Source organism: Gadus morhua, chromosome 3 (genome assembly GCF_902167405.1).
Source record: "Gadus morhua chromosome 3, gadMor3.0, whole genome shotgun sequence".
NCBI lineage: Eukaryota > Metazoa > Chordata > Actinopteri > Gadiformes > Gadidae > Gadus > Gadus morhua.
This window is the reverse complement of record NC_044050.1, coordinates 21,621,301-21,758,694: the sequence shown is the minus strand read 5'-3', so window position 1 is coordinate 21,758,694 and position 137,394 is coordinate 21,621,301. Positions and strand designations below refer to the sequence as shown.

At 45.1% G+C, this 137,394-nt stretch overlaps 16 protein-coding genes across 35 annotated transcripts in view; 8 read left to right on the top strand and 8 right to left on the bottom strand.

The window, feature by feature from the left end:
- LOC115540357 (complement C3) overlaps positions 1–1,924 on the bottom strand; it is a 21,531-nt gene extending 19,607 nt beyond the window's left edge. For 4 of the 5 annotated variants that reach the window (XR_003976160.1, XR_003976161.1, XM_030351560.1 and 1 more), the window contains exons 1-3: positions 1,690–1,923; positions 968–1,163; positions 595–760 (exon numbers count right to left, since the gene is read on the bottom strand). Coding sequence is in view for 3 of the 5 variants with exons in the window: in XM_030351560.1 (XP_030207420.1) it covers positions 595–760; positions 968–1,163; positions 1,690–1,787 (460 nt within the window). In the remaining 2 variants the exon portion in view is untranslated. Of the gene's footprint in view, positions 1–594; positions 761–967; positions 1,164–1,689 lie in introns of all 5 variants that reach the window. The other variant, XM_030351563.1, reaches the window with a different exon arrangement.
- Positions 1,925–5,426: 3,502 nt separating this feature from the next.
- tekt4 (tektin 4) lies at positions 5,427–11,450 on the top strand. Its single transcript, XM_030352491.1, has 7 exons — positions 5,427–6,055; positions 6,142–6,212; positions 6,501–6,644; positions 6,809–6,895; positions 7,154–7,289; positions 7,649–7,803; positions 8,847–11,450. The coding sequence occupies exons 1-7, from the start codon at positions 5,522–5,524 to the stop codon at positions 9,058–9,060; spliced, it is 1,341 nt and encodes a 446-aa protein (XP_030208351.1). The 5' UTR covers positions 5,427–5,521; the 3' UTR covers positions 9,061–11,450.
- A 1,555-nt stretch (positions 11,451–13,005) lies between these two features.
- LOC115540979 (lipopolysaccharide-induced tumor necrosis factor-alpha factor homolog) lies at positions 13,006–18,671 on the top strand. Of its 5 annotated transcripts, none has more exons than XM_030352672.1 (12): positions 13,006–13,129; positions 13,506–13,609; positions 13,930–13,980; positions 15,029–15,100; positions 15,341–15,391; positions 15,811–15,882; positions 16,123–16,173; positions 16,593–16,649; positions 17,122–17,181; positions 17,289–17,318; positions 17,494–17,632; positions 17,756–18,671. In XM_030352672.1, exons 2-12 carry the CDS (start codon positions 13,561–13,563, stop codon positions 17,859–17,861), a joined length of 738 nt encoding a protein of 245 aa, XP_030208532.1. In that variant the 5' UTR covers positions 13,006–13,129; positions 13,506–13,560; the 3' UTR covers positions 17,862–18,671. The 5 variants fall into 5 exon arrangements, with proteins under 5 accessions (XP_030208532.1, XP_030208531.1, XP_030208535.1 ...); XM_030352671.1 differs by having other exon boundaries at positions 15,332–15,391; XM_030352673.1 differs by lacking the exon at positions 15,029–15,100 and having other exon boundaries at positions 13,008–13,129; positions 15,332–15,391.
- Positions 18,672–35,404: 16,733 nt separating this feature from the next.
- On the top strand, positions 35,405–38,870 carry gprc5bb (G protein-coupled receptor, class C, group 5, member Bb). Its single transcript, XM_030352920.1, has 4 exons — positions 35,405–35,858; positions 36,438–37,570; positions 37,732–37,841; positions 38,038–38,870. The coding sequence occupies exons 2-4, from the start codon at positions 36,439–36,441 to the stop codon at positions 38,080–38,082; spliced, it is 1,287 nt and encodes a 428-aa protein (XP_030208780.1). The 5' UTR covers positions 35,405–35,858; position 36,438; the 3' UTR covers positions 38,083–38,870.
- Positions 38,871–39,214: 344 nt separating this feature from the next.
- knop1 (lysine-rich nucleolar protein 1) lies at positions 39,215–43,436 on the top strand. Of its 4 annotated transcripts, none has more exons than XM_030352070.1 (8): positions 39,216–39,319; positions 39,759–39,833; positions 40,141–40,209; positions 40,334–40,504; positions 40,610–41,464; positions 41,555–41,626; positions 42,340–42,402; positions 42,670–43,436. In XM_030352070.1, the coding sequence occupies exons 4-8, from the start codon at positions 40,346–40,348 to the stop codon at positions 42,985–42,987; spliced, it is 1,467 nt and encodes a 488-aa protein (XP_030207930.1). In that variant the 5' UTR covers positions 39,216–39,319; positions 39,759–39,833; positions 40,141–40,209; positions 40,334–40,345; the 3' UTR covers positions 42,988–43,436. The 4 variants fall into 4 exon arrangements, with proteins under 4 accessions (XP_030207927.1, XP_030207930.1, XP_030207929.1 ...); XM_030352069.1 differs by having other exon boundaries at positions 40,334–40,510; positions 40,616–41,464; XM_030352067.1 differs by having other exon boundaries at positions 39,215–39,319; positions 40,334–41,464.
- Positions 43,437–43,537: 101 nt separating this feature from the next.
- On the bottom strand, positions 43,538–47,440 carry exosc1 (exosome component 1). The gene is made up of 8 exons (XM_030352071.1): positions 47,353–47,440; positions 46,492–46,607; positions 45,841–45,915; positions 45,530–45,618; positions 45,404–45,437; positions 45,246–45,296; positions 44,433–44,517; positions 43,538–44,303 (listed from the first exon to the last, which is right to left on the bottom strand). Exons 1-8 carry the CDS (start codon positions 47,378–47,380, stop codon positions 44,197–44,199), a joined length of 585 nt encoding a protein of 194 aa, XP_030207931.1. The 5' UTR covers positions 47,381–47,440; the 3' UTR covers positions 43,538–44,196.
- A 358-nt stretch (positions 47,441–47,798) lies between these two features.
- Positions 47,799–51,125, bottom strand: pgam1b (phosphoglycerate mutase 1b). Its single transcript, XM_030352066.1, has 4 exons — positions 50,760–51,125; positions 49,364–49,638; positions 48,811–48,991; positions 47,799–48,658 (listed from the first exon to the last, which is right to left on the bottom strand). The coding sequence occupies exons 1-4, from the start codon at positions 50,896–50,898 to the stop codon at positions 48,489–48,491; spliced, it is 765 nt and encodes a 254-aa protein (XP_030207926.1). The 5' UTR covers positions 50,899–51,125; the 3' UTR covers positions 47,799–48,488.
- A 695-nt stretch (positions 51,126–51,820) lies between these two features.
- Positions 51,821–58,213, top strand: pi4k2a (phosphatidylinositol 4-kinase type 2 alpha). Its single transcript, XM_030352064.1, has 9 exons — positions 51,821–52,314; positions 53,233–53,433; positions 53,537–53,668; positions 53,850–54,003; positions 54,220–54,281; positions 54,398–54,497; positions 54,747–54,880; positions 55,885–55,944; positions 56,204–58,213. Exons 1-9 carry the CDS (start codon positions 51,976–51,978, stop codon positions 56,363–56,365), a joined length of 1,344 nt encoding a protein of 447 aa, XP_030207924.1. The 5' UTR covers positions 51,821–51,975; the 3' UTR covers positions 56,366–58,213.
- A 744-nt stretch (positions 58,214–58,957) lies between these two features.
- On the top strand, positions 58,958–66,010 carry zfyve27 (zinc finger, FYVE domain containing 27). 5 transcript variants are annotated; one of them, XM_030352061.1, is made up of 14 exons: positions 58,958–59,445; positions 59,696–59,918; positions 60,093–60,163; positions 60,258–60,444; positions 60,572–60,667; positions 61,177–61,289; positions 61,405–61,529; positions 61,927–61,998; positions 63,179–63,199; positions 63,432–63,452; positions 63,853–63,994; positions 64,158–64,204; positions 64,430–64,511; positions 65,037–66,010. In XM_030352061.1, exons 2-14 carry the CDS (start codon positions 59,755–59,757, stop codon positions 65,105–65,107), a joined length of 1,212 nt encoding a protein of 403 aa, XP_030207921.1. In that variant the 5' UTR covers positions 58,958–59,445; positions 59,696–59,754; the 3' UTR covers positions 65,108–66,010. The 5 variants fall into 5 exon arrangements, with proteins under 5 accessions (XP_030207921.1, XP_030207918.1, XP_030207919.1 ...); XM_030352058.1 differs by having other exon boundaries at positions 58,962–59,445; positions 59,667–59,918; XM_030352059.1 differs by lacking the exon at positions 63,179–63,199 and having other exon boundaries at positions 58,963–59,445; positions 59,667–59,918.
- A 202-nt stretch (positions 66,011–66,212) lies between these two features.
- Positions 66,213–70,043, top strand: golga7ba (golgin A7 family, member Ba). Its single transcript, XM_030352063.1, has 5 exons — positions 66,213–66,310; positions 67,358–67,483; positions 67,861–68,013; positions 68,270–68,371; positions 68,798–70,043. Exons 1-5 carry the CDS (start codon positions 66,299–66,301, stop codon positions 68,879–68,881), a joined length of 477 nt encoding a protein of 158 aa, XP_030207923.1. The 5' UTR covers positions 66,213–66,298; the 3' UTR covers positions 68,882–70,043.
- A 6-nt stretch (positions 70,044–70,049) lies between these two features.
- On the bottom strand, positions 70,050–76,118 carry crtac1a (cartilage acidic protein 1a). The gene is made up of 14 exons (XM_030352057.1): positions 75,929–76,118; positions 75,419–75,634; positions 74,994–75,190; positions 74,489–74,625; positions 74,110–74,266; positions 73,847–73,981; positions 73,350–73,486; positions 73,119–73,255; positions 72,892–72,974; positions 72,565–72,665; positions 71,867–72,035; positions 71,198–71,343; positions 70,747–70,786; positions 70,050–70,646 (listed from the first exon to the last, which is right to left on the bottom strand). The coding sequence occupies exons 2-14, from the start codon at positions 75,610–75,612 to the stop codon at positions 70,639–70,641; spliced, it is 1,641 nt and encodes a 546-aa protein (XP_030207917.1). The 5' UTR covers positions 75,613–75,634; positions 75,929–76,118; the 3' UTR covers positions 70,050–70,638.
- A 220-nt stretch (positions 76,119–76,338) lies between these two features.
- On the top strand, positions 76,339–81,138 carry r3hcc1l (R3H domain and coiled-coil containing 1-like). The gene is made up of 7 exons (XM_030352055.1): positions 76,339–76,421; positions 76,704–77,272; positions 78,016–78,194; positions 78,309–78,379; positions 78,530–78,625; positions 79,063–79,203; positions 79,935–81,138. Exons 2-7 carry the CDS (start codon positions 76,718–76,720, stop codon positions 79,985–79,987), a joined length of 1,095 nt encoding a protein of 364 aa, XP_030207915.1. The 5' UTR covers positions 76,339–76,421; positions 76,704–76,717; the 3' UTR covers positions 79,988–81,138.
- A 1,168-nt stretch (positions 81,139–82,306) lies between these two features.
- LOC115540952 (lysyl oxidase homolog 4) lies at positions 82,307–102,745 on the bottom strand. Its single transcript, XM_030352633.1, has 15 exons — positions 102,617–102,745; positions 101,256–101,519; positions 100,572–101,128; positions 99,480–99,685; positions 93,694–93,732; positions 93,213–93,411; positions 92,754–92,934; positions 91,268–91,422; positions 89,876–90,043; positions 88,865–89,027; positions 88,338–88,581; positions 87,204–87,319; positions 85,990–86,126; positions 83,889–84,000; positions 82,307–83,351 (listed from the first exon to the last, which is right to left on the bottom strand). The coding sequence occupies exons 2-15, from the start codon at positions 101,515–101,517 to the stop codon at positions 83,281–83,283; spliced, it is 2,610 nt and encodes an 869-aa protein (XP_030208493.1). The 5' UTR covers positions 101,518–101,519; positions 102,617–102,745; the 3' UTR covers positions 82,307–83,280.
- Positions 102,746–105,530: 2,785 nt separating this feature from the next.
- metrnlb (meteorin like, glial cell differentiation regulator b) lies at positions 105,531–113,895 on the bottom strand. 2 transcript variants are annotated; one of them, XM_030352078.1, is made up of 6 exons: positions 113,771–113,895; positions 112,877–113,041; positions 109,210–109,393; positions 108,421–108,646; positions 107,307–107,366; positions 105,531–107,115 (listed from the first exon to the last, which is right to left on the bottom strand). In XM_030352078.1, the coding sequence occupies exons 2-6, from the start codon at positions 112,993–112,995 to the stop codon at positions 106,718–106,720; spliced, it is 987 nt and encodes a 328-aa protein (XP_030207938.1). In that variant the 5' UTR covers positions 112,996–113,041; positions 113,771–113,895; the 3' UTR covers positions 105,531–106,717. The 2 variants fall into 2 exon arrangements, with proteins under 2 accessions (XP_030207938.1, XP_030207939.1); XM_030352079.1 differs by lacking the exons at positions 112,877–113,041; positions 113,771–113,895 and adding an exon at positions 110,131–110,697.
- qtgal (queuosine-tRNA galactosyltransferase) lies at positions 113,187–125,145 on the bottom strand. 4 transcript variants are annotated; one of them, XM_030352077.1, is made up of 13 exons: positions 124,794–125,145; positions 124,497–124,613; positions 124,098–124,197; positions 123,948–124,012; positions 123,704–123,793; positions 121,308–121,373; positions 119,768–119,863; positions 116,822–116,917; positions 116,275–116,399; positions 115,439–115,574; positions 115,258–115,326; positions 115,026–115,100; positions 113,187–114,095 (listed from the first exon to the last, which is right to left on the bottom strand). In XM_030352077.1, exons 6-13 carry the CDS (start codon positions 121,362–121,364, stop codon positions 114,015–114,017), a joined length of 735 nt encoding a protein of 244 aa, XP_030207937.1. In that variant the 5' UTR covers positions 121,365–121,373; positions 123,704–123,793; positions 123,948–124,012; positions 124,098–124,197; positions 124,497–124,613; positions 124,794–125,145; the 3' UTR covers positions 113,187–114,014. The 4 variants fall into 4 exon arrangements, with proteins under 4 accessions (XP_030207937.1, XP_030207933.1, XP_030207935.1 ...); XM_030352073.1 differs by lacking the exon at positions 123,704–123,793 and having other exon boundaries at positions 124,794–124,919; positions 125,042–125,145; XM_030352075.1 differs by lacking the exon at positions 123,704–123,793.
- A 2,143-nt stretch (positions 125,146–127,288) lies between these two features.
- On the bottom strand, positions 127,289–136,991 carry epn3b (epsin 3b). Its single transcript, XM_030352072.1, has 12 exons — positions 136,840–136,991; positions 136,114–136,272; positions 135,287–135,370; positions 134,973–135,159; positions 134,685–134,837; positions 134,108–134,229; positions 132,936–133,022; positions 131,913–132,042; positions 130,851–131,051; positions 130,557–130,649; positions 129,014–129,319; positions 127,289–128,684 (listed from the first exon to the last, which is right to left on the bottom strand). Exons 1-12 carry the CDS (start codon positions 136,906–136,908, stop codon positions 128,392–128,394), a joined length of 1,884 nt encoding a protein of 627 aa, XP_030207932.1. The 5' UTR covers positions 136,909–136,991; the 3' UTR covers positions 127,289–128,391.
- Between the last annotated feature and the right edge of the window lie 403 nt (positions 136,992–137,394).

Sequence of the window (137,394 nt, the reverse complement as noted above, 5' to 3'; positions counted from 1 at the left end):
CTGTTACACAATGTAGACTGGCCACTGTAGAAATACACTAATTAAAAATGCTTAATGCACTCAAGCGAAGAAGTTTCTCGGCTGTAGAATATCTCCATAACAAAATTAACTCCGCCTATTAACTGTTACTATTTACTGTTACTGACATATTCTGGCCCTCCCAAAGAGCCAGGTAGAGTGATCTGGCCCTCCTAAGAAAAAGTATGGAGAATCCTGATCTAGACCATAGTGAAGGTAGTGCATGGTGTGTCAAAGGGATTCCACGATATTCGGAATGAAGCAGAAAGAGTAGTAGAAGTAAAACTATGTACACTGTACAATTAAAAGATGAAAAACATACAGAAATCGCCTTACAATCCCCTGAAAGTAGAAAGTGGTTGGAATGGACCCCCAACTGAGTGTTTACGTTCAGGGCTAAATATCACACAACAGATGACGGATTGATCAACATTGTTTTACTATACATTTCAGAATTCAAACCAATGTTGTTTGTCTTTAGTGTCACATATCAGAAGTCCAAGTTCCAACATTACCAATTTTAAAACTTCAACATTAGACATTTTAATGCTGACAATTTTCAGTAATGAAATGTACCTCTACTGTTTGGGGTGTATAGAGGTTTGTTGGTCTGAATGAAGATGTAGCCTGACTGGAAGGAGACCAAGACCACTTTCTTCAGACTGGTTCCATCGGGAAACCTTGCTTCCAGGGACACATGCTGCTTCAGCGTAGGGTCATTTTCAAATTCATCTGCCAGGATCTAAGTCAACATGCAACAGGCACATTGTACAGGGACATAAAAGGTATGGTTATTCGGTACTTTAAAATCACAAAATAATTAATGATTTAACACAGTGATCACTGCATTCCGGAGGACCAAATGGTCATGCAAAGTATTTGTCAAACCAACCGAATAACTACAGAATATAACAAATACAACCAACAGGGTAACCAGTAACCACCATACCTTAATTTCACCAAAAGCTTGGAAATTATTATCGTCGGTTAGGGTCACAGTTGTGGAGTCCAGTTCAAGAGCTCCAGTTGAGAAGAGCTTCACAACTATTTGAACATCAATGTCAGCACCTGAGCAATCGTGACACTCCACAAATATGTTCTCTGTTGCTCCAATACGCAACAAGTTAGGCGCAGACAAAACCTTCCTGAAAATGATTTCAATAGAAAAATAAATCACATAGAGAGGAGAGAGAGGAGTCACATTATTTATTATATGTTGTAATTGTTGATGAGGTATGAGGTGATTGTATGGACTTTACACTGTGTGACCTTTGATAATGCTGAACAGAAGTAGATAACAATTCAGCTGCAAGTAAAATAAATAAAAGGTTTCATCATAACCCCAGCATCAGCATTGATCATCGACATTCAGTAACCATGCAGAATGTCTAGAGTTTAAAATAATAAAACATTGACTTGTTTGTGAAGATTTCCATACCTTGCATATCTGCTTATTGACATGTACAGATGGTACCCATACATAGGCTTTTGTATAAATATATCTATATAGATATAGAAGCCTATGTATGGGTACCATCTGTAAATTATTATTATAATATATATATATATATATATATATATATATATATATATATATATATATATATATATATATATATTCAGTTCAGAAACACATCAAGGCTAATCCTGTTCTAATCAATGGATACTCACAATGGATCTCCGTTAGCAACAGAAGACAAGAAGAGGACCAGACAGGCCACACTCAGAGGAAGTATTTCCAGATGCATCGTCACGCCTGAACGATGCATGACTGTCTGCTGTCTCTGAAGTCTGTGGTCCTCTCAGTTATCCTGTTTTTTATTATGTTCTACTCTATTCTCCCCTCAATTCGCCCACTTGGACACATCCTCTGTTGTCTGAACCCTGCCCTTGCTGAAGAGTGACCATCCTCTGTATCATTTACCAGAAAGAAGTTAAGCAACCATTGGCACTGATGCAAAAAAAAGTGGCTTTTTACCGTAATACTCAGGGGGCAGGATAGTGCAGTAGGCCTATACTGCTGATCCAGAGTCAACATGATGCATTTCCTGTAAATATACAATACATTTGTTGCAGGATATATGTAGAGGAGACCAGTGCGGGTTGTATTCATTTGTATAATTTAGCAAATATTTTGAAAACTGACGAGATTAGTCATACTCTAAGCCTAAATAAACCCACTTATGCAGCAGGAGATCTGGATTAAACGTCCACAAGAGTCTCTCTTCTTAAAGATCCCATGGCACTAAAATTTCCCTTTCTGAGGTTATCTAACATTAATATGAGTTCCCCTAGCCTACCTATGCTCCCCCAGTAGCTAGACATTTTGCTGGGTGTAAAACGAGCACTAGGCATTCTGCTCCGCCTTCAAAAAAACGAAGCTCAGACGCGCTGTTTTGGAATTTTCCCCGTATGTCCTCACAAGGGGAGATGCCACTGTATGCCACTGCTTTGCCCAGAGAATTTGGCCGGCCATTGAGACACGACCTTGCGAGCGCCACGTGTGTGTGTGTGTGTGTGTGTGTGTGTGTGTGTGTGTGTGTGTGTGTGTGTGTGTGTGTGTGTGTGTGTGTGTGTGTGTGTGTGTGTGCGTGTGTGCGTGCGTGCGTGCGTGCGTGCGTGCGTGCGTGTGTGTGTGCGTGTGTGTGTGTGTGTGTGTGTGTGTGATTACACACACTGACTGTAACGATGTGGCGCAAAACACGTTGGCTCTTTGACATCTCTTCCACAACCAGACTGTAGTTGGGGTTATCTCAGCCATGGTTGAGAAGGAATTGGGGGAAAGGCACTTTGGCTTTGACTCCCTGAAGTACATGAACCACGGAAAGGAGGAGAAGGGGATTGTTGCACTCGGTTGTCTCCCTCCGGAGTCCCGCTGCCACGAGGCACCACCACCACGGGGTACCACCGCCGCCACGAAGCACCACCGCCGCCGCAAGGCACCACCGCCGCCGCAAGGCACCACCGCCGCCGCAAAGCACCACTGCCCGCCCGGCAGCGGGCAGCCGGCAGCGGGCAGCGCGCAGCCTTCAGATTGAAGTGGAAGTGGAAGAACCAGAGACGTCGGAGAACCCGACGCAGTCGTTTTTTATTCATATTATCGTCTGGAGGCGCACACAGCTTTTGGCTGTGATAATATGAATTATATGATATAGATATCTATGTATTTTATGATATTATTTAGATATAGAGCTCGAGGACTGTAACGCAAGTGTTGTACACTTCTTTGTTATTTGGATAACCGTTCTGCTGTTGGTGTTATGGCGCATAACACGTTGGACTCGTCTCTGGTATTTCCACAACGAGACTGTAGTTGGGGTTATCTCAGCCATGCAAAGGAATTGGGGGAAAGGAGCTTTGGCTTTGACTCCCTGAAGTACATGAAGCAGGACCTTGAGGAAGAAAGGGATTGTTGCCAGCGATTGTCTCCCGCTTGACCCCGCTCCCCGCTGCCCGCTGCCCGCTGCCCGCTGCCCGCTGCCCGCTGCCTAGGGACCACCGCCTCGGCGCTGCCCGCTGCCGAGGCGGTGGTCCCTCGGCTCTGAGAAGAGGGGCTCAAGTGGGAAACAATCGCGAGCAATAATCCCTTTATCCCCCATGTCGTGGTTCAGTCTACTTCAGAAGATGTGGACGTGGAAGAACAAGCAACGTCAAAGAACCCGACGCAGTCGTTTAGATTCATATTATCGCCCGGAGGCGCACACAGCTTTTGGCCATGATAATATGTATTATATGATATAGATATATATGATATTATTTAGATATAGAGCTCAAGGACGCAAGTGTTGTAAACTTCTTTGTTATTTGGATAACCGTTCTGCTGTTGGTGTTATGGCGCATAACACGTTGGACTCTCGTCTCTGGTATTTCCACAACGAGACTGTAGTTGGGGTTATCTCAGCCATGCGAAGGAATTGGGGGAAAGGACCTTTCGCTTTGACTCCCTGAAGTAGCCTACATGAACCACGGAGAAAAGGATTGTTGCCAGCGATTGTCTCCCGCTTGAGCCCCGCTTCCTGCTCCCCGCTGCCGAGGGACCACCGCCCGCTGCCGAGGCGGTGAGAAGAGGGGCTCAAGCGGGAAACAATCCTGGGCAACAATCCCTTTCTCCTCCATGTCGTGGTTCAATCTACTTCAGATTGATGTGGAGGTGGAAGAACCAGAAACGTCGGAGAACCCGACGCGGCCGTTTGAGATTCATAATATTGTCTGGAGGCACACAGCTTTTGGCCATGATAATGTGTCTATGGGTTTCCCTTTGTAAACTTTTGCTACTCAAAAACCTGATTCAATTGTTCCAGATTTAGCTCAAGTTTTGCTTAATTTCCCCCAGATTTAGCACATCCATCTAAAATGCAGATTTTCACATTTATAAAATTAGAATTATATGTAAAATCGACATCCTGAATCTAAATCTATATTTTAGATCAAATTCAAAATTGTATGTCAATTCAAAATGCTAAATCTGAAGCTAAATCTCATAGCCTTTATAAATGATAATCTTTACATCTAAATCTACACCTTAAATGTAAATGCCAAATCCAAATGTTAAATGCATATCCAAATTCCAAATCGTAATACATCCTAAATCTAAATCTTAAACTTCAAAATTGAATTCCTTAATCTAAATGTGAAATCGTATCTAAATCTAATTCCTAAATTTAAAGAAAAACTGTAATCCTAAATCCTAAATCTAAATCTTGCATACCAAATACATGCAAAAGATATGCTAGTTCTAAATTAGTTCTGACTCCAAACCAGTCATATTTCAGGGGCCGCATCACGTGCATTTTGGGCAGGAAATGGGCAGCATTTGGGCAGATGGGAACCGTCAGGGCCCTCTAGGCGAGGGCCTAATATCTATATTCAAATTGTATTTTATTAATTCATAATTTGACAAAAAAAACCTTCATAACGGCCTATTTAATTTGTCTTTAAACGTGAAGGGTTTAATGATTTTTTATTTTATTTTGTGACACTCTCCCCATTTTCAAAGCACAACTAAAAACCCACCTGTTTCGGACTGCCTACTCTCTCTAACCTCCATGCTTCCTGCCATTCTGCCCTATGTATTTTAAGTTATTATGTTGTCCTTTCTATGTCTATTTTATCACGTTTTTTGTATATTTCATTGTGTGTTTTATTGTGTGTGTGATGTACAGTGTCATTGAGTGACCTGAAAGGCGCTTTTCTAAATAAAATGCATTATTAATATTATTATTATTATTTTAAATAACAGTAAAATTGACCATATCATATCTTCCCTGTAAATGGGTGGGCTTTGTTACACGAATTGTTACACACCGTTAAAAACCGTTACAGAAACGCCCAAAGCTGAAGTCGGTGGGAAAGCGAGGTCTAGGCTATCTAGTTACTTGTTACTATAGCAACCTACAAGAGCGACGTGAACGCCGCGTAACCATGGCAAAAGCACGCAAACATTAAAGTGGAACAACGGTGTCCAACATCCCGTCCATCCAGCCAGCCGCCTTCTAACCTCAACATGTCAACCGTTGATAAAATGATTTCGGATATGGTAGTGTCCAGACCTCGACAGTATAGCAGTGCTATTGCTCCTGATGCGTCCCTCAGAGTACCAGAGGCGTCCCGCCCGTCCAACGGAGGAGCCACCGTGGGCTTCCGCTCAGCCAAATACACGCCGATGGATTGGCACTCTAACAATTACGCGATCCTCCAACAGGCTGAAACAGATGCAACTGCAGCCGAGAGGATCCAGCGACTGTCCAAAAGTCTTTGCAAGAAAAGTGAAGCAGACGCGCAGAGCAGACAGTCAGAGGGGACTCGCCATCTGGGCGGGAGGTTGCAGGAGATCCACTTGTTGAAGTCGGAGTTGCAGGGGCACATTGAGAAGTTGTTGGCTGAGACGGACCTGCTGCTCCTTCTCAAGACCCGTTTGGAGAAAGCGCTGGACGCCACCGAAATACCATACGGTATCGCCACCGATAACCTCACCTGCCGGGAGAGGCGCCTAGGACCCGAACTGGTTAAAGATGCAGTCGAGGACGAGCTTTTGAAGGTGAGCCGTACAATTGATCAGTCGCTTTATACTGGATCTGTGTTGATGCATTAATAATTGAAGCACATTCTATTTTGTCTTGAAAGGAAATTGACCTGATCAGAAACATACAAGCCCTTCTGAAGAGGACGATCGATCAGGTTGTCTGCCAGATCCAGTGAGTGACGCACCATCTGGGTGTCTCGTCTGAACTTTTTATTTGCTTAAGACGAATTCAATGTTGTACTGATATCGTGTGTGTGTGTGTGTGTGTGTGTGTGTGTGTGTGTGTGTGTGTGTGTGTGTGTGTGTGTGTGTGTGTGTGTGTGTGTGTGTGTGTGTGTGTGTGTTTTTTTGTGCTTGCGTTTGCGTGCGTGCCTGCGGGCTTTTTTATGTGCATCAAACTACGCGTGTGTCGTGTGTCCGACTATTTGTGTGTGTATGTGCTTCTTTGCGAGGACTTTAGGATTAACAGAGAGGCTAAAATGACTTTGGAGTTGGACTGGTCTGACAAATGGCATGCATACAACCTGGATGACCAGTGTGGACGATACAACAACATGAGCAGAAACACACAGCACCACCCAAGTTCAGCCACGATGCAGGATCAGTAAGTTTGAATGTGTGTCCTACTACAGTATGTGGACATGTGTGTTCGACCCATATTATGTTTTATTTCACTTTCAAACTCTTAAAACAGACCCCGGGGAAAACAGGGTTCAAACTTCTCCACACACTTTCTTTCCTTGTTCCCTTCTCCTCGTTGCGTGCCAGGGTGTCAGAGCCCAACTCCTGGCTGCAGTTTAGCCAGGAAAATCTGTCCAGGGCCGCACAGGAAGAGCACACCACCATGAATCTAAGGTTTGGCCGCATGTCACAGACTCTGTTCAAGACTAGGTCTAACGTGATGCCTCTTCATCCTCATTTCTGACAGATTATAGCTGTTAACATTAATGGACAAACTTGTGCCTTTATTAGAATTATTCACCCATAAAAGTGTGTTTGTGTGTGTGTGTGTGTGTGTGTGTGTGTGTGTGTGTGTGTGTGTGTGTGTGTGTGTGTGTCTGTGTCTGTGTGTGTGTTTGTGCGCACACACACGTGCACGCATGCGTGTTTCAGGGTGCTGGTGGAGAGGCTGTTGCGGGACACCACGGAGGACTTGAGGTCCCAGTGTGCTGCTGTGGACCAGGCCTTCAGCCAGCGCTGCTCGGAACTGGCCGAGGCCAAAACCCTGCTGGAGCTACAGCTCGCACAGGTGGCTGCTGATATTCTGGAGTGGATGGAAGTCAACCCCAACCATAAACCTTGTTAATGGATAACAAATGGCTGAACAATCTGCCATTTGTTATTACATCCCCATTCAAGACTTTTTAAGGACAGGCGTACGCCCGTGTCTCTTACAGTGTCGTCTTTCTCTCTCCTCTGGTATCTCTCTGTCGCTGTCTCTCTCTCTACTGATTGGAAGAGATGAACAGTTTATTGACGTGGCTATGAATGTTAAATAATGCAATCTATTGGGGTTGCCATGTTTGGTGGTATATTAAAAGAAATGCGCAAAACCAATTTATTATTAATTATTATAATTAATTATGCATTTTTTTATTCTGCATTCAGATTTTGGATCAGATCGGCGCTCAGGAGAGGAACATTGTTGCTTTGCAGCAGGCAATCCTTGACAAAGATGCCCCACAAAGAGTGGCTCAGTCAAGGCTGTACCAGCGCTCCCACAGACCCAACATGGAGCTCTGCAGAGATGACCCTCAGCTCAGGTACACGCAAACACTTAAAGGTCCCAATGTCCCATGGCATGAAAATCTCACTTTATGAGGTTTTCTAACATTATATGAGTTCCCCTAGCCCGCCTATGTTCCCCCAGTGGCTAAAATTTGCGTTCGGTGTAAAACGAGCACTAGGTATCCTGCTCGCCTTGGAAAAAATGGAAGCTCAGGCGCGCTGATCTGGAATGTGTCTCCATATGTCGTCATAAGGGGCCAAGCTTCTCTGCCTTGCCCGCCCACAGAATTTGGCCCGCCAATGACACAATGAGCTACGACCGTGTGAGCGCTGCGTGTGTGTGTGTGTGTGTGTGTGTGTGATAACACACACTGTAACGCAACTGTTGTACACTTCTTCGTTATTTGGATAACCGTTCTGCTGTTGGTGTTATGGCGCATAACACGTCGGTTCTCTGACGTCTCTGGCGATACTGTAGTGGAGGTTATCACAGGCATGGTTGAGAAGTAATTGGGGGAACTTTGGCTCTGACTCCCTGAAGTACATGAACCGCGACACGGAGAAGAAAGGGATTGTTGCCTGCGATTGTCTCCAGGGGTTGCCCCCTGCTGACCGCCGCCTGCTGCCCGCTGCCACGAGGCACCACCACCACGAGGCACCACCCCACAAGGCACCACCGCTTCGGGGCGGTGGAGCCTCGGTACTGCCCGCTGCCGAAGCGGTGGTGCCTCTGCAATCGCGGGCAACAATCCCTTTCTCCTCCATGTCGTGGTTTAGTCTACTTCAGATTGATGTGGAAGTGGAAGAATAAGTGTGCGTCCTTCTAACTGCATAAGCCTGAAATGTTGCTCCCTTCCAAATGTAGATTGGTTGGATTGTGTCAGGATAGACTCAACTAATTATATTTGATACGTAGACGTTCCATAAAAATGTACACATCTAGCAGTGAACCTGTCTCGGCTTCAGGGTTTCGCTAGCCAAGTTCTATTAAACACACAGGAACACACATTAAAGCTGACCAACGGAATGACATTTTCAAGAATAGTTTGCTTTGACTGTGTTTGTTCTGCTTCGCTAGTTTGGTGGAAGAAGTGTGGCAGCTGGATGCCATGCTGTCATCGCTGCAGCAGCAGCTGGCTGAAGCTCGCGGTTCGCTGGCCCACCTGGAGGAGTCCCGCACGGCCCTTGAGAAGGCCATCGCGTGTAAAACACACTCTCTGCTGGTGGACAAGGACAAGTGCATGCCCCACCGCAGACGCTACCCCACCGTCGTGGCGCTAGCAGGCTACTGAAGTAGATTAAAAAATAATCGTTTTTTGTGGTTGATTTGGGTTTTTATAGTACAACTGATAATTCAGACACTACTTTGTCATCAGCGTACACTCATAACAAGTTGCTTATGGTTTTCCTTTTTCTAGTTGTAGCCACTCATACTCACCACTTGAGGGCAGTCACCGACAAAAACATGATGCTCTTTTTACTGTACCAATAGACTTTGAAACATATGGTTGTTAAAATAATTAAGCATGACACCTAATAAATTTGGGTAAATTTGGGTACATTTTGAATCTGTTGACGCAACAGATTCAAACTTGTTTCTGCTTAGGGCTTCATGGCGCGTTGTCCTCAATCACGTACATTCACATCAAACACAGAATCATCACCACTCGATCATCTGTAGACAGCAGATCCACACTAACGAAAACGATATTCCCCTCCCCCGCCCGTTTTCCTTGGCAGCGTGGCAGGAATTTTTGGACTCATAATGATGGACTCATTGCAAAGATTCATCTAGCTGTAGAAACGCTGTAGTACATATTCCAGGCCTATATTCGGCACTGTTTCTGCTATAGAACTCCACCAAAAAACCAAGAAACCAAGGACCGAAACCGAAGAACAACAGTTGTTAAACCTTGTAGATTGAGCAGAAAATACTTTTTAATGTACAGTTAGTAATTATATTTACTAAGGGGCTGTAATTAAAGCTACAAAAATAAATCGAATCAAACAAAAACTAATTGGATGGAAATCTAACGTTTTCCACCGGGTGGGTTGGGCGATGACGTCATCATTTGCATATCTTGGGTCTCATGACTCCCAAAACGAAAAAACGAAGAGGGGGAGTTTTTCTCTTTTTCACCCGTGGACCTGGTTTCCAAAGAGTGTGTTTGCAGGCCCATAAAACTCAGTGTCCTTGACGGTCGGCCCAAACGTGCAAGACTGCATGTTTTAAATCGTAGCCGTGTGGCCAGGGCCTAAACCACACGGAAAGGTGGAGTTGGTTGCAATCTGCAACCTAATCGCTAGATGCCACTTAATCATACACACTGCACTTGGAAGGGTAGTAAAAAAAAAAAAAAAGAATTATCACATTCCACGAGGGCCTACCTATGGCACTGCCTTCCTGGAAACGTCGGCCCAACCGCAGTCGGTTTTAGGGTTAGGGTTATTTTTATTTTGCAGCATTCTAGCCTCACAGGTATAACCGGATCGTGGCATTCTCCACGGCAGGCACAAACATCCGTCTTTGTTACTTGTTGGTGTTTTTTTTTATTTGCTGTGTTGGTGTTCGAGTAAAACATGCATCTATCCGACTTGCGGTCGGATAGAAACTTTCTTGCACAATTAAAAGCTACATTGCGTGAGCTAAACCAGCTGAGCGTAACATTACTTTCTCAATGAAGTCCTCAGTGAGTGAAACCTATGCTATATGGTTGGTCACGGTTCCTTCTGTTTCCCTTGTTATCCACTATTGTTGACTGCAGCATGTGGCCTTCCCACTGGATCAGGAGGTTGCGGCGGAAAATGTTCAACCATTCATTTGAATGGTGGGGTAGTGCGTTTAGGCTGCGGCGGTGGTGGCCGCACAGGGTCGTGACGAAACCACTCAGCCGGCCTGCGTCAATACACTTGTGGAGAAGCACAACACAACGTCACACTGGCTGACAGTCTGCGTCCTCAGGAGCCTCCTGCTCCTGAAAATGGCCTACCCGAAGTTATTGAGCTATAGGCCTATGTTACGTACAGTGTTCTGTATGTCTTATATGTTATACATGGTATAGGCCTACATGTATTGTGTTCTGTTTTGTGTAGTATGTTTGTGTTGTTGTTCTGTCTCCTCCTCCTGTTTTCATTCTCCAAGTTCTCAGATGTGCGCACCTGGTCCCGATCACCAAATCACCACACCTGTTCCAGATCTCCCATCAACCATTCCCCTTTAAATAGTCCTGTGTTTGTTTGTCAGGGGGAAGAGCTTTGGTTTGAGCTGTGGCAGAGCTTTGGTTGAGCTCTGTTTGCTAGTGTTTGCTAGTGTTTGCTAGTGCTTGGTTTCTTTGTTGGTTTATTGTATTGTCTTTAGTTGTTACACGTTTGTTTAAACCTTACTACTTTAGTTGTTAGCAGCCTACTTTAGTTTTGTCTTTGTCTTTGTTAATTCTTTTGTTGTGCGCACAGGGTCAATAAGGACAGGTAAGATACCCTGGGGTTTACATATTTCATACACGTAGGTTTACCCGTTGTTAATACCCTAGGTTAGAGTGAGCACCACCCACTGTACTTTTTCGGTGCAAAGCACCTGTCAATGGGGGGTTGGGTTTTGTTATGTTCTTTTCTTTGGTGCCACTGGCAGTCCTTGTTGATCCCTGTGTTGCCTTTTTTGTACATAAACACTTTATATTGAATACACCTTTTGTCTTGGATTTTGTGTGACTGCACCCTCACTTGCCCAAACCTGTTGCCCTTATGTTGCGTCCTACTCCGAGCCACCAGGGGGGGCGTAACAGCCTACATATTAAACTCACAGGAATTATAATATCAAGGTTATCCTAAGAATTAGAGCTTACTTCAATTTTGATTTAGGAAATGCAATAACATTTGTTTCAACTTACCGTACATTATTTTCCAAGAACTGGAACTCATTCAAGTGGCCTCTACCGGTGAGGTTGCGGATTGCAGCCAACTGCAACAAATGTCTATGGACAGTGGCGTAACTATCGGTAAGCAGGGTATGCGGGCGCGTACGGGCCCGGGCCAATCAGGGGCCCCAAAAAAATAAAATAAAAATAAAAATAAAAAAATCGCTCCGAACCCCCCCCCCCCGTCAACAATCGTAACGAAGCCCCCCGGGGGGGGGGGGGGGGGGGCCGCCTTGAACATCCTGCATACGGGCCCGTCGTTGCCTTGTTACGCCACTGTCTATGGATAATTGGTTTCAATGCAATGATATGTGGGCAAAAAATCAGATAAAGCACCGTTTGAAAGAGTAAAGGAGGAGAGGGCCTGCATCAACCGAAAAAGGAATAGGGTTAGGGTTAGGGTTAGGTGAGGGTTAGGGTTAGGGTTAGGGTTAGGTGATGGATAGATGAGCAACGTCTGCTACAGTCCACTGGGTAGGCTGGTAGACTGATCTAACTAGAACACATCTAGGTGGACACGCCCACCGGGGATGTCATAAGGGGCCAATTTACAAAACGGCTAATCACACCACAACGGCAAATCACACCACACCTGGTGGCATGTCATGGGACCTGGGAACAGTTGTATCTCATTAATCTTGCTTATTCTGTTCAATGCCTCAATCTCCATAGCCAGCCCTGTAAATGTAGGAGATGAACTGGAGGGATACAAACAGTTAGGATCTAGGCCTGGGAGTGGACTGTGTACATGTTATTTAACAAAACTGATGTGTATTACTTGAAGGATTTGTATATTATTGCAGGCCTCTAACTATTGTATGTTTTATATCATTGGCCTTTGCATTGTCTGCTGATTCTTACTGGACCAGTCACCATTGTAGTGTTGGTATTTGTGTTGTCTACGCCTATTCTATGTTATTTTTATCTGTTTCGCCAGGTGAGGTTGGGGGCTGCAGATGTTCTGGCTCAGATTTGAATGCCCATAGGTCACGGGCTGATGGGGAATTCAGAAAACTCCATCATGCATGCAAGCTTATTCTTTAAGCTGTGTTGATACTTTGAAGACAAGGTCATTGTCCTGCATCCGTTGCTTATTAACGTCCACTTGTACCAGCAAAGTATATGTGCTTTTTTCATGGATCCAGTTCGGGTGACCCTTTTAGGCCAAAGCCTGTCCAGGAATTTCCATCAAATGACGGACAGAGCTTGACCATGTCCTATGTTTTGGTAAGGCCGGTGAATAAACATGCATATCGTAATATACTAGTCTGTGTTAATGTATCGTAACAATAAATAATCCCTCTGACTTCCCCATTGAATGATTGTCCTTCAGTCCGCATTCCAATTACATGGGCACACCTTCTGCTACATTCTTTATATAAGAGAAAACGATAGCATTAAGTTCATTGTGTGGCCAGCCCTACACCCTACAGAGCTATCTAATAAGGTGAGTCCCTCCTATTCTCATTAAAAAATTGTATGGGATCATATCAGTTGAGAAAAGCCGGGTTATTGGAACTGCAATGATATTTTGATTGAGGATGAGTCCTAACATTTATTTTTCCATTCATTAGCCTACATAGGCCATCATTTGGTTCTGGGTTTCTCATATAAGATGTGTACTGTTCCGATGTGCTAAATTAGCAAACTAGGCCTACCTCAACTCCAGTGGACCGTATTAGTCTTATCAACAAGCATTATTAACTTATAAAGAAATGTAACATCAATGCAGACATCAATTTTTGACTGTTTTTGTGTTCTTTGATTCGTTTTTTTGATGTTTTATGATTTATTTTTATTCATGTGTTTTCTCCATTCTCTAGGGAACTTGTCTGTATCGTTTTCGATTGTGTGACTTAACTTCACAATATCTCAAACATGATGAATCCCGCTGCCGTTTATCCTTATCCTCCTGGCAATCCAATCGGTGAGAGGCTAGAGCACATTTTTGCTTCTCATGCCAGCTAGGAATGCACTAACTGGGTAATAGGCTGGTGTTGGTTGATGTGAGGGACTATTATTGATAATTTGCTTTATTTCATACCTCAAGCTGTTTTATTAAATCAATGTGCAGGATAATAAGTTAGAAAATATACAACATTTTGATAAATGTATTATATAGTTATAGCTCGCTTATAAGCTGTAGCTGATTGTGAGTGTACGATTCTTTGTTTGGTAGACGTCAATCATCAATGGGTTTGGCAGCATTTTAATTGTAGAAGCTTAAATTATTCTCACGTTGTACAGGTATGCCTGTTTACCCACAAGGCATGGCCCAACCTCCATTCGCAATCCCTGGTAAATACATTTTCACACTCATGGATGACAAAGACAAATAATGAAAGCATTCAGCTTGGAACAGAATATATTACAGTTAATAAGATCACTTTCCTGATTGTTCCTAGTTGTTGTTTTTTCTTACATTCTCACTTCCGTTCAAATTTACTTTTAATTATGGGGGTCTAAAGATCTAAACCACACAAACCAATTCGATTTATTATTTTTGTATATTTGTTGAAAATCTCTTTGCATCCCGACAGCAATCAACAAATCAAGTGCTCTTACATGATAAGAAAAATAGTCTGGCTGAACGGAAGTGGACAGCGTCTATTGCCTAGCGTCGGATTTGGCCGCGACTCCTCCTCTTCCGGTTTCTGGCGTTCCCGTATTGTGCTCCCCCTCACACTCGGAAACTAGGCAGTATGGCGAGTTTTGAAGAGGACTTTGACGGCGCTGTAAAGTTGGCATGTTTGGCTCTTTCCGTCGAAAATTGCAAAGAACTGCAAAAGATTTGCTTACAGCATTTGCTGAGGAAGAAAGATGTTCTATTTTGCATGGACACCGTTGCTGCTTCCCGGGCTTAGCCCCGCCCTAGACGATTGTGATTGGTTTAAAGAAATAAAAACAGGCCCGCCCAGTTTCCCCACGGATAGACGGCTCAAGGTAGCATGGCTCCAGACCATTCTACTTGCTGTAGTTTGGTCTGGCTTTGCGAGACTATAAGAAAAATATCTGGTATCTGGGCTGTCACAGGCCTGTAATAAGCCCGTTCAATCATTAAATTCTGACCAAATGTTGTTGCGTATTTTGGGGGAGTGGCTTTGGAGGGAAGACTGAAGGGAGGGCAGGGATTTTTTGGTTTCGTTTTTTAATTAATATATAGCTTACTTTGGTGGATTTTTTCGAATTACCTACCCGACCGTTACTTTTGAAACATGTTGTGAATGTAATACAATAGATCAGATAAGGGTTCAATATTGATTAGGTGTTAAAGACTGTCAATTGTTAGATTAAAAAGATTTGTCCCTTTAATCTAGCATTTGAAACTGTCTGTAATACTTCTCAGTTCAGCAGCAGCCAGCTGTTGCTCAAAATACAGCAGTAAATGTCAATTCTCCAGTGGCCACCACAAGCCCTGGTAAGTCTTATATCACTTTCATGGTAGCACAAAGACCATGAAAGGGTCTTTAATGACCACCATTCTAATGATTAATCATTGACGAGGTGTGTTTGGCACCATGTTAAAGATATGGGTTTAATATTTATGAGATGAAAGTGGATATTGTATCTAACAATTTTGGTATAATGCCTCGTTCGAATTATGCATCAAGCAGTTCAGAAATACTTTTTAATCTTTAATCTTTCTCAGGTTTTGTAGCAGCGCCTATTTACCAACCAGGCCCAGCACAACCTCAGTTCCAAAGCCCCGGTAACTCAACTTTAGACTCATGGAAACAGATATATAAAAATGACACACAAAACATCTATATTTAAGGAAATCACATTTCAGTTTTCTTTGTTGTATTCTTTCTTGCATGAGTCATTCATTATTAATCACTCCCTTAAGCGAGGGATGAGATATATTTAGTTGAATACCTAAAGGATTAAGATCACTGTGATTGGTTTCTCCAAATTTCCTAGCCTCAATTTGATCAATAGAGCAAGAGAAATGTACTTTTAAAACATGTTGTCAAGGAAATTACATGGATCAGATACAGGCTCCATATTGATGAGATGTTTATGACTATAAATTGATTTTTTAGCGGCTAGTTTAAGCTTTTTCTTTTTCCTTTGGAAAAAGCTGTCTCTTTTTCATCTTGATTTTTTACTGTCTGTAATACTTCTCAGTTCAGCAGCAGCCAGCTGTTGCTCAAAATACAGCAGTAAATGTCAATTCTCCAGTGGCCACCACAAGCCCTGGTAAGTCTTATATCAATTTCATGGTGGCACAAAGACCATGAAAGGGTCTTTAATGACAACCATTCTAATGATTTATCATTGACGAGGTGTGTTTGGCACCATGTTAAAGATATGGGTTTAATATTTATGAGATGAAAGTGGATATTGTACCTAAAAATGTTGGTATAATGCCTCTTTCGAATTATGCATCAAGCAGTTCAGAAATACTTTTTAATCTTTAATCTTTCTCCGGTTTTGTAGCAGCGCCTATTTACCAACCAGGCCCAGCACAACCTCAGTTCCAAAGCCCCGGTAACTCGACTTTAGACTCATGGAAACAGATATATAAAAATGACACACTAAACATCTATATTTAAGGAAATCACATTTCAGTTTTTCTTTGTTGTATTCTTTCTTGCATGAGTCATTAATTATTAATCACTCCCTTAAGCGAGGGATGAGATGTATTTAGTTGGATACTTAAAGGATCAAGCTCACTGTGATTTGTTTCTCCAAATTTCCTAGCCTAAATTTGATCAATAGAGCAAGAGAAATGTACTTTTAAAACATGTTGTCAAGGAAATTACATGAATCAGATACAGGCTCCATATTGATGAGATGTTTATGACTATAAATTGATTTTTTGCGGCTAGTTTAAGCTTTTTATTTTTCCTTTTGAAAAAGCTGTCTCTTTTTCATCTTGATTTTGTACTTTTTGTAATACTTCTCAGTTCAGCCGCAGCCAGCTGTTGCTCAAAATACAACAGTACAGGTCAATGCCGCCCCTGGTAAGTCCTAAATCACTTTCAGGCCAACACAAAGAAAATAATATCAATATAATGGTTTATCACAAGGTGTGATAAACGAGGTGTAAGGGACTGTACATTGAGGATTTTATGTTACTTTATTTTGGAAAAAGTGTCTGATAAAAGTTATAGAGTTCTAAGTTATCGGGTTTAATATGGATGAGGTGAAAGTCGATATTGTGGGTTATAGTTATAGTACAATGCTTCATTGGTTTTAAAACATTGGTTACCAAACAAACACAACAGCAGTTAAGCAATTTAGCTGTGCCTAAATCAGGCCGAGCACAAAGCTACCACAAATTTCATAAGCCCAGGTCACTAAACTTTCAACTCATAGTAACACACACAAAATTAAATGAAAGCTTCCTGCTTTTTTTGGAAAATTTAATATTGAAGAAAATCATGTTACAGATCTTTCTTCTTGTATTTTTAAAGTTTCTGTAATACTTCTCAGTTCAGCCACAGCCTGTTGTCCAGCATACAAACATCTGCATCGATTCAGGGAACCTTCAAGGTAACACAAGGAAAACACAATGTCATTTTAATGGTGTATTATTGACGAGGTGTGTACATTGATATTTCAGCCAATCCATGAACCTTGTTTTCTGATTTGATTCTAAGGTCAACCAAGGGGCCCTGAATTAAAAAATGGTAACTACTTTCATTCACACGATAAAAAAAAAAAGCATATAAGCCCTAAATAGGCTACCTTATTAATGAGATTATTTTATTTTGAGGTTATTTTATTTCTACAAAAAAATGATGTGAAGGAGGCAGAGCAAGTGCATGTTGTTAACCGTGGGCGTCTCTCCTTGGGTCCCAACAGTCGTGGTGGTGGGGCCGGCGGCAGGGGAGAGACCAGTACGGACAAAATGTCCCCTTTGCGAGGCCACCTGTGTCACTAGTGTCACCTACAAGAATGGCGCACTCACCTGGGTTCTGTGCGGTGTGCTAGGAATATTGGGGTGAGTCCTTCACACATTTAGCAAACCATTTTGATATGCATCCTCACATCCATGTATTTTTACTTTTACAATATTAATAATTGAATCACATTTTAATTAATTGGATTCTATGCTTCTTTTTAGAATATGGCCATTCTGCTTGATCCCGCTCTGTTGTGATAGCTGTAAGGATGTGGAACATCGCTGTCCCAACTGCCAAAATGTCGTGCATGTACATAGGCGCATTTAAAAGTGACTGTCAGACCTCAGCAGCATGACACTTACTGGAAACAGTATGTGATTCATACTAAATCATAATGTTTTAGCTCTTCATAATAAGTGGCATAAATTTGATGGTCTATGTCAACTGTTGATTTAATTTTCCAGGTTTACCAAGACTATACATTGGTTGCATATTGGGGAGCTTTAATGCACAGTGGTTAACATGATCATGACTTTTCTTATTTTTTGAATTTGTATGCACTTAAATGATTCTTACACTTTTTGGCTTACATCTTGACTGTTAAATGCACTTACTTCAAGTCGCTTTGGACTGAAGCGTAATACAAGGAATGCCGTCTGCGGTAGAAACAGGAAAATTCAGCTTGCATATCTGAGGTTTGAGGATTCGTTCAGGCCATTTATGGATCTTGAGGAAACAAAGTTCCTAAACGGGTTCTCCTTGCTCTGTGAGCATTGATGACACACTGAAGGGAATGTTTTCTCGGAATTGACACTGGGTGTGTGGGTTATTGTTGTCTTGTGTTCACATGCAGCATTGACTGTAGGCCAGTGGTTCTCAACCTTTTTAGTCTTGTGTACCCCCTTAGCCTTTTTGTCATACCATGCGCACCCCCTCACTCATACATGTTGATCATTCTTCAAAAGTAGAAAATAACACAACTGATTATTGAATGGAAAATCATTTTATTTCATCTCCTTAACTTGAACATGTAATTCTCTGGCATTTTCTTAATTTTACTCAAATGAATAATAAAAATAAATAATATGTTGCCTTGAAAATAAAAAAGTAATATAAACAAATAAATAAAAACGAAATCAAAACGATCAACCTGCCTTTGTTCTATATAACTCTCATAGCATTAACCACAAAAACTGGAGCTCCTTTAAATAAGTCCCATTTAAACAGAAATGTCCACTCTAAACAAGAAGCACTGAGGCTGCGGTGGTTCCGCAGAAGTATATAAACATAGTTTTCACTGCCTAGGTTAAAGTTTGGCCTCTTTCTTGCGTTTCTCGGCCGGCTCCTCTGAACCCTCACCTGAATCCAGAGCAAATGGACATTTCAACCATTCCTCCATATTTTTCTGGCTGCAGGTAAGCAGCCAGAAATCACATGATTATGTGATTTGGCCGCGGCTGTGCCACAGCATATTATTGTCTCCCTGGGGAAACTAGTAATAGCGCATTATCATTTTATTGACGGGCTTATGAGATGACTGAGGAATAGTTACTTATCATCTTGGAATTTCCTAGACTGGGCACCTCTAGCCCGTTCTGCCGGCGATTTGAATTCGCTCTGCAGCAGGGTCTGGAGAGGAGCACTATTAGACTGGGTAGCCCCGCCCATTCTGCCGTCGATTTGTGGTCACCCTGCAGAAGGGTCTGGAGAAGAGCAATACATTTCTTTCTAGTTTCGATACGATTTTGTGGGGGCCAATCACCAAGCTGGCTTTTTCCCTCTGGCGCGCTATTGGCTTGTTTAACACAAAGACAACCGGGGAGCGACGGTAAGCAGCCAATTGCTTACAGATGTGCTCGTACCCCCGGTTGGGAAACAGTAGGCTGCTGATGCAAATCTTTATACACAAGAAAACAGTGTGATCAGTTTGATCCATCGGTTTGCTGACTGAGCTATGTCCACCATGATTTTATTTTACAGGATTCCATCCGAGATATTCAAAGTCTGGCAGGGAAATTATCATATTTTCTTCTCTGACCTTTTTGTAAGATTGGTGAATAGACATGTATATCGTAATATTATAGTTGGTATTCTTGAATCATAACACCTTACAAAAAAAGGAAACTCCTTCCCACTTCCCTGTTGTCTTTCAGTCCACTCTCCAATTAGCCTACATTGTCATACATTCTGTTAAACTCTTAAAATCCTAGAAACCTAAAGCAATTATGTCATTGTCATCAATCTGAAGTCCCGGTTCAATCTGGACTTCAGAGAGTCAAAGCCAATGTTTCTTCCCCCAATTCCTTCTCCACCATGGCTTATTTTGCAAACCCTTAACCGCCCTTACCCGCGAATTACATTCCGCACCCGACCAGATCCACCACAAATTGTAACCGAGTCCGCTCGACCCGCACCCGAAGGAAAATTTGACACATTACATGGAACGCAGGGGAATGAAACTATCTGGTATTTGCCGTGGTGCTTCAGATTGCTGTGCACAAAAAGCACATCATCCACTGTGGACAGTTTTAGTAGACTCCTTCGTTCGTTCGTGAATAACTCTCGCAATCGCAAAACCTGCGACGGACCCGCGCTGTTCAGGGGTCCGACCCGACCCACACCTGTGTCCGACACAGGAGGCTACATAATTTTTTATCCATTTCATCCAAATTGTGCGGGACACCCATCGGGTAAACAAACCCATGCAGGACTCTGGCTGGGATAACCCCCACTACGAGTCTTTACCTGTTGTGGAACTAGGCTACCAGAGATGTCTGAGGGTACTCTCTATACCGTTTATACCAAACACTAATGGTGTGATCAGGATGCCTTGGACACCATCCTTCCGAGTTGCACACGTCATTTCCGGTCTCGGAGCACTCGTCCGCTCGTCTTTGTGATTGTGTCATATAAATGGCTAGTCGTCGTTTATTGTTAGCTACGTTAGCCTCTTTAGCAGACCAGCTTGAAAAAACAACACAGCAAGACCGTGCAATGCATAAATTAGTGACCGGAATAAAGTAGCAATGTAATCAAGTTTGTAAGAGCATTTAAAATCAACATTAAAATGACCAACGTGGTACAAATACAAAGAAAATAAATCTCTTTACGGGCGCAGCCATTTTTGTTAAGAGCGTCATCACTGAACTCGGTATACTCTCAGAATTCCGAGGGGGCTCGGCCAAAAGGGGGCCTGCCTCTTTGAAATGCCGCAAGAAAGCTTGGAGTTTGCCCCACCTCCAACTCGGAAGGCTGGTGTCCGAGGCATCTGGATCACACCATAAGTCCATCCCACTGGCACTGATCTATAATAGGTCTGTAGTGCCCTAGGCGTGTTTGAAAATTAGGTGCTTGTAGTTTTTTAGAGCCTCCCCCCCCCCCATACACTTCCTGCTTTAAGTGATGCAAAAAAAATAATTTTGCGTCATTTAAAACAGGAAGTGTTAGAGGTAGATACAGATCTCTCCCGTCTCAAGGGGAATATGAGGGAATGATGCAAGACCATTCAAAAATATGACTGGGTTTCTTACGATACAAAGCTTAATGCAAAAGGGTGAAGTGTCCCTTGAAGCGCGCTGAGCCGTAACTATTTTCCGGTCCTCTTCCGTTGGGGTACCAAGCGGTCTGAAAGGGTGCCGAAAAGGGGGAGCTACACAAGCCGTCCGTTGATTGGTCGACAGAATTGTCACTTCCGTGCGAAAGTGGGATAAAATCAAACAATCACCGTACCTTCAATGTATTTCTGTACGCGCAAAAGTTTGCCGTCCTTCTTGGACGTCGTACATTGTTGCTCTTTGTTTAATGGATCAGGTTCTTCTTTTCCATTGAATTTCTTAGCTGGCAACACTATGTCGCGCTGCTATGATGTCACGATGCTTAGGCAGCTGACTTTCTGGAAATGTAGGCTCAACTGCAGTCGGTTTAGGATTAGGGTTATTGTTATTTTGCAGTGTTGTATACTCATAGGTATAACCGGATCGGTGGCATTCTCCACGGCAGGCACAAACATCTGCTCAGTGTGAGTTTTAGTTTTTGCTGTCGATGTTGGTGTTCGAGTAAATCATGTATTTATCCGTCTTGCGGTCGGATAGATACTTTCCTGCACGATTAAAAAAGCTATGTTCTGTGAGCTAAACCAGCTGAGCTTGACCTTACTTTCTCAACCACTTCCTCAGTGAGTGAACCTATGCTATGTGGTTGGTCAGATCCTTCTGTGCTTCCCTTGTCATCCACTATATGTTCACTGCTTGTACTCTTCACCTTATAAATTAGTCACACTGGATTGGAACATGTTGGAAATCTTCGGAAAGTACTTAAAAGTGTATTCCCATATGTGTCCAAGATTGCCTGCTGCAAAGCCACAAGAGTTTCTCTCCTGAGCATCGATCTGCTCCAGCCTACTGGGCCCTATAAACCTTTATTGTGTCGTGCAACAACCCTTACAAAATCACCTTGAAACACAAACACAACAAAACATACACACAATACCTCCACACACATGGTTCTTTTTTCGGAATTTGCAGTTGACCTTCCCCCCCCCCCCCCCCCCTCTACTGATGTAAATATCCCTAAATTAATGATGATTGACTATCAACCGTTCTCGGCTTAGCTCAGGAGGTAGGGCATTTGTCTTGTAACCGAAAGGTTGCTAGTTGGATCCCCAGCTCCTCCTAGCTCAGTGTTGTGTCCCTGAGCAGGAAATTTAACCCTAACTGCTCCTGACGAGCTGGCTGTCGCCTTGCCCCAAGACTTGCCCCAACTCTGAGCACCTTTAAAACAAGACTGAAGACTTCTATGTTTGCTTTAGCTTGCTGCTAAATCTTAAATACATTGCACTTTCTAAAAAGCTTTTTTTTTTACTTTGCCTTTATTTTCTATTTTATTACAAAAATGCCCTTTTAACTTTCTATTGTACTAATTTCTTTGCATATGTTTTCTATAACTTATCTATTCTTTTATTTTATTGTATGACAATGTTTATGTGTGAAGCACTTTGAGTCTGCCTTGTGTATGAAAAGTGCTTTATAAATCAAGTTGCCTTGCCTTGCCTTGCATGGTTCACTCTGCCGTGGGTGTGTCAATGTGTGTATTAACCGATGTAAGTCGTTTTGGATAAAAGTGTCTGCTAAACGCCCTGATTGTAATTGCTCTCTGTGTTGTTTGGTTTTCTATTCAACTTGGTAATGTCGAAACCCCACACCCATAAAACTGCTACAATTGATTCTATCCAATGCCAATTACATGGGCACACCTTCTGCTACATTCTATAAATCTGAGAAAACAAACACATTATGGCCATGGTCAACGTGGACAGCCCTAGACACTACAGAGCTGTTTAATAAGGTGAGTACCTCCTGATCTTATTAAAGCATTTTATGGGATCATATGAGTTGAGAAAAGTCTATTGGAACGGGATTAATCTTTCGATTGATAATAATTTATTTTTAAATTCATTAGCCTGCATAGGCCTTCATTTGGTTCTGGGTTTCTCTCAAAAGATGTGTACTGTTCCGATGTGCTAAATTAGCAAACAACCTCCACTCCAGTGGACCATCTAAGTCCATCTAACTTGTAAAGAAATGTATAAATCGTGTATAAATCGTGTATAAATCAATGCAGACATCATTGTTTTACTGTTTTTGTGTTCTTTTATTGTTTTTTTGTGACGTTTTACGATTTATTTCAAATGTGTTTTTTTCCATTCTCTAGGGAACTTGTCTGTGTCGTTTTCGATTGTGTGACTTAACTTCACAATATCTCAAACATGATGAATCCCGCTGCCGGTTATCCTTATCCTCCTGGCAATCCAATAGGTGAGAGGCTAGAGCACATGCCAGCTAGGAATGCACTAACTGGGTAACTGGCTAGTGTGTGTGTGAGTTAGGGACAATAATTGAGTGTTGCTTGGCTTTGTTTCATCCCTGATGTTTTTAAGCTATTTCATCAAATCAATGTGCAGGAAAATAAGTTTGAAAACATATATCAAAAAAATGAAAGTTGATATAGTATATAGTTATAGCTCACTAATAAGCTGTAGCTGATTGTGAGTGTACGATGCTTTGTTTGGCAGATGTCCATCATCAAGCAGTTTGGCAGCATTTTAATTAAGCTGAAATCGTTCACAGGTTTCACTGGTATGCCGGCTTACCCACAAGGCGTTCCCCAACCAATCCCTGGTAAATACACTTTCACACTCATGGGTGCCAAAGACAAATAATGAAAGCATTCAGCTTGGGACAGAAAACGGTACATTTAAGAAAATCATACATTTAAGACAATCATTCCTGATTGTCTTAGTTGATGTTTTCAGTTCAGCAGCAGCAGCAGCAGCCGGTTGCTCAAAATACAACAGTACAGGTCAATGCCGCCCCTGGTAAGTCCTAAATCACTTTCATGCTAACACAAAGAAAATAATATCAATATAATGGTTCATTGCAAGTTGTGATACACGAGGTGTAAGAAAAGTCAAGGAACAAAAGGACCACGTTCCGTGTGCATTCCGTCCGTCTCCAGCTCTTATGACGCTCTCTCTGGCTTGCAGAGAGTCTCTCTCTCTCTCTCTCTCTCTCTCTCTCTCTCTCTCTCTCTCTCTCTCTCTCTCTCTCTCTCTCTCTCTCTCTCTCTCTCTCTCTCTCTCTCTCTCTCTCTCTCTCTCTCTCTCTCTCTCTCTCTCTCTCTCTCTCTCTCTCTCTCTCTCTCTCTCTCTCTCTCTCTCTCTCTCTCTCTCTCTCTCTCTCTCTCTCTCTCTCTCTCTCTCTCTCTCTCTCTCTCTCTCTCTCTCTCTCTCTCTCTCTCTCTCTCTCTCTCTCTCTCTCTCTCTCTCTCTCTCTCTCTCTCTCTCTCTCTCTCTCTCTCTCTCTCTCTCTCTCTCTCTCTCTCTCTCTCTCTCTCTCTCTCTCTCTCTAAAAACCTGACTGAATGACAAGCAGGCACATAAATACACACTTTCTGATTGGGTCAGATTGCAGACACCTGTCAGCAATCAGACCCCAGCAGACCTGCTTCCATACTCCCCCTGCAGGCCAGACGCCGCCCCACCTCCACAATATGGGTTTAATATGGATGAGTGAAAGCCGATATTGTGGGATATAGTTATAGTATGATACTTCATTGGTTTTACAACATCATCAAGCAGTTTAGCAATTAAGGTGTGCCTGAATCAGGCCTAGCAAAAAGCTACCACAAAGTTTCAAAGCCCAGGTCACTAAACTTTACCCTCATGGTAACACAGACCAAATTTAATGAAAGCTTCCTGCAGTTTTAGGAAAATCGAATATTGAATAAAAAACCCATTTCAGATCTTTCTTCTTGTATTTTTAAAGTTTCTGTAATACTTTTCAGTTCAGCCGCAGCCTTTTGTCCAGCATACAAACATCTGCATCGATTCAGGGAACCTTCAAGGTAACACAAGGAAAACACAATGTCATTTTAATGGTGTATTATTGACGAGGTGTGTACATTTCAGCCAATCCATGAACCTTGTTTTCTGATTTGATTCTAAGGTCAACCAAGGGGCCCTGAATTAAAAAATGGTAACTACTTTCATACACACAATAAAAAAAAAGCATATAAGCCCTAAATAGGCTACCTTATTAATGCGATAATTTTATTTAGAGTTTAGTTTATTTTTACAAAAATGTATGTGAAGGAGGCAGAGCAAGTGCATGTTGTTAACCGTGGGCGTCTCTCCTTGGGTCCAAACAGTCGTGGTGGTGGGGCCGGCGGCAAGGGAGAGACCAGTACGGACAAAATGTGCCCTTTGCGAGGCCACCTGTGTCACTAGTGTCACCTACAAGAATGGTGCACTCACCTGGGTTCTGTGCGGTGTGCTAGGAATATTGGGGTGAGTCCTTCACAAATTTAGCAAACCATTTTGATATGCATCCTCACATCCATGTATTTTTACTTTTACAATATTAATAATTTAATCACATTTTAATTAATTGGATTCTATGCTTCCATTCTATTCTTTTTAGAATATGGCCATTCTGCTTGATCCCGCTCTGTTGTGATAGCTGTAAGGATGTGGAACATCGCTGTCCCAACTGCCAAAATGTCGTGCATGTACATAAGAGGTGCTGAGGTCTCATAGACCTCAGCAGCAAGACACTTACTGGAACAGTATGCGATTCCTTCTAAATCATGATAGCAATAATGTTTATCTATGTAGCCCTTCATATTAAAGGAGAAATCCGGTTTAAAATGGATCTGGGATATGTTTAAGATGATAACGAGATGGGATGTTCGTTTGGGAGCACAAAAGCGCATGTAAACGCATTCTTAAATAGGCAAGACTCGATAAATAGATTGACGAACACAGAGATTGTGACATCCGTCAGCAACACAAGCTCTGTGTTCGTCAATCTACTTATCGAGTCTTGAAAACAAAATGGCGTCGACGGGTGATCTACTGATGGTATTGTGTGTACAAAATATACTTTTTAATAAACAATCTGTACACTTACAAAGTTCTCAATGACTCGTTTTATATTTTAAGACCCATATTATAATATCAAAGAAGTTATAGGCTACTTCTAGCCTTTTAAGTTGTTTAAAATAACGATTTCGTTTTTACCATGACAAGATGCCCCCATGGTTCCCAGTTTATAGCGTTTTGGTAGAATCGGCTACAAACAGCCTATTTAAAAATGCGTTTACATGCGCTTTTGTGCTCCCAAACGAACATCCCATCTCGTTATCATCTTAAGCATATCCCAGATCCATTTTAAACCGGATTTCTCCTTTAAGTGGCATAAATTCGATGGTCTGTGTCAACTGTTGTTGAATTGTCCAGGTTTACAAAGACACATTGGTTGCATATTGGGGAGTTTTAATTCACACTGGTTAACATAATCATAACTTTTATTACTGAAAACTACTTTAAATCTGATGATTTGCTTATTCTTTGAATTTGTATGCACTTAAATGATTCTTACATTTTTTGGCATACATCTTGACTGTTAAATGCACTTACTGTAAGTTGCTTTGGACTGAAGTGTAATACAAGGAATGCCGTCTGCGGTAGAGACACGAAAAATACAGCTTGCATATCTCAGGATTGAGGATGCGTTCAGGCCATCTATGGATCTTGAGGAAAGAAAGTTACTAAACAGGTTCTCCTGGCTCTGTGAGCATTGATGACACACTGAAGGAAATGTTTTCTCGGAATTGACACTGGGTGTGTGGGTTATTGTTGTTTTGCATCCTTATTGTGTTCATATGCAGCATTGACTGTAGGCTACTGATGAGAAACTTTATACACAACAAAGCAGTTTACACTCTCTGTGCTCATTTGATCCATCAGTTGACTGACAGAGCTTTGTCCTTCATGGTTTTATTTTTTACAGGATTCGATCAGAGATATTTAATTTCTGGCAGGGAAATTATCATATTTTTCTTGTCAGACTATTTTTGTAAGGTCGGTGAAGAAACATCTATGTCGTAATATAACAGTTGGTATTCTTGAATCCTAACGCTTAAAAAAATAAAAATAAACACCCCCCCACTTCGCGGCCGTCTTTCAGTCCACACTCCAGTTACATTGTCATACATTCTGCTAATCCTAGAAACCGAAAGCTAATTAGGTGAGTCTCTCCTGATCTCATTTAAATTTAAGGGATCATGTGAGATTCAAGTTGACAAAAGCCGGCCTATTGGAACTAATCTTTTTATTGAGACTAGGTCATGTATTTTTTTTTTCATTAGCCCACTGTTAAAAACTCAATTAACAATATTATAACTGTAAAATGTAAACACTCTCATTAATATTTACTGTATTTTTTTGATTCACGCCGTGTTCAGTAGAGTCACAGTCATCTCCTGTTTAATAATTGACCTGATTTGTGATGATGTCTAATCTACGATCTTGTTGACATTAGTTGACTTGGCCACTATCTTTCACATCAGATGGATGGAATGGCTAGGGGGTCTCAGTCATCTCCTGTTTAATGATTGATCTGATATGTGACGATGTCTATAATCTATGATCATGTTGACATTGGTCCTCAAAACATTGAGTTCCCTCAGCAGATTTTGATTTTCCAAGACAACATCGCTTCTAGAAACAGTTTGAGGAACCATCAGCAATTTGGCTTCGTCATCTGGAAATCAATCGATAGAATTTCCCAGCTCATTTTCAAGCATTCTTCGAATGTTCTGCTTTGCAGAATCCCCCAGGCTTGTAACTCCACCAGATAGCATGAATGATGTGAGCTTTGTGACCAAGAAGTGACCTGTACAACTGTTTTGTTGGTTATGATATCAGTTCTGATATACACGAAAAGGTCTTTATAGGCTTCCCTTCCAATCCTTTCATACTCTTCATCACCATCTGTTCCTGCATTGTTATCTTGGTTCTTGGGCTCCTTCTTCTACACATTATTGTGTACTCCTTATAGCATGAACGATGATAGCGGGCCTCTGCAGCAACTACTCTGCTTGTTACTGCTAGAATCTTTTCATCTCTTTTTTGGGTGGCACATTCTCTTAGTGTTTGGTCAGCATTTAATGTTACAGCTTGTGTACGTTTTTCCCTTGACTTGGAGCCCTTTACAAACTTCTCTTTATTCGGGAAAAAAACAGATTGGATGATATACTCTTGCTCCATCTGTAGATCTCCTACTTGGTCTTTCTGGTAAGCTATTCTCTCCAGCTTCATCTGTAATGTTTTCGGTGGCTTTCCTTCTCAGAGTCTCTTATTCTCTTTTCATTGTGAAGAGGAACCAGCATTTTCTGTGATAGTGAATTATTGGGACTTCTTCGTCTCCAAGGTCTTTAGCAACGTCTGTAATAGGGGCATGGTTTCTCACTTTGGCTGCGTCAAGCAACGGTTTCCAGGATTCATTGTCTTTAAGACCAACAATTTCATCATCTTCTTTGATGTTTCATGGTGAATGATACACACTTCAGATTATTTGTACTGGCTTTCCATTCTGAATCCAGATCTAAATCTCCTATACTCAGTTTTATTTTGCAGGAGTATCCCACCATCACAGTATCTAAAAAGAAAATCACAATGCTGGTGATGTAAACATTACAGGTTAATGAACAATTGGTTGAACCCAACCCATCATAACATAAGCTTAACCTGGTGTCACTTATATCCTCTTGGACATGTTGGAAGATGTCCAACTGATGTAGCTAGCTATCCTGCACAGAAAATACCAAGCACCATATTATAGAATATCGTCAATATCACTACCATGAGCCTAATGCAGATATACACCGGTTTCCAAAGTGCAATTCATCTTAGGGAGTAAGTAAGTTCATGAGCTGAAAAAAGTAATTTCGCTACCACCCCTGCACTGCTATTGTGAATTTTCTAGTACTAGGGGTGTATAACTTGCCAAAAAACACTAGGAGACTTTCCCCCCCCAAATGATACCGATGGCCCAAATAAGTGAACCAATCACCTGTTATTCCATGTGTAACACCTTGCTGTTCCTCAGCAAAATTTGAAATCTAGGTAACATTTTTTTAAAAGAAGTGTGATGTAAAATATGTATCGTGAGCAACACCTCTGTACAAACTCCAGCGTGGTAGCTGCTTCTACCTGATATTAAATTCTAGCACAATGAGCCTAACAGTTTGATTGCAATTGTTTTTTTAGCCTTTCATTAGACTTCCATCAAAACCCAGGACGTGGGAGGGTGGAATACTGCCCCCTTACCAGGGCCAAGTGATCACAACAATAAGTACCTATGATTTACAACAGTAGTTCTAGATAATAGATAGGGACAAAAATAACTAATCAGCAAGGAGAAAAAGGGCGTCCTCTGCCTCTTTGAAATGTGTCATCATGACACATAACTTGGATACACCTCACCAATGTGAAAACCAATGTTTCCCTGTCTCTCTTACTCTCTATCTACCTGTGGTATGGCACACTCAATGGAGTCGATCATTAGTATTTACCTGTAACACAAAAGAAAATAAGATTTACATTTTGCCTCATGTCATAAAAAAATCATTAGACAGTGGTATCACCAATGACTTTCAGGGACATAAACCCTTTTATATCCATGAGTATCATGACCGTTAACTATAAATTGCATTGCTAATGTATTAATAATAACATATTGGTTTACTAGGGGATAGACTAGTTAAATGACCACAGTAAGAAAATAATAAACAAAAGTTTACAAATAACATTGGAATAAATCTAATAGGGCACAGTTGTCAAGGGGCGGGATAACTCAAACCCTACGTAATACCTCCGCCATGAACCACTGCGTCTCCTCTGGCTGTAGGCCTATAACTTCTCATCTACTGTTTCATAAACTTACTGCAATACAAAACGTCTTCATCTACAAATTTAAGACCTAGACATAACGTATTTATATTAACACACCACTTAATTCATGCTTATATATCTTATCTTGTCACAGCACACAACGTTAAAAAATTGCAGGTTAAGTGGTCTAACCGGAGATGCTTGTCGAATCTGGCAACCATTGTTAGCGTTGCAAATGCCATTTGTGCCATTGATCTGTAAACATAATGTGTTGCTATTCAGATTATATATAAAAAACATACATTCTAAATACTATTTCCATAATAATAACAGACAAAAACGTTACGTTTCTAGATGGTCCAATGCAAATAAACAGAGAGAGAATGTCGACCGTAGCATGTTACTGTGAATGTATAGTAGGGCCTAGTTATTATATTACTATGTGTTTGTTTACTTCATTTTGTGTGTTTATTATTAGTTGATTACTTTATTTTTTGGCCTATTACACAGTAGGCCTACTATACTTCTATTGACGATAATAAAATGTGCAGAAACTCAGTAAATGACTGGATTTCACAGCCATTCTGTGCTTTGATTGAATTGTCATTGACTTTCAACTGCTCTCTGTGTTGAGTGGTTTCAACATTATTAATAAGTTATTCTATAACTTGGTCATGTGGAAACCTATTACCCACGAACCTGCTACAATTAACAATCATTCGGCAAAGGCGAAGTGAATAGTGGGGAATAGTATTCACGGCGCCTGAGGTGAATAATTGTTAATTGTTAGCGGTTTGTTTGTTTTTATTCCCTGATGAAAATTATTCCCTAGATGAAAACAATATCCAGAGTTTGAGATCTCAATCATGGGATATTGCCCAATATCCCAAGATAGCGAACCAATCAAATAGCGCCATTTTAAGAGGTTGACGTGTAGCATAGAATAATTTATTTTATCCAATGCCAATGACATTGTCACGCCTTCTAATAGGCCTACATACTTTTAATCTGAAAAAGCGAAAGCATCAAGTCATTGTGTGGACAGCCCTACACAAGGGCGTAGGAACCGGGGGGGACGGAGGGGACGTGTCCCCTCCAATTTTCGAGACAGGCGCATTTGTCCCCCCCAAAAATTATACCGCAAAATATATATATATTTTTTTTTATATTTTACTCGCTTTTATTTTGAAAGCGCAATACAGCGTCTTGTCACCTGCCACATGTATGGCAGCGCGTAGGGTTGGGGGCGGTTGGAAGTTCAGGCTAAGGACTTCAGGCTGGAAACGCCTTCGAATCGCTGCCTAGAAGAATAGTTGCCTGCTTTCCATCGGGGACGTAAGCGCCGCTGTCACCGCTGCTGATCGCTGCCAGCCTGCAACTCTAATCGCGTGATCTCGTGATCTCGCGTGAATACGGCTGTCTCGCAAGACAGCCATAAGCTGCCGCATCCCATCAACGGCTCAGACTGTTTGAGATGCGGGTGTCTGCAGCTAACGCAACAGGTTAGAGCTGTTAAAATGAAAAGACGGCAGTAGAATAGCAGAGAAGTTTTAGTGTCCTCCGCAGGCTCAAAACCTGGCTCCGGTCCACAATGTCTCAAAACAGACTCAACCATGTTGCTGTCTGTCATGTCCATCAGGATAGACTTGACTTACTGACAAGAAGTCAATTTGCAAGCATTTCGTGGCGGCAAATGACAGGAGAAGAAAACATTTTGGCTCTTTTGCCTAGGCCATAGTTTTTCAACCTTTTGTGTGTCACGGCACGTTTGACACTGTTGGATTACACTACAGTGCTATCTAGCTTTTATTTGTATCAGTTCTACACACTAATTTACATTTATCAGTTCATTACATCCATTCTAATGTCGTTTTCGTTTGCCTTCACACACCAATCAGTTAGTGGAAATGTTCGAATAATATCACATAGGCCTACTCGAGATTAAAAACAAGTTACATTTACGTTTACATTTAGGGCATTTAGCAGCCGCTTTTATCCAAAGCTACTTACAATAAGTACATTTGTCATAAGAAGTGCATCAATATATCGCTGTCGGTACAGAAAGGATGTTGATAGAACCGTTGGTGTATATGTTAAAATTATTGATGCTGTTTTTCCCTTTAACCTTAACCTTTGCCTGTGTGTTCATTGAGGCATAAGATAGGCTACAACTAAGAAAAGAAAAGGTATTCAGAAAATACGAATTCAAATTTAGATCAATATTTTTCACATGTTATTTATCAGTCTACAAAACTGTATGATAAGGCCTGCAATTAAATAATTGATTTGATATGTATCAGTTCAATACTGCCATTCAAAATGTGTTTTCCTTTACAAATGTATATTTTTAGAATAATAAAATACATTTGTGAATGTTTTGCAGTGTAGTTCATTTATGACATATTTCTCTTCGAACCATCAATGAATCTGTCAGGTTTCCGATATGTGTCCCCTCCAATGTTAAACACGTTCCTACGCCCCTGGCCCTACACCTTACAGAGATATGAGGTGAGTCACTCCATAATCTATTTAAAAAAATGCAAGGGATCAAATGAGATTCAAGTTGAGAAAAGCTGGCCTAATCTTTTGATTAAGAATAAGTCGTAACATTTTTTTTTAAATTCATTAGCCTACATAGGCCGTCATTTTGTGGTTCTGGCTTTCCCTGAAAATATGTGAACTGTTCCGATATGCTAAATTAGCCAACAACAAACAAATCAACTCCAGTGGACCGCCCACTTTCTCAACAGGCGTTATGATCTTATAGAGAAATGTATAAATCAATACAGACATCATTTTTTTTATTGTATTTGCGATGTTTTATTGTTTATTTCAAATGGGTTTTCTCCATTCTCCAGGGAACTTGTGTCCTTCTCGATTTTGTGAGTTAACTTGAGAATATCTCAAACATGATGAATCCAGCGGCCGGTGGTTCAATCTTTTCTGTAGCTCCCCGCTGTAAGATTTATAGCATGACATACAGATGTCATACAGCATACCAACATTTGACAACAGGGAGCACTATTCTGCTCAGCACAGCACCCTTTACTTTGCAGTGTGTGTGTTTGAGATGGAAGATCTAAGAAGCCTCACCTGGTCCGAGTCTGAAAAAATAGACCGACCACACCAAATCCATCCTACCCAATGTAAGCATTTCACAATGGGGGAATGGAGACCTCCAACATCCTTGTTATCACTGCCACATTTTATGTCTCTGGTTTTATTGAAGTATTTTAAGTTACATTTTCTGTAACTGAACCACTATCATCTCTGCTTGGGTTGTTTGAACCAACCTTGCACCTGCCTCCCAGGTTATGACAGTAAATTTTGTAGCTCAATGTTTCAGTAAAGAACATGCAGGTAGGATCCTTTCACTACGTCAACTACACTCGCTGGGCCTGATGAACTGGTTTTGTGAAATCCACATTTCATCAATTCCATGAATACATACTGCCATCACAGGCATTTGAGCAACGTACATTTTCATGTTACCCAAAGCATATTAGATTACACCCATGAACCCTGTTCATGAAACTTTCAGTCAAGAAACCACCAGCAGCAAACAGGCACATATTCGATTTCAAACTTTGTGATTTGATATATATATATTGTTATTGAAATAGTAATCCGAATTGTCACCAAAATAAATGAAAAATAAATAGAAAATTACGTTAAAATGTCAAGGCGAATAAAGGAGTGAAAACCAACTGCACAGCAAAGGTTGAATGATGGAGGCTTTTATTTATGGGATTCTAATCTGCCATGCTCCACTCAAGGATGACGCACCGCCCGCACCCTACCATACACAAGTTAGCACGCCTGGATAATTATTGCTGCTGTTCTCTCCTGTGTGTTGTGTTTAGGTGGAGATCACGAACAAACCTACATCCTCCACCTGATCTAAGGCTTCACTTTATCCAACTCCTGAAGGTTTTCTAGCTGTCCCAGTTTCCATCACCACTAAGTTCATGGGAGATATCTATTTCACCCTTTCATAATTTTACCTCTCAATTAGGTTATCGCTGGACATGGGTGCCAAAATTTGTCAATAAATCTTTATTTTGCCATTCAACTAGTCTGGCCTGTTTGAAATACATGAGCAGCTAACAAAATACTCACCAGAAAACTGCAGCAAACGACATGAGGCCACTGGGCCCTACTGTTGGTGGTTGCTGGCTGTTCTTGGATAACATTTCTTGTTGTGTCATATCCGTATTAACCAGCCTTCGCATAGTTGGTGTTGGTGTTTTTTGGTGTACAAACATCTTCCAAGTACATAAACGCACAGTTTATTTCAAGTCACAACTCAAAACTCACCTATTCAAACTGGCATACACCTTCTAACTGGACACTATGCCCGTCACTTGTTTTTATGACAATGTCTTGTTTTTATTTATTTATTTATTTATTAATTAATTTATATTTATTTTTTTCTACGATTTTATATTTGTAAGGTGACCTTGGGTGACTTGAAAGGCACCTCTAAATGAATTGTATAATTATTATTATTATTATTATTATTATTATTATTATTATTATTATTATTATTATTATTATTATTATCAATATTATTATCATTATAGTTCTATGCATCAGAAATAAAAAAGTAATATAAAAATCAAACAATACGAATATAATAATGCAGGCTATTTATGCACATATGCAGACGTTTCGTTTTGTGGGTTTATATTTGTTAAATATTTGTTTATCGTTTTGGGCGAGGATTGTCACATCAAATTGAAAGACCTAAATTAATACATCGGTTTAAACATTTATGTCATGAATACGAGAAATTTACGGACCCATTTTCAGCCTTTTCCTGCAGTTCGCTGATAGCCACTAGGTGGCACCACAGGCAACAACGTAGTCGCAAATGTGTAAAATGAGACAAAGGCAGGATTATGGAATGTCAGATACTTAACCAAGGGTGGATGGATTCTGTGACCAAAGCAAATTCGGATTAAGCCGTTTATTTCTTAAGAGAACATTTAGAAAATGTGTGTTTTGAAGTAATATATTGTAAATAAAACCCTATATTTCGTAATTTGCATTTTTAATAAACCCAAAATCAGCCCAATTTTTTTTCCTATCGTGTGTGCATTTCACTGAGGAATCTGAGGTATACCGTAAATAAGCATAATTTATAGAATGGCTAGAACACCAGGGTTTATGCATACAGATACACACAGAAATGAGTGTATGCGTCACAGGGTACGCTATGGAGAGAGGTGGGTGATGGCTGTGTGTGTGGTAGTGGAGGGGGGGGGGGGATTAAGGGGATCATTGGCTGAGTCATGGCTTCTAGGGTTTTATGTAATATCCCACAATAGACGGACCGTGTGGGCAAATGACTTACCTGTGTAAAGCCTGGCATAACCCTTCCCCCCATGGCCCCTTGTCCCTGCCTCCCTTCCCTAAGCACTACGGCTTAAAAGAATTTAGCCACCAAGGCACCTTTACTCTAGTCTTCCTTTTTGCTCTCGTGTTCTGAGAGCAGGTGGCATTGCCTGCCCGATGACAAGCGTCCCACAGATCTTGCCTCATTTTTCTTGGCATTGTAGGCGTTTTGGTTATGTAATTGTTATTATTAACATTTGTCCTCCTGCTCAGCGAGAGAGCGAAGGGGGGGGGGGGGGGGTACAGCAGTAGTCCATGGGCCTTGTGAGTGGGTGGGTAGAGGTAAGGCTTGTATTCCGTCTCTGTTGACACCTCCGCAAAATTCAGTGTGAGGCAGGAGAGGCAGAGACAGATCTACAGATACACAAAGACGCGCAGGGAGAGTGGGGAAGAGTTGGTGTACCAAAGGTTCAGAGAAAGAAAAAAGGAGGAACGTATGCTAGTGTACATCGGTGTGGGGAATGTACATTGTCACACGTCACTCAGACGCCAGGACTTACACAAGAGTTTGCTTCCAGGGACTCTGTTGACAGCTTCACTGGCCAACAGGCAGAGAGGACTCTGACGAGATGCGACGCCGAAGCGTCTCCAGCTCATTTTTCATCAAAAGCCACCATTGGTCATCCAGCCCTGCTCTAATGTGAATAATAAGAAAAGAATGCGACGTTGTCAAAGTTTGTAGTGCAACCAACAAGGTGAGTTCGTCAACAATCAAGTTCTTCTTGTACGTTTTAAATCTATCTATATATATATATTTATATGGATGTGTGTGTGTGTGTGTGTGTGTGTGTGTGTGTGTGTGTGTGTGTGTGTGTGTGTGTGTGTGTGTGTGTGTGTGTGTGTGTGTGTGTGTTTGTATGTGTGTTTGTGGTCGTGCTTTTCTTTTTGGATACTGGGACCCTACTTATAAAAGCTTGTGTGCAATCTCAGCCCACGCTGTGTCTTGTTCCCATGGAAACCATTGGCGACTGCTATTATCACTTCTCTACAGTACGTGTATGTGTGTGTGTGTGTGTGTGTGTGTGTGTGTGTGTGTGTGTGTGTGTGTGTGTGTGTGTGTGTGTGTGTGTGTGTGTGTGTGTGTGTGTGTGTGTGCTTTCGAGGTCATTTAGATCTGATCTGATCTCAAAATAATTTGGATACTAATACATTATTAGCAATAATACTCTTTCTTGACAAGCGAGTTATGCTCCATGTAGTGTCTTTTTTTCCTCGTACTGAAATGTATCATCTATCCGGCCTTTAACGCGTCCCTCTCCCTCCTCTTCGTCCAGGATGGCCGTCCATGCTGCCGTCTTCTGCCTCGTCTGCCTGATCAGCTGTGGCTCATCGTCGTCGTCGTCGTCGTCCTCCTCCTCCCACGCCCCACCTCCTCCGAGGGGCTGTGGCGTGGACGTGGACCCTCCCTACAGAGTGCTCTGTGACCTGGACTCTGTGTGGGGGGTGGTCCTGGAGGCGGTGGCCTGCGGCGGGGTGCTGACCTCCCTGGTCCTCTCCGTTGTGCTCATGGTGAAGCTGCGCTGGATCTGTGACACGGACAGGCGCTCGGGCATGGGCCCGCTACTGCTGCTCCTGATCACCCTCACCGGCCTGTTCTCCCTCTCGCTGGCCTACCTGGTGGGGAAGAACCAGGCCCTCTGTGTGGTGCGCAGGGCGCTGTGGGGGCCTCTCTTTGCACTCTGCTTCTCCTGCCTGCTGGTCCAAGGTCTGAGGCTCAGGAAGCTGGTGGCCGGCAAGGCCAGCCCGGCGGGCAGATCCCTGGCCGGGCTGGGGGCGGCGATCGCCCTGGTTCAGGGGATCATCTCTGGGGAGTGGGTGCTGCTCACCGTGGTCAGGGAGGGCCACCCGGCCTGTGACTATCCCCCGGTGGACTTTGCTCTGACGTGCGTGTACACCCTGGGCCTGCTGCTGGTGGCCATGGGGCTGTCCCTGGGGGTGGTGCTGTGCGGAGGGGAGATGGAGCCCAGTGGGCGGGAGGAAGCGGACAGAATCGCCGAGGACGAAAAAAAGAGATGGAGGTGCAACGGCGTTTGGCTTTTCCTCTCCTGCCTGGCGTCGGCGTTGCTTTGGGTCGCCTGGCTGGGATTCTATCTCTACGGCAACCCGGCGCTGAGGGCCAAGGGGAGAGCGGAGCGGTCCGGGTCCGGGGGACGGAAGGGGGGCTCCAAGGTGTGGGACGAGCCGGCGCTGGCGGTGGCTCTGGTGGCACAGGGCTGGATCCTGTTGGTGCTCCACGCCATCCCAGAAGCCCACTTGTGTTTGCGGAAGCCGCTGTCGGTGGCCCCCCCGGACTTCTTCGAAAGCACCGTGCCTCGCCCGCCGCCCAACTTCGGGGAGGAGCGGCCTGGCCGTCCACATCGGCCTTTCGCAGACAACCAGGCCTTCGCCATGGAAGAACAAAGTGCAAGTATGTCACGTGGATGCAATGCTGTGTGCATGGATACAAATAGAAACGTGGTTTCAATGCGGCACGGTTTCAAAGCATTCCCTTGTATACCGCGTGAGCCACAAAAAGCGTTGCCTGCGAGAGTAAAGCATAATACACAGTGGTTCTGTGTTGTGTTCCAGCTCTGAGAGGAACCTACCGCAGCAACCAAGGGAGTCTTCGTCCTGGGATCCCCTTCAGGGGTCACGTGTACCAACCTACTGAGATGGCTCTCGTCATGAACGGTGGAGCGGTACGTGTGTGTGTGTGTGTGTGTGTGTGTGTGTGTGTGTGTGTGTGTGTGTGTGTGTGTGTGTGTGTGTGTGTGTGTGTGTGTGTGTGTGTGTGTGTGTGTGTGTGTGTGTGTGTGTGTGTCAGTCTGTCTGTCTATATGTGTCTGTTATGTAATGTCATGTAACTAATAATTGATTATTGATTATTTTCTGCAGATGCCTACAGCCCCAATCAACTACACTGGCAGACAGCTGTGGTGAAAACCCTGGTCGCAGTTTCCAAACATAACAGCAGAAGAAGCTTGTTGCACACGAGGATCTCATCGGCCACAGACTGCTTATTTATTTAAATACGTTGTAAAATGTGTTTTTTTGCTCGATTGCCTCAAATGTTTAGCATATTTTGAAGACAACATATTGTTAGTTTACATTAGTGCAATGGAACAAACATTATTTGGGGGGGGGATTCTCCTTCTCAGTATTCAACTGATTGGACCGAAGGCAGCGAGGGACATTCATCAAGGCTCATATACCATACGCATGAACTGCTGACTCATACTACATACACAAAGCAAAAGCCGCTGCATGCTTCTCACCGAACACCCCTTACCCAATGCAATGCTATGCTAATGCAGCTCACCTAGAGCACAGCATTGATGCCCCCATCACAGTTTGTTTGTTCACTTTGCAGTCTTTTCCTTTAGCACTGCCTTACATGGAATGTAAATACGAGTGTGATATATATTAAATGAGAATTCTGTCAATAGATCGTGTGTCCAAATATTCAATATTTAAAATGTCTTTATTATGAATAGCTATTTAGTGAATAAATAATGCTATCTGGGAGAGAACATTTTGCACTTTGTTTACACTCAATGTATTTGTGCACTGTGCCAGTTTGAGATAAGCAGCTAAGCAGAGTATTTTATTGTTTATTGAAAAATGTACTATTATAAAGTGTGTGATTGGTCTATAATACGAAAATGTAGATTTGTGCATTAATTACTTTCTGTTGTGTTTTTTCAATAATAAAAAAATGGAAACATAAATGTTTTTATCATTATCATTGCGATATTTGTAGACATAGCCCAACGCTTTTGAGTCCAATCAAATGGCATCAATTATTTTTGTCATTTCCAAAAGAAAAATGGTATTGTGCTGATGATGACGACTAATGAATGGTCTGCAAATCTTCCTTTGATAGGGTTGTTCCTGCATCCCGGAAAACAAATAGCAATCTATACATAATATATATAGCATGCCACTTCCAGCTTCTGATGTCCCGAGCTTTCTAACGAATAATGAATGCGGAAGGGCGATATTACGTGGGCAATGAAGAATAAGCCGATAAACAACCAAAATAAAGAAGGCGTTGGAGGTCCAAGGTAGGTGATCAGTTCCTGGTTGCTAGGGACGCTTGGTGAGTTGGTAGCAGGAAAAGGTATATTACACTTCCGAGTCAAGGAAAGTAAAGCGCGACTCCACGTGAATCGCCAAAGTAAGTAAATCACTCTTCATATAGTTCCATTCTAATAATGGAAAAGTTTGCATAAATAGTAAGGAAGATAACTCGCACAGTACTACCTTTCTTATTGATGTGTTAAAGAAGATTTAACGTTGGCCTCTTGCAATAAAATTTAGCATGCGTTAGCTATAGCCAACATGCCGGTCGGGACACAAGGGATATCATTTGAAATATTAGGCTTCATGTTAGTCTCGTATTGTTCTTACTAATAGGCATACGTGATAAGACTTGGATGAGAAATGTATTTAGGCTACCAGACTTTCTCCCTGGGCGTCACTGGTCTTATTGTTGATGTCTATGACAATAACAACACCACTAATGCGTGCACCATTTGTTATTGAAAACATAATTTGGCCTTACATTTTGTTGTGAATGTATACATTGTGTCTGGATTACGTTTATTTAATATCAGACGGATTCGGCCGAGGAAGTGATCTTCGTTTTAGAAAAACCTGCACGTAGGGCCAATGAGATTATCATCAACAAGGTAGGCCTACATAACATGCAAGGTCGAGAAAATTAGTCTTGATTAAATGCTTAGATATTGAGAAATGTGAACGGCAAAGCACAAGTGTAAAGATATTGTCATCTACTGTACTGTATAACAAACGTGTTTTTAAGCGCTATCCGCTTAGTTTGTAAACATTTAAGGTTAAGCAGAACACCCTCACAAAACAAACACAAAATTAAAGATCTAACTCAAAGAAGTATTTTAAGCTTAACCTTAAAGATCGGAATCAGTATGACCCTGTCAGCAATGCGCTCCAAACCGGTGCTTTTCATTCTTTTTACAGGATAATCGACTGGCCCTCCAGAGAGACATTGACCAGGAATCACAGCCCAGAGAACCGAAAAGACTTTTGGTTAGTGTCTAGTCTACTGCCGCTTTGACCCGCCACAACGTAATGCTAGGCCTGATGACATTATGCAATACTTGGTTTGGTTTGTTTATCCCTATTCATATTTTTATGTTAATGTTTTGAAAAGTTAGCACAGGGGATGGTAACCCTAGACATGGTGAAAGGCGACATGGCAGAAGCGGATGAACGACGTGAAAAAGAGACGCTGGCGAAGGAGAAGAAACAGAAAGGTCGGAAAAACAAAGATGCAGCCGGCTGTGAGGACGATAAGAGCTTCAAGACGGCTAAGAAAAAGAAGGATGAGGTAACCAAGGAAGGTTCTCTAAACACAGAGAAGAAGAAGACGATGAAGAAGAAAAGGGAGCTTGAAGACCAGGAAGAACCTTCTGGAAAGAAAAAGAAGGATGAGGTAACCAAGGAAGGTTCTCTAAACACAGAGAAGAAGAAGACGATGAAGAAGAAAAGGGAGCTTGAAGACCAGGAAGAACCTTCTGGAAAGAAACAGAAGAAGCTCAAGAAAACCAACCACAAATCGGTTCAGTCCAAAGCAGAGGAAGAAGAAGTGTTGGCTACGAAAAAGATCAAGTCTAAAAAGGTCAAGGCCCAGAATCCAAGTGAGGTGATAAATATAGACGAAAGTGAGGAGGAGGTCGTTGTGATGAAGAAGACGACAAAGAAGAAGACGACGGGATCTAAAACATCTGTGACCAAGACGATAGCCAGTGAGGAAGAATCCCAGGGGGTCGATCAGAAGGCCAAGAAGAGTAGAGCGCATTTAGAAATGGGCAAGGACACGCTCGAAACTGTCCAGAAGAAGAAAGGAAAGCAGGAGGAAACCAAGCCTATCAAAGGGAAGAAAGGGTCCAGTAGTGTTGTGGTCGTGGAGGAAGATGGTCCAAAGCCAAAGAAGAAAAAGGAAATAAACAGGGGGAAAAGAGAGGTTTCCCTGAAGGTCGAGGTAGCCCAGGAGGTGAGCATCGTCGACGATAAGCAGCAGAAGAGTAAAAAAAAGAAAAATGCTAAGGAAGACAAACAGACAGCCGTCAAGGATATGGCACAGAATACGGAGACGTTTGTCTTTGTGGCCTCTGACTCGAAGGGCAAAGTAAAAGGGGGTATAAAGGGAGCTCCAGAAGAAATCAAAACGAAGGCAAAGAAGGAGGAGGTAGAAGTCAGTGTGGACAAGGAGGAGAAGAAGAAGAAGAAGAGGAGAAAGAAGATCAAATTGGAGGAGGAGGCCCCTCAGCCACCCCCAGAGGTGAGTGCTTTGGTGTCACAGATAAATGCATCCTCAACTCATGTTTTCCTTGTTTGAACATGTTCTAAATCGTTTTCTGCCGGGTTGCAGGCGACCCCCCACAAGGATGTGGTGTTCTTGTCGGAAAAATCTGGAAACAGGGACGAGGTGACCATTAATCAGGTAGACTTTTTGATGAAGAATGTGTCCCAGCAAATGCACCTTTTTTTTTTATATATGGCATGGAAACTAACTCCTTTTACTTTCCGATTAAATGTATTCCATGTTCTGCGTTTGATGTGGTATCCATGATTTCGAGTTTCGTTTTCAGTATTCTTTTAAGGTAGTGTAGGGATTGTGGAGAAACTACACAGTTAGATATTTATTAAAAGGATCCAACTGGAAATAATCCCATCCTTCTCACCTGGCCTCCTGCAAAAGCCACTCCCCCAAAACCCTTGACCAGCTTGCTAGCTTTAGCAATAGGCTTGCTTATTCTTGGGGAAGACTCCTCTCATGTGCAACAAGATCGCGGGCAGTGTGTGCAAGTCAGCCATCGAATCGATTAATCTGGGCCGAATGATAATTCGACTGGTTTATGGCAAGACTGCAAAAACCAGCAGATACCAGAATTGTATCTATCTTTTGTCTGAGCATTTAGGTTATTGATTGCGTTTGGGATGTAAAGAGAATTTCAACTAATTGCAAAAGATGCTTAACATGCAGACCCTAGCCTTTTCTTTTTGGGGATTTATCCGATCTTATAGGTCATTTAATTCCATAATTGAATGCCCTATGACTCATTATGTCATGGCACCCACCATTAGTTTGCTCTCAATACTTAAGAGGGTAGGCCAGAGTACTTTACAGTAACCTGGAAAAACTGTCTGTTCCAGGAAAGAAGACTGGCTCTACAGATGGACATCGACAAAGAATCCCATCCCCCAACGAAACCTTTGGTAAGTGTCAGCATATTAAAGGGCCCTTATTCTTTAGGTATAGGTGATGAATCATTACATAACCTACATCAGTGTCCTAACAGATGTATGTTGGACCGATCAGCATCCCAGTTGGTACAGTCCATTGGGTAGGCCGATATACCTGGTAATACAGGTGACGGGGTCCTTTTACTATAGCTTTGTCGCAGGTAACTAATTATAAAGCGATTTGAAGATGGCAAACATTGTATTCTAATATTTGTCTTTATCTACTTATGTGCTGTTCAGGGCTTTGGCCAGTGGGGAACGGCTCAGTTCGAGAGCACTGACAAACAGCAGAAGTTTCTGCGGTTGATGGGCGGTTTCAAGAAGGAGGGCAACAATGCTAGTCCCAGCGGGCCCTGCAGTGCGCGGTCCAACATGGCCCTGGCTGGGGAGAAGCAGCAGGATTTGCAGCAGGCCCTTCTGGGGGAGTTTGAGCGTGCGCAGTCGAGACGAGTGGATTTTAGCGGCAGAGGTGCAGGACTCGGTTTTTCTTCCGCGCCACCCAGCAAGAAGTTTTCCATAGACGCCAATGCAAGTCGATCGGTCCGCTTCGACGATTGACGCAATAAAATCGACTGTAGTTGTGGTTCCAGGGACATCAGGTGCATGTTGTTTTTTTATCTTTTTGTTTTGGTCAACATATTTATACTTGGAGCTCCATAGGATGTTATTGAGATAATGCAGGAGGAATTATATGATTGACATATTATGCAAGGAGAACTCTACAGGTCTGCTGTAAAATCCCAGATCCTTAAATAAGAAATATAGCCTGGACAAACAAGTTGTCTTTTTAGGGTCTAGTGGTTTTAAATTGTCTGTTTTTAGGATAAATAATGTCTATTTGGCCGTCCACTCAAATTTAGTGCAAGAAATGCCTGTGATGTACATACCTTGTATCCATTAGGCATGTGATTAAAAGTTAAACATTGATCATTTCATTACCCTGACTTGAATATCACATTGTATTTTTTTGGAAATTGTTGACGCAATAAACTTTGCAAAAACGTTAACATGCAAATCTCTCCTTAAGCTCATGAATTTTCTGATTTATATGTACGGAAGAGTTGCCCTTCAACTAGGTCCGGAGGCTAAACAAATCAAACACTTATCATAGGAACTTATGTTAACTTTATTTACGTTCTGCTTTTGACGTGTATGGGGATTTATAAGACAATGCAAATTAAAAAAACATGACTTTTGAGAATATGCCACAAGAATGCATTTGTCAGTACTTCAAAAATATGATTTAATTCAGATTTGACTGAAAAAACCTTGGGTGTAGGCCTTGACTCCCTTACTCTGTAAAAAAACACCCTATTTGAACCATGTTTATTCAACTTAACGTATATCAGCAACTTTCATAGCGTAAATGCTCCACACACGAAGTGCCCAGCATGCAGCATTGTTTCAGTGGTGCTGCTCACCAAAATGTGTACAGAAAGACATCCATGTATTCTCACACAAGTCTTACTTAAATATTATTTGAAATAATACCGTCCCCTACATGACTCTGAACTGTTTAAATACACCAGACCAAATGCCTGTGCATCATGGGAACTTTTGACTGTTTCAAGCTTGTCTAGATATTATAGCGCGTGCTCTGCGTCCGCAGGTTGTTAAAGACCAGCAGGCCAACTACAGGAAGATGGTCCGTTAGTTCAGATAAAGACGTGTGTGGGGGGGGGGGATCAGGATAGCAGGACAATGCCGGTGATGAAGCTGTGTGTTCCGTGTGGAAGAGAGGGATGCGTCAGGGCTGCGGCCCTCCCCTCATGCGTGCAGATACTCTGGCTGCACCCGCGCTACTTTTCTGAACTCTTTAGTGTGCGTGCGTGGACACTGCATCTCACACCAGTTGATGGGTACCATCTGGGCACCTGGAATTGAGATGGAGAAATTAAGGGAGGGTGTACATTTAGTGGTTCAACAAATTGGTCAGAACACTTTTGGGGGAAAATTATATCAAATGAAAGCCGTTCTGTTCAAACAGTCCAAGCACTGTTTACCTGCTTCACTGTGTGCCACAACCACGCCCAGTTCATTCTCTGCTGTCGTCAACAGATAGTTGGACTGAACATCCCCCAGTGAGATCTGAGATGGCAGGTCAAGGGTCAACCACCTTTATAGCAGCGAAGGGAATCAGGCAATTGACAGTCCAAATCAAAATTACAATAAACTTAAATTTAGACAGTTTAGCGATTTGATACATTTTTCATTTCAGCAGTCTGTGCTGAAATGTTTAAATATTGGGAGAACTTTAAAGGTGTAATAAAAGCATAACAAATATTCCACTGGAAATTGCCTTTGCATTCACAACCCAGGTACACACGCGACCTGAGAGCCAGTGAACCCTAAACAACTTTTTCATTTGTCAACACTAATCTACGTCATTTGAATACCCTTACTGAAATAATTCCCATATAAAAAAAAAGGGATACATTTTTTTTTTCTGTGCCATTCTCCCCAAAAGCCTTTGAACGCAGGTGGCGTCTGAAGTACTCTGACGTCATGGCCAGAGGGCCAGGCGGCGTGGTTTGTGTGAATATGTGGAGCTCTGTCTGGGCAGCAGTGGATTTAATGTCTGCATCACAGCAAGGGTTAGGCTTCCCGGACACAGAGTGTAACGCTACGGTGTGTGGCGGTAACAACGGTAGTAATCAACAACGGTACTCAACCCAAAACACTTTTTTTTTTAAACTTGCATAGTGTTTGAATTCCATCTGAATCAGTGGGTTTACTGGCTCTTACAATTAAACCGTATTCTTGAATGAAAATGTTGTGAATATCATTCATTGATCCATGAGCAGATGAAAGGATACCACTTTGGCCAGCACAATGTCTCCAGGTCTGAAGCTTTTGTAAGTCTCCACCTAAACAGTTTAAGAACAGATGAGTCCATTAAACACCAAAGCATACCAGATGTACACCTCCTGTACCACTATAAAAACAAGCCAGAAAGTACAACTGACAAACGTACCTTATCTTTTTCTGTTGCGCGCACATCTTCTTTTCTGCGGCATAAGAGTGGCGTTCATTAAATTAGGAAGAAAGGCTTAAGCTACATTTAACACCATCTTCACAGACAGGGCGCTGGAACCCTTACCTGATTGTGCCTCTGAAGCGGTCTTTCAGTGGTGTGGAGCCCACGTAGAGTATATGAACCTTTGCGAACCGGGGATTGATGCTGGTTACCTGAGAAAACAGAGAACAAGGAAGTAATTGATGTCGCTTTCATAATCATCTTATTTTCTTTGTTCGGTTTTCTAAAGCACAGGGACAATGAATACAAACCCAACCGAGCAAATCGGCAAACAATTTGAACACCTGTGTCCAGTGATATAAAAAAACGGTGATGGGAGTGCTTACATGGAAACAGGTAGATGAAGTGACACCAAGGGTCATGCGGAGACATACCTTACAGGTGACTATGGCTCCTACGTCTGGCAGTAGCTGCGTTTCTGTTTCCCTCACCACTGAGATCACAGGTAACTGTCAAGAGACGGGAGACACCAAAATACCAGCCACGTACAAAATCAATTATCACATTATTGAATACATTCATGTTGAAAACCATTGTGAAGGAAAGAGCCGTCACATCAGACCTCAGTGCTGTTAAATACTCAATCTCTTGGAAACATTCCACGGGTTTGCATTATGTAATATAACAGTTAGTTCAGACCAAGTCATTTGATAGGACAAGAGGCATTCCATGAGTGCTGATATAGAGTATAACAGCACTGGGACTTTTAACTATACATGTATCACTCCGCTTTACAAGTGTTCTAATAACTGTTAATATTATTAACAGTCTTTAGTACCTTTATGTACCTACCTATAATACTTAATTTGATGGTGGCAAGTGGTCCCCAATCCATTAATTATTTTCAATAATAGGACATCCAATCATTGTTTATTTCTTAGATAATGCAATTCTCTGTCGTCAGTAAGCAAGCATTTTCCAATATTCTCATCATCCTAAAGTTGCAAAATACATTTTGTTTTGGAATTCCAACAATCCTGAGTTATTCCACTATGGCTTTTTTCTCCTCCTTAACACATTCTTACCTCTTCGCCTTCGTTTTTTTTCAGCACATAGCCAGCTAGTGAAGAAAATATGTAACCGTGACGCATGTACACGCCTGTACCGGGTATGCAGTCATCTGTGCTGCAAAGCTTGTCACCTATATCGACAGACAGACAGACAGACAGACAGACAGACAGACAGACAGACAGACAGACAGACAGACAGACAGACAGACAGACAGAAAACACTGAATGAATTGCCAATATCAAAGAGCTGACCTTTCAGAGCAAACTATTAAAGTTATATTAACACTTAGATCAGATTTTTAATACATTTCAGTTGGTTTAGTACTTCTCGTAAACATGCAAATACAAGATGAACAAGATAAAACATAAAAACCTAATCTTATAATCGACCCGTGATTTTCATAGCATTTGTTTCGTCTCACTCATAGCATTGAGTGAGACATTTCTGAATTTGGCTTCAGGCAATGGGCAGGGCACGTCAAGAAGCTGCTGGTAAATCAGCCCTGCCTTAACAAGTAAAAGTCAACAACTAGCAGCAGATACTGAAGTTCTGACCTGTATCTCAGCGATACAAGACATAAATGACATAAAGGCGAGTGTATAATTTATATGCATGTTCCTAACGAGGCTAATATTAAGAACATTAAAAGATAATACAGCATTTTCTACAGGGAAATAGTGATGGGTGTAAAAATCCCTCGCAAGCATGGAAGCTAACATGAGCCGAAAACGTGACTAGCATCTTGAGGACAAAATGGCATTTAGTCCTATATATGTATCATGGTATTTCATAATATTATATTCCAACACAAAATTAAATAACTTATTAATCTTGATCCAGACTTTAACGCCATTTCACAACAACTATAAACTCACCTGGAACACACAGCTTCATGGGCGACATGTTTTCAAGAAGAGAGATTGCAAGCGCATTGGCTGTGACGCGTAGTACAAGTAGTGCCTGATTGGTTATTCAAATTGTGCAGATAATGGTCGCAAGGATGCGCCATGTTTATTGAGGCAGACTACGGCAAACAGCCTAGAGGTCTGTTATAGAATAGAAAATAATATAACCAATTGTAAATTAATGCATTATATTTCTGTTAACATAGACTTGTTATATTTAAATATGTGTAATCGTTTCATGCATTCAAACATATTGTTTCCATTGATGTTTTTTAGTTATTTGTTTTTGCTATTTTTTTTTAGCTTTGACGGTTATGCTTGGTCTATTTGAACAGCAGTTGTTCAAATACATCTACACCAGTTGTATAGATGTATTGTACGATACAAATATACTGATACAACATTCAGTCATCATATAATGTATCACATGACGTTTATTCCATATCACACACAGCAGAAAACAAAAATCAGCAGTTTGTGTGTAGTGCAGAGCAACATATTTTCAACAATGGATACAATTGCATTCATGTTCCCATTAAACTTAGTGCAATAAGGGTGCCCTCACAATATTAGTCGTTCAATTAAAACAGGGCTTTTTACTACAGAGACCGCAAAGTACGATCCAAAGGATGATGATTTACCTTTCTTAAAGGACAAAGCATGTACTATTCCTTCAGTGTTAGACTACTAATTTCATTATTTACGAATTACTTTTCACAACAGCAAGGACATGTCGTTATGTTTGCTCACGTTGATTGGTCCCTTGTTCTTTTGGTCGGTGTTCAATGTGTTAGCAATACTCATCGTCTTATACACACGGTGTTTCAATACTCCACAAGTTAGAATGCATGAGCCGAGGAGAACAACAGATATACTGTATGTAATTCCTACTAAGAAAGAGAAAAGAGTGAGCAGGAGAAAGACAGAGAGAGATAAAAAGGGAGACGGAAATTCTCATTGAGGTTCCGGCGTGGTGTGGGTTGAATATATTGTATTTTTATACGACGTTACATAAATAACCTTGGTGTCGTTGGATAGCTCTAAGCAAATGACGGATCTGTTGCGTGGTACAGATCCTTCCAGCAGCCCAATAGGAGGTACTGGCTCTACTTCTTGGCTTTGCCCTGAGCGGCGACCGCCTCCATGGCCTTCCTGACGGTCTCGTCGTCTCCCAGGAACTGCATGGGCCCCACAGGCTTCAGGTTTTTGTCCAGCTCATACAGGATGGGGATGCCGGTGGGCAGGTTGAGCTCCATTATGGCTTCCTCTGACATACCTGGAACGAAAACAATCATCAGTTTCTGTGTATTTCTATCCGGGATGTAAGCAAGACCCTGTTCATTATGATTGAATTAAAACAGAAATGCATCTTCTTTCTTCACACAAGTTTTTGCACATGGCCTACCTATGTCCGGCCTCATAACCTACCCTCAAGATGCTTGACGATCCCTCGGAGACTGTTGCCATGGGCGGCGATCAGAACCCTCTTGCCCTCCTTGATCTGGGGGACGATCTCTTCGTTCCAGAAGGGCAGAGCGCGAGCGATGGTGTCCTTGAGGCTCTCACAGGTGGGGAGCTGGTCCTCCGTCAGATCACCGTAGCGACGATCCTACAGTGCAGTCAGTGTACGTTGGCGTTATGTGGACATTTCCTTGCATCTACATTTCTCCATATTTTATTGTTTGTAGATGTGTGTACTACAATGTGTACCATCCTGTATTTCTGCGGTGATTTGGATTCATAAACGACATCTTATGAAATGAAACACACACACACACACACACACACACACACACACACACACACACACACACACACACACACACACACACACACACACACACACACACACACACACACACACACACACACACACACACGACTCCAGAGTGTAATGAGATGTCTCTGTGCATAGGAGACGTAAGGGAGGACGACGGCGGGTGAAAGATGAAGGCTGGGTTTTCCATCGGCGGTCATTCACCTGGCTGATTTTGCTATAGAAGTCGTGGCCCTCGTCCATGGGTGGGGGCGGGGTGTCAAAAGAGCGCCTCCAGATCTTGACCTGGGCCTCTCCGTGCTTGGCCGCCGTCTCGGCCTTGTTGAGCCCGGTAAGACCGCCGTAGTGGCGCTCATTGAGGCGCCAGGTCCGGTGGACTGGCAGCCACATCTGGTCGATGCCGTCCAGGACATGCCACAGCGTCCGGATGGCCCGCTTCAGCACAGAGGTGTAGCACACGTCAAACTCATAGCCAGCATCTGTAGAGTGAAGATGGAAGAGAAAGGTCAAACCAAACCAAGGTTAGAGTAGGTGCAGTACAAGGCTACTTTACTGGACTGCTCCTTCTCATCTGAGGCCTACTACTCTGATGTTCACCATTCATGGTCATGTGATGGCATATCATTTCCAAACTGTATGTTGGGGGGAGGGGGGGTTTGAAGGATTGTCCTCATTGTGAGTCGTTTTATTTATCAAATCAAAGATATGCCTGGTGCATAGTTGACATCGCCAGGGAGTTTTGTCCAGGACACGCAAAGTCAACAATAGTGTTTTATAAGAAAATGACAATGAGTTAACTGCTTGGGTCATTTCCTGTCCTCTTTCGTTCCCCCATAGAATCGACACGTCTCAGTAGCACAATTGAACAATGCCAACAAAACAAAGAACTCTAGATTGATAAGAAGATCTGCCTTACTATGCTGTTTTGACATGCTTGATACATTTTGTACTCGATTTTAGAGACCTTGCCATTTCTGGTTAGCAGACCAGACCATTGGCCTATAATTCAACAATGCTAAAAGTTATAAATCGGGGTAACGATAATACGTTTATATACTCACGCATCGCCTATACATACATTTCAATCGTTTGAAAAAACCTTTCAAACGTATTTATTTATGCAAGACAAAACTGTGCATTGCTGTGGCCTATTCTCAAAATTGCTGCAGTCAGACGAGTTTGGACAGGATCTTGCAGTGGCATCACTATGAGATATAGATGGTATCCAGCCATCACTGGAATTATGCCACCGATAGCGAGGCCAAACTAAGGGGTGTGCCCTGAAATCGTCGGTAACGTTACATCACTCGAATCTTTTAGATTTATCTTCAGTAACATTGTAAACTGAAGAACGATGTGCGTCTGTGAACATTAACAATCAACAATACAAGCACTCAAATATTGATTGCGTTGTCGCAGTTTATTTGCAGTGGCCCAACTGGTACCAAAGCCGGCCCGGGTCTGGTATAATCACGGTTTGCTTGTTGGATGATATCTACGGAAAGCGTCCTAATTCAACGACCGAGTACATGCCTGTTTTGTTATAAGAACTGTAACTTTATGATTTCAATAATGTCGAACTGTATGATGTATACATCACCTTTCAAAGCCTCTCCTCCTCGCTTGGCTTCATGTACCCCGGTTTCACTGAGGTCTGCGTCGAACCATCCGCAAAAGCGGTTCTCCTGATTCCAGACGCTCTCTCCATGGCGGATCAGAACCAGCTTGTATGCGGCCATCCTGACACCAGTGTCCTCTGCGCAGTATTTCCGGTAAATCAAGGGTAGATGACTTGCTCTACAGTGGAGCAGGGATGTGCGCAGATAGCCGGACAAACGGCTACAAATGAATAGGCGCAGTATTGCTTTTTTTGTGTTTGGGGTAATGGACCTTATGGCACCGGGTTTATAGAGTTCGCTGGTCGGTCTGAACTTGACAGTTATATGACACAAGGACACTTCCTGCTCCTCCCACCAATCAGAATCGACTTGGTGAGCTGGAGGAGGAGGAGGCAAGGAGGAGGACGCACTGAGCCGCACGTCGACATCAGGGACACGGGGCATTTCAGCAGGGCATATGCATCCATGATTTGGAAGGTATATGGCATGTATAGATAATAGATGGCATGGTTCAGTACTCCAATGTCAGCTATTCCCTTTTCCTTTAAAAATAATTTAACCTATTGCAGATTTGGAGGATCATTTGTACCTTTATTAGAGCATTTCTGTCGAACAATAAGATCACGGCAAGCAATTGCCCTTAAGCTAACATAACTGCTGTTTAAAGGCATATATAACCAACATCAAATAATAAAGAAAATAAACAAATGACAATTACAAAATGAGTGTTCTTATGGCAGATCAGATCTACTTTGTATAATCATGTTTCTTTTTTAAAGGGACCTATAAGCTAATTATAAAACACAACGGGTTCTAGCTCCAAAAGTCGTACTTTTTGGAACTAGAATAAAACATTTAATACTTTTTTTCCGGACAATCCGATTTCGCTGTGGTCCATTTAATTAACTAGATCATTAGATGCATGGTCTCAAAGGGATGGAAGAGCGTTCGTACATGAGGTGGACCCCCTGTTTCCAATCCGAGCACTGAATTACGTTGTTGATACCGGTTCATTGGCTGAAGACCTTCGCCGTCATACTAAGTTCCGCCCCTTACCGGATGCTGACAGTCATCAGATTTTTTGTTTTGGAAGGCTTCCTCGTTAGCCACTTACTAGCCAACAAAATACCCTTCCAGATTACCTCGTTAACATTTACTTCTCCGTTTCTCGTCATATTGAACCTCATAGTACCTTAAATGGACGAGACAAGTCCACTCGTCTCTCCTCTTCGTGACTCAAATGAATTCAACTACTGTCCAACAGAGCCCACCAGTCCTCGGGGTTCCTTAGGAAGTACGCCGGGATCTGTTGTGCGCATTCCGCCTGGAAGTCCCGGGCGCAGCCGAGAGAGACAGCCGCTACTTGACCGAGACCGCGGTGGTTCCCCTCGTGAACCACACAAAAACGATTTTCCAGAGGACCCTGAATTCAGAGAAATAATACGAAATACTGAACGTGCAATTGACGAGGGGATATATCCAGAACGAATATATCAGGGCTCAAGTGGGAGTTATTTCGTTAAAGATACCCAAGGGGTAAGTTGCGTTGTTGAAGACACGCCATTATTGAGGTTGACTAACTCGTATGATTAATAGCGATTGATAATTAAGGAATTTATCTGCCTGAACCTTTTCCGTAAAGGCTGCCACTCACTTTCGTATTCAACAGTTAAACGGAGAAGGCCTGCAGTGCTGGTACAACCATGTCATGACTTGGCAAGTAGGCTGAGAGGCTGTTCGGGGTTTTCCCTTTGTGATTACCATTTGCTTTGTTATCCGGTTGCTACAACTGTTCTAAACCCTGCACTCCTTCGATACATTTTAACTATATGTTGATAACATACACAACATTTTCTTGGGAAACCTTGTTAGTGCAGGCCACCTCGCTCATAGAGGAGACTTGTGACATGTAATTCAAGCACGCATACCCCCCAAAACACAGTTAGTTGTTCAACTGGTGAGCAGCCATTCCCTTGATCCAGCTATGTTTTTTGAGTGATTTGACCTTAACTGGTAATATACCTTATTCGTCGTTGAAAAAATCCGTTATGCCTACTGTTCCTCCCCTCTTGTCAATTAGCTTATATTTCACTGGTTTTCAAATGGAAGACGTTTATTTGTGAATTAAATTATATGGCTGGTTTCAGTGGATTTGTATGTACCATCTGAAATGTAAGCCTGCTTTTTCAGAACTTTACTAATCTGTGAAAGGAACGTATGCCATTGAGCTGTGCTTCCCACCCTTCCCACCACATTCTTTCAATAGAGTCACCCTTGAGCTTTAGTGGTCATGTGCTAAGGGTTTGCTAAGGATGTATGATTTTTGTGTTTATCCCTAGGAGCTTCTGATGTGATTTCATAAAGATTTTAAACATGGCTTTGATATCATTTTTTAACAAAGTTCTTTCACATCCCATTTTCGAATCCCTTTCCCTCTTCCGAAACCATCCGTAGAAGATCATTGGTGTGTTCAAACCTAAGAACGAGGAGCCCTATGGACAGCTGAACCCCAAATGGACCAAATGGCTGCAGAAACTTTGCTGCCCCTGCTGTTTTGGCCGGGACTGTTTGGTCCTCAACCAGGGCTACCTCTCTGAAGCAGGGGCCAGCCTGGTTGACCAGAAACTAGAGCTCAACATTGTTCCTAGGACCAAGGTAAAGAGAAGAAACACATTCATCGTTGGTTCGAATCAACTTGAACAATGATGACTACAACTCAGGAATGGCTAATGACCTATATCCGTCGCCGTTGCTCTAGGTGGTCTACTTGGCCAGTGAAACGTTTAACTACAGTGCCATAGACAGAGTCAAATCCCGGGGAAAGAAATTGGCCCTAGAGAAGGTGCCTAAAGTTGGACAGCGCTTCCACAGGATTGGACTGCCACCCAAGGTAAATCTCAGAGTAATGACATAATAATTATAACAATTAAAAAAAGAAATCAGCACATGAAGGGAAACATCTGCTGGTAGAGCATAAACCATTTAAAATAAGCTAAGAAGGTTGTTTGCTTACTAATTGAAACCCCTATGATTCAAGATTCAACAACACGTGTGTATTTCTATTGCTACAGGTCGGCTCTTTCCAGGTTTTCGTGGACAGCTACAAGGACGCAGACTTCTGGCTGCGGAGGTTTGAAGCCGATCCCCTGCCTGAGAACACTAACCGTCTGCTGCAGCTGCAGTTTGAGCGGCTGGTCGTCCTTGACTACATCATCCGAAACACAGGCAAGTTGAGTTTCCATAAGCTCAGGACGTCCCCCGCTACATCCCCTAGTCATCATGTTGCACAATAGAACTCTAAATGGGGAAACAAAGCGATGACAAATCGTTCAAACTGTTATTTTCAAGAGATGATAGAAGTTGAGGGTTGAACATTAAATATTTTGTTATAAAGAAGAAACAAATTGGGCTTACAGCAATGTCATTTCTTTCTACCTGCAGATAGGGGAAACGACAACTGGCTGCTGAAGTATGACTGCCCAATGGACTCTGTCGGTAATAGGGTAAGCACAAAGATGCATTCAGATTCAGCGAACAAATTCCGAATGTTTGTCGACATTCCTCTGGAACATTCACTCAAACAATCGTTGTGTCCTTGTGCCTACATCCATGTCTGCAGGACACAGATTGGGTGGTGGTCAAGGACGCCATCATCATGCTGGCCGCCATAGACAACGGCCTCGCCTTCCCCTTAAAACACCCCGACTCCTGGAGAGCCTGTAAGCCCATTCTACGAGATCCTTGCACTACTGTGCTGCTGGTTTTAGCACTGAGTGGTGACTCAAGCCATGATTAGCTTTCACACAACTATGGAATCTTGCCTTCTCTGGCTACTCCTGCCCACATTCTGAAAATATACCTTTTAGTTGTTTTTATTTGCACTTCAATTTTTATGTCTTGTTATTTTGTATACATACATCACGGTTCTTGGATACATCTGCTGTACATAGTCTTTTCTGAATCCATAGACCCCTTCTACTGGGCATGGCTTTCCCAGGCCAAGGTTCCCTTCTCACAGGAGATCAGAGAGCTGGTTCTGCCAAAGCTTTCTGACCCCAACTTCATCAAAGACCTGGAGGAGGATCTTTACGAGTTGTTCAAGGTATGTCAGCTTAAGTATGTCTCAGAAGTAGTAAGAAGCAGTTTTGGGTAATGTAACTTTTAAAAGTAACCTGTTACATGACAAGATTACTGCCTTTCTTAAAGTAGCTTCAGTTTTCTTCGTCTTTTTGAGCTTGTATCGACATTCCCCGAGCACGAAGAACAGTTTATACTCCGACGCATGCGCACATTCTGCAAAGCAGACATTGAAAATATCTGGTGTTTTGCAGTCAAACGCATTTTTAAAGGTGACACATTATACCACCAGGTGTGAGTGTGATTAGCCTTTAAAGGCCGTTTTGAAAGTGTGCCGTGTCCACCTAGATGTGTGCTGGATAGTAACAGCTAATAACACTCACACCTGGTGGTATTATATGTCACCTTTTAAGAACAATATTTGGAGGACTTGCAAATATTTGTTTACCCACCCGGACTACTTTTGGATTATAGCCAGCAACGTACGAAATGATATCGTTGAGTGGTGAAAGTTTTTTGAGATATCTTCCACTCGATATTCATTGAAAGGGGAATAAATAGGCAGGAGGAAGAGTGCTACGTTCAGATGGAGTCTAAGTGCACCCTGTTAATAGAGCAATGTCAGGCCTACCCAGAGAGCTACCCATGCTCAGTACGCTGCTTCCTGCCAAGAAGTTGGAAATAAACAGAATCAATGCAGAAGTAAATGCATCAGGATTAGAAACTGTGACTGATTTATTTCTAAACTAAAAAAAAAGTGTAACTTGAATGGCAAAACTAGAGCGCTACTCGTTACAGCAGAAAGGGGATCTGAGTACTCCCAACGCGTTACATTGTAGCCCCCAACACTGATCAGGAAACAATCAGCCATGGTGAAGGTGGGTTGGTTAGTGCTGGGCGAATGAGGAAGAAGAACATGGAAATCATTCCATCCTTGAATGAGGGAAAAGAGGAGCCCTTTGATCATTGTACTCAATGTTTTCTAGCCAGTATTTCTTGCCAATAATTGACATCATTTACATTTTACAGAAAGATCCAGGTTTTGACAGAGGACAGTTCCACAAGCAAGTCGCCGTAATGAGGGGCCAGGTAAGATTGGCTAAAACTGTACAAATAAAAACTCAAACATTAAGTTTCAATACCTTGAATAAAGCTACCCACATCCAAACACTATGCACTAACACATCTTAATCGATGAGCAGTTTCTACATCAAGCATGTTTGTAGAACTGCAAAACCAATCCTTTTATTTTCTCGACCGATTAGAGTGTGCTTAGTGATACCAATAGTTTGCTGTAACAGTACTAGTCTCCCCACTAAACCTCACCCCAGCGTTTTCTCCCTGCAAGATCCTCAACCTGTGTCAGGCGCTGAAGGACGGCAAAAGCCCCCTCCAGCTGGTCCAGATGCCCCCGGTGATGGTGGAGACGGCACGGGCGCCTCAGAGAGCCAACAGCGAGTCATACACACAGAGCTTCCAGAGCAGGAGGCCCTTCTTCACCTGGTGGTGAAGGAGTGAAAGTAGAGGCGGCACAAAGCGGGACCACAGCCAGAAGAAGGTGTCAAGGTTGTGTGGATTGAAGAAAGGAATCCAGTGTCTTCAGTGTGCAGGTTTCAGGAAAGGTGACCAAATGGAAATAATTCCTACCCTTCACCGCTACTCGTTCAAATGGACATTTCGGATGCCAGAGATAGATGTTGATGATGGTGTGGGATTGAGGCCAAAAGGAGAAGATTTTCCCCCGAAGGATATTTCTCTACGTTTGCCTCAGTGCCTTGAGTAGACGTTAATGACTACTAACTAACTTTTAATAGATAAAGCTATGTACCTATGAGACACTCTGGAATCCCCTTAATGAAATCACATACTTTTACCTAGAATTTCATTAGACCATAATCAAAAGCGCTTCACACTTTTGAACCTGGCCTTCATATGCAAAATCGTCAGTGTTACAGGCGCTTTAAGCAATGTCGTTGTTTAGGCTCACTTCCTCTCCATTTGCAACTAGCAATCCCCTCCCTTTCCCCCCGTCACCAAGAAAGCGTGCCTTGCATGCCTCCTGTCTTTCTTTCCTGGCAGCTTTTCATCTGCCGTTTTATTTTCCCGTGTGGCGTGTTTCGTATGTGTAAGCTGTTCCTGGAATTGGTAACTTCTCCTCTTCTGCCCTTGTCGGTCAACACTGAAGTCCTGCCGCCTGCGCGACGTGCGCGTGGACCCTCTGCTTGCAGAGGGGGTGGCCTCCTTTTCGCTCTCTTGATTGGATGAAATGGGAACAGGATACCACTTTTTATTTTCTTCTGTTTACTGCATCGTGAATGGACTTGTGACCCATTATGCTGACCAAACACTCTTGATCAGTGATAGCTGTCAAAATATAGAGCTATTTATCAGTTATTTTAACAAATAAATACTGCTCGGAGCACCCTTTAAGATCGGTGGAAGAGCCCAAACAGAAGTGATACTGCTTAAAGTTGAAACGTTTTTAACCACATGCAGTGAGGCAGTATTTTGATTTCCCAGAGAACTGCTGTATGTTACAGTTCTGAGACCGTTCTGCCAAACACACACCGCCTGGTCTGCAGCACCAAGAGCAGACTGTTATAGTACAGCTGACACTGCTTTCCCTCCGAGATCCTGAACCCGACCTTCACCATTATTCACACTACAAATGTGAAGTAGAGTCTCTCGTCACCTTTGTAACCCTATAACCGAAACTTTAGAACGCAACAAAAACAAGGTGTTGAACAAAGTGTTGACAATGAAATCATGCTTAAGCAGTGCTTATGACTGGAGCGGAATGGCAGATTGGCAGTACTGTGTTGGTGGGAAGGTAAAGTGCTTTTGTCTGTTTGAAATTTAAGCTAGCTCCAGCTGATGTTGCAATCTGTATTACTTATCCAAAAAAATATGAGTGCATGAGATATAGTTATTCTAAATCATGTCCGATATCATGTTTTTCACACTGTTATGAGGAAAACATACGGACAGAAAGAAATCTGCAATAATTTCTGATGTATCTGCAAGAACAGAGTTGTGCGCTCTCAACCACAAAGCTTCTACTCTTCATTTCAGGATTGGTCTAACTGATTTCAGGCTCTATAAAGCCTATACAGTCATTTTCACCCATATGTGACATGAAATGTAGTTTTATCAAGAACTATATATGTATAGTGTTTTATTTAATGAGAAGTAACAACAAAAGGTTATTCAATTAAAAGCATTGAATATTGTGTCTTACAAAAATGTTTAAATACACCCTGACATTGCTTAACTATCTAGTGTTGTACCACTACATTTTGTCTTAATCTCTTGCGCAACTCAAATATGCAATTCAGTAAAACAATGAATTATCTAATAACTTAATGTGCAAGTTATTTTCTGGCCCGTGATCATCAACTGAGGCTGGTTTCATGAAAGATCTCTTAGCTCTTGGACATCTGTGCATCCTGAATCCGAGAGGAGAGTCTGGGATGTACAGAAACTCTATACTCTACAACACATACTTCCTGACCAGAATGTTGAGTACAAAAATCGACACCTTAAAGCTGTATGCTAGATAAGATAGATTTGAAAGGAATGGGGGGGGGGGGGGGGGGGGGGAGGGGGCTTCCTCGTCATGAACGTATAATAAATCCCTATATCTTTACATTGGATGTCGTCATTTATGTTGACATTACCTATCACTGATGTGAACAACACACACAAATAAAATGATGAAATTAACTATATAAAATAAATGTTTTTGTAACAATTTGAACGTGGCCATGAACGAATTGCGCAAGCACAGTCTAAGCTCTTCTTCCCCAATCATTATCTTATATTGAAAACCATTCAAATATTCCCATTTGTTTAACATTTAAACCACCATGTGGGCAGCTTGGTTTCATGGTCAAGGACACAAAGGAATAGTTGTTATCCATAATCTTGCTATAGGGTGAAGCGTTGGCGACAAACCTAGGTGTGTGTGTGTGTGTGTGTGTGTGTGTGTGTGTGTGTGTGTGTGTGTGTGTGTGTGTGTGTGTGTGTGTGTGTGTGTGTGCGTGTGCGTGTGCGTGTGTGCGCGCGCGTGTGTGCGTGTGCGCGTGGGGGGTCTTAAAATGTGAATCATCCATTCCAATCCTTGAACGGGGGCCTATAATTTTTCTCGTATTTCTTTATATTTGTTTTTATCTGACAGAGGATGTGGTACCTTTGTACCGTGAATTCAGGTCGAAATAATAACAACCTTTCAATGATAATCATAAAAATTGGCTTTTCTGAGATCTACTAGCCAGCCTCGATCCGCTCATACAGGAAGTCCGGCTAAATCTGAAAGCACGATAGGTGGCGAAGCCAGCTCCAAAACAAGATACACCCTAGCAAGTTGAACAAACTAACCTCATTAGTATTCGACATCAGTATCATGTTAAATAGCTATTTCCAATGGAAGGCTTCGAAGGATTGTCATATGGGTGGAGATCGCATTGCCTGAAGAAGGATTGATTCTGGAAAGTCTTCGCCACTTACATCTGTCCGACAGATCGCTTCGCGTAAAGCGTTGACGTGCATCGCTGCCCAAGTTGAATCGAGCATTATCTAGATTATAGTCAGGTATTATCTACACTATATATACTATCATTCTAATTCTATATCATAAGTTGACATGACACTACTTTCCGTTTCTGTTGTGTATGAGCGGTATTTATCCTCCTTGCATGTCTAGTACTACAGCTACTAGCTGCATTACAAAAACAATAATATTTGTGTTATGATAGAGCGGATGCTGAACTCGCTCATTTTGACTTACGTAAGTATTTCCTTCTTTTTTGAAGCTGAAAATTAAAAATGATGCCCGCTGCAGGGGTGTCCCAGGGCCAGGACCCCTCACAGGTTGCAGGGGAGCGAGGCGAGCTTGTGCACATGTCCTCCAAAGATATACCCGGGTCTCCGGATCCATCTGAACTTGGAAGCCCACGCTCAGCACCTTGTTTCGACCTCCTAAAGATGGTCGTGTCGTACAAGCGGATGACATTGTTTTTGGAGCCAGTTACAGATGCAGTGGAGCTGACCCGCTTCCTGCTTGGGTGCGTTTTTAAATATATTTCACCTTAGGTAGGCCCACATCTATGACTGACGCTAATCCTGCCAGCAAGGGTTAAGAACAACATGTACGAAAAAAAACAAAGATGGCATAGTATTCTTCAGTTCTTCATAGACTCTACAGCCCTGTCAATAGATATGTATCTCTTGTCTCTCAGGTGGAGGATGCCTGTGTGCTCAATGCTTGTCTGCACAGTTCTCAACTTCTTCTTCCTCACGCTAAGTGAAGGTAAGAAAGTGAACATTTGACACACTCCGCTCTCACTGACAGTGTGTTGTAATAATCTTTGAACCACCACCTCTGTGGCCCTCTCTCGTGCCAGTGGGTTGGTTTTTAGTGAGCGTGCTGGCGGTGTCTGTGCCCGCCTCCCTGGGCTACCTGCAGGACAGGTGCGGGGGCAGTACGTCGGACACGGAGCTTCAAAATAAGCGCTTTCACGCTGTTCACCGCCGGGACCTGCAGAAGGTGCATCTTACCAAGCAGGAGGCAATGCTGGAAGTCAAAGACCTGTGAGTCTCATATAAGCAGGAAGTAACTAGATATATTACACACTCGTACTGTCTGAGGTGATTTGGGGATTGCTGTGGTGAAGAATCGTATGGTATTTCCTTTACATGCAGAATCTCTTTTTGACAGATTGAAGCAGCTAGATGACTGGCTGGTTTCTGCCTGCCTGACAGCAGAATCTCTTTTCAAGGTCCTGTACTGGGACAGTCATGTGGAGTCCTCTAGGTACGTGCGGCAGACATTCCCAGTGTGGGCATTAGTCACAAACCTACAAAGTACTACACATAAACTTGTCTTCCGCTCATTATTGGTGTTGATGTGCATGCTTGCGCTATGTGTCCCGACGTGTTTCTGGGTTAGAGTCCTAGAATCTGGGTTAGAGTCCTAGAATAGAATTAGAGTCCTAGAATAGAAATTGACTAGAATCCGGGTTGGAGTCCCAGAGAAAGGACCAAGTTCCTCTACATCGGGACTCCAACCCGACTTGGGTACCAAATTCCTTTAGGTCGGGTTGGAGTCCCGACGTGGGTACCAGAGAGACTGTTGATCTGATCTTAAATACATTGCACTTTCTATTTTACTCATTTCTTTGCATACGTTTTCTTTTACTTACCTATTATTTTATTTAATTGTATGACAATGTTTATATGTGAAGCACTTTGAGTCTGCCTTGTGTATGAAAAGTGCTATATAAATAAAGTTGCCTTGACTTGCCTTGCCTTGCCTATGTGCAGGTTCTACGGAGGACTGTTGTTCGGGATATGTCTGCTGTACACGGTCCCTGTGGGCTGGGTGCTGGCAGTACTCACCAACGCCCTGTTCCTGTGGAATCGAGACTTTTGCAGAGGTCAGTATCTTAACTTCGCGTTCTACCTCGCCCTCCTTGATTTTGGTCACAGAGGGCGCCCACTGAAGCCCCTTTGCAAGGCTGACTGAATGGCTGACGTTGAGCCTGGTTCTAGTGCTGCTGGGCCTCAGAGGGGTTCTCCACCTGGGCCGGGACCAGGAGTTGGAACAGAAGACGGTGCGGGCAGAACAGGAGCAGGGAAGCCTGCAGGATAGGACCCCCACCCCCACCAGCTTGGAGGTGAGGAGGAGCTCGGATAGCCTGCGGTGTCTGCTTGGTAATGGGTGTTAGTTGGAGATGGGGGGGCTCACTACTAGTGCATGATGAAATGTGCGTCAAACACCCGATCCAGAAGGGTAAGCTGCTTATCTAGATCATCTCCGACCTCTGTGTGGGTGTGGGTGGGTGTGTGCGTCTGTGTGCGCGCTTTGGGTCACACTTATTGTGCTGCATTTGAGAGACGGACCATTTGAGAAAATCATCATATCAACAGCTGACCAAAACACGTGATACCAAAAAGCAGAAGGCGGTCTTTCTGGCTCAGCAAAACAAACTAGAGGCGGCAGCGTCGAGGTATCTTTGTGTCTGAAACGGAAATGTATTCCTAAAACCTAAACTGTATTGCTTTCTTCTGTAGGACTTGTCTCCTGGCAGTGTAGAAGAGGCGGAGGAAGCGGAGCCTGATGATGAATTTAAAGATGCCATTGAGGTAGACAGACTAATTTGACACGCACAGGGGGCAATATTGTTGTAGGGCCAGGTTAAATAAAAGCAAGGTTTGCAGGTCACCAATACTGCAGTTAGAATATGCATGAGTGCACACTGTATCCACTTTGTATGAGATGTGATCGCTCACGATAAAAATTACCTCGGTGTAGAAATGACTGGGACAGAGGTATGGTTAACTTCAAGCAATTGCACGTAAATGTGTGCAGTTTCTTCAGCTACTTGACCGTTTGATTGGACCAACAAGATTCTCTCTCTCAGTCTCACTCTCAATCTCAGTCTCAGTTTCTAACTCTCTCACTCAGCCTGGTTGGGAATAATGAATTAACAACCAAATACTTCTTAATGCATGCAACTGAGATCGCCTTTCGCCATTTTGTATGTTAAAGGGGACATATTATGAAAACAAAAATTTTCCTGGGATTTGGGGTATTTTTTGGGGTCTCTGGTGCTCCCACACGCATACAAACTGAAAAAAGTCTGTACATGATTTTTTGAGTGAGATATGCATTTCTGAAAGTACCCCGCCTACAGTTACCAAACGAGCGAGTCCGTTTTGGCGCCCCCTTCTACGTAGGAAGGGGGCACAGTTCAATATTACCTCCCACTTCCCCACTCCCCTCCAATCAGAGCTTAGCTAAGATTTTGTGGACCAGTGGACGAGCGGCTCCGGCGGGGGGAACTTGGCCGGACTTTGCCGGACTGCCGCCGAGCTCCCTCCGCCGTAGCTGCCGCACTGCCGCCGAGGCTTCGGCGGCAGTGCGGAGGAGAGGACATGGAGGAGAATGGGATTGTACTCTCGGAGCTGAGCTGCCGGACTGCCACCAAGCTACCCCCACCGGCCAGCCGGGTTCGACGGCGGCAGTCGAAGCTTCGGCGGCAGTCCGGCAGCTCCGGCGCGGGACTTTTTCCTAAAAGCTATTTCCAGCAAACAGCTTCAAAAACATGTTTTCTGGATCTCAAAGACTATGTTTACTCGTTGGGAAAACACCATAATATGTCTCCTTTAAAGTGTTGTATACTACTAGGTATTATTCCGATATTTCAATGACCGGCTTATTCGATGTGTTATGGTTTGTTTGTCTTGCATTATGAGTTAAAGTGAGAGTTGATGTTGATGAATCATATCCTTGTTCTTGCTTCTTGCTGCCCTGTGAACTCAGGAGCACGCTATTTCTCTGCAGGTGAGTGCTGCCCCCTCCTGTTCAGAGGAGGATACTGCATTAAAACTAGCTTTCAGACTGAGAAGGGAAATACCTGACCTGTGTAACAGGATGGGAGCTTGCGAGGGGGGTCTCTATGCTGGCTTTCGCTCCTGACTGTGTATTGTTTGCATGGTGTGTACTAGAGTAGAGGGCGGGCCCTCTATTTCAATGAGGTGACATTGATTTCTTGTGTCCTTTGCTCTCTGATAAGGAGACACCTTTGACCCTAGTGGTGAGTGGAACTCTCATATCCACCCTTCTCCATCCATCCATGCCTCCTTCATGATCCTTTCCTTCCTCATACTAGCCTGACATGGTTCCTCTTGGTATGAATAAGTAGAACAATAGAGACCCAGTATGAGGGATTACCAATTTAACACTATTCTTTGTAATTGTAGCCTTGTAATTCCTATATTTTTTTGTGGTCCCAATTGATTAGTCTTCCTTTGATATGCATGTAGGTTATGTATACTGATGTAGTCAGCGAGTCACTGTCCTTTTCCATGTATCGCCATGAAATGCACGTTTCGATTTTCTTCATTTATCCATTTTTCTTTTTACAATCAATGTTGATTTTAGGCTTGTTCTGTCTTCTGTTCTCTCTCGGTCTCTCGTTCTCTCTCTGCGTGCAGGAGGATGACGACTGCTCCCTGGGGACCCCAGACTACGACTGTATCACCGACAACGGCCTGTTGAGCCGCAACGAGCCCATCCGCAGCAAGGTGTCCAAGCTCACTGAGAAGCTACGCAAGCGCTACCCCACCGCCAGTGCAGGTCCGACCTCGCACTCGCACACCTCCGCCCCCTGCTCTCTGCCCGCTCACCCACCTCCGCCCACACTGACTCAATGGCACTTATTGTGGCTCCCCGTAATGCCCATGACCGTTCAGAAGATTTGAACCATTGTTTAAAGTTCTCCCCGTTGATCTCTCTGCAGGTAACTGTTCCAGCTGCAGTGCGGTTTTCTCCGTGCTCAAGAAAAGGGTGAGAATTTAATTTGTGAATATAGAAGCATGTAGCAAGCATATAGCACCATGTTTTAATTGTTTACTGAATTCAGAATAATAACAAAACATTTGGCCCGTTAACCCCATTGAGACTGTAATGGTGATTAAGGGCTATAGAAATACAATTTAATTTAATTGAACAATAACGCTTTTAATTTTCTCCCCCGGACGGTTCTTTGCACGTTTACTCTTCCTGTTTCAGAGGAGCTGCAGTAACTGTGGCAACAGCTTCTGCTCTCGATGCTGTTCATTCAAGGTGCTACGCTCCTCCATGGGAGCTACAGGTAATGTGTGTGTGTGTGTGTGTGTGTGTGTCTTATTTTTTCGGGATGGGGATAAGACTTGCAGTGGTCACTCATAACACGTATTATGGGTCTTCTCCTTCTTTTAGTTGAAGGGCACATGTAGACTGTAGCGATAACATTCATTGACCATTTCTGGTGCTTTGACATAACCTTCACGGAATTATGATCTTGCGAGAATATATCGAGCCAGACCTCCAAGTGCTGAGGTTGTGTCAACCAATCAGCATCCTATGAGGAACTATGTGATCCACGGGATATGCGATAGAAGATATAGACTGATGGTTCATTCAATCACCTGCCCATTATTTATTTTCCCCACTGTTTCAAATTATGACTTTCCAGATGGGTCTGTGTAGCAAATGGTCTGGCGCTTCAGGTTAGCAGACCCAAAATGAGTGTTCTGAATCTGAGCGCCACCTGTGTTTCTGTGCTATGACTGTAACTCTGGAAAGGGTATTTCATTCACTGACTGACCTGAGCCCTTTCGGTCGCCTGTCCCGTCAGCTCCTGAGGCCCAGAGGGAGACGGTGTTTGTCTGCGCTCCCTGTAACTCCTCCCTCAACAAGGTCCTCTAACAGCGGGACGAGAGCCTCCTGTTCACCGTGGCTGTCGAGGGGTCGCTGGAAATCCTTTACGCTGTTCTCCTGGCTCTACTTCACCAGTGTTTTTTAATTTTTTGCAAACCCTTTCAAATGCCTTTTTATCTTTGATGTCACTGCACTTAGTCCGGAAAGGGTTACGTTGGCTTACTGGACTGAGGAACGGTGGAACCTTCTCGGCCTACTAGCTGTTCCTCTATGTTGTCTCCCTTTAGAGAAGTTTAAGGAGGCCAAACTGGACGTTACTGGTAAATGTAATGATAAATACTTAACAGTTCTCTTGACAGTCATTCACAGAACACAGAGCACAGTCTTTTTTGTCCTATGCTGAGCAAAGGAATACACACAGAAATCAGGTGTAGGGCATATTGCAAGTCTAGTATGAAATAAAAAAAAAAATATATATTACTGCAACATGCTTTTACCCACTGTTTACTCATAACATATTTAACTGGCAATCTTGATTACAGATCCCTGTATAGTATTGTTATTGTACTGTAACGCAGACGGAGAAAATGTAATGATGTGGTGGTTATTATAACACAACATTTTTATTACAGAGGGAAAGTTGTTTTTATCAAGATTTGGAGTCTAATGAATGTAATGGTTTGATATGCTTTTATTGTAATAATGGAGTGGTCATATTGTTTGTGTTTGATTATAATATATTTAATTTAAGATACTAGTAAATGTCAATTCATTCTTTTCTATGTTGTGTCCATATTTCCCTTACTTATTTTGCTTTAAAAAAATATAATTTAATTATAAAATACTTTATGGTGATTTCTTTCATCTTTATTGTGCTATATGTTTCCTTTTGCACATGCAATGCCTTTTATTGGCTTTGTTGCCAGTCACCTAAAAATAAAAATTGAACATGACATTTGTTGCATTGATTCATACAAATCTACACGCTACACTTTCATGTACACGGATTGCTGCAAAACTAGTCCATCCTCATCAGAAAACAGGTTGGCCAATCAGAAGATCCCTAAGGGTAAAAACCCGCTGATGTCGACGTCGTTTTGGCCCAACCCTTCACGTTCTGTCTATCCGCGTCTCTTTTCCCACTCCCCCTCCCCCTCCCTCCTCTCGTCCTCCAATCCGTGCTGTGCCATTAAAGCGAGTGTAGTGAAGGAACTCGTCCCTACGGCCACGGATGGCAACATGGCGACAGAGGTGAGAATATAGCCTTTTAATACATCCTGTTCTACTTCATGTGGTGTAGATCAATAGAAAGTTTATAAATTAACAAGATTACAGTGTGGACATCGCCGCAGGCACGGCTCGGGCTGCACGGAGTAACACTCACTGCAACACAAAATACATCGAAGCTGTCATAAGAAATGTAGGACACGTCTCATTGTATTAGTTGCATCATGTCCCTTTTGATTGAAACATACCTCAGGCTTCAGGGATAAACGGGCATTTTGCTGGAAATCCGCATCCTCTTTATTTATGCCTCGTTTATGAAACTGGGGCAGACACGGCATATCACTATGCAGTGTTTGCGATGCTAAGCTCTTGGTGAACACATCTTTTTTGTCTGCCGAGTCGCTCCATTAATCCTGTGTTGTAGGCCAATCCGATGACCGCTGACCACACATACAGCGTCCAGCACCATGGAGAGCGATTGTTTTCCCTCCATGTTTATTTCCCTGTTGCTGTCGGCATGCCTTATTTGAAACTGTTACTATTTTTTAAAAAAGCAACAAGAGGCATAGTTCACCGGAGATCAGAAGAGAAACTTGAGCCACGTTCATATTTTCTGTTGTCATCCGCCTCATCGATCTGTTGTGAGCTTCGGTGGAAAGTTGTCTCATCTCCTTCCCGTTTGCTCTCCCATAGCGGCAGACTGAGAGAGAGGTAGAGAACACCATGTATATAAGATAGTATGACCCTGACTGGGCTTGGATCCAACACGCACGATTGAGTTTGAACACGCTCGGTTATCGATCACATGCAGTATGCTTCTCCTCTGTCCTGCTCTATTGATCTCTAAGGCAATACCGCCGTTTGTAACGATGTATCATTGGATCAATAAAACGATACTGATGAGCTAAACATTGCAAAACATGCGTTATTACCGCAATGTTAAAATAAATCAAGTTAAATAAACTGGTCGAGCTACCTGGGAAGGGAAGGGAGAGATTTGCGTGTGATATACCGTTTCTCCTCTGTCGTTCGACCAGCGTGTTGATGTGTGGGCATGTCTTCGATCTGTAGTTCCACAACCTGCAGGAGCTGAGGCACAGCGCCTCATTGGTCAACAAGGTGTTTGTTCAGCGGGACTACAGTGAGGGGACCACCTGTAAGTTCCAGACCAAGTTCCCGTCTGAGCTGGAGAGCAGGGTGAGTAGAGACCAAGTTCCCCTCTGAGCTGGAGATCAGGGTGAGATCATAGGAGAGAAGAGTACGATCGAAAACACTTTCAATCTTAAACCCAAAGCCACAGACCGCACATTTGGTTTATATTTCCGGTGCGACCCAAAAAGGGGAACAGAATAATATTTTCGCAAGAGAGTGCAAATGTAGTGGGGCTCTATTGGATCGCCCTTCCCATAGGATTCAACTCTATCCTGGACTAAAACATAATTTACCGACTGTCCTGACACGGCTGTGAGCTTTGGGCCTCAGTTTGGCTCACGCCATGACGGAAGGTGTGTTTCAACCACCATCACCTACACCCCTGCCCTCTAAATGAGCCTTGGTTTTCTGCCCGGGTTCAGGTCGAGCGGACGCTGTTCGAAGAGACCGTGAAGACCCTGAACAACTTCTACGCCGAGGCGGAGAAGATCGGAGCCCACTCGTACCTGGAGGCTTGCGTGGCGTGCTCCACCGCCTACCTCATCTTCCTCTGCATGGAGACGCGCTACGAGAAGGCAAGCGCTCGTCGTCTGGTCGCCGCACTTTAAAGGGGACGGATTATACCACCAGGTGTGCCCACTTGTGATGTCAGAAGAGGCCGATTTTCAAAACGGCTTTTAATGGCTAATCACACTCGCACCTGGTGGTATAATATGTCCCCTTTAAAACAGTCCTCCCCAGGTCCCTCCCCTCGCCGCCGCTACCATGACCCTGACCTTGACCGTGTCTGTCGTGTTCCTCGCCTCTTGTCTCTCTCTCGGTGCGGGCCAGGTGCTGAAGAAGATAGCCAAGTACATCCAGGAGCAGAACGAGAAGGTCTACGCTCCCAGGGGGCTGCTCATCACGGACCCCATCGACAGGGGGATGAGAGTCGTATCCTTAACGCGTGACGATGATTAGCGTGTGTGCATGTGAGTGTTTGTGTGTGTTTCCAAGTGTTTTGGTGCTTAAAGGTGACATACTAGCCGTTAAAAGCCGTTTTGGAAATCGGCCTCTTCTGACCTCACAAGTGGGCGCGTCCACCTAGATGTATGACAGATAGATGAGCAACGTTTGCTACAGTCCACTGGGTAGGCTGGTAGACTGATCTATCCAGCACCCATCTAGGTGGACATGCCCACTTGTCAGAAGAGGCCGTTTTTCAAAACGGCTTGTAACGGCTAATCACACTCACACCTGATGGTTTAATATGTCCCCTTCAAGTAACAAGATGCCCAACTGGCAGATTAGGCCCATAAGCCTGGGGCCGTAGTTCATACGGCAGTCCCGTTTGGCCACCCTAACCGCCCGCCTGATCAGATTGAGATCTCCATCTACGAGGACCGGGGCTCCAGCGGCTCTAGCTCGGCGAGCAGCTCTACGTCGGGCAGCACCGCTCGATGACCGGTGTTCCCCCCCCCCCCGCCTGATCACCAAACACTGGGGCTCCATGCGGAGATCCTCCCATGCAGCGCGTCTACAGCTAAGCTTGCGCTACAACACCGTTCTTGTTCATATGTTATGTTCATAAGAAAATACACTCACCGAACATGTACGGTACAGCCCACCATGTACCGTCCTGTTCTATACATTTGAGGTTTGGTTCTCCATCTCCTTATCAGTTTACACTTTAGGTAGACAACATGCTTACGGGCTAAATCCGTGGTTGTAGCTCATGTGAACATTAAGCTGCTAGTGACATTTTATGGACATACCATGACTGGAATCCTGCTCCTCCTTTATAGTTATCAAATATGCCAAGAGGCGCGGACACATTGATCAAGGCCTCATGTATCCATGGCAACAGCAACCTACATTTACTGTCCGACCAGCTAATAAACCTCTTGTTTGTCGCCACATATCCAAGCTAGCATCAGCCAGGCTGAATGGAGCTAAGAAAGAAAGCAAACATTACATTGCTTCACAGCAAAACCTTCCTTTCAAAGCGGTTGCACACATATGAATACAATCTCAGCAATCTCTGAAATGAATAGCCCTCCAGAACAACATCCTGTCAGCTTGGACTTAGGACAGGCATTATCCAACGTTTAGAAGTACAGGATGCAAACCACCGCCCACAGTATTCAATGGCGAGCCAGGAATCAAACTGCCTATGCCTATCTTCCCCCCTGGGCCGAGTCACCAATAATTGTGTTCATGAGTGGTTTGGTAGCAGCTGAATGTCCCTCAGCCAAGTATTATATCTTCTAGTTATGCAAGAGTTAGTTTCACATCCATGTACATACCCACATAGTCACACATTGGCATTCTGGACTCAGTGAGCAAACACTCTTCTCCTAAATATATTGATTATGCAAACACATACTGTAAACTAAATGTAGCATTCAGAAATGAATGAGTCATGTCTTCCTAAATGCCACATCCCTTTCTTTTTAATTGCTGTACAAGCCTCCAAAGAACCATTACTGCCAAAATTGCCCAGTTAATGTGAATCTGTATTTGTTTTTAGTGACACTGTATTTGTGCAGACGATTTTTCATACAGCTTGTTGTTTTAATACATATGAACTGTGTATGAGAAGCAACAAATAAATATTCCTTCATCACAACAGTTTCAAGCATATTTTCAAAATGTTTATATCATTACCCTCCATGATATCATTACTTGCAGTTTGCCTCTCTCAACATAACAGTGGACATTCCTAGATAATCAGAGCAAGAAAGAAAATCACAAAGAGTTTGAGAGGAACAGAATCACATTAAAATTATGTTATGCTTAACACATTCACAGTTTAGTCGTCGCTTATTTCCATCGGCCAAAGAACATCCTATTACAAACTGCTTCACAGCACGCGACAGAGTGAACCGTGATCACTCTTTGTATGTGGTCTCAGTTGTTACAGCTGGGGCTGAAATATGCAGTAATTGACCTCAGAGTAACAAAACACAAGCCTTGGGGTTAGAGTTTTAGGAAGACAGAGGATTCATCTAAGGAAAAAACACTGATAAAAAAGAAATAAAAGCTTATTTCAAATTTCAGATAAGCACAAAAGGTGTAAATCATTTAGTTAAAACTAATTATTTGTTTAAAATAATCAGTACACATCAAACAGCTGATCAAAGTACAGAAAATAAAAATAAAATGTTATCATTTTATTTTACTTAGTTCCACAATGCGTTGAAATGATATTGCAGCCGTCCTCAGATACCTGTACGACAAAGCATAGAATCAATAATTAATAATAATAATAAAATATATTCAATGACCAATGAATGAACAATCACAACGCAATGGAACCTGAAACTTACCGGCACATCTGCCATTTTGGACAGCGAATCCTTGACCACACTGTAAGGAAGAAAAATAAAGTCACGTATTTATTCTATGTCACGTTATATACACCTTATATGTTGTTGATTTCTTCATTGGTAATGTAGAAGTATAACAATAAGTGCAAAAGTAAGTGCAAAACAATTACTGACCATTAAAAGGTGACATATTACCACCAGGTGTGCGTATGATTAGCCGTTACAAGCCGTTGTAACGGCTTGTAACGGCTAATCACACGCACACCTGGTGGTATAATGTGTCACCTCTAAAGCATAGTAACGATGCCAGAGTGAGAGAGGAAAGAAATGAAACCGAATCAAGTTCTCAGATGAACCTATCAATACAATTGGTGACTCACATCACTGACACAAACAATTGGGGGATATTTACCAGGGGTCATAGCTCGTGTGTGAGCGCCGTGGAGCATACCTGCGTATCACTGGCAAGCACACTCGTCTCCCCGGCGCCGGGATGGGTCACCTCGACCACAGAGTTCATCTCCCCGGGGTGCAGTGGGCGCGTCACCACGCTGCCACCGGGCCAGGACACCTCCAGTACGCTCACCGCATCACTTCCTGTCAACGAGTGAACGGTTTCAGATCATTTTGACGTTCCCGCGTCAGATCTTGTCATGGCTGTGTTGATTATTCTGAAGAGTAATTGAAGTTGCAATATGTTACAGTTCAATTAATAATAATTAATAAATAGCTTGTAGCTAAAAATGACTCCAAGGTATCTATAGTCCATGCTGGTCGGTATTGAGTTCAATAAGGGTGTTTATAAAATCAAATCTGGCCGCTGCGTACCTCTTCATTTATTTACATGCCCTGTTGCCCTGGCCGTGTTTCTACAGTAGCCCAGAATGGACAAAAGGCTCTAGAGAAGACGCCATCAAATCCTATCTTATAGTACTTGGTTCTCTGAGGACCCTGAAGAGTGTGAAAAAAACATTATCTATTCTAAAGTAGCCGAATGCAAGAAAAAATAACCAATAGGACATACAAATATAAGTACAAGTCAAATAGAAATGGAAATAGTAGAAAGATTGCAAACTAGTGATTGCAGTGGGCAGCTTGGACCACGAAGACCTGCTGCTACCTAGTCCAAAATGAGCCACCGGTTCCATCTCACAGAGGTAGCCCGACCCTCCGTCTATGACACGCACGTGAGCACCGCTGCCATTGGTGAAGGCCGTGACCCGGGCACCACGGGCAAAGGCGCCGAACTGGGTGCGTGGAATCACACGCAGCCAATTATTGGATGAGCCCTGCGCAGAAAACAGAAGTCACTGAGTGGGTTATTAAGTACAATTAGAAAGAAAATGGTGGTGTGCAGCTTGCTGAAAAGGATGTTTGTAGTACCCGGTATGTTTGATATGTAATGTGAAGTGAAATAGTGCTGTAGTTGAATGGTGCCTGCTAGGGTGTTGTACGAGTCTTCTTTGGGTGTTCTCTGTGGTTTCTAGGGTGTTCTTCTGTATGGTTGCTACGATGCTCCTAGCGGTTGTTATGGGGTTCTCTTTTGTGTTTAAAATTAAAAAATTCGGAAAATTAAAATGACAATGGAACACATATGATGGTATGCAACCATCTTGGAAAAAATAACAAGTCATCATACAAATAAACTGACATTAATAATATATATTTATTTTCAATTACCTGCAATATTTCTTCGACTATTAAAAATAAAAATGTGATTCAGAATTAAGTCAAAATATAATACCTATGACACATTAAATTAAATATGGGGCAGTAGCCTGTGTGTTATGTGTGCGAGCCTAGCACTATGAGACACACCTGTGTGACTTTGAAGACTGAAATAGGCTGCGATGCACTCTCTCCATGAGCTACCAACAGGTCCAGCAGTCCATCTCCGTCCAGATCCGTTACCGTGGCTCCTGTACACACACACACACACACACACACACACACACACACACACACACACACACACACACACACACACACACACACACACACACACACACACACACACACACACACACACACACACACACACACACTTTATTAATACAAGAAGGGGTGACGAAAGTGCAGGACAGTAATTAGCGTTTGTTGGTGCAATAGGGTTACGCAAAGAGCTACAGGAGACGGTGTACTGACCTGTGCCTCTCCCCTGGGGCTCTTCAGCCTCCCCCACATTCAGCTCCTGGATGAGAGGATCCATCCTGGCTCTCCTTGAAACCCTGCACGCACACACACACACACACACACACACACACACACACACACACACACACATTAGACGCGCACACGTTTGAATGTTTAACATTAGAAATGTTGCGTCAATTAAGTTCAATATTAGAAATATGCCGATTGAACAGGGCTACCTGAACAGCCTGTTCGGTGCACGCCCTCCGTATGCGATGTTGTTGAAGAACACCTCCAGCTCCTTGTCGTTATCAAAGTCTGCAGCGATGAGCGTGCGGACGGGCGAGGGGCTGGCGAACGCTGCCGTGGCTATATTCTGGGAGCGGAGAGAGAATAGTACGGGACTAGTCATGCAAGTTACTTATTTAGGACCTCTTGTGTTTTGCAATGCAAGTTTTCTGTCTCCTCACGCGGAAACCCTGGTGGGGCCCCTGCATGAAGAGCCGGTGGGGGCCGTTCCAGTTTCCGTAGACGATGTCCGTCCTTCTGTCGCCGTCAAAGTCGGCGAGAGCCACTCCTCTGCCGTGCTGGTGTTCGTCCGCCACACCTGGAGAGGGCGACAGCTGGTCAACGGCTGCAGTGCATAGCCGGGTGGTCCCAGGGTCCTGGGGTCAAATCCCGAAGGTCCACATCCTTCAGCCAGACGCCGATGTCCTGTGTACTCCTTCATTACATGCAGTTCAAAATCAATCGGGGGGTCTACTAAATAATAACTATTAAAACATTTAAACGGCAACTGAACAACGTTTTTAAGATCAGGATTGGATGGAAAGGAATTTAGAAAATGAAATCCTCATTCTGATGACCGAATTATTTAGTCAACGTAATGGGTCTGAGTAGTACATATCATTAAGCATTTAAATGTGTCCATCTGCCCTAAAGCCCCCCCTCCCCCAGTCATACACACCTGCCGCCTTCGCCTTGTCCACAAAAGTTCCATCTCCGTTGTTCTTGAACAGGAAGTTGGGTCCGTTCTCATTGTCACAGAACACATCAGACATTGTCTGGCTCAGGATTGGTCCAACAACAACTCCCCGCCCACCTGTACGACACGGAACACACGACAGCAGATTGTGAATGGTTTAGTTCAATGAGAACCGGAGAGGTGTGAAGACCAATGCGTTCCACACACTTAACCGCTCAGTGAGGGTTAATCATTTTGTCCCGGACCTGTGAATTTATTGACTCCAGCCTCTGCAGCCACATTGGACAGAGCGATGATACCCTGTGCCACATCACTAGCAGCCTCATCCATCTCTATCAGTGCGTGGGGAGCGATGTTCCCTCGGGCGTAGTTAGCGACGTAGACTGCATATCTGCCAGTGCCCTGCAATGGAGAGAGACAAACAGCAAGATGGAACGTACAAATGAATTAATGGACTATAACCTTTTTGGTATAACCCATTTAACTAGGTTCATAAAACACAGACCAATAGGGGCAGAGTATGGGGTCGTAAGGGGCAGACATATTTGAGGAGAGTCCATCTCGAAGTAGAGTATTTATTTATTTTTGTTATGGATGGATGGAATGCAAAGTGGGTTTACTGACCTTTCGATCGACACATGCCACAGAGCGCCCAGCCATGTCACTGGCCACGCCGCGGCGCACGTTGATGACATCACCCAGCAGATCCTCAAAGCGCCCGTTTCGGAACTTGAAGAGCTTGTCTGAATAGGTAGCACGGCCTGCAGTGAGAAATATGTTGGGTATCAACAAGTGAAACCAGTCGAAAAATTGAGCTTTTGTTTTCACACAGGCAACAAAACCAGCTTTGTCCCAGGACCCACAAAATAATTTGTGCAGTAAAATAGGTAGCATATTCTTCTTACCATGCCTATGTAATTCTCAATGTATATTGGGAATCAATAATGTATTCCTTTTCTTCAGTCATCAAACCTACTGATGCTGATCGAATGACAGACAAGGTATTTTGTACGCATGCATATATATTTTTGATTTATTGGGGCCATCTTGCGACCTGCTTGCCTGAAGTGACCCCACAGCTTGAGAACCACTGGCCTAGAGAACCGCTCATTGATAGCCCCCCTATTACCGGAGTAAGCGTTGTTTGTGTTGAGGAAGTAGATCTCCTCTCGGCCGTCTCCATCAACATCACAGGCGGTGACTCCTATAGCGTTCCCTGCCTCGTCTCGCAGCGCGTAGAACGGAGATCTCTGGTCGTCCACAGCGATGTTGACCAGCTTGTTCTGAACACGGTCGTACTTCAGCACCAAGTTTGGGCCGTTGTATCTAGAAAACAGGAGGGAGGGAGTATAATACTTCTAATGCCTGGTTTAGTATTGACTTATAGTCGGCTTTTGTACACGTTTGCAAATGTACAAACACTCACACTCATGAACGCTCACATGAGCACACACACACACACACACACACACACACACACACACACACACACACACACACACACACACACACACACACACACACACACACACACACACACACACTCCCACCTACCCAGCCACCACCACCTCCAGGTCCCCATCCCCATCCACGTCGGTTACAGCCATCCCATAATTTAGTTGAGTGGGGTTGTTCAGACTGTCAGGAGGTAGCACTGTCCCAGTTATGTCTTTGAACATGGGCAGTGAACTCTGGCAATGGGACCCGTGCCACATTGCTAGGAGCAGCCATAGAGTGCACTGCCACATCACCGCAATACAGTTGGAGGGCCTAAACGTACAGAGCAAAAAGTCAGGTACGTAGGAGAGGAGTGAGAGTTGTGCGTTTTTTGCAGAGCACACAGAGTTCTTCTTTGTTTTACACTTATATACGTCATTACGTCAAATGAAGCCCGTGTTGTCCAGTGCATAAACACTTGTATAACTCTGTATACAAAGTCCTAACTACGTTTCAAATTAATGTCTCATTAATATATCAACATCCGTCAAATAAATGAAGATAATTTGTATCGGAATAATTCAGATATCACACGTAAACTTCACACAGACAGACATATTTACAGACCTCAGGATGCACGGCAGTCAGTGTAGCGGAACGAAGAGCATGCGACAAAACAATGAAAATACAATCGATTTACGCAAGAACTTGTGTAAGCTCTATACTCCAATTACCGGCGAACTGGATGAATAATTAGAAGTTTGACCAATGACTGCTCGACATTGTTGTACTTTGGGTGAGTCACTATCATGGGCGCCGTAAGCATGCCTAGCCGTATTCAAATGTGCAGGATATTTTCTACTGACGGACGTAATAATTCAGCCACGTTATAACGCGAGGTGAAAATGCATTACATGTAACATATAATTACCATCAACATTATTTAATTGGAAAAAAAAGTAGTAGTTGCTGAAAATAATAATATTTGTGTAGTTTAGTGGAGCGCACATCAACTACATCTCCCAGAAGCCCTTGTTATATGCGTCACAGTTACTGCGACCGGTGTTTACATGCAGTCATCCACACAGATACGGGTAAACCTAAGAAACAAAAAAATAAGGTCAGTTGTATTTACTGTACTATGTATAAAGGGAGCAATCTGTAGTATGAGTATTTTTGCGCAAACCATGTTGGAAATGATTGCATAGTAGATGTTCATTTAGATTATTTGTCCTAAACCGTTTTATGTATAGCATGATAGCTTCATTCTCAGCGTGCGTAGCCTGCATAGAGGTCCAGACGTGGTGGTTGCAGTTGTGTTACAAATAGTCTATAGAGATATCATTGCTCGTTTATCTCGTTCAGTTAACGTTATGTCCTCTTCTTTCCTCTTTCTCTATAGCCACTTATTTAGTTATGGAGTTGGAACAGGCAAATAATAAGGATGAGGTGGTCCCCACTGAACCAAATAAGGAAGAGGTGGTAAATAATGATGAGGTGGTCCCCAGTATGCCAAATAAGGATGAGGTGGTAACTCAGGATGAGGTGGTCCCCAGTAAGCCAAATAAGGATGAGGTGGAAAATAAGGATGAGGTGGTCCCCACCAAGCCCTTAACTACGAATACATCTCGCTCAAAGAAACAAGACAAGAAACGACCAGATGCATCCAAAGACAAAGCCCAAACCGAAGAAGAAACAAAACCCAGACCTAGGCCTAAATACTCAGATAAATCCAGGAAAAATAAGAAAAACAAATCTGGGCAAGAGAATAAAACTGAAGCTGTGGTTGAGGACACTAAAGTAGAGGAATCTCAAGGCACAGAGGAGCCGTTGGATGAAGACCACACATTAACTAAGCAGGAAGGTACAACTGAGATTAGGTCTGAAATGGAAATATTGGCCTTAAATTCAGAAAATGAAGAGGATAGTTGGGATACCCTGTTCAACGACGACGGAGATTGCCTTGAGGAGGTTGGTTACTTTGTTCATTGAGCTGGATTTTTTACACAATGTGAAAGTGGGAGTTAATGGGCCAATCCCGAAGTCCGGACTCACAGATTCTGCTGCATGTCCCCACAAAATTAGTAAGGCTTTAGGGCTGTCCCAATGTCGAAGTACAAAGAGTGTGAGGGATTGAGTACACACTTAACGAGCCCTTTCCGTGAGTCTGCATCAGTGCAGACTTAACCTAAGGGAATTACCCACAGTTCAAAGCGTTGTGATGTTTACCGAAGAGACCATAGGGAAATTAGGAAGGTAAACGACAGCAAACAAATGATTAATAATTAAGAAAGTTGTAAATATTGTAAAATATGTTTAATGAGGCAGCCTTTTCCTGTGCCTTGGCCGTGTGGAAAACAACAAACTTAAAAATGAAATTTCCCAAACCGGCACTCGGCATGTGTCAGCAACATCTTTGCATTAAACGTTGCCAAGGTAACATGTTCTCTCGAAGTGCTGTCCTAATCCCATTTTTACCTATCTGAGCCCATGTGGCCTCACACACTCTTTCACTTAAATTAATTAGCATCTGAGATCACTTAAGTTTGTGCGTCCTTAGTCCTGGCTTCTTAGTCCTCAGGGTTCACTTTGGGATTGGCCCAATATCTATGAGTTTTGCCTAACAGTTACCATTCTATTTATTTTCCATGTTCATATTGTAAAGCTCAAGTGAGAAAGTAGTTAATAACACTATACGCTTTGTCCAAATCCAGGGAAAAGGCAGGAAGAAGAAAAATGTCCAAGACCCCGAGTTTGACTACTACAATATGGACCGAGAGGCGGATGAGGAACTTGAAATGACGGACGACGAACTGTCTCACATCGTTGAAATCTACGACTTTTCACAAGAGTTCAAGACCGAGGACCTTCTCAAGCTGTTCGAATCCAGCCAGTTAGTGCTTTTTTTTAACATCGCACAATTCCATTTTTAGTACGTATAGATGTCCCTTTATAAGGCATTATACTAATGACTCTTTCTCTATCGCTCTCTCTCTCTCCATCTCAGGCTGAAAGGCCTTGACATCCATTGGGTGGATGAAAGTCATGCTCTCGCTCTGTTCTCCAGCGCTGTAGGAGGTTAGTAAGGGGGCTTTGAATGAATTGTAAAAAATAACGATTTTCACGTAAGCTTTTTCTTTTTTTTTCCATTTCATGCTTTCTATGTAGTGTAATAAGCTATCCTTTTTTCTTTCTTTCTTTCTTTCTATGTTGTTGGATAATAATAAGCCCGGGATGCCCTGAGATCCAAACAGCCACTCTTAAAGGTGCGCCCTCTCTCCAAGTCCTCTGCAGCCACCAAGGCCAAGGCTCGGAGCTGCTCAGGTACAGCCCCCACACCTTCACGATGGGCCTCTCTTTGTTTATCATAGGATAAAGATGCACCGGGTCGAATGAGTGTTGACAGACGTGTTTGTGGTGGGGGGAGGGACTGTGTTATTGGGCATGCATTGTGTGTGTAGAAATGATTTGTGCCTGAGGTGTTTGCAGAAAGATATTTTCAGTTGGAGAACTGTGGGTATACATATTTCCTTATTGGCTGCAAAATCTTTATGTTCAAAAGGATTTATAGGCCGCTCATTTTCCTTAAGTGAAGATGATGCCACTAGTAAGTTAAAGAAGCAACGGTACGTCTGTCTAGGTATGGGGGGGGGGGGGGGGGGCGGGTGCTCCGCTAACTCCCACCAGACGATAGCGGGGGGATTATAAGGGGGGCTCCCCATGCCCACATTCATCTGCATGTTCCCCCCCCGGCCCCCCAGACTACCTGCTGCCCGCTAAGGAGAGACCCCCGACCAGCGCGATGCTGGCCCGCAGGATGGTGATGGGAGCCCTTGGGGTGAAGAGCCCCCAGAGCAAGGAAGATCGCGACGCCGAGAAGAAGAAGATCCAGGAGGCCCGAGGTACGCCAAACTCGCTTAGCATTTAGCGCGCGGGCTTCGATCCTAAATGGAGCCTCAGGTATTATTAGTTTTCTTATCATGCCTCTCTTGGGTAATTATATATATATCTGAATGATTTTCAAAGCAAATAAGGAGACACAAGAATCCTGCCCATCCATGACAAACCTAATTTTATCATTATTTGAAACGAGCCATTCTTGTTTGCGATGCAAGGTAACATCCACCAGTGGGAGCTGTCTTAAAGAAAATCCAAACTAAATCAGAGGTCCAATTAAAGAAAAGGAGAGATTGTGCTTTGCTCCTCGTGTCCGTTGACCGTTTGCAGATCCTAACAAGTCTCTAATTACTGTAGCCGTCGTGTCCCTCAACAGTAGCAGCAGAAGATCATAGCATGCACAGCCACAAGTGGTTGTCTGTTTCTGACCGTTGCTAAACAAGCTATAAATGGGTCCCTTTGGGCTTTGGACGGATGTCCTGTTGTTGATCTACATGCAAAATGACAACCGTGGGTTTGAGATCAACGGTGCGATAGATCTAGAGGGCGCCCATCGCGTGTCTAGAGCGGATTAAAACAACTCTATTTATATGCATGACATAATAAACTGTGAACGCGATGAGAGGCAAATTGTAGGAGGACAAATCTTTTGTGAGTGCGATTTAACCAGGGATGGATATACGCTGAAGCCTTTGTGTCTGCCTGTGACTGTGTCTGTGAACCACTTTTGTTTCAGATCAAAAGCGCATGGCCGCCAAACAGCGGGAAGACGCCTGGGAGGGAAAGTGAGCGAGGAATCCGGGGCCCTCGTGTTCTCCACCGGACAGAAAGCAGCCCTCGCACCCTTGCTCCTTTTCCTCTTTATCACCGGCCACGTAATGGGCAGTCTCCATACCATAGCTCTCCACTATGGACCATATAAAAACCGGACTCTATACTTTGCGCTCTGCCCACCTCCTTCTCTCCCAGCTGGAGAACATTTTATTATCTAACTCAGCCCTGGTTTTTACTCGCAGGACAGCTCTCTACTCGCCAGGGCGGGAGTGGGTAGTCGCCCAAGCCCTGGTGCGTTTTTAGCGTCTCCACTGATCCGGGCAGAGGGCTTGGGCTCCACTCTTGCTCTCTATGTGGAGCCTGGTTCCCCCGTTGCATAAACATTGCTGGTGCTGTACACCGAACCGTGAGTGTTTTAGGTTACGCTGTACGGAGTGATAACGTCGGATCTAGATAGGATCCGTCTTTATCATATCAATTGTAACTGATCTTTATGAAGTAGGCCCTCTTGGATCAGCCATCTTCTGAGGTTTTAAACCAACCCTTTTTTCCGGATCAATCATGGCTTTGCAAGGAAGATCCATATGAAATTGTAAAAAAGTGCAGGTTCCTTTTTTTTTTATCCATTATTAAATTATCCTTTCAAGCTTTTTTTTGGTAGAGATCCATTTCGAGTCTTTGCTTCATTCTGGGCATTCCAAACGAAAATAAGCTATTTTCACCAACAACCTGTTATTTTGTCATTTAACATTGGTGTCGGCATGTTGAGTGAGTGACCACACAAATAGAAAATAGTTTTTTAAGACGAGTTACCTCTTATTATTTTGTTATCGTAAACACCTCCTTGTAATTGTGTGCATTGCTTTCTAATTAGGACGCCATTCTGGGAAAACTCAGGTCACAGAAGTCTGGATTCATTAGATCAAGAAACTGATGCAGTGCAATAATACTATGGTTTAGCTTCAGAGCCAGCTTAGCTTTTTCAGTCATTTAGAATTGAGTAGTTTCTATGTTAACCAAATTACTGAAGAATAGACGGTGCTCTGTTCGTCTCAGTGCTTCATGCTTTTTGAAACATCCTTTAAAATGTATCTTCACTTATTGTTTCTTCAATGTTATTTTTCTTGTTTGTGCAAAAGTCTGATTAAAACAAATGTCTAATGATATTGTCGTTTTCTGTTTTGTTAGCCCACACTTTGTTCACCCTTAGTTCCGTTGGGCTTATCCAAGCAGGGGATGGTTAACTCTTAGCGGTGTTGGATTCTCCCCCTTCAGGTCTCAAGTCAGACCTATAGCCCCTTTAGTCTGTCTCAACCGCTCTTTCCAGCGTCATTGAGAGATCTAAGCTTGGCCACACTTTTCAAGTTTATTGTGGTTTTAAGAGTAGGTAACGCACCCTGCATTACAAGAAGTTAACTGAATGCAAACCACAACTAAGCCAAAAGCGATGCGTCATGTGGCAAATTAGATGAATGCACACACACACACACACACACACACACACGCGCGCACACAGGCACTGGGGTCGTTCTGCAGGCTGTCTGCCCATGACAATGTAGGGACATTGTTGACATCACCACATTGAAACTAAGGTAGGTAAAAGACATGCCTTCAAGGATAGTTGTTATCCGGGCAGCGGCCGTGACCATGAACTGGTTGACTGGTACACTCTGCATGTAGAGGGCTACCATTCAGCGTATGCTAAGTGTCTTAGAATGACGGTATTTATTTTAACTACAGTAATTAACCCATAACGAATTTCCCATGAAGAAGAGGTTACATCAGAACTGAGCAAAAAGAAAAAAAAACGCTTTAACAGTTCAAACTCACTTCTGCGGTCTTCAACTCTTCCACAGGTCAGAGTTTATTTAGACTAAATTCTGTGTACACCCTTTTAGGCGATTACTTTTCACATGCAAAGCATAAAAATGAACAAATTCTAGACCAAAGGACCGACGGGTACAACTGCAGCCAACCTTGGTAGTATATTTAGAGTGTTCTTAGCAAGCGGCGGTCGGCCGGGAGAGTTTCCAGTGTGTTTGTGTTTGCTCATCAGTCGGAGTGAGGTTGGAAACAGCCGTAAAGGGCTGGTTGGCACGCGGCTGAATACGGGAGAATGGGAAATCCAGTCTTTGGTTCAGACTTGAACCCTCCGCTGGATGCAGTCATTATATATGATTACTTTGAAATGGGAATTAAAAACCACCAGGGGTGATAGCTTGATAATATACACTATTTTGGTTTTGTAGGCCTATATGCATTTTTTTTCATCACTGCGTTAGTGGTGGTTGGTGGTTAAGTCTTCGTTCAAATAACCATGCCCCAAATAAACCGTCGTTTTACAATTTCATGTTTATTTGTTTAACTACCATTACCAACTACTGTTGAATACTGTTAAAACAATGAGAACTCAAGAGATGATGCTAATGTTTGTCAGATAGCTAAAGAACAAACAAACATGATACAAAATAAAGTACAATACATAACTAAGTTACACAGGAACAAGTATCAAGTATGTCAAAAGTACACACAATACAGTATAAATTATTGAGCTATAGCTACAGAAAAAGAATCCATAGAGGTAATATCAAACTGTACATGACAATACATTTGCAATACACCACATCATTTATTCAAATAAAGCAAATAGCACCATGAAATTTGTCAGTTGTCATTCAAAAAAACATTGGGTCCCACAGTCAATACTGCATCCGTAATATTTAACTATGACAGCATGACTCCAGCTGGTATTAAATCTGTTCAGTATATTCTCTCTACTAAAAAGTATAAACTAGGTGGACAACGGTCTCCCCGAAAACGTATAGGTGTTGCTTTGAATACCCGTGACTTTGTGCCATTAACTTAAAACTGTGGTTATACTTAAATGAACAGTGCAAAGCACTCTAAATTTAGTTGAAACTTGTTCTTACTACCAATTTTGACACTTGAAATGCCTTGCTTTCATCTCAAAACACCCTCTTTCCTGTGGTTGTTAATTTCTGACGTTTCTTGCATTATTCATACATCCATACATCCATACATCCACCCATTCATTCATTCATTCATTCATTCATTCATTCATTCATTCACTCACTCACTCTGTCTCCAGGGGATGCCCAGGGAATCTCAATTTGACCCTTTTGAATTAACCCTTTCACCCCCCATCTCATTAATATCTTCCCAAAAGGAATATTAAGAAACAATTTCGCGGGAGACATTGTGGGTTTCTCTTGTCCTTCCTTCTCCGTTGCGTGTTATTTTGACATGTGGTTTCATTTGTTTGGCTCTGAGTTCTGAGACTTCTTCACTCATAGCAGGTTGTTGGAGAGCTGGCGCTGGTGATCAAACAGGTCCTCTGCTCCGGGACTGTACGAATCAGCTGAACGTAGAGAAAGGAAGGGAGAATGAACATCAACGTTAACGTTTCATTCAGCATTTAACATGTAGAAGAGGAAAATGTTAGGAGCGGAATGTTTAGAGAGTATAAAGTTAGTGATTTGTTACGGTACACCTATGTATGGCGAATATATTGTCTGTAGGGTTTTTTAAAGCTAGGTCTTTGAATGGAGTTTATGTATTATCAATAGAGCGTACGGTTTAGTAATGCTAGACCTATGTATAGTTTGTAGTCTCTTGTGTTTTATGCATAGAGAGTATATAGTTTCAAGTGTTTTGTAATGGTAGGTCTTTGTCTAGAGAATATATAGTGTTGTGTTTTTTAACAGTAGGCTTACGTATAGAGAGTATATAGCCTCCAGTGTTTTGTAATGGTAGGCTTACGTATAGAAAGTATTAAGCCTCCAGTGTTTTGTAATGGTAGTCCTAGAGAGTATATAGCCTCTAGTGCTTTATAATGGTTTAACTACCAACACCCCTATGTATGGAGATGAAGCGGTAAAGGTAGGGCTACTCTTACCTGCATGGCAGCCAAACATGAAGACCCGAGCTCCGTCGTACTTGCACCGGCAGCGCATCACGTTGTTCTTGAAGTCCGACTCGGCCATGTCCAGCGACGGGTTCACCTCCACCTGCACCGAGACACGGTCAGTCAGAGACATGGGGAGGAGACTTGGATGACCTGAGTTTGTTTAGATCAGAATCTGTTTCATTGGCATTTGCACAGCGCAAGTAGGCAGTGTAATGACATTTAGTGTAACTAAATGCAGTAGGCCTCCAACTACAGAGTGAGTAAGTGCATTTATCTACGAATGTATGAATTTATAGTGGCACAGATTTAAAAATAAATAAATTCTATAGTTCCTGTTCCTAAATTACCGATCCAGGGAATTAAACCAGGGAACACTCAAGATTTTCTCCCTCCAGTGACTTAGACCCTGTCTAAGTAGTCTGAGCTGAGCCATGGACTAGACAGGGAGCCTCAGAGGATGTTTATTCAGGTTTGAGCCAGAAGTGACAGGCGGCTTCTCGATAGCCATGATATCACATCCAATCTGGTCCAAGACGAAGAAGAGCCGAGGTACAACCATGACAGTTCTGGCCTGGGGTTGGACTGCAGCGTATCATTAGGATGCCGCTATGGTCGGTTGCCATGGTTGCTAGTTCTCCGCCCGTCTGTCTGCAGTATAGGCTATATATAAAACACAAACAATTTTTCCCGACGCGCACTTCAAACAGATAACCTGACCACATATTATTTAAAGCCGCGCTCTTTCAGGTTTTATTATGGCGTTCTGCGGCCAGAGATATGTTTTAATAGAAACATTTTGGATATAAGTAAAACATTGAACATTTGATTATATATGTATACTCCTTATACTCCTTACTCCCCCCCCCCCAAACATTTAATTTGGGGTCTTAAAAAGAGCAGGGCCCAACGATTCCAGCTCATATTTTACAGAACACCATATTAACTTGGCTGCATTTCATTCCCGTTTTACCAGCTGACACAATGATGTGAAAGAAATGGGCCCAGGGCCTCCTTTATAATACAATGAGAGGGCAGTCACCGTCACCGTATAAAAGGCCATGAGGTTTTGCTGCTGATTTTTTAAATGACGGGGCAATCAGCGAGAATCAGGCTGAGGTGAACATGAGTCACGGGTTTAAAAGCAGCCGCCTAAAAGGGGCTGATCCCCAAGCGGCCCCAGAAACACCCTGTTCCACCGAGGGGCCGCTGCTCCGACGTTCACATCTCTCTCACTTCTAACGCAAATGTATACGTGACCTTAATGACAAACCACAAAGAGTTTGCTTGGCCTCCCTGGGTTGCCATAGTGATGCTTGGGTCTACTGTTTGGGACAAAGGCTCTGGTTACATGGGGTTAAGACATGACTCATGGATGTGTGTGTGTGTGTCAGGGTCTGTCTGGTGTACATACACACACACACTGGTGGATGGATGTGGTTTATGCACGCATTCACACGCACGGATGCACGTGCACATACACCCACACTTACACACATACCAGGGGATGAGAATCAAGGTGGATCATCTAAAATTAAACATACATATAATAAACTGTAAATACATACAACGAGATCCTGTTTGCTGTTTTGCAATGCTGACTGAGCCTTTTATAAATCCCAGTTCTAAAGCCCTCGGTTTGCATTCCTTGACTAATACTGGGTCTACGTTTTCACTAAGTGCAGGTTCAATTTGTGATTTTTAAATATGCACTCGCCCATAAACTATACACTGTATGCACGCAGTACGAATACATCAGTGTCTCGAATCGCAGCCGAGGCAAATTTTGTTGAAATTATAGCCGCTATCAGAGTTTCATCTCTTCGTTTTCCCAACAGTCAAAAAACACCTTTTCATTTTTTCTATTTTTATATGGAGCTGACTTTTCCGCTCAATTTAACGGGCAATTCAAACAACCAAAATGACGGATATAAATACATCATGATTTCCCCGCCAACCTTTTTGGTTTTAGTGAACGGAGACTTTAAAAAGTCCTATAAATACTCAGAAGAGCAAATTATATAGACTAAAGAGCTGTGTAAGGAGTTTGCATTCAACCAGATAGTGGCATGGTCATTTGGTGCATCCTGACCTGGAAGATGTATTCACCAGGGCGAATATCCGTGATGTCCACCCACTGGCAGTCGATGTCGTGCCGGTAGGTGTCCCAGCAGCCCACGGAGATGCCCTGGTCGCCCATGTTGTAGCAGGAGAAGCGCTTCTGCATTCCTGTTGGCACAAGGCGGAGAGAGAGGGTTGACCGTGATGTGTCTGCAAGGGCTGGATACTTTGGCATGAAGGATAAAGTAAAAAGCATTTAGGCTGTGTGTCCATCCGTCCATCTGTGTACGTGCGTGGGGTTGTGCGTTAGGGCTGGGCGATTAATCGAATTTTGATCGCGATTTCGATTTTAGCGTCAAACGAGCACAAAACTAAGATAATCAAGTTTTTGATTATTATTTTATTTTTTTGCATTCAACGTTTTATAGAAAGGGCAGTACATATATTTTTTTAGATTTGAACATTTTCTTTTTGACCATTTTGTGTATTTTTTTAAGGTGTTCTCAGTTAGAAAGTATTTTTTGGGAGAGAAGTGCTGAAGAAATACATCATATTTTCAAATTCAAACATAATTGTTGGAATTATCGTGATTTCAATATTGACCAAAATAATCGTGATTACGATTTTTTCCATAATCGAGCAGCCATATGCGTGCGTGCGTACGTGGGTGAGTGTGTTTGTTTGCGCTTGTGTGTGTGAGTGCCGGTGTAATGTATCGCTGTTCAAAGTAAGGGTTTTTCTTGGAGCTAAACATGATCTTCCTTTTCTGATTTTTGTCTTATCATTGATTTTTCCCTGCTGTGTCTTTGAACAATATACCCTGAACAATACTTTGGCTATTTGTAGACTACATACTAATCTTTTTAAATTATGCACAGCCTTCCTAATCTATTTATTTATTCATTTATTGACCCAGCTTTTCTGTATTTGATATGGTTTTTATTCTGTATTTTATCAACGGTATTTTGATTTTGATTTTATCTATATCTCTACGCCTGGAGCACTTGTTGTTACTGTTATGTCATTATCTTCTGTCAATGTTGTCAATGTTGTCTGTGTGTAATGTGTGTATGCAGCCCACTCCTTTTACCTGCAACCAAATCTACCCTTGGGGACAAATAAAGTTACCCTGCCTTACCTTACCTTTATCTGCTGTCACAAAAAAAACACTACACTGTAAACAAATAGATGATGTCTGATCAAATAGAGGTAAAAGTACAAGAATCAAAGAGCATTTCCTGCTACCTTCAGGGCAGTAGGTGTCTTCCAGACAGAAGCTGGCCTTATGGCCCTCAGCCACCCTGGTCCCGTTCAGGGTGAGCAGGTCGTAGTGGGTGAACACCTCGATGCTGTGGTAGTGCCTGGGAGAGGGAGAAAGGAGGTGTTTTCAAAGGGACCAAATTTCAACGGTACAAACCTATCACTAATAAGTGATAGGTGTGTACTGTTTGTAGGCTTAAATCGGTTGGAAAACTTTTCCAGGCTACTGGCCTGGAGTTGCGTCTCCTATTGGTCGATATAAGTGTCTGTTGATATCTCCGAGGACCACACGGAAAGAATGCATCATGGGGCTCTTTACGTTTTTATTAATTCTATTCGAGATGGGGGGTCGGAAAATAGATTTCCATGGTCGAAGATATGTCCAAAAGAGACGGTTTTGTTTTCGCTATTGCTCGCACACAGACAAACACACACGCACCCACACACACAGACACACACAGGGCACGCCAAACAATCTAGCAAAAAATATAAAGAAAGGGTTCCAAGTGTTCATTTGAGGGTTGAGAGGTTAAGGAGGAGGAAGAGGCTTGGTTCTCTCTCTCTCTTTAGGACTTCAAACACCACAACCGCGGAGATAAGACGCCAACATGATTAGAGCACTCACTCCCCCTCATTCTAACCACAGGTTCCCCAGTCAAGCAAGTGGATGATAACTTATATTGTGTCCATTGTGTTCAATTATACAAATCGTAGTTATCAAAGCTACCATATCCTATTTCCCCGATTGAAGTGGAAATGCATGCTGTGCGTTTGCAGAGTACAGTCACACTCTGGGAAACCCTTCTGCTTTCACTCAACAGTGTATCAAGGGCTCCGATCCTGCAGCCATTCTACATTACACTTTAGACCCTTTAGATGGGGGACCTTTTGCAGGGATTTCTCAGCAATATAAAGTCATCTTGGAACCGGTGTTTGGCCTCTTGCCCGAAGAGACAAATAACCTCGCAGACACTGGGGTTCAAACCCAGACCCACCTGGACCGGGCGTCAGACTCTCGAACCACTAGACCACCCTAGACCGCCGACATTGCGGGTAGGAACCAAGAACCTCTTCGGGGCTGGCAGTCGGGCTCCCTCACCCCCGCCCCAGGGGCCTCACCTGTGGCACTGGTGCCAGGTCCAGGACTCCCTGGTGGCCCTGGGTCTGAAGTCGGCGCGGCCCAGGTTCATGATGCGGGAGGAGAAGCGCAGCAGGCGGCGGTGGCCGTAGGGCCAGGCCATGCGGGAGGCCGAGGACGACAGGCAGTTCTCCTCGTTGGCGCAGGTCAGCAGGTGGAGGGGCCGGTCCTCCAGGTAGGCCGTCTCCTGCACCAGCTGGGCGTCCACCACCAGGTCAGGGGCCGCTGCGTGGAGGGGGGGGGAGGTCGAGGTTACAAGCGCCCCCCTGCACAGATGTCATTCACGAGTGTGTCCTAGCAGGGGCGGATCCAGGCGGGGGGGGGGGGCACTGTGATTGGCCAATCCCAGTATATTCGGCACTTCGACTCGGCTTTCAACTTGTCGATCAAAATGTGTGCACCACTCTGCAGAGGTACAGTGTTGAGGACGGGCCCCGTCTGAGCCCGCCACTGTGTCTTAGGGCTGGGGGTGGGTTAGGGTGGTGGGTTAGTAAGGGTCCGGGCTTACTCTCCACACAGGTGACCCCAGCAGCGCGTCCCTCCCCCCCTCTGGGGCAGTAGACGTTGGTGTTGCGTCGGCACCGCTGGACGGACATCTCAGAGCCGTCGCAGTGGGTCCCGCTCAGGACCAGCTCCCCGGCGTCTGGGGTCCCGGGCCAGTACCAGGTCTCCTGCACACGCACACGCAGGCACGCACGCACATATTTAAACACATGCACACACACGCACACACACACACACACACACACGCAGGCAGGCACGCACGCACGCACGCACATTTTCAAACACATCCACACACACACACGCACACACAGACACGCACACGCATATTCAAACACACACACACACACACATACACACACATATTCAAACACATAAACACACATGCACCAACACACATATACAAACATACGCACAAACACAGTAACACAAACAGATATATATATACATCAGATTGGTTCCTTGGCAGATTGTCACTTAATCCCGTTGTTTAAAAAGCCTAGCATTTATGTTGTTTATGTCATATTTTCTTTACCAACATCTGTCATAGCACTCCCTCAAGACACACACACACACACACACATACAGACACACACACACCCACCATCTTTTTGCAAGTGCAACTCTATTTTCATTTCAGTTTTGTTTGCTCTCAGAGTTTTCTCTCTCTCTCTCGCTCTCTCTCCAAATCTTTCTCTGCTTTTCCTTCCCCGCTCTCTTATTTTAGTTCCAGTGGAAGTGGACGTTTGAGAAGCCTGTAATTACCCCCGGCTTCAGTAATAACACAGCATAGAGAGACGAGATGGGGAGGAGATGCAGGAGAAGAACAAAAACAACAATAACATCGAAAAACTGACAGTGGGGATGGAGTGAAAAAAAGTATTGTATTATAGTGCCTAGTATTCTGTTTTGCTGTCGGGTGCGGTTGTATACAGTAATATCCTGTGATTGTTCGGCGTGTTGCACTGGGCAGAGTATCATGTTGTGTTATGTGTAGCCAACGTTATGTTGCCCTCACCTGGTGAGCCCGCGATGCGAAGCCGAATCCCAGCTGTCGACAGACCACCATGGCCTCGTTGAGTCCCCAGTTCTCACTGCACACGGACCCCCAGCGTTTGACCCCCCCCACCTCCATCAGCACCTCCAAACGGCCCTCTGTAGCCTCCCTGCCCCCCGCAAGACGCACCTGGGGGAGGGGGAGGAGGAGGGGGAGGAGGAGGAGGAGGGGGAGGGGAGGAGGAGGGGATGGGAGGGGGAGGAAGAGGAGGAGGGGGTGGAGGAGGAGGAGAAGGAGGGGGAGGAGGAGGGGAGGGTAGGGGGAGTAAGAGGAGGAGGAGGGGGAGTGAGAGGAAGAGGAGGAGGGGGTGGAGGGGAGGGGGAGGAGGAGGAGAGGTTGGAGGAGAAGGAGGGGCAGGAGGAGGAGGAGGGGATAGGAAGAGGAAATGGAGGTGGAGAAGAAGAAGGAGGAGGAGGAGAAGTTAGGTTGGATAAGCAGCCCCTCCCTTTACCATGTGGTTTGAAATTGAAATCAGTCCTTAGAATTAGATTACTATAGATTAGATTTGAGTAGACGAGATTAGAGAAGGATTCAAATTGGATTAGAGTTAGATTATATTCAGACTGAAATCGGATTAAGAATAAGAATAGGATTCCGATTGGATTAGATTAAGATCAGATGGAATGAGATCAGATTGCAGTACATTGGATGAGGTTGGTGTGCAGGTTCATACCCAGGGCCGGATTAACAATTTTCTGTGCCCTGGGCAACAAGGCTCAAGGCCCCCCCCCCCCCCCCCTCGCTATCATCAGAACTTGGTGGCTTGATGAGTACTTATTGAAAGTTTCAATTGTCTTGACAGCAAACAGCTAGGTAGGCCTTAATTTAACTTAATAGGCCTCACCTCCATTACCACTGTTAATGGCTGTTAGGGCCGGCTGCCCTGGGGAGGGGGGGGTTCATCAGGGGGGATAAGGTGCTTCGGGTGTGACCTCTATCGCGTTGGGGGTCGGAGATGCCGGAGGAAAGCATCTGGCCACACACACACACACACACACACACACACACACACACACACACACACACACACACACACACACACACACACACACACACACACACACACACACACACACACACACACCCACTCACTCTCTCCCTCTCACAAACACCTCCCCAAACCCTCTTGTAATCTGTCCTTGTCCCCGTATAATTCTTTATGTTTTGGTATATGTTACATGTCTGTCACACGTATCTGGGTTTTGTCGTGTTATGTGGTGTCTGTAGATGTATGTTTGCACTTTAAAAAAAAAAAAAAAAAAAAAAAAAAAACCTTGTCAAGGGCCCCTTTGATGTCACGGGCCCTGGGCAAGTGCCCAGTTGCCCTAATGGTTAATCCGGCCTTGTTCATACCGTGGTCTGCAGGCCGGTGTTGGGGACGTTGCAGCGGACCGCCACGTCCTGGTTGTGTTTGCAGCTGTAGAGTGGCACCTCTCTGAAGGTACAGTCCATGACGGACTGCTCCCGGCCGGTACACTGAACGCTGTTCATGTGAATGGGACCAGAACCTACAATCGTGGCAGTGAGATGTGTTATTCATTGATGTTTTATGGAGGAATAAGACAGATTCAGGCAAAGCAACATGCACACCTTCATAAAGGAAACACAACTAAATTTCAAATGTATTTTTACTTCTAAGCAGCACTATTATTTCGGATACTGTATGTGTGCAAATATAGATATAAAAAAGCAATTAATCTAAAACATACACACAAAGATGCATGAATGCTTGAAAAAACCCAACGATTACATCCTAGTAACACTTTATACATTTTCAGACTGGAGGAAAGGGTTTGAGTGTGTATTTGAGTAGATGTATGAGGCTTCTCACAGACACAGCCTATAATTTGGCCACAAATAGTGAATGATGTCACTCCCAGTTTCACTGGCGGCATTGTGCCTATCCCGGACAAAATGTCCTTCCCCTTACTGCTTATGTAGTTGCTCAGTTGACCTCAGCCCAATGTTTTATTCAACATGTGCTGTGCTCTCTAAAACTGCTGCTTCACGTGAATCTTGGTCTCTTTTGATTCACACACGTAGCCCGACGCGGTATCTTCCCATTGTGACAACGATGCCTGCTCCGTGCTGCCTCCCCATGGCACTCGGTTGTGTAAAACCACCATAAAAACCATCAAGCTTCCACCAAGCCGTACGCAAAGGGAACATACAGCATGCTCACAGAATGGGAGGAAATCAACGTGATAACAGCGTTCTGGTAGTAAAGAGACAACAAGTAGCAGCAAAGGGAAAATAGCGCTGGTTAAATTGGGCGACGTATAAAAATACACGTATGTCTGTGTCGCACATCTGTGCCGGGACATGTAAGGCACCGCAGGGACCAGCCGAAGTGATTGCAATCAGTCGACGTGCCGACGCCTGCCAAATTAACCGCCGTTGACTCGTGGGTTTTCGAAGATGGCTCATGTTTCATATTTTCACGTTTATTTTGACAACGAACCGCCCCTTTTGGGGCCGCAGGAGTCTTGTAGCGTAAATTAGAGTCAGCGGATCACTGTTAGCATTGAACTGCGACAATCCCTTTATTTATTTGTGCTTATTTGGCTGCAGGCGGCTGTCTACAACTGTGTTTAGAATGGGAGGGGTTTGGTGCGTGAGGTGGTGTTTAGTCTGCAGAAAGGGTATGGTAACTTGAACCGGATTGACCTTGTGATGGCTGTCTGAACTTTGTGTGCGTTAACCATAAAAAGACGACACAGGATATATCACTGAACCTCCCATCAAATTTGATGCTAGCGAAGTACATGTGAGTCTAAGGATGGGCCTGGCCATCCATCCATCCAGTCAGTCAGTCGGTCGGCGTGGTGCCTCATCTCACCCTGCCCGAGCTGGGCTCTTCTGAGGGCTTCCTTGGCGGTCCCGAAGCCCAGCTCCCTGCACACCACGCTGGCCGCCGGGACGTCCCAGAGGTGGTCACACACCGAGCCCCACTTCCCCTCCCGCAGCACCTCCACGCGACCCTCCCCAAGCCGCGGGCCGGCCTTCAGACGCACCACCGCCTGCAGTGTGTGTGTGTGTGTGTGCGTGGGTAGGGAGGTTAGAAAGAAATAGGAGTTATATCATAATATACGTATAGTCTGTGATATAGTAGTTTATCATTGTTCATATCTTTGTGGTATATGTGGTCAACTAAAGGAATACGTAGTGATGGACGAGTATGATGGCCATCCTAATCCATACTCCGCCTTGTAATACTGCTCCTAATACTATTAACACAAATCATAACAATACAAATAATAATAATTCATAAAATAATACCCAAGCAGGCCATGCCCACCTGAACACTCGAGGGTCTTCCGGCGTTGGCGAACTGAGCTCCAGGGACGCAGCGCACCACGGCGTGCATCCCCCCTGGGCAGGGGGTGTCGCTGCGGGAGAAGGAGAGCTGGGCCGAGCACTGGGCTAAGGATGCCTCGGCCCCCTGGCACTGCACCCTCTCCACCCAGTAGCCCTTCTTACTGGAGAGCGCCCGCAGCCTGGGGGTCCCACAGAAGGCCAGGGGGTTAGGAGGTAAGATCTATTGTTGTCCCAGACTGGACATATCTGGGGTTCAACTAAGTTCAGGTTTCAAGAGTTTGATTGGTCACATTAGTTAGTGAGTAAAAAACTACAAAATCTAAATGAATAGGGGAAATATATGTAGATACACAATGTAAGGACAATGCATAAAAGAAGAAAAAGTCAAAATATGAGTATTTCTATGACCAACGATATCAATACTGGGTGTTATTCTCCAAAAGAGGCTGTGCTGACTTTACCTTGAGGATGGGTCAGCAATCTTGGAATCCCACAGTTTCCTGAAAGACAAAAAAGGATGCGAGTCGTTTTAACAGGCGTGCCATCACACTCTCTTCAGACCTATCTCCCTTGTTTGCTTTCCAAAGATAGCTCTCATCCCATGTGCGGCGTCTGTTCTATACTTAAATCCTGAGTGTACATGTGGCCTCTCATACACTGGCTGTTGCTTTTCCTGCTCCTGTTTGTCTCACATACCCTTACTTACCTTTCCATTATATAGCTCAGTACAGTCTCAGAATTTAAAACTGTAAATACCAGTTGGCAAAGTGCTATATATATATATATATATATATATATATATATATATATATATATATATATATATATATATATAAAAACAGAAAATAAGAGGAACGGTGAGGGAGACAGATTCCATTCTCCCTCTTTTTTCAAAATTCAAAACCGAACCATTTCCTCCTTCCTGTGTTTTTGTAGTTTTTTATCCCTCATTCATGGATATTTTGGTTTGAAAGCGCCACTATAGAAGATGTCTGGCGTGGAACCTATATGTGGAACAGCGCTATGAATACACATTGAGAGACGGGTATTAATTCTTTGCTACCAGCCTATTGAGAGCAACCGCAGGGCTGACAGAGAACGTTGTCCACTTTTATGGACATAATGTAAGAAGTCCAATTCAAAAGTTAGCCCTGTTGATCCAACGTTTACCCACAATATCAGGCCAGTACATGTACCGATACACACACACACACACACGCACGCACGCACGCACGCACGCACACACACACACACACACACACACACACACACACACACACACACACACACACACACACACACACACACACACACACACACACACACACACACACACACACACACACACACACACACACACACACACGTACACACACAAACACACAAAGTAGACACATTTACCACACTAAAAGCCTGAAAACAGTGAGGGAAGAAATGGGAGACTTCAATAAAAAGCATGATTCACAAACCAGACCAGTCTGGGAAGTGTTTCACACACACACACACACACACAGACACAGACACAGACACAGACACACACACACACACACACACACACACACACACACACACACACAGACGCATGCACGCACGCACACACACACACACACACACACACACACACACACACACACACACACACACACACACACACACACACACACACACACACACACACACACACACAGGATTACAGTCACACCAGAAACAGGTGTAATGTGACCTCAGACTGACAACATCAGTCCGTTTCAGCACACACACAAAAAGAAATGATGCCACTAACCACTATCCAACATGGATTCCCAGCGAGACTCAGAACAATGGAAAGTGGCTGAAGGAGACCGTCTCTCCAGCAGAGCCTCAGCCTCCTAGCCTCCCCCAAGCCTAGTAGCCTCCTGAGCCTCCTAGCCACCCCCAGCCTCCTAGCCTCGCCCAGCTTCCTCCAGCCTCCCTCCTAGCCCCCCAGCCTCTCCCCCCGTCCCCCCGAGCTTCCTACCCCCTCTGTCCTCAGAGCTTAGAGGGAGCCGTGAGGGTAGACCTCAGTGGAGGGACCACAGCCGTGTGGCGGAGAGAGCTTTGCAGTGCATAAACCACACACACACACACACACACACACACACACACACACACACACACACACACACACACACACACACACACACACACACACACACACACACACACACACACACACGCACACACACACACAACCACACACACACACACATAATGGAACAAGGCCCACGGGCACCGGGGAAAAAAGAGCTATAGGAGAGAATGTCCCGGAACATTCCGTCCTTTCAGATCCTGTGGCTTGCGATATGAAAACATGGATGAACAAATAGTAAATAGTAAATAGAACAACATAAATCGAATGTACATTGTTTGTATGTGTGCGTGTGAGCATGTGGAGGTAGTGTGGGTCTGTGTGAATGTGTGAATGTGTACGCATGTCTTTGCGTTGCCAGTCTGTCTCTGCTGTAGGCGTTGCGTCTTTACTGTAATGGTGACGTGTATATATACATCAAATAGACTTTAGACAAAGAGCCTTTTGGAAGGTTTCACAAAACAGTCAATTAAAAACAAGACAGACATTTGGTGCCGTTGGTTCCTCTGAGTGTGTGTGTGAACGGGGTGGAGGCGGGGGTGCTGCTGAGCTGCTTCAGAGGGAGTGCTACCAGTATATAATTGCCCAGGGTTCGCTCGGCAGTGTCTGCGCTGCGGTCGGAGCGGTAGCATGTCCGTTAACACACGGCAGACATGCAAATATGCGCTTGCTTACATATCAGTGGGCCCCGCCTCACCCTGCTTATAAAGAGGAGCCCGGGGCTGACGCTGTGCATGCTGGGAAACAACCAGCGAGTGATGTAAGACTGTTGTTTTTTTTTTTTTTTTAAATCTTCAACACGGCGCCACAAAGGAACTGGCCCCCGCCCCGACCGCCGCCCCCCCAAACAGTAACTTCGTGTGGGTTTGAAACTTGATCGTCCCCAACTTAATTTGAGTTGGCGTTTACAAACATGTTGTTTCGATCCATTGTGTTACTTTTCTTCCCCCCCACCGGTTATATCTCACCCCCTCACTGCTCACGGTGGACGTCGAAAACAACTCCTCTAGGCGGAGGACCCGACCGCACTATGGCACCGAGACGCTGCAGGATCTCCAGCCAGGAATAGGCCCAGATAACCCGTTATTATGGTGGCTTCAGACCAGCCTGCTATGAACAATCCATTCCCTCACAGGCTGACGTTTCCTGCTCACATACCACGTCTCTCCTGTAAGGACCCTCCCTTCCCCCCCTTCCTATTGAACAATTTCACCTTCTGACCTGCTTCATGGACGTCTGGACGTGTTCTCGATGTAGTGGGGGGGGGGGGGGGGGGGGGGAGAGACAGCCAATAGAATGGGACTCAAAGTGGATCATTCAGAAGGGGTAAAGTAGCCAGCAAAGAGCCACGATGAGTCAAAACACACAAAGGACGGGCATCTGATGGAAAGAGGGATAAATGGATGCAATACTGGCCTTTAAAACAATAAAGTATATACTACGTATACTACGTCTGTAAAAGCCCTCAGAGCAGTTATAACGGGCGGAGTCGGGGACGCAAGTTCCACAAACCAACAGCAGGATCAGAAAAGCCTGAAGTGCTGAGGCAGCTAAACACACAGCAGGTTCAGTCAAGAGAACGTTCTGGATTAAAGCAATCCAGAGAGGCACTTCGGCCATAATTACAGCTCAGCGGGAAGGGCCCCAGCCTCGGTGGAAGGGCCCGGACTAGGCCCCGCCGGACGGTGGAGAGTGCCAGCATGGCAGCTCAGGCCATGTGAACACTCAGTGTTGTCGGAGGCTTGTTAGAGAACCCCGTAGGGTTTCAAACCCAGGAAACCCTTTCAAAGGGGTGACCGCTAAAACAAACACGCGTCCACCGCCCAATACCTCGTTCAAACGCAGAACATCGGCCTTCCTGTTGGTATTTTGTGTGTTTTGGGCCTAAAAATGTTCGCTTCCTTTCCGCAAGGTTGTTTACTGTGGGACAGAAATGGGACGCTCCGCTCGTTGGATTCGGCCCGCGGGGGCAGACACAGGTGTCCACCCAGAACTAGTGAGTACACACACAAGGTCGCACACCCGGGAGGGGAAACTGAATGTTGTTCACAGTGGAGGCGGGAGTTGTGTTGCTGCTGTTTATTTGTTCTACTGTCCACCGTTGCACCGTAGACGGGGACGGAAAGACTAGTAGTAATAATAACAACTGGGGCTTGACTAGAGCAACACAACAGGGGCTGGAACGCAGCCTCGGTCCTACACTAAGGGCTCAGTTGTGGTCCCACGCAGACGCACAGACGCAGTCGTGAACCTGTTTTGGTTCTGCGTCAGGTTTTAGTGAGCGAACCAATCACAGCCCTTGCTGCTGCGGTGCACGTCAGGCCCTTAGGGTGGACACAAAGAGGGTCCGCAAGGACGTAAGGGGTCCTTAACCCCCTTGCGTTGCGTGGACGTTGAACCCTAACTGAGCCTTAAGACACCTGTTTTCTACGTTCACTTCCTGCCTCCATCACGCCGTCAGAAGACCGAAGCGATCCCACACACAACACACCGAAATCATCCCAGGTAAGTCCACTTCTCTTTAGTGAGGCCTGTGAATCGGACCACCCGGCAACACGCCTGTGTCGCGACAACACAGACTAAACACTGCTGCAGTATCTACACACCCCAGAGGCAGGGGGCACGCTGCAGGATGGTGCGTGTGTTTGTGTGTGTGTGTGTGTGTGTGTGTGTGTGTGTGTGTGTGTGTGTGTGTGTGTGTGTGTGTGTGTGTGTGTGTGTGTGTGTGTGTGTGTGTGTGAGTGTGTCTAGCTACTAGGGGTGTATTCAGGTGTATTTCATGGCGACAGACGGAGGCCAACCCGACCAGCATGTTAGCCAGGCCCATAAAAAGCTCTGTGGGCAGCCAGGTCAACACACCCGTGTGTCCGTCTGGCCGTCGGAATGTATGCAGATGTTAAATCCTTATTTCTGTGTTGGGTATGGCTGTATGTTATGTCAGGAGTGGGGGGAAGTGTGTGTGTCTCTGTGTTTGTGTGTGTCTGTGTGTGTGCCTGTGTGTGTGTGTGTCTGTGTCTGTGTGTGTGTGTGTGTGTGTGGGGGGGGGGATTCGGTGTGGGTTTTTGGCACATGCAAATTCCCAGAAATTTTTGGGAATGTTACAAAACATGCACTATTTTGCATGTGTTTTGGGCAAAACAAGTCGGGCTATAGGATATGAATGTGAAGGCGCCATGGGAAGCAGTCCGCCGGGCTGTGTCCGAGATGATCGAAGGCTGTCGTTCTCCAACACAGGCCACTTCCAATGCTGCGCACACACTTTTTTTTCATTTAATGACATGAGATTAAAAGATGCCTATGGGAGGTTTTTATCTAAAGACCCACATACGAACACACACAAACACACACACAGACTCACACACACATACACACTCACACACACACACACACACACACACACACACACACACACACACACACAGACACACACACACACACACACACACACACACACACACACACACACACACACACACACACACACACACACACACACACACACACACACTCACACACCCACACAGCATGGTGATGATGGTGGTGGTGGTGGTGGTGATGATGATGATGGTGGTGATGATAATCCTGTAGTCGTACGGCTTGACATTAATAACATACTCTTTAAGAACTATTTTAGAAGAGGCCCCGGCGACGATGCCCACGGGCCCCCAGGGCACGGCCCCGGGAGGGCTGGCACGCTGCCCGGCCCCGGCTAATGCCACAGTGGCCCCTGGAGCCAGATCACAGCCGTGCCATTTATGGTCATGCTAATGACAGCTGCTAGCCGTAAGCATCTACTACTACAGAGAGGGGGGGGGGGGGGGGAGCCACAGGTAGGGGGAAGAGCTCAAATGTTTCCATCCTGTTCACACAGAAATGCGCGTGCGACAACCGAAAACGTTGTCATGCGCTCGTACACGTGGCTGAGCTATTTGCTTCGTTTCGGCAAATATTCTTATACCGTTCCAGCCACCTCATCCACCCACTCTCTCTCTCTCTCTCTCTCTCTCTCTCTCTCTCTCTCTCTCATAAAACTTTCTCTCTCTCTATCTCTCTCTCTCTCTCTCTCTCTCTCTCTCTCTCTCTCTCTCTCTCTCTCTCTCTCTCTCTCTCGCTCTCTCTCGCTCTCTCTCGCTCTCTCACCGGTAGGGGTTGATGTCCAGCGGTACGGCGGCGGGGTATCCCAGCATGCCGCAGGCGACCCGACTGCCGCCGAGGTCCCAGCCCTGGTTGCACACGTGACGCCATCTCCCAGCATGCTTCACTTCCAGCACGCCCTCTGTCACCAGACCGCCCTGTCTGCCGGACATCACCGGCCGCAGGCGCACCTCCTCCAGCCTCACGGAAGTCTGTGCACACACACACGCACACACACACACGCACACACACACCGGACGCACAGACACACACAGAGACACACACGCACGCATACGCACACACACACATTGAGGACACATAGGTTACATCCCATCCTTGACCAAATGTATTGTCCCTGTCCCTTATTGTCCCACTTATCATTTGTCAAGAGAACACGTTTTTCTTTAACTCCGACTCTGGCCTTTAATCAGGCCTCCAGGGAAGGACAACAGACAGAAACATGGGTGTGGGGGGTGAGTGTCACCGTGACAATAAATCTTGCAAAGAGAGTGCAAACGGGGCCGGATTAACAACTGGGAGGCCGTGGCATGAGAAAACGACCTGCTATCACCGTCCTGTGGTGTTCACAGCCAAAGATGAGGGGGTACGGCCAGAGCTATTTACAAACTGGTGTCGGGATGGCTAAACCTGAGGTCGATGCTGGTAAATCTTAACTGGATTTGTGGGTGAACTGCTTTTTCTTTGTCTGTAATTAGGCTTGTATACTGGTCGACTTGTGACTTTGCCATTGGAAGTGTGGAGGCTTGCCCAATGCCATTTTAGAGCCCGGTACTTGTGTGTGTTCCTTTATGAATTTGTGTGTGTGTGTGTGTGTGTGTATGTGCATGCGTGTGTGCGTGTGTGTGTGTGTGTGTGTGTGTGTGTGTGTGTGTGTGTGTGTGTGTGTGTGTGTGTCTGTGTTTGCTTTGTTTGTTTGTATACCAATGTGAGAGTGTGTGTGCATGTGTGTGTGCATGTATACCAATGTGTGTGTGTGTGTGTGTGTGTGTGTGTGTGTGTGTGTGTGTGTGTGTGTGTGTGTGTGTGTGTGTGTGTGTGTGTGTGTGTGTGTGTGCGGTTGCACCTCCACGCACTAACCTGAGTGTAAGGGCCGTCCGTCTCCAGACCAAAGTCAGTCAAGCCAGCCTCTGGCTCCATGTGGTTCCCGGGGGCCCTGTTCCCCGGCCTCTCCGGGCCGCCGCTCCTCCCGGGGTCCGTCCTCTGCCTGTAGGACGCCCCGTTCCCCAGACGGGACGGCAGCTGGTGGCCCTGGGGCGGGGCGGCCCCCGACTGCCCGGGGCCCCGCCGGAGGATCTGGATCTGGTGGCCCTGGCTCCGCGGCGAGCTGGAGCCGCGCGGCGCCGAGGGGCTGCGGTTGAGGGCGATCTCGTGGCCCCTCCGGGACGAGGAGGAAGGGGAGGGGGACAGCTGAGCCGTTGGCGGAGGGGGGGGGCGCTCGGGCTGCTCCAAGGGCGGGGGCGCCTGGGGCCCCTGCCCGTCGGGGTCGGCCCGGGCCCCAGGCCTCCGCTCGGGGCTGCAGATGACCCCCAGGTCCTCGGCGTGCGTGCAGTCGTTGATGCCCCAGCCGTTGGAGCGGCAGTCGGCGATGGACAGCTCCGTGCCCCTGCAGTGCACGTTGTCCAGCCAGATCAGACCTGACAGGTGGTGGGGGGGGGGGGGGGGGGGGGGGGGGGGTTAGCGGTGTTGGGATCAATACCAATCATTCAATCAATCAGGTACATCGCAGACTAATCAAACAGTCAGACTGTAGGCCGTACACACCCTCGCCCTCGCCAAACTTGGCGCTGTGCGCCCAGGTGAAGCTGCGCTCGAAGCCCAGCTGGCGGCACAGCACGTTGGCCAGGTGGAGGTCCACCTCGTCGTCGCAGACCGTGCCCCACGCCCCGTTGTAGAAGACCTCCACGCGGCCCTCGTTGGGCCCGCGGCGGTTCTGCCCGGCCAGGCGCACCCTCACGTCCTGCGCCGTCAGAGCGGAGAGCGAGAGCAGCAGCAGCAGGCCGCCGCACGATAGGCGAGCCAACATCCCTGGGTGGAGGAACGGGTGGTGGTGGTGGTGGTGGTGGTGGTGGTGTTGAGGAGGTGTTGAGGGGGTGTTGAGGGGGTAGGTGTGTGTGTGTGTGGGGGGGGGGGTGAGGTTAGTAATGTGTGTGACGTGGTGTTCGAAGCCAAGCAACTCGAGTACTTTTAATTGCGTCGTTTTTAAAGGTCCTGATGTGTGATCTTTCTGAACCAGGCAGATCAACATTAAATGTCGAAATGCCCGATTTAAATGTAAGATTAGATGGGTTTACACCACTTAAAATAGAACATATATCTAATATATACTTTACATAAAAATTATATAGGCTATATATAATTCCAAATGGCAAAACTAGATTGGTTAGGTCAAACAAAAGGCTAATTGATGGCAGTTGCCTCTGTTGAATACAAATATGAATATCATACGATAAAAGGCCTTTTGCTGGTGCTTCTCTGCACAGGGAATTCCCATGCATGCAACATAAGCAAGACCACAAATATCCAGAATCTCACATTCCTAGTCTGACAAGACACATAATTAAAAAAAGAAAAATCCACATAACCCTAGAGAGACTTTTCACAGTTGACGGATGTGTTTAAAGGACCATATGACAGAAATAGACGGTAGGATGGCTATTAGCAAACGTTCTCCTCAAACCCTGGAAACATTGGCCTTTCCACAAACACTCAAGCCCCTCAGCGTGTGTTTAGCAAACAGACACATAAGCAAATAAACACCACCATCAAATGTTTTCAGACACATTAAGTCAGACATGGGCACTGCTGTTTTTAGCCTGACAAGTAACAGAAACAGCCTGAAGAACCAGAGAGAAGGCCATCTTATAGTAGATGTCCGACCTAAGGTTCAACGAAGGGTCAAGGCCTTGGGCTTCAGGGGAAACAGAAAATACAAGCATGCATCTCAAACTACAAAGCCAAACAGAGGAAATCAAAATGAAGTAAAGTGTGTTTAGTGCAGATTCGGGCAGACAAGCTTGTGTATTCAGTGAGAGAAGGTATTTTGAGTGAAAAATGAATTGAGGATGCCAAAGAGTAAAAAAAGGTTGAGTAAGAAGATAGGAGCGGGCGAAAGATGAACATACCTGTTTACGTGTTGATCCGAGCCTATACGTAGGAACTCCTCTTCACTGAGAGCAAAGACAGGAGAAAGCACTGGAGGCAAAGAAGGCTGAGAAGGTCGGTGCTGCTGTCTCTCTATTCTCTTCTTTTCCCTCCCTCTCTCTTTCTGTCACTCCCTCACATCTGCCAATTTCCCTGGCCCTCCCATTTCTTCATTTCAAGTAGCTATTTTAAATCTTTGTGGCTTTTGTAACTTTCTGCCATCGTCGGGGATATCTCAAAGTCAGACATCAGTTAAACACTTTTGGAAACAGAATCAAGAAAATAAAGTGAGAGACGATGAACAACCAGAAGGGCCTAGCAGTCAAGCACATATTGCAGTGGCTTGATTATAAAAACTTAATACATACCATGAGGTATCTGTATACATTGTCAATAATGGAATGAAATTAGTCCTGCATTCAGTATCTGGTCCATACCAGTATGATAACATGTCGATTGCTACATATCAACCCTAACATATCTGTCCTAACATCTCTCCTGCCATATCTATCCTACCTTGTCTATCCTAACATTTCAACCGTTACATATGTGTCCTAACACATCTACCTTAACATATCTAACCTATTTGTCCTAACATATCGACCCCTACATATCTATCCTAAACATCTATCCTAACATATATATCTTAACATATCTATCCTATATCTATCCATATCTATCCTAACACATATATCCTACATAAATATCCTAACATAAATATCCTAAGATATGAACAGTGATATAAGTGATATAAACACAGTGGAAATAGCAGATTGTAAAGCTGACATTTTTATTTTGTTTAAACTAGCATATTAAACATTTGAAAATGTTTACACAGCCACATAAGTTCACAATATTGATGAGAAAAACTCATGAAATCAATACAGCTCTCTTGATGTCGTCTTCGGGGCTTTAACTAAAGCCGAAGTGTTGTCTCGGCTCGACAGAGCCCTCTGGTGGCGGTCTCTTTCTTTACACCAAACAGAAAGAGTCCAATGTCATGCCTTCATTTACAAATGAACCAGTATAACTAACAGTTTAACTTATATTGTCTGTTTCATGAAATTTATATTACTAGGAACACTTTACACACACACACACACACACACACACACACACACACACACACACACACACACACACACACACACACACACACACACACACACACACACACACACACACACACACACACACACACTGTTTCTTCCACTGGGAGGCACTGTTGGCATTCAAATATTTACACCTTGATGCTTTGACCTTCTGATCAGAATCAACTTTATTGGTCAAGTTTGCTTTAAAACCACAACGTGTTCGATCAGGTTCCGAGGCACTCTCTCTCTCAGTGTACAGGAACATGTAAAAAGTCTTAAAAATGGTAGGCCTATTTGTGGAAAAAAAGTGTGTATGAATATTTAATATTGGTCAACAGAGATATTGTCCATTTTGTGAGGACTGAAGATGATGAAGGCTGACCAATAAATTATTACAAAACTTTGTCCTCAAAACCCTCTCTGCCTGTCCTGCCTAACAACTTCTGTCATCCATCTGCATGGATGTGTGTGTGCCAAGACAATCCTAAGCCTACAGCTGACCACCCAGCTGTGCCTCTGGCATACTAAACACATGCACACACACACATCGTCTGCAAACCCAAACCCACTCACCCACTGCGCACGCACACACACACACACACACACACACACACACACACACACACACACACACACACACACACACACACACACACACACACACACACACACACTTTCTTAAAACACACACATACACAGGCTGCAAACACCAACACACACATTCAGCGCACACATGCACAAACAAACACAAATACACACACACAAACACACACACACACACACACACACTGTGAACACACGAAAACGCACTGCACCCACACTGACACACTTCATACATGATAGATGGTCTGAAAGTTGGAGCCATGTGAACCATTTGTACAACCAAACACACACACACACACACACACACACACACACACACACACACACACACACACACACACACACACACACACACACACACACACACACACACACACACATTCACACCGCGTGTCTTGCAGACTCTGGCACTGCAAGGTCAACATGAGGAGTATGTCCAGAATTAGCAGGGTCCGTCCATTGGAGTGGAATTGTCGGGCTGCCACGTCCACTGGCGTGCACGGCCAGGGCTGGTGGGGCTATAGCCGGGGTTAGGTTTCTGCTGTGTGGGCCGGTTGGATGCGGTCGGGCGGGCAGCTCGTGTGTTCCGGGACCTTTTAGAGCGAGGTGCCAAGACCTAAACGCGCACACACGGAATGATGTGCCAGTTCCAAGCACCTGCCGATGATATAAATTCTGACAGTTGGAGCCATGCAAAGCATTTGTGTAGCCAAGCTTTGACACACACACACACACACACACACACACACACACACACACACACACACACACACACACACACACACACACACACACACACACACACACACACACACACACACACACACACACACCGATTTGCAAACGCAATTTGATGCTTTAATAAAGTGCATGTTGCAGGTAAAGTGTGCATGTGTGAATGTGTGTGTGTGTGTGTGTGTGGGTGTGTGGAGACATTCCATCCATTCATGCTCTTCCTGAGGAAAGACGGAAGCATCGGACCCCCTGCGGGGAGCCTCAGAGAGGTGGTCCACACGCTGCCGGAGGGAAAGCGCAGCACGTCTCTTCTGGACGTCCTGCCAACTGTCCGCTTGCTCGTAAGTCTATTTAAGGGGTACAGTCTGGTTTGGTGCCAGGCTGGTTTTTCTAACCCACTGATGTAGTGACCCCTAAAATGGGTCACAAATGTGCGCCTTTATATCGAGAGATTAATACAAGATCCAGGAAAGGTTTTTATTGTCTACAGCAAATGTATATGCATACATACACAATCACAATCTCTCTCTCTCTCTCACACACACACACACACACACAAACCATAATCCACATGCACACATAAAACTCACAGAGCTGCATATTGTACACTTCTGTCAGAAGAAGGGACCGGTATAAAAAGCTTTTGTTCAAAGCATACCATTTCATGATCACATGAGCATGAGCTATTGAGCACAATATTTACAAGCTACGGTATTTACAGCATTAATTTAAGCAAATGGCTCACTCTGCCATTATTACTCTACTAATGTTTTGTAGTTCACATTTTAAACATTATAATTGTACTAGGAAAGAACTACACTAAAGTATTTTAGTGACATCCTAGACAGTATAATTCCTTTTATTATTTGTTGTCAACAGGTTTTCAGTTGAAGCCAATCACTGCCTGGAATTCACCAATAATTTCTTCTCCGTAATGCATTTGACTGGTAAGTGAACCCACTGTTTCAACTGGAATTCAAACACTGAGATTTAAAACCCAGTATTTTGGGCTGAGAGTTCTAGGAAGGGGGGGGGGGGGGTCATGCCCAGGGCTACGTCCCACTGACACTGTGTGATACTTTTCAGTAGAGTCGTCGTGTATGCCCCCACAGGTATACACCGGTACACACACCGTGGCGTTATAACGCCTGAGTATCTAGATGTACGATTCCGAGAAGCTTAAACCGTTCATCGAAATCGAAGCCCTCCAAACAGCCACATACACACACACACACACACACACACACACACACACACACACACACACACACACACACACACACGCCGGAGCCCCCTCCCCTCCTCCTTTCATCGAAGAGTCTGTCCAAGGGAGCTTTGTCGCCATGCCAACAATCGGAGCAGGGCAGAACGTCCAGGAACTGGTTATCGGAGACCGGTAAAAACATCACATTTCTCTCCTGTCTTCTCGAAACGACGCTCTTGTTTTAGCGACGGTGACGAAATGGAATAGATGACTGTGTTGAAGATCATGGAACGTACGACCACGTTTACCACACAACCCATTTTTCCTGGTTTCCCTTTTTGGTCCCCTCCCCCCTTTAAAAATAAAAGTATTTCCTCCGTGTCGGCCTTTCCCATTGTTATACTTCACAAGCGCAGGCAGACGCACGCTTGCGCTCTCTCTCTCTCTCAGGTCAGGTCCACTTGACACGGGTTAATACGGGCTTCCTGCGCCGCTTGGTAGCGTGCCAGGAAGTCCTTGTAGCGCGGCGCGCAGCCCAGCCACGCTTCCCCAAAGTGAACGGAGCCGGTGAGCAGGTACTCGTCGTCCCCTCCAGGATACACCCCCCCTCCACCACCACCACCACCACCAGCTGCACCTCCAGCCCCACACTGCAGGGGCACGCTGAGCTGGCCGCGCCACAACCTCCCCCTGGCGCCACTCCGGGAGAACACGGCGCTCTTCTGGTGGAAGAGACGACTCAGGCTCACCGCGGCGGAGAGGTGGCCGTCGCCAGCGGCCCCCAACGACGAGGTGGGGGAGGGGGGGGGGGAGCTCACCACGCCTCGTATGAAGCCCCTGCCCGCTGTGGAGGAGGGGGAAGGAAGAGGTTTAAAGACATCACACCACAATATAAAGTAAGCTGATGGCAATAGGATTATGTTCAGTGGTGGTGGGTGTGTGTGTGTGTGTGTGTGTGTGTGTGTGTGTGTGTGTGTGTGTGTGTGTGTGTGTGTGTGTGTGTGTGTGTGTGTGTGTGTGTGTTTCATTAATTACCAAAGTCACTGGTACACACAGCCATCAGGACTTCCTCATCTGAACATGGTTTACAGGAAGCTGTGCGGAAGGGGAATATTGTTTTATACCAATCAAACCATGAAAATCTGAAAATCAACCTTTGGCCCCGTCAGGTACAACAACTAACCCGCCGTTTTTTCTACCGCCAAAAACCCCATACCCCGAAATGCCGTCTGCTATATGGGTGGGCTACCCACAATGCATTGCGCCAGACGGTCATGATTGACAGCTAAGAGCTGATTGCTTGACCCCTGGGTTCAACCTTAATGGGAGCCTGGGACTGGTGACTGACAGAGGTTGAGGGTGAGGGAGAGGGGAGGTGGAAAACAAGAGACGATGAGGTATAACAAATAAGCGGGAGAACACAGAAGGAACCAGACTCGTAGTGGGGCCTGCTTCTGCACCGTCCAACCCACGTGTTTATTTTAAACCAGACACTACTCGTGATCTGGAGCACACAGCTTGTGCTGCGGCATCTTAATTAGCCCGGGAGCTAATTACTTCCTTTGTGTTGACCTCTGTCAGCGGCGCCGTCAGTCTGTCTGTCACTTTGCATTAGCTCCCACTACTGGTGAGACTACACGGAAACACCTGATTTAAACACATTAGCAACGTCCATGTTGGGTGTATGTCCCGGCATAGCGGTAAGGGGGATCGTATCCCAGACAAAAGGTTGGGATACGAAGACTACCCACAGGCATCCTCCAGCGAGATCCAAACACCCCTACTCACTCACGAATGATCACTAACGGAATTCACTGTAAAGGCTTAGTCGACACAACGCGACACAACGTCGACACAACGCAAGGAGGTTTACGGACCCATCAGGCCCTTGCAGAGCCTCCTTACGTCAACCGCAAGGGCCCGACGTGCTCTCCCCAAAAATTGTAACCTTGCGTCGAGGCGACGCAGCAGCAAGGGCTGTGATTGGTCCGCTCACTTCAACCCGACGCAGAACCAAAACAGGTCCACGAATGCGTCTGTGCGTCTGCGTGGTCCTTGCGTTGCGTCGACGTGGGAACCATCACTGAGCCTTAAGTCTGTGAGCCGCCTGGGTGGTAACCATGGCAGCCGGTCCCGTCACGCGTCTCACCTGTGCCAGAGTGTAGGTAGGGGTACATGTTGGCCCCGGGCCCCTGGCTGGGCACCAGCTCGTACTGGAAGGCCGTGATCCTCCTGCTGATGTCCGTGTGGGCCACCGCCTCCACAAACAGCGTGCCCTGGGCCAGGCTGAAGCAGCGCACCGCCCCCAGGGCCTGCTCCCTCTCCCCCAGCAGGACGCTCAGGCCCCCCGCCTGCTCCAGGTACAGCTGGGCCCCCTGGTGGACGGGGACGGGTGTGCAGGTACACTTTAGACACTGTCGCGGGTTTGTTGGAGCGTTCGGTTCTTCTCGTCCTGCTTTTGTCGCGCTTCGTGTGGGATTAATAGAGCGCATCTCATCTTAAAGGGGTGATATTATGGCACCAGATGTGAGTTTGATTAGCCGTTACAAGGCGTTTGAAAATCCCTATGTCTTAGTGACATCGCAATTGGGAGTGTCCCCCTAAATGTACGCAGCCTACCCAGTGGACTGTAGAAAATGTTGCTTAGCTATCCATCGTACATCTAGGAAAACAAAAGGCAGATTCTCCAATGGCTTGAAATGTCTCATGTAATGGCACACCTTGTGGCATAATATCACCCCTTTAAATTATATTTCATATAGATCAGATGAGCAAAAATAAAATTGCAAAAATATTATACAAATAATAAAAGATATATGCATGGACTGAATGGTGGATGGGCGTGTTTCATTCTTGAGAATCGTTGTAGTTCACATTATGTTTCAATTGAGTAGGGAGCAGTAGCACAAAAGTGACCTAGAGCAGCTTTCTGGCTGACCTTGGAGTCCGCCCGTGGCTTGATGCAGGCGTGGAGGCCGGCGGCGCCCCCGGACGACGGCTCAGTGTTGGGCCGCAGGTTGACGATGATGGCCCCGGTAGGGTAGAGCCACGTCAAGGAGCCCTGGGCACAGCGCAGGTAGATCTGCTCCACGTCTCTCACGTGGGGCTCGTGACTCAGGCCACTACATGCGGGAAGAAGATTAAGGAGTTGAAGAATTTTTATTTTTTATTTTAGGAAATAGGCCCTATGTCAATGTCATCTGTTTGGGCTGTTTGCCAAACATAGATAGGCCTACTACACAGAAAAATAGAAGCGTTTCATAAAGAAGATAAAACTGAAAGTCCTTTTTCTCAATGCTTTGACTCGTTTGTTCTCTTATCTTCGCCAGTCAATGGTAATTCAACACCAGTGACTGATTAGATCGTTAGACGTGTGGGGGGCATAAAACTTAACAACCTCGAAGTGCGAAGAGCGAGCTTTTAGTTTTATAGCCGGCAGGAAAGAGACTGGCGCTGATCAAAGTCTGCCATTTGGTTTGAGTAGACACATAAGACATGAAACTGGCCCCTATAATCATGCGTTTATAATGGCAGTTGAAATGATCAATTCCACTTGATAGTTAAAAACAGTAGGTCTACTGTAAAAAGTTTTGGTTCAAAGAAATTTCTCCTTGTCATCAAAATCTTCATTAAAATGCATTAAACACAAAAAGAATACGAATAGGATACATTAAATGAGACAAATAAAATGAAGCGTGAGTATGATCATTGAAATAGGCCTATATAGGCTATAGAATAAACATGAAATTGGTAAAAATGAAATCTGGTTTACGTACATCCAAAACAGAAGCTAAGTCTAAATCCATTCATAATAATGTTACGATACACAATTCGACTGGTTCTTGGCTCATCACGTTACCTTCCTCGCCAGCTGCACTCGTCACTTGAATATTGTGCCGCAGCCCCGCAGAGGAGCGCCGCTGCGTTCCAATACGCGACCCAAAGCCACAACATGGTTCACCGCTTCAAGCAGGCTATGTCCCAAGGATCAGGCAGTTTTCACTCCCACGACGAATCAATTACACCATAAGTCATTAGAATCGGTGCAAAATATTAGTTTGGACTAAGATATACTATGCGGACTACGATCTTTGCACGATGTGTTTTGAGCGGCAGTGTTGAGCCATTGAGGAGATAAGTAGTTAAAATCAGGACTCCTGGAGCACGTCACTGCTCACCATTCAATCCGGCAGCCGCCCAGAGCGCGTGCCAGCAGCTGACTGCTCATAGCGCGCCCACTCCATACCACGCCCACGCATTTCCCCGACTGCGCTCATGTGCTGTGAGCCTCATGTAGGCCTCCCGTATATTCTTGGATTAGCAAACAAACGGGTTATATTATTCCATTGAAAATGAGTCATATGCATCCATGCATGCATCAATGTGCAATGTTCAAAATTCACCTTTCAATGCCATGTACAATATTAACAGCTTTTGAGCCATTTCGTATGTTTCGGTGTACTTGATGTAGGACAGTGCCTATATTTGCATATTTTCTACCCCCACATGTGTATTACTAACTTTGTTTTGGGGTTGTATATTTTATATTCTTTATTTATGACTTTTTTCTATTCCAAACAGAGCAAATGCTCTAAGTTCCCTCTGATATTTATAAAATAAATAAAAAGGTCTCACACATACGTAGGCATGCGCCATTCAAACCCAGAATAAAGACGGACCAGACATAGGGAAAAGTCACACGTACGTCCCACCATTCGGTTCCCGGGTTGTTTTCCCGTGAGAAAACAGTCGGAGCGGTAGGTATGTTACTGACCTGTCACATTCCCACAACAAGCTTCAGCAATGTAACTTATTCGGAGAGCATACCAAACCCCCCCCCCCTATGCTCTCTCCCCATTGAATTCCCTATCACACGCACAAATAACACCAGCTCACCTAGAAGGGTGAGGAGGGGGTAAATCCTAAATATACGACATTTAGAGTAAATTATTTATGAATCGAAAATTTGAATATGTACAGGGCTCCATTGTTTCCAACTAGACGTTCTGCCTAGTCCACTTTCTCTCATCAAGTCACCCCAGAAGAATCTCCTCATGGTGTTGACGTCATGTTCAGTTGTGTTTGACCCTTCGTGCTTCTCCACCCCCCCCTCCCCCTCCACCTCCACGGTCACCTGGCTCTCTTCAAAAATGCTGACAGGAGGAACGTCTGTCATCAGTCCACGGCACACGCCGAACTGTAATGGAGGGGGGGCCGGAGGGGGGGCTCTCCCTCCCCCCTACATGAACTGATCCACACACAGACTGGGCCGGAGCAGCAGGGGACATGATAAAGAGGTGTTAAAACCAGGACCCCGAGGGACGGAGAAAGTCTCAGATGACGGAAAAAGCCTCGAGTGTCTGACCTCTGGCTCTCAAATACTCTTCTGCTATCAGCTCCCATGCCAGGGAGTCTTGTGTGTGTGTAGGTGTGTCGGCTTCAGTCTGTGTGTGTGTGTCTGCTCCAGTGTGTGTCTGCTCCAGTGTGTGTGTGTGTGTGTGTGTGTGTGTGTGTGTGTGTGTGTGTGTGTGTGTGTGTGTGTGTGTGTGTGTGTGCGCGCGCGCGCGCGCGCTCTCCGGGCTTCAGGGTGATGTTCCTTAGAGGAATGTGTTTGTGTTGGCGTGTGTTATCCAGGCTAATGGTCTCAGACAGACAGAGTGAGTGACGAATAAGCTAAGAAATGTACATCTCTGGTCATTCTCTGGAGCAAACCAAGTCCTTACTAGTGGAGTTAAATCTCATGTACGGCCAATTTCTTCCTAATTGCGTTTATCAAAGGCAGTTTCATTCATGTCAGACGGCCCCCTTTCTGGGATACACGATTGTGAGAGGGTACAAATAGAAGTGCTGCAGTCCTTACAACCATATATAGAAGAAAAAAAATCCCTGATATAAATGTGTAGGTCTATGTTCAAAAAACAGCTAAAATCCAGAAAAAACAAAAGAGTTCAAAGTTCCCTGGCCAGAGAGCTGTGTACGAGCCTTGTGTTTGGAGGGGTATCAGGAGAGAAGGGTGGGGGTCTGACTCCGGGGGCTGGCGAGTAGGTGCTAAGCAGATGTGATAGTTTTCTCAGCACTTGGGTGGTTCCGCTGGGGTAGGTCTGTGTATCTGTATATTTTTGTGTGTGTGTGTGTGTGTGTGTGTGTGTGTGTGTGTGTGTGTGTGTGTGTGTGTGTGTGTACGTGTGTGTGTGTGTGTGTGTGTGTGTGTGTGTGTGTGTGTGTGTGATCTATCGGCGTGAGGGATGACAAGCCCCTTCCCTCTCTTTCTGGGTATCTCCACTTCTTTCACCGCTGTTTTAAATCGCTGCTTATAGTATAACAAACCTTTGACTTTTCAAAAACTGTCTTTGAAAGATCAAATATAGATATTTTGAGTAATGATTATTTATCGGTTTATAATGCAAGAAGATGGCACAGGGGTAGATCCATCGGGTGTAATCTGTCCCTCAGTGACCCCCGATGGAAATACACACGTCTGTTTCCCTGCTTTCCACCCAGCTGTTTCCCAACACACTGCAGCGGTCAGGTTTACTGTAAGAAGGACCACTACCCTAACCCAAGAAACATAAGGAGGGAGATTTCTAACGAAACTGTTTGTTTACCTTGTGATAGCAAATCTCCTCTCCGTGTGGTCGATTAAGCCCCGGTTGTGTGTCTGTGTCGTGTTTACAGCTCCGGCACTGTGCTTTCCTTCAAGGGCCCATTGTTTTTGGGGTTCCATAACATGACTGGCAAAAGGAGTCGGAGCTGAGCTGGACCTTAGGGGACTGAAAGGAGGCCTGTGTTACACATGCATGGGGGCTACACATGTTGGCTGAATGCTGCAGGGTTTCTTTTTTGCGAAATCATGAAACCTTCAACTCATAGATGAATATAATTAATTTCCCCTCCTACTCATTAAAACATTGAAAGTACAGTTCGTCTCACATTTATTTATTACAGGTAAACTGCAAATTCAAAAGGGATTTCAGGGGACAATAAGGAAATCCAACAAAATTGTATTTATTTGACGGTTAGTATTGTAAAGGGCAGCCGTGCAAACTCCTGACTGATCAAGTAAAAGGCCTCCCCTTTGAACCTCAGTGTTTTTATATTTATGAGTCAGCACAACACCGAGGTTTAACAAACGATGGGAAATCACCCAGCATCAACCCAAAACGACGTGGGAATGTTATTTTCTCAATGGTCCTGGCCTCTTGGTGACCATGGGAAGTGTAATTTGCAACCATCGCTCCCAATGTTTGGTAAAGGTTTGCTTCTCTGTCACCAACGATAATTACTTTCAGTCCATCATATTCAGTTATTGTTCTATAAAACCATTAAAACCGTTCAGATTTCATTTTAGACAAATGCTAAAAAGTGTAAGACATTAACATTTGTTAAAAAAAACTCACAAAAAAGACATGAAATTGGATGGGGTGAAATAATGGCACACAGCGTTTTCGGTCACTTGCTTGGCATTATGTGTTCACCATGACCCCACCAACACAAGTTACCTTGAGTCCACCTCAGCCCAGCAGCCGTCATGTTAAAAACTCCATCTTGCTGATGTCCTTCACCTCAAGGTTGTCCAGTCCACCTCTGCACTCTCTCTCTCTCTCTGTGCCTGTGCCTGTGCCTGAAGAATGAAAAGGGATTGTGTAGGGCAAGTAATGCCCAAGTTTCTCCCCCTTCTATGTCTTCCAGGGCTACAGTACTGCACTGTGGTCTCTGCCAGGGCTACAGTAGTTGGCCGTGTTCTCAGTTAAAATGGTAATAGTCCACTCCTTCAGTCAGCTGCAGACTCTTCAGGTTATTCTCCAACACACCCTCTGTCATGTCCTGGTTAAAAGGAAGAAGGACCAGTTTTAGAAGAAAACATATTCTATATTTGCTGTATCTTCATGAAAACACCCTGATTCACAATTATTGTCATCATAAATGAGAAACGTTCTATTGAGCGATATTGTCTCATTCCACACACATCTAGGTCTCTTCCTGCTTGGTGAATTGTATGGTTTAGGCTATGATCCGTGTCAATCCAAAGACGGAAATTATATTTAGCCAAGACAAATGGCCACAATTCTACCAGTTAAGGGTTCAGTAAGAAGCTTAGAACCACTCTTTAAATCAGCGTCTGTCTGATTGTATCCAGGTGTGTGTGTGTGTGTGTGTGTGTGTGTGTGTGTGTGTGTGTGTGTGTGTGTGTGTGTGTGTGTGTGTGTGTGTGTGTGTGTAAGACATGAACGGGGTTGTCCTGGGCAAAGGCTGATTGAACCCAGGCCCCCAAAAATTATAACTGCTCCTATTTCCCAAATTGGCCAATCAGGACCCCCTGGAGGTGGGGGTCTGAGATAAATAGCCAATTAACTGTCTGCTTGACTACTCCTCCCCGTCCCTGCACTGTGTATGAAGTAACTTTGAATGAAGTAAGAAGCAATACAACGGTAATCCTAGACACAATACTACGTATGGATAGACAAATAGTTTAACTTATTAAGTTTAAGGGCTTTGAATGAAGAGCTGCCAAATGTGTGTGTGTGTGTGTGTGTGTGTGTGTGTGTGTGTGTGTGTGTGTGTGTGTGTGTGTGTGTGTGTGTGTGTGTGTGTGTGTGTGTGTGTGTGTGTGTGTGTGTCACATCCCATACTATCAATACATAACATAAAGCCTAAGGGAAGAACAATCTCATAAAATAACAATGCATGGTCACAATCATGCATGGGCGGAAACACACACACACACACACACACACACACACACACACTACTTGCCAATTTCACGCATATGATGAATGGCGAAGAGGCTTCTCTGTAATGCAGAACTGGGATCCTGGGCTTCGGCCTTTCCTGAGGTGGAAACAGATGTGAAGTGAAATAGTCTTGCATCAAATGATGGAGAAGACCTGAGTTAGACTGTACATGCGTTACTGGCCTGCCTGTCTCAGGCCTAAACTCAGTAGAGCCTCTGGACTCAATATCCACAGTTAGTGCACCCATTTCCCACCTTGGAGTCCTGATAAGTGTAGAAGCCCTTTTGGATCTTGTTCTCATCCACGTCACAGAAAGCCCTCACCTGAGAAATAGAACATCGTATCAGAAACAAGGACTGCAGCCAGCCACCAATGTATCCCATCGTTTACATGATTACAAGCGTTCTAGTACAAGTCTCGAGGCCCGGTGAGTACCTTCTTCTGATTGGCCGGGCTAAGGCTTCGGTAGAGCTTCCGTCCCTGCTTCCCAGCATTCCATATGGTGAAGCTTTCCCATTGGCTGAGGACCCGCTCCTGTAAGAAGTCCACGCGCAACTTCCAAATAGTTTCCCTGGAAGGAATGTCAATGGAGTCGAGAAATACCATGAACCCTTACCTTCAGCAGATAGAAAAACAAGGACAAAAGACACACACCTACACATCAACCCTCTCAGTGTGTTCTTGTGAGAACGTTAATTGGATTGTCCCTACATAATCATCTCAAAAGCGTGTTTCAAAAAGAAGGGAAATTGTGACTGGGGTCACTGTACACAGACCCTCAGCGACTTGACCCCCGGTCCAGTCGACCCCCACCTCAGCCAACACTGCCCCCGCCCCCATCCCTCTCAGGTCGTTCTCAGACAGGCCCCGCCTCCACCCTGGTGTCCGGGACCCCAACATACCGAGCGCAAAAGGAATGGGAGGAATTTCTGAGTCGTATGCTGGGAAAGTGACTGAAAGTGAGTGCATTCCTGAGTATCTGCTTGGGAATCCCACAACTAGACAACCACATGTGGGTGTGTGCGTGTGTGTGTCCTACCAGATGTGTCCATGTGCACAAACCATCTCAGAAAGAACACAACACACGTTGCTGACAGAGGATGCAGGCAGTAGGGGAGCAACGAGCAAGCAGAAGACAAGATGCTCCTGTGTGTGTGTGTGTGTGTGTGTGTGTGTGTGTGTGTGTGTGTGTGTGTGTGTGTGTGTGTGTGTGTGTGTGTGTGTGCTTCGCGAAAGCATGTGTGCACATGCACGGGGAGAAAGGGGCTTACTCAAGCACAGAGTGCGTTGCGGCTTGCTCGTGGTAGCGATAGACCAGCATACACTGCTCCACCCTGGCCACGCCTCCCCCCTGACGGAGGCTCTGGTAGAAGAAGAGCAGGTCCTCCGGGACCCCCTGCAGAGGCGACGGGTTCAAGGTGAGGTCACGCAAAGAGAGGTCATCATGATGAGCGCACCTACGGTACACTCATTACAGCGACAGTAACAGAAATAGACCATGAGGCTGGAGAATGGTGCAGGAATGGACTGAAAGAGCAAGCTAATGCATTGTATTGAGAAGGTTTCCTATTGGTCGGAAAAACAATATTTATTTTCTCTCTTTCTTATTGTTCTTTCTTTCTAATGTGTTTTTGTTGACCTTTATACGCTTTATCATTATTATTCAACCCAAATTGAGGAAACTTGATGTGGTGAGGGTGTATGATGGTTGGAGGGTAGCGACGGGATGATGGTGTATGCCACTTTGTTTCACAGTTAAAAGCCGGTGAGCTCTTCTGAAGAGAGATGGCCTGCAGAGCTCCTGGCCCAGGCTCGCACCTTGCCTCCCTCGTCGAAGGGTCCCACTTGGCAGAACCAGTCTCTGGAGCAGAACCACGTGGGCATGATCACCGTTGGTCCGTGAGAGGTGTACACCTGCGGATGATGCACTATTAACAACACAAACAGTCACACACAAAAACTACACACTAAATGCCCTACGAATCGACTTCTCTTTTTATATAAAGTTCTTATCCAGTGATATAAAGTGTGATCTTTGATATTTGGTGTGAAATAAGCACAATGAAAACACACTACTCAACTTTGAGCACAACGGTGTTGACCGTACAGTGATTGCCATACAGCCATACAGTGATTACAAGCGACCATTACAGAGAATCACATGCGATCCTTTTGCGTTCACTCCTTTCAAAAGGGAAGTGGGGCACGCATCTAAAAGGCTTATCCTTTAACAAACAAGTATCATCAAACAAAAAGTATTTCAAATCCACCACCAGTTCTTTTTTCCCAACCAATTTTCTCTATTTGTTTATTCTGCCTGTACCGTGACCAGGCCTGGGAATGATACTGGGCCTGGCACTGGCTGCTGCCAGACCAGCTGCAGCCTTAGGGGTTCACCAGAAACTACAACCTGGTACATGGGCTTTCAGGGCACGGACTGCATGCGTTTAATGGTTATTGGGACTTATTGTACACAAACAAGGAATTATATATCCTTATTATTCTCCTTAATGGCTTCAGTCCGCATGGCTAAGGGAGTTTGTGATCAAGCCAACAGTTAGCCAACAACCAGAGTTAGCCAACAACCAGAGGAGGTAAGTCAGCACAATGTAATTGTGAGCCCCCGTCCCCCTTTACCATAACCCACATGCCACCCGAAGCCCCTTGTCAGCAATACTGCCCACACCTCATTTCCATTTCCGACCGCCATCTCTGCTCCTGTCTTTTTTTTGTGTCGCTATTTTCATTGAAATGGTGAATCTGTTTTTTTTGCATTTCAGGTTCATTCTAGGTGAATGTGGTCTCATCCTCCACAAAATGGCTTCTCAGGCCGATTTGTATACAGATGGAATCAGCAATGAAACATCTGGATTTAACAAGAGTAACAGATGGTCAAAATGTTCCTCTCTTGAAAGTCATGGGTCCAAAAAAAATAAAAACTACAGAAATGAAGAGAAAAAAAGGAATGAGCGATGTTATAGAGAACCATATCTAATGGCCTTCAGCTGAGAACTCAGGGTCCACACACACACACACACACACACACACACACACACACACACACACACACACACACACACACACACACACACACACACACACACACACACACACACACACAGCTAAACAACGGAGTGATTCTGCTGCTAGTTTTATCCATAAGGAGTGCTGGAGAAAATAGAGTATAATTATAGAAAAGGAAGGAGACGGGGGGGAGTCGGACGTCTGGGCGCAGAATCTAGGAGGTCACCTGACCCTCCATGAAATGTCATATCATGAGGATACACCCTGTCATTTAGGCTGAGGAGCTAAACAGACGCGTGTGTGTCTGACAAAAGTACAATTTAGTGAAAAAGTGAGCAGCAAAACGTGGAGAGAGAGAGAGAGAGAGAGAGAGAGAGAGAGAGAGAGAGAGAGAGAGAGAGAGAGAGAGAGAGAGAGCTCAGTTTGTTCTCTGGTTCTGTTGTTTCCACGGTTACAGTGTGTTTTCTCCAAAGGATCAACAGATAAAAAACCCAAGTGCTTAGAATATAATTAGAATATACGCGTGTGTGTCTGACAAAAGTACAATTTAGTGAAAAAGTGAGCAGCAAAACGTGGAGAGAGAGAGAGAGAGAGAGAGAGAGAGAGAGAGAGAGAGAGAGAGAGAGAGAGAGAGAGAGAGAGAGAGAGAGAGAGAGAGAGAGAGAGAGAGAGAGAGAGAGAGAGAGCTCAGTTTGTTCTCTGGTTCTGTTGTTTCCACGGTTACAGTGTGTTTTCTCCAAAGGATCAACAGATAAAAAACCCAAGTGCTTAGAATATAATTAGAATACATAAAAAAAGGACTGTATTCATGAAATAGTCGAATTGTATGCATATTTAGCCATTACCTGGCTCCAAGCAAATGCTACTTCAGGTTAAGGCGTTCAGCTGTTAGCCAAAAAAACAAATCCAGTGTACAAATCCCGCACTATTGACCTCCCTGGTGATCGTAGCCAGTCGTTTGAATCAAACAGCAAAGGTTAATATCATACACCATTTATTGACAATGTGTACCTGCAGATTTAATTGACACGTGATACAAGTTCAACATGTACCGCCTCTCATAATGTTGCTTTTATATTCCTTCCTAATTTTATACATTCTACCACAGCCCATGAAGCTCTAGGGTAGAGGTTGAAAGATAAAATAGATGTATAATGCAACATTGAATAGTGGCCAATTGTGTTTATAGTGTGTAACGTTCAACAAAAAACACAAACCCTTCCGACCGTCAAACAAAGAAACTGTTATTATGTTAAGGTTCATCCAACACGAGCCGCACACACACACCCACATCCACACACCCACACCCATACACAGTGGCGTTTCTAGTCCAAAAACAATAACACTGCTTCTGCTCCATAAGCAACAGTTTCCACCGTCCGCCAGCTAGCCTCACTGGCTCATTTACTGGCAGGGCCAGTGCTTCCTCTGGCCTGCCCTCGGTGGGGATGGGGTTAAGGGGAGGACGGGGAGAGAGGGGTGGGCAGAGAGGGGTCGAGAGAGAGGGGTGCACCAACACCGGGTCCCCCGCCCGGAGTGCATTCCTATTTCCGTGGAAAAAAAAAGAGTAGACCGCAGGTACATATCCTGTTTCTATTTGACCCTACCGCCTCCTGGCACATGAACCTTCGTGACCCTCTCTGACGGCACACATACACACGCGCACGAATACATACATGCACGCATGCACGCATGTACTTGTGCACGTGGGCCTCGTGCACACAGTGGCGGGCCGGGCACCTGAGTGAGGAGCTGCTCCGGGGTGATGGAGTTGATCCAGCGTGTGTAGCGCTCGGTGGATCCCTCAGGAACACGGCGCACTCCACAGCCAATCAGCTTCCAGGAACACATATCGATACATAACACACACACACACACACACACACACACACACACACACACACACACACACACACACACACACATTAGATTGCAACAGTCTTATTATCACAGAGGAAATCGACAGGACATGGAGGGATGGATGTGTTATTACAAACGCACATACAGAGAAACAGAACAGGGAGAACAATGGTATCCCTGGATCAAATACAAAAACAGCCCATCCTACGGAGCGGGGCGGGTTGTTTATGCTCGGCAGCAAGCCTGCTGTCTGGCCCGCTGCTCCAACCGCCCACACACCCACGACCCTTCACCTCTGACCTGGCAACCCACCAGCCAGCCTCAGCCCCGGATACGCCTTCCTGCTCGGCGAGCCTCACACACACACACACACACACACACGCACACACACGCACGCACGCACGCACACGCACACGCACACGCACACGCACACGCACACGCACACACACACACACACACACGCCAGAAATGAGAGCTCTGGATTTCTTGGATTCTGCATGTGTGAGTGTACTTCCTTTAATCCAGCCAATAGGAGTGAATTAATGAGGCGCCGTCACAAGTTTACGTTACACTCAAATTTAAAAGATTGTGTTTGCATTTTTCGATGTTACTGCAAGGGCTCCCTAAAGCTGAAGAAATAAACACTATCGATGCATGAATTTTTTTTTTCTTTTAATTATTATTTACTATTTACTAGAGCTGTCAGTTAAACGCGTTATTAACGGCGTTAACGCAAATCAAATTTAACGGCGTTAAATTTTTTATCGCGCGATTAACGCAATTATTTTATAAAAAAAAAAAAAAAAAAGAAGCAGTAGCCTGACTGCTATGTTCAAATGACATTTGTTCAAAGCAGTCGTTTAATTGCACTATAGGCTCTTTTTTTGTATCGTCCTGTTTTGATCAGTGTATATGCCAATGTTGTTATAAAATAAAAAATCATTTGCACAAGGCAAGCCGATGCACTTCACCATGTTGATAAGAGAATTAAAATGAGAAGAATTATGGGACAAGAAAATCAAGGGATATTTAGCATAGAAAAAGAATTTGCGATTAATCGCGATTAATTAGAGTTAACTATGACATTAATGTGATTAAATATTTTAATCGCTTGACAGCTCTACTATTTACTCTTCCAACCTGACCCCGTCCCTTTCACGAACATTAAAAGGTTGGCCTAAAATACTTTCTACTTTTAAAAAGTGAGTCCTCTAAACAGCTAGGGACTCAACACGGGCGGTCATAGGTCTCCTCATCGTGCATTTATAGGGATTAGTGTGCACGCACGCACGCACGCACGCACCCACGCACGCACCCACGCACGCACCCACGCACCCACCCACCCACCCACCCACGCACACACACATACTGAAGAAAAGACAAGGGAGAAACAGGGGAGGAGGGAAGAGGAGAAGCCTACAGCGTGGGGCTGGAGGAGGGCCGCTGCGTACTGGAGACTGACGCGCTGGGACAGCATGACGTCATCCTGGGACACACGGACAGGGCATAGGGGGACACGTGTGAACCAAACAAATAACATGCGATTCGATGCCCCTCGATTGATCATTTGATTTTCATATTCAATGTTAACATTCGGTATGATATCAATCAGGCATAGTGACTTCCATGATCTATGCAATAGTCAGGGTGCACTGACACTAGGCCATCTGGCCGTGGCCGTGGCCGTTTTCACACCTAACCGTGCTCAAATCTGCCAGTGTGAGTGTGGCCAGTCTGGCCAGGCCAGGGCCCCGTTTCCCGAAAGCGTCGTTAGCCTAAGTGGATCGTGAAGTGCGTCGAAAGGGCATCGTAGAGTTTTCACCGCGTTTCCCGAAAGCATCGTGGGGAACGAACGTCTTGAAAACGCTCGTAGCTAACGAGTACTCCAGGGGTGCTCGTAGGTACTCGTAGGACTCTAAGAGAATCGTCAGCTATAGCCTCAGTGGCGACACCATCGGACATTCCGTCTATTGGATGCGTTTTAGTAAAACGCATTGCGCCTTTATGTTCTTAGTTTGGTAATTAATAAAGATTATTAATTAATTTATTAATAAAGATGTTAAAATGGCCAAAATAAAACGGGACAGTCCAGAAAATGTTTGCGCAGGCAGGGCACTCAAAATGTGTGAGAGAAAGTGGGGGGATTTGTGCAGACTGACATAGGCTACTCATAAAACGTAGCATAAAATAATGTACAAAATAAAATACAATTAAAAAAATTAAAAATAAAGAAATAAAATAAATTATAAAAAACAAGCAAAGGAGCAGGCAAAAGGCTGGGATATGGTGGGGATTGGTCACGTTGACGGGAATGTTTAGTGACATGTGGGAGGGTGGAGGGGGTTAAAAAAAAGTCTCAATCACTCTTCGACGCGCATGAAAACCAGCCGCGTAGTTATGAGGGAGGCCGTCCTCACACCGATCTTCCTCGTCGTCATCGTCCTCAGCGTCCTCCGGTTCAAGCAATGCCACCCCAGCCTTAGCTGCAATGTTGTGCAACATAGCCGTCACACATATCACGGCGCATGACTTGGCCGGCGAAAACTGGAGCCCTCCGCCTGACTTGTGAAGGCATCTAAAGCGCAACTTCCACCTCCCGATCGTGCGCTCAACGATGCACCGGGCCAGACGGTGGGCTTCGTTGTATTCCTCATCAATACATACCTTACCCTATTTCCGGAGGGGCTTTTATAGCCAATCAAATTATCAATCAAGGAAACCCTTATGCGGAATCAGATTAAGTCGGCTCTCTTTGCTGCGCAAAGCATGTTTCAGAAATCAGCCCATTAAGATAAATGTAGTTGTCACACAAGCTATTTTTAATTTTTTGTCATATGGAATTATTTCAGGGGGGAAAATGCCGTGAAACGCACAGTGCATTCAGGATTAGGACTGATATATGTCGGTTTAAGCCTAATCAATTGTGTTTTAATGTCTTTAGCATTCATATAATTGCAGTCTATTTTTTTCGTAGGCTACTCTGCTGTTGTCCTTGATGGGGATATATTTTAACCCATTTAAGCACCGTGTCAGTAGACAGTTACAATCCTACGACGTCGTGAGTGCAGCGAATGCGCGTTCACGTTAAGAGGAGTTTCGGGAAACGCTCCAAAGAAATTATCGATGGATCGCAAGATCCATCGGGAGAATGATCGTACGAGCGAAGATCCATCGTTATCGGGAAACGGGGCCCAGGCCAATTTGGCCACTTGGGAGAGGTGTGTTGCTACGGTACGGGCCGCTACGGTACAGATGCTAATGAGCCGACACGCGCACACGCACGGCTACGCAACCTGAGCTGGATGACGTATAGTCCATGCGACGACCATGGACATAATAAAGGCGACGAGCCTTTATTATTAAACGGTAAACGGTAAACATGGCGTCAATGGATGTTTACGCTTGTTTGCGTACTCGAAAAAACCACCAGTGAGTGTGGGCTCTATCTGAGAACGGCTCCAAATAAGCAAAAGACTCAGCAAAGTGCGAACTGTGTTCTCTGTGTTGTTGTCCATTGTTGTTAAAACTCTGACTGGCGGCAGACTTGATTATGGTCCATGCAGCAGACGCTTGGTGATGACATGTTACGACGTGATGACGTATGTACAAGAGCCTACCGTGGCCAGGCCACAGTTGCGACGGCCAACGGCCACGACCAGATGGCCTAGTGTGAGTGCAGGCCAGAGAACAATGGGGCCAATTGAGCACAGTTAGGTGTGAAAACGGCCAACGGCCATGGCCAGATGGCCTAGTGTGAGTGCACCCTCAGTGCAATAGGTGTCGCTTTAGGGAATAAGTTCCCTGCATGTGGCTTACATTTCATTGAGCTGACGCAATAGTCTGCAGGAAAGCTCCATTGTAAATAGTTGCCGGGAGTGCTGGTCAAACTCATAAAGCCATGTCTTACTGAGGACAGAGCAGTGTTACAATGTAAAGCATGTAGTTTATTGTCCCGTGGCTCCAATAATTCACCATCATTAAGGTCTCTTTCAGAATATAAACTGCAAGCGTGTCAAAAAGCCCACTAAAGCATAACACACATGCCCACACACACACTTACCGCATCCTGAAAGCACAGGTAACGTCCAGAACTTTGACGTATTGCCTGGTTTTTGGCATAACCCACTGAAAGAAACACAATCATCCAGTCTGTGTTCCTGCTGTGGGCATTTGAAACAAAGTATAATAATATTACATTGTGCTGACTTACCTCCTCTGGGTTGAGCCGAGTGATGACCAGAGATCACCATGGAAACGGCCTTGGCTTCAAACTTCTCCTTCCAACTCTCAAGCACTGCTCTGGAGGCATCCTTAAGGTTAGGAGCACACACACACACACACACACACACACACACACACACACACACACACACACACACACACACACACACACACACAGTTCTAAATTAACCCTACGTCTTTATAAAGGGACTATATATTGGTAATATCAGGAAGATCTACGCTTGACATGCTTTTCTTTCTTTTTTTGAGGAGTTAAAAAGAGCTTTCATTTTTAGAGCTTTCTTGTGTTCTTGTTAACTTTATGGTTGATCTATTTCTTCATAGTGCACAGTGTGTGTTATTCACACACTGCACTCAGATTACTCACAGTGCTGGCGTCATCATACACAGACAGCTCCAAAGAACCGGTGAAGTCCTGGTTTAAAACCGCCTGTAGACACTCCTCCAGCCAACAGGACGCGTTGTGCACCGGTATGATTACAGACTAGGAAGGAAAAGGGAGCAAAGAGATCATGTTTTCGACTTTCAGTATTCAATAGGGTTAAGTAAGTTACTATAGTCATACTATATGAATTCGAAAATAATATCGCTAGTTATACAGAAACACTCAAGCTTTATTGTGATTTAGTGTGTCACCAATTGCAATCAACGTTTAACACCTCACCACGTCCACTGTGGTCCTCCGGGTGTCCCCAGTTTCCACTTCACACTCCTCCATCCGTGGGCGCTTTGGTAGACAAATGCTTTCCTCTTCCCCACCAAATGTAGGGTCTGGAGGGACGCTAGTCATCTAAACAACGTTGGAGTCACAAACCGGAGCGAATTATTTGATGTGCATGTGTCACTGATAATACAAAAACGAAATAACTGCAACATATAAAACACTGGAGACAGAAAACATTATGTCCGCACTTTACTGTTGGGTATATACTTAAACGAGACGGACTCTTGAAATAATAACATTATGAATCTAATATCTCCGTACAAAAACGTGTCTGAATATACTTCCGCAAATACAAAAATCCAGTTGCTCATTGGCTAACAAAATGTACGGATGCGCTCTGGATTTGCTCTAGAGTGCCGTCAATCAATTGAACTCTGACGTGAGTATCCCGCCCACAATAATGTGAATCCTGTAAATAGAGCACTAGCAGTCGGCCTAGAAAGTAGAAACCATAATGTTTCTATATATTGTCAAGTTATCAAGATTTAATTATAATTTGAAGCATTTGCAGTTTTCATATCCAAACTTGTTTCATTTGTATGTCATCAACTCATGTTTCTGTAATACTCACCCGCACAAGCAGACAGACAGACAGACAGACAGACAGACAGACAGACAGACAGACAGACAGACAGACAGACAGACAGACACAGATGCATCCTGTCTGACCCTGATTAGAGAGAAAAAAGTGAGGGACCGTTTGTGTGTTTGTGCGCATGTATGTGTGTGTGTGCGTGGTGGTGCGCATGTATGTGTGTGTGCGTGGTGGTGTGCGTGTATGTGTGTGTCATCAACATAATTGCTGCCATATTTGACCCATTCTTGATTAGACTAATCGTTTTACAGCACACACACACACACACACACACACACACACACACACACACACACACACACACACACACACACACACACACACACACACACACACACACACACATGCAACAAAGAACCATCACAGATGAGAGATTAAATGACTCTTTTCCATTGACTGCTCATGTTTATTGAGTATGTATCCTTTATTTAAATACATTTGGAATGTGCCTTCATGAGACTTAAGTTTCAGATGGGAAACATTGCAAGGCCGTCTAAAATATGTAGTGCTGGAGGCATGGAAGGGCTAGAGGGCTGCTAGACATTCAGTTCGCTCCCAACAGGGATCTCCAGTTCAGTTCAGTTCATTCTATTTTCCCAAGGGCGATATATATTTATGTGGGTAAGAGGCCTATTTATCTCGATAAAAAGTCAGTGACTTTTTTCAGCTATCAACCTTGTAGTCCATTGATTACATGTTGCTCAACTACTCCTACACTAATTAACACCATATGTCGAAGAATATTGCTTAAATGTTGTAATAACAGCATCTGGAGAGAGAAAAAAACTGGCTTGACTTCTATTGGGGTCCAGACTGTTTAAATGTTGGATTAGACTATAGGGTGCACTTGATATGTCTGAGGAGAAATGCCAAACATGAGAGAAAAGCCTTTGAGCTTCTCAATATATGTTGCTGATTGTGTTGTCTTGATTACATTCTGTGATTACACTTGGCCCATTTTGTGTTCATGCATTAACAAATCGTTGTGTGGGTGTGTGTGTCCCTCATTTAATTTGACCTTCAACCGACAATACCAATCGAGCGTGAGGACGTTTCTGGAATAGTTATCTTTTTTATATACTTTTGTCGCCCTCTAGTGGGGAAATTAATGCAGTGAGCTCTCTGAACTGTGAAAACATCCTATAACTTTGTTTACATCTTACTAACTATGGTAATAAATACGCCTCCAGAGAATTGAATATAATAATCGCATTAGAATTCTAGATTTTCAACAAATGGGAATGTTTTTACAGTTTTACAAGGGAAAATAATAACCAAACACCATTTATGTAATGGAAACTCCAGTCAATCATTTATTGATATAACATATCATCATACTGTATGGGTAATCATTCTGTTGAATCGGTACCAAGCTTATGTGCACTCATAGGCAGGTCTTCTGCATGAAGTTGTGTTAAGTGAGGCCAGAGTATCGTATGTTGTGACTGATGGGATCAGCAGAACAGGAGGAGGACAGCCAGCACTGCCCTCCTCTGGACCAAACCTCCACCTTCCCTCTCCTGCCTCACAGCGTATTCCCCGCCGCAATCTAACCAATCAGCTCTTTCATTACTGCGTTAATGGCAGAATAACCGCCTTTCTATCGGCCGAGGGACTTTTTGGTCTCCCTGATGTCCGCCCCACTGAAGCCGATCACCAGGACAGCAGAGCATGGCACGGGTCGGGAACAGTCAGTGTTTCGGATGAGGTGCGGGTTCAGACCCTTGAGTCTGCTTTAGGCTGGTTGTGCCCCATGAGGGACACGTGTTCTAGGTCCTGTAACGGATAACTGCCCCCCCCCTCTAAGAGGAAAAACAAAACATCCTCCCCCCCCCCCCATTTCAGTGTGGAACTGGCGTCCAGTCACACATGGTTTGAGAGCAGAGCATTAACCCGATATCGTTTTGTGTGTGTGTGTGTGTGTGTGTGTGTGTGTGTGTGTGTGTGTGTGTGTGTGTGTGTGTGTGTGTGTGTGTGTGTGTGTGTGTGTGTGTGTGTGTGTGTGTGTGCGCGCGTGTGTCTTTGCTGGCATGTTGGAACATACCTGAGTCACATAGTTCTCATGGTACCGCCCATTGTGTGGTTAAATGATTAAAGGAGGCTGGGAGTGCTGGTGTCAAAGCTGTCGACGGTGGCTGATATCTAAGTTTGAGCAAAGAGGTCGTCTGGTTAGGGGTGGTGGATGGACATCGGTTACTGTTCCGCTCGATGCAAAACCTCGTCGTTCTCGACAACCGTTTCCTCTACTTCGTAGGCATTGGTATCACTTAGCAGGAAATAAAACGAGGACCACATGGGTTACGACAACATGGATATAGACATTCTCCCTCCGTTGACTAAATGCTCGTGGCTTCCATCGGTTATAACTTCTGGAGCTCCGGGTGAGCGGGTTGCATTCATGCTCTCGGTGAAGCAGCAGCAGTGAGGACCCCGTGGGCCCAGAAGGTAAAATCAGCGGTGGCAGGTAAGGCTCTCCTGTACGTCCCCCCCTAAAGCACCGCTCCCTGTTCTCTGGGTGTATCAGGAGTGCTCTGTGAACTCTTGCACCGTACATCGGCGCATTTTTGTGTGTAGATGCTCACTTTTTGTGCATTCGCATCTTTGTGATAGTTTGTGTGTGTGTGTGTGTGTGTGTGTGTGTGAGAGTGAGTGCATGTTTGTGTATATGAGCGCACGCCACAAATGTGCGCATTTGCCTCTTCAGGAGTCAACGTTATAGCGTTTGGGGTGTCCTTAGACTGAGATAAAGACCCGGTTTAGGATTAGCTCACACCAGAGCCATAGCCTCGATCCACTTCCACCGGGGACAGTGGAACAACCCGGGTTTGAACAAAGCAACAATCCATCAAATCCCCCAGGAATAGCCGCGTTTCCTCCGTGTCCTCCGGCCCCTCCAGAGCCACCGGGACGGTAGAAGCGTGGCTGCGGGCTGCGGGCCTCCTCTCAGAGGAAGGGGTTGTGGCTGTGTGCGTGGGCCTGGGCGCGGGGGGCCGGGCGGGGGGACAGGGGGAGCAGGGGCCGGGGCAGGTTGGAGGGCAGGTCCATGGGCCCGCCGGAGGGCTGGGTCAGGGAGGACGCCAGCACGGGCTGCTGGCGCTGGAGCGGCAGGGGCAGAGAGGGGCTGTAGGGGAGCATGTGGGGCGGCAGCGGCGAGGTGGAGGCCGGCCGCATCTGGTTGAGGGTCAGCCGGGGCTGGTCGCAGCGGAAGGGGTTGGTGGGCGACGGGGCGGTCAGGCCTGGAGAGGAGAAGGCCAGGTGGTGGGTTGAGGGAGCGGGGGGACCAAGGCTCAGCGCATTGAGATTCAGAAGCACATGGCTTTGGTTTGGTGGCTTTTGGTGATCTCGTTGGGGGAGGGGGGGGATTGTTTCTGTGAGAATGGCTCAGCTCACAATCATAGAAAATACACAATGGAATAAAAGTAAGTCAAAAATGTAAAACAACGAAAGTACGGCGATGACAAAATAGAGGGAAAATGTGCAAAAATATGTAAAAAGAATAAGAAAAGATGGTAGGTACAGAAGAGTGTGCACACTAGTACACCGTGCGAAGAGAGCCAAGCCGTACCTGAGAGGAAGGGGTTCTGGTGCACCTTGCCGGGGGGCGACGAGGAGATGAGGACGTCCAGGTTGACCAGCGAGGCCCCCGTGGGCCCCAGGAAGGCCTCGGGGGTCCGGCACATGCGAAGGGGCGGGGCGCTGAGCGGCGGCGCCAGGCGCGACAGGTCAAACATCTCCGGGCTGGCCGTGCCGCGCCCGTTCACCTGCGGCCTCGCCTGCGGGGGCTCCGAGCCGAACGCACCGGAGGCCGCGGCGTCCGCGTCGCCGAAGGGGTCCGACTCCGCCGGCCCGTCCAACGGACCTGCGTCCGAACCTAGAGGGAGGTCGGGGGTTCCTCATGCAGTCATTAAGGGCGCACTCACACTAGGCAAGTCTGCCTGTTCCGTGCTGCAGGAAGATTGAGCACGATTCCCCCCCTCCCCACTCCCCCCGCTGGCCCGTGGTCACACTGCTCCCAAAGGCCGTGGCCTGGGCACGATTGCTCCTTCATACATACGTCGTCACGTCGTAATACGATAAATATGTCATCACCAAGCGTCCTCGCCGCCATAGCAACAATGGAGAAGAACAACGTGAATGCTGTCGTCGGCCCAAATTTCAAGTAAACACTCGACTTCACTATCGCACCAACGTAAACCCATTCGTGAACCGCTTGCCGCCATTGTTTAAAATGATGGTTGTGGGGAAGAAGGGCATGGACCTATAAAGAAAGAAGGGTCGCGCAAGGACTACGTCATCCAGCTCACGTTGCGTATCCGCGCGTGTGCGCGTGTCGTCTCATTAACATCTGTACTTTGGCCACGGCACACCTCTCCCAAGTGTGCCGTGGCCAAGGGGCTGTTCCGTGCTGGAATACGGATGGCGTGGTCACACTAGCCAAATGTTCTAGACTTTAGCATGCAAATGAGCTCGGGCACGGGGCCGCGGCCCTAGTGTGAGTGGCCCCTAAGACTGATGAGGTCAATCAAGATTCAAAATGGCTTATTGTCAAATGCACGACAATAACAGCAGCAGTCGCTGGGAATGAAATTCTTGAGTCTCAGGCTCCTTCAACAATGCAATATAAAAAGGAACGGTGGAAGAGAAACACAAACTGGACATGAAATAACTAGACTCAGCGTGTAAAGCAGGATATGTTTGTGTGAAACATAGAGTATAATACAGTTTGTTTTTATACATAGAGTATATAGCATATTAAGTGTAAGGTAATGCTATTAGATCCAACTTATTCTTCCTTCAATCACTTGGAGACTTCATATCAAATTGGAGTGTCCATGCTGATCATTCACATTTACATTTACATTTAGGGCATTTAGCGCTTTTAACGCTTTTATCCAAAGCGACTTACAATAAGCACATTTGTCAGAAGAAAGAGAAACCACCATATATCGCTGTCGGTAAAGTACGGAGATTCATAGAAACAAACGGCAAGCACTTACAATTGCTAAGTAAACCCATACCGCGTATACAACTAAGATAGCTAGGATAAGAGGCTACACAACGCTAAGTACTGTTGAAGTGCCATGGTGGTCCTCTGTGCTGTATCCTACCTGCTCCAACCAGCTGGGGCGAGGAGATGTGAGGAGCCTCGTCGTTCAGACCCCCCTGTTCCTCCACGGAGAACGGGTCCGTCTCATCCACTCCTGCACAGATGAAGTAAGTGACCAATAATTACACCAACACTAGGAAAGTACTATCGATACCATTGTTACACCGACACAATACACATTCAAGAGGAAAAAAATAAATTCCTCTGATTATGGTTGAATAATAAGTCCTTAGCCTAAAGAAGTTTTTGCCTTCATGAATAAATGTCAATGAAGTCCAATAAATCTGGAGTGTACCTGCAGTGCGGTGCGCGGGGCTCCCCCAGCCAGGGGGGCCGTCGCTGGGGGACTGGGGCTCGGGCTCCCAGGGGTCCGTGGGCGAGGCGGAGGACGGGGCCCATGGGTTGGACGCGTGGGCGGGCGCCGCGGCGGGAGGGGCCGGGCCAGCCGCGGCATCCCCCCAGGGACCGCCCCGCAGGGGGCTGCCGGAGCGGACCGCTGCCGACGCACAACAGAACACCCAGAGGTTGCGGTGGTGCAGCAGGGGTTATCACCCGGGTGGACGGCCTGAAGCCTGTCCCTACGTGGTGCGTCGTGTTCTTGTTGAAAGTAGTTCAAAGCGGGTCGCTTTTAACTCACTTTATTTGTTAAATATGGTAACTATGAAGCAAAAGGGGGGGAATTGTATCCAACCCGCGTGGAGAAAGGGCCCCGAGGCTCTCAACGGGTCTGCCTATGTTTCTGACCCCATCTGGCTCCTGGGGCTGCGGATGTATCAAGTAGGCGTGGCCTATGTGAAGTAGGCGTCGCCTATGTGACGTCAGATGTTTGATCCTGCTCCCTTGTGGCTGTGTGTAGTAATTACAGCTTATGTGCTTAATTTACGTAACAGGTGCGCTGAGGTATGTTCCAAAACCTTCCCCCCCCATCTAGGGGGCTAGGTGGAAGGTACACAGCCAACGTAGGCGAACAGCTCTCTCTGTGACACGCCGCGCCGGCACCTCGTCAACCCGGTGACCAGCCGCAGGTCGATTCCCGTCGTTCAGTCTCCCCGTTAATAAACAACCAAAAGATCCCTCGTTGAAGTGTCTTGACAGCAAAACGTGTGTCCTTCGGGATAGGTCCTATATCCCGCCTTGAGATCTCTCACCTCAGACTCACAAACTGAGATCCCCCCCTGCATCCTCAGCTGTTGTAATTTCACGCAAATAAGCAGCTCAACAGCGCCCCCTCTGTGTGACGTCAGTACTGACCCTGACCATAGGCTCCCTGAAGCTAGCCCGATTCCTCATATCGTAACAGGGCACAGCACAGCACAGCTGGAACCATGGGAGGAGGCCGGAGGAGGGACCCACTCACCCACAGAGTCCCAGGGGTCCGGGGAGACGTCCGAGGCGTGCTGGGTGGAGGGCCAGAGGTCATTACTGGAGGTAGGTGTGACCTGAGAGGGAGGGGCCCCAAAGACGTCCACCAGATCCAGCATAGAGGGCTAAGGAGACAGGCATGGAAGTTAAATACTCATCATGGTAGCCTAATCATATTCTAATATATGTATGATGGCTGCAATACTTTCAGCCAATACTAACCCTAACCCTAACCCTAACCTCACTGAGATACCTACTTGCATAGCAAAGCTCTGGGCAATGCTTCTATTTTCATAGTTACCGAATGATCAAAGGTACAACCTAAATCAGCAGAAGCACAGAGCTAAATGCATCTAAATGAAAGCAGCAGAACTACTGGAAATCACAATGGGTGTCAGACAGTATGTGTACTGTTGTAGACAGTGGTTTTTGGAAGATAGAAATAAATAAAAGAGGGAAAAAGCCTATGGTTCTAAAAACCAGAGATATTAAACGTGAAAAAAACTCAGACCCACAACCAATCACAAGCCAGAGAGCCGACAGAGCCGGCCCCCTAGAGAGATAAAGGGTTAGGTCTCAAGGTGAGATGTAACCGAGTCCTGATTCAGCACAGCTCACCTCGGTCTCCCCTGGAGCCTGGACGGTTCTCCCTCCCCGCCCCTCATACGGAGGTACCCCTGCAGGCCCTGCTCACTCACTGTTCTCCTTTGTTAACCACCGTGACCCCCAAGCACACGCCGTCACCCGCCGCAGCACACTTCACTGTGCACGTGTACATTTATACAAAAAACACATTTACACACAAACATACACAAACATACATACATTTTCACATACACAAACACACACACATACACAGATGATCGTATACACACATGCGCACACACACACACAGATGATCGTATACACACATGCGCACACACACACACAAACACACACATGGAAATGATCGCATGCACACATGCGTTCACTTCACACAGACACGCACACACACAACACAATACAACACAACCCTCACCTCCTGCGTGTCTGACTGGCTCTCCCTCCTTCTCTCGTCCAGGGCCTTCTGTAACAGTGAGTCGTCGCCTTGGCGACAGCGCTGCTCCTGCAGAGGCGGCGTCATGACATATTGTAATTGCCATAGCAACGGTGAGGACAAACATTTATAGGCGTAGAGGAACGCGAAACAGCCGTCGCGCCATCGTTGGCAGCTCTTGCGATGTCTGTCTGTCTGTCTGTCTGTCTGTCTGTCTGTCTGTCTGTCTGTCTGTCTGTCTGTCTGTCTGTCTGTCTGTCCGTCTGTCCATCTTTCCATCTTTCCATCTATCCATCAATCTATCTATCTATCCATCCATCTATCCATCTATCTATTGCTACGTTCTTTGTTACATGTTACCATTGACAGAGAAAAAAACAAATTGAGTTTTCCTTTCTTGTCTTGTAGGAACTACAGAGTGACCTCTGAGTGCATCCTTACTGTACCGAAAGCAATATACTGTTTTTTCTCTTTCAAAGTTGCTATGGATTAAAGCGTCGAAAAGGTAAAACGAAAAGCTTGCAGGAAAAAACTCAAAGAGAATCCAACAATGAAAATACGGTATCAAGGTATATGAATTGTGTGTTAAAGTGAAGGGGAAAACGTACATCGTCCTGTAGGCTACGTCTCGATGCAACATGCAGTTGAGTGTATTGCTTCATCGCCATGGTAACTGGAGTGCGATGGGCAAGCAAGATGGAAGGGATGGCATCCTTGGTAAGGGAATGCATCGTTTATTTTTACTTGAAAACAGATGCAGTACAAACATATAAAGGTTATCTGTAAACATTTACGACCACCAGAGAGCGATAGAATGAGAGATCAAGAAGGCGACAGAGAAAGAGCGATGGAGAGAGAGAGACAGAGAGAGCGAAAAACAAGACGGAATGACAGGGAATTTCCAATCCGTGCCAGAGGTGTGCTTCTGCTATGCATGGCGGTTGAATTCAGCACTAGAGGTCAGGCACACACACCACACTCACACGCAGCCCAGACACGGTGGGCGTGGGGGCGGGTCGAAAGAGGAGACCGTGACACTTTGTCCTTGTACCTGCTCCCGCTAGCCTCCTAGGTGCATCTATGTGCGTATGCATGCACGAGTGTGTTTGTGTGATTCTGCGCACACGCGTGGGTCAGCACGTGTGCAACTCTACCTTTTGGTTCTCCTCCCTGCTCATGGCCAGGGCCAGCTGCAGCTGAAGCTCCTCCTCCCCGCTGGTCTGGGGGCGGGCCTGCTCAAGGTCGGAGGCCGCCTCTCGAGGGGACGAGGACGAGGCTGAGGAGAGGAGGCGAGAGGGAGGCAGGGAATGAGGATGGAAGGGGCGTTTCAATATGGGTGCCACTGCATGCGGTGTGATTTGACGTCTCCTTGGCGCTAGTTCTCCGCTGCACACCTCGACAACATTCGTGGAGAGTTGTTTGAGGGCGGTAGTGAGCGGCGCATGCAGCAAATGGGCTTCTCTGGGTTCCTCTCCGTGATCTTCAATCATTTCATTGATTTACTGTCTATTTCATCAATGATTTCAATACGTAATGATTTCAATATAAGTAATGCCCGTTTCTAACGTAGTCTCGTAGCGAGGGGGGGGGGGGGGGGGGGGGGTCGTTAGCCCTGAAGACCCAGAAGATCCAAACTCTGTGGAAGTGCTGCTGTTGTGAAAAAAAAGGGACATGCCAAAAGAAGGGTCAGACGCGATTTGAAGAAGAAATGGCACCAGAAGCCAAACGTACAGTTGAAGGAGGACGGAGAGCCTTGCGAACGGCTGAACTCTTCCCCGTAGAGCACGGCCATGCTGGGCTGGCTGGTTCGCCGGCCGGGGTGGTAGGACGGGGGGACCCCTCCGTAGATCCCCCCTTCAGCTCCCCCTCCTCCTCCACTGCCACCTCCTCCTCCTACTCCACCTCCTCCACCTCCTCCTCCACTGCCACTTCCACCTCCTCCTCCTCCTCCACCTCCACCACCTCCACCTCCTCCTCCTCCTCCTCCTCCTCCTCCGCTACCTCCGCCTCCTCCTCCACCTCCTCCTCCACTGCCACCTCCACTGCCGCCGCCGGCCATGCGCTCCTTGGTCTTCAAGGCCTGGCTCCTTTCCTGCCGCAGTCGCTCCACGTCCCGCAGAAGACACACCAGCTGGCGGGACTTCTCCCTTACGTTGGCCCCCTGGTCCCTGCCGTCGCGGTCCACGAACTGGAAGTCCCGCAGCGTCTGAAAATCCACCGGCCGAAGACGTCATGTGCGTCAGACCGAACGCTTGGAACCACTTTCCAAGAACAGCCTGATGAAGAACGTCCGAAGGTGGCTGGAGCTGTGTTATGGTTTTGACGTAGGGTACCTGGATGGTGAAGGCGTTCTCCCGGCACTGATGCGCGACCCTCTCCGAGCCGGTCTTCAGGACGTAGTCCAAAAGGGTCAGGGCCTGGAATCAAACACTGATCATCATTCTGAGGGTCACAGATCACATCTGTTTCAGTTAATGCAGTGCAGCATTTAGCTAACACTGTCAAACAGGTCAACTCAAAAGCAGTAAGTTGCTAGGTTAGAGTGATCTGCTTGTGATGCACAAGTCAGTTAGAGTGATCTGCTTGTGATGCACAAGTCAGACAACAAAGCAAAGAGCAGAGAGAGAGATTATGGTCATACATTTGTTATTATAAGCATTAGCATAGGCACACATGCTGTGACACTCTTTCTACTATTGAAGTTCTTACATTTTGTTTAAGTTGTCAACCAACAGACAGAGGTGTCAAGGTGTAGGCTGGGCTGTGACTCATCTTGTATACAAACACTTCACACTATTGAGAACTGAGCCCAGAGCGAACTATTGTTTCCTGTTTCATTTCTGGAGGTGGTAGAGCCACCTCCTCTTACGTCCACCCGGTTGCTTGAGAATTTCTGCGGTATATTTATTGACAAATGTTGGCTATGTTCCCGTAGACCATCCAGCTACAAATGGATAGAAGAGGAGGAGCACAAGAACAATATCAGCTAGGAGGCGCGTCAACGCAAAAAGGCAGACCTTGCCACGGATAGTGGGCGGTGGAGAGGCACGGTGCGAGGATGACCGAGCGCCAAGTCAAGGGTAAATAAAAGCATGTCAAATCAAACAGTGACACCATGTCAAATCGAGAGTGTCTGAGAGTGGGTAAAGGGTCTCAGCACCTTGTACACGTGTCTCCAGTTCTTTCCGCTGTCGTTGAGGCGTTTCCAGAGCATGCCCATGACCTCGGCGAACGCCACCACGTTGAAGGTCAGGTCAGCGATCTCCGTCATGAGGGAGGAGGAGGGCCCCCATGGGTCGTTGGAGGTGGCCTCGCGCACCTGCACAACCGCAGACGACGCACGACAACGCCTTTCCTTGTCACATCGGCATGATATGGATCACACTCAAGTTTAGCCAGAGCCATTGACCGCAAACCTTTCCCCCTGTTCACAGTTAAAATAGAGACACATAGGCCCAATCCCATTTCTACCCCTTACCCCTTCAAAACAAGGGGGAGGGGTAAGGGGTAGGGGTAAGAAATGGGATTGGGCCTTAGGCCCAATCCCATTTCTACCCCTCCCATTTCTACCCCTTACTTAAATTTCTACCCCTTTGCCTAAGGCCCAATCCCATTTCTACCCCTTCCCCCTCCCCCTTGTTTTGAAGGGGTAAGGGGAAGGGGTAAGGGGTAAAAATGGGATTGGGCCATAATGTCGTTGGCCTGTGTTATTCAAAGATGAAGGGGTAACTGCTAGGTACGTAGCATGTCAAACATTCATGTAATCCTACTGACCATATGTCACTTTAAGCTAACTCTAGGTTAGTATTGTTATTATACGTATTACACACTTGTAGGTGGATACTTTACACAAAAAGAAGACTAATAATCCAACAACACGTTATACCTTGATCTCTGCTTCGGAGTAGTTGTGCACAATGTTCTTCACTTGGCGACGCAGGGCTGAGGTGGTCATGGTGATGGTGAGGTCAGTATGTGTGTGTGTGTGTGTGTGTGTGTGTGTGTGTGTGTGTGTGTGTGTGTGTGTGTGTGTGTGTGTGTGTGTGTGTGTGTGTCAGGGGGGAAGGGGGGCTCAAACCAATTTGAGGAAGAGAGAGAGTCAATGGACCCGTGATAGGGGAGGTAGAGGAGGAGGAGGAGGAGGAGGAAGAGGAGGAGGAGGAGGAGGAGGAAGGTCCACTTAAAAGGTTGGAGATGCTGCTATGGGGATGGAGGTCCCGACATTGGGAGATCGTCTACGGGCAACACTGGAGGAAAGTGGGAGAGAAGGACAATACCAACAGATCAACGCAAATCCCTCACGTAAATGCATTACTTAATATGCATTATGAATTGACGTGAAGTAGAAAAAAAATCAGGTATCATGATATGTTAAATAATTAGTATATAGATCAGTTCACGTGAGTAAGATCTATTCAGCATGAGACCATGCGGGACCCTA

Bases quoted from the DNA above. Each gene is read 5' to 3' on its own strand.
- LOC115540979 (XM_030352671.1), top strand. From the start codon at position 13,561: ATGATGAATCCCGCTGCCGTTTATCCTTATCCTCCTGGCAATCCAATC. The intron at 15,392-15,810 runs GTAACTCAACTT...AATACTTCTCAG, and splicing joins ACCTCAGTTCCAAAGCCCCG to TTCAGCAGCAGCCAGCTGTT. The intron at 17,182-17,288 runs GTAACACAAGGA...TTTGATTCTAAG, and splicing joins CGATTCAGGGAACCTTCAAG to GTCAACCAAGGGGCCCTGAA.
- epn3b (XM_030352072.1), bottom strand. From the start codon at position 136,908: ATGACCACCTCAGCCCTGCGTCGCCAAGTGAAGAACATTGTGCACAAC. The intron at 135,160-135,286 runs GTACCCTACGTC...GTGGATTTTCAG, and splicing joins AGAACGCCTTCACCATCCAG to ACGCTGCGGGACTTCCAGTT. The intron at 134,838-134,972 runs GTGGAGGAGGAG...TAGGAGGAGGAG, and splicing joins AGGTGGCAGTGGAGGAGGAG to GTGGCAGTGGAGGAGGAGGG.
- gprc5bb (XM_030352920.1), top strand. From the start codon at position 36,439: ATGGCCGTCCATGCTGCCGTCTTCTGCCTCGTCTGCCTGATCAGCTGT. The intron at 37,571-37,731 runs GTATGTCACGTG...GTTGTGTTCCAG, and splicing joins CATGGAAGAACAAAGTGCAA to CTCTGAGAGGAACCTACCGC. The intron at 37,842-38,037 runs GTACGTGTGTGT...TATTTTCTGCAG, and splicing joins TCGTCATGAACGGTGGAGCG to ATGCCTACAGCCCCAATCAA.
- golga7ba (XM_030352063.1), top strand. The intron at 67,484-67,860 runs GTGAGTAGAGAC...GCCCGGGTTCAG, and splicing joins CGTCTGAGCTGGAGAGCAGG to GTCGAGCGGACGCTGTTCGA. The intron at 68,014-68,269 runs GCAAGCGCTCGT...GGTGCGGGCCAG, and splicing joins TGGAGACGCGCTACGAGAAG to GTGCTGAAGAAGATAGCCAA.
- knop1 (XM_030352067.1), top strand. From the start codon at position 40,346: ATGGTAACCCTAGACATGGTGAAAGGCGACATGGCAGAAGCGGATGAA. The intron at 41,627-42,339 runs GTAGACTTTTTG...TGTCTGTTCCAG, and splicing joins ACGAGGTGACCATTAATCAG to GAAAGAAGACTGGCTCTACA. The intron at 42,403-42,669 runs GTAAGTGTCAGC...TGTGCTGTTCAG, and splicing joins ATCCCCCAACGAAACCTTTG to GGCTTTGGCCAGTGGGGAAC.
- metrnlb (XM_030352078.1), bottom strand. From the start codon at position 112,995: ATGGAACCCCAAAAACAATGGGCCCTTGAAGGAAAGCACAGTGCCGGA. The intron at 109,394-112,876 runs GTAAACAAACAG...TCCCGCATGTAG, and splicing joins AGGAGATTTGCTATCACAAG to TGGCCTGAGTCACGAGCCCC. The intron at 108,647-109,209 runs GTCAGCCAGAAA...CCCGTCCACCAG, and splicing joins AGCCACGGGCGGACTCCAAG to GGGGCCCAGCTGTACCTGGA.
- pgam1b (XM_030352066.1), bottom strand. From the start codon at position 50,898: ATGGCCGCATACAAGCTGGTTCTGATCCGCCATGGAGAGAGCGTCTGG. The intron at 49,639-50,759 runs GTGATGTATACA...TTCACTCTACAG, and splicing joins AGGAGGAGAGGCTTTGAAAG to ATGCTGGCTATGAGTTTGAC. The intron at 48,659-48,810 runs GTAGGTTATGAG...TTTTCGTTCCAG, and splicing joins GATCGTCAAGCATCTTGAGG to GTATGTCAGAGGAAGCCATA.
- qtgal (XM_030352073.1), bottom strand. From the start codon at position 125,092: ATGTTATTATTTCAAGAGTCCGTCTCGTTTAAGTATATACCCAACAGT. The intron at 124,198-124,496 runs GTGAGTAATCTG...CCTAACCTTAAG, and splicing joins TGTATGATGACGCCAGCACT to GATGCCTCCAGAGCAGTGCT. The intron at 115,101-115,257 runs GTGGGAAATGGG...TTTCCACCTCAG, and splicing joins ACACTTATCAGGACTCCAAG to GAAAGGCCGAAGCCCAGGAT.
- crtac1a (XM_030352057.1), bottom strand. From the start codon at position 75,612: ATGTGGCAGTGCACTCTATGGCTGCTCCTAGCAATGTGGCACGGGTCC. The intron at 73,982-74,109 runs GTCCGGGACAAA...CGTGTCGTACAG, and splicing joins TGGAGTCAATAAATTCACAG to GTGGGCGGGGAGTTGTTGTT. The intron at 73,256-73,349 runs GTGAGGAGACAG...CTCCGCTCCCAG, and splicing joins GGCCCCACCAGGGTTTCCGC to AATATAGCCACGGCAGCGTT.
- LOC115540952 (XM_030352633.1), bottom strand. From the start codon at position 101,517: ATGTTGGCTCGCCTATCGTGCGGCGGCCTGCTGCTGCTGCTCTCGCTC. The intron at 90,044-91,267 runs GTATGAACAAGG...CCCCTCCCCCAG, and splicing joins ACACCGGCCTGCAGACCACG to GTGCGTCTTGCGGGGGGCAG. The intron at 86,127-87,203 runs GTAGCAGGAAAT...TTGTGCCAACAG, and splicing joins AGACACCTACTGCCCTGAAG to GAATGCAGAAGCGCTTCTCC.
- r3hcc1l (XM_030352055.1), top strand. From the start codon at position 76,718: ATGGAGTTGGAACAGGCAAATAATAAGGATGAGGTGGTCCCCACTGAA. The intron at 78,195-78,308 runs GTTAGTGCTTTT...TCTCCATCTCAG, and splicing joins AAGCTGTTCGAATCCAGCCA to GCTGAAAGGCCTTGACATCC. The intron at 79,204-79,934 runs GTACGCCAAACT...CTTTTGTTTCAG, and splicing joins GAAGATCCAGGAGGCCCGAG to ATCAAAAGCGCATGGCCGCC.
- zfyve27 (XM_030352058.1), top strand. From the start codon at position 59,680: ATGATGCCCGCTGCAGGGGTGTCCCAGGGCCAGGACCCCTCACAGGTT. The intron at 59,919-60,092 runs GTGCGTTTTTAA...CTTGTCTCTCAG, and splicing joins CTGACCCGCTTCCTGCTTGG to GTGGAGGATGCCTGTGTGCT. The intron at 64,205-64,429 runs GTGAGAATTTAA...TTCCTGTTTCAG, and splicing joins TCTCCGTGCTCAAGAAAAGG to AGGAGCTGCAGTAACTGTGG.
- tekt4 (XM_030352491.1), top strand. From the start codon at position 5,522: ATGTCAACCGTTGATAAAATGATTTCGGATATGGTAGTGTCCAGACCT. The intron at 6,645-6,808 runs GTAAGTTTGAAT...GTTGCGTGCCAG, and splicing joins TCAGCCACGATGCAGGATCA to GGTGTCAGAGCCCAACTCCT. The intron at 7,804-8,846 runs GTACACGCAAAC...CTGCTTCGCTAG, and splicing joins AGAGATGACCCTCAGCTCAG to TTTGGTGGAAGAAGTGTGGC.
- pi4k2a (XM_030352064.1), top strand. From the start codon at position 51,976: ATGGACGAGACAAGTCCACTCGTCTCTCCTCTTCGTGACTCAAATGAA. The intron at 54,498-54,746 runs GTAAGCCCATTC...CTGAATCCATAG, and splicing joins CCCCGACTCCTGGAGAGCCT to ACCCCTTCTACTGGGCATGG. The intron at 55,945-56,203 runs GTAAGATTGGCT...TCTCCCTGCAAG, and splicing joins TCGCCGTAATGAGGGGCCAG to ATCCTCAACCTGTGTCAGGC.
- exosc1 (XM_030352071.1), bottom strand. From the start codon at position 47,380: ATGTCGCCCATGAAGCTGTGTGTTCCAG. The intron at 46,608-47,352 runs GTGAGTTTATAG...CTGTCGATATAG, and splicing joins CATGAAGCTGTGTGTTCCAG to GTGACAAGCTTTGCAGCACA. The intron at 45,916-46,491 runs GTAAGAATGTGT...GTCTCTTGACAG, and splicing joins AAAAAAACGAAGGCGAAGAG to TTACCTGTGATCTCAGTGGT.